The sequence below is a fragment of the Anolis carolinensis genome, chromosome 2 (genome assembly GCF_035594765.1).
Source record: "Anolis carolinensis isolate JA03-04 chromosome 2, rAnoCar3.1.pri, whole genome shotgun sequence".
Classification (NCBI taxonomy): domain Eukaryota; kingdom Metazoa; phylum Chordata; class Lepidosauria; order Squamata; family Dactyloidae; genus Anolis; species Anolis carolinensis.
Window position 1 is genome coordinate 51,790,131 of NC_085842.1, and position 144,179 is coordinate 51,934,309.

Below are 144,179 nucleotides of genomic sequence, written 5' to 3' on the forward strand. Positions count from 1 at the left end.
ATGCCTTCAAACTACAGGAAAGGAGATTTCACCTGAACATGAGGAAGAACATCCTCACTGTGAGAGCTGTTTGGCAGTGGAACTCTCTGCCCCAGAGTGTGGTGGAGGCTCCTTCTTTGGAGGCTTTTAAGCAGAGGCTGGATGGCCAGCTGTTGGGTGTGCTTTGAATGCGATTTCCTGCTACTTGGCAAAATCGGGTTGGACTGGATGGCCCACGAGGTCTCTTCCAACTCTACTATTCAATGATTCTATGATTCTAAGTGAGGACAAAAGGGGGTGGGGAATGTTAAGAGGAGAGAGGGCCTGGGAATTGTAGTTTTAAAGCGGGCATAGTACTATTGGTGAAACTTCTGCTTCAGGCCAATGCTTTTATAAATGGAGAAAATTCAGAGGCTTCATTCTCCTGCTTTATGAAAGCTATTGGGATGAAATTTGCCACAATCAAAGCAAAAATTAGCCGCTCTTTGCCTATCAGGTTTCATAATGTTTGACCCATCCACTGATTTTTGGGGAATTTTGAAACAAGTTTTTTCAAAATGCTACCAGAACAATGGCCACGCCTCTCCCTCCCTCTTCCTTCCACTCTGATTGGCTTAGCACAAGGCTTCTGGGAAATTGAGTTTTGTCCAGGCAATGGCTGCTTGCTTCATTTCCACTTAAATAAATGGTGAAAATTCAGAGGCTTCACTCTCCTGCTTTTTGAAAGCTATTGGGATGAAATTTGCCACAATTGAAGCAAAAATTAACCACTCTTTGCCTATCAAGTTTCATAATGTTTGACCCATCCACTGATTTTTGGGGAATTTTGAAATAACTTAAAAAAATGCTACCAGAACGATGGTCCCGCCTCTCCCTCCCTCTTTCTTCTGCCCTGATTGGCTGAGAGGCATGCCAACATGGCTTCACATCTCAGAGGGGCTACAGCTACATCTGAAGACATCAGAGACAGACGAAAAAAGGTGCTTTTTTATTCAAATTCGTAATATTAGGAAGGCAGTGAGCAGATGTTTCAAAAAATCGCTTCAAAAGTGCTTTCAAACCAAATTTGAAATGAATTTAACAGACTAACGAAAAATTTGCTCAACCCTACTAGGTTGTTATGCTGGTTTATTTTAACTGTTCATTTTTAACTGTTTGTTGGTTTCTGTTTTATTTGATTATTTTTGTCAAAGTACATGCCATTGAATGTTTGCCATTTTTGTCTATGTCTCTGGAAACCACCTTGAGAGAGGGCGAGTTAAAAAATAAAGTTATTATCATATAATGAGATGTCATGACTCATTGTAAAGACAATAATATTCAATAAGGTGAATGCAATTGGAAAAGAGAGATGTATGGTATAGAATACTCAAAAAGCACCAGATTCCAGCTGATCCTGTAACCTAAGCAGTGTTTGCCCTGGTTAGTACTTGTATAGAAGACACACAAAAAACCAAGCTGTAAATTATATTTCAGAGAAAGGAACTAGCAAATCCACCTCTGAGTACTTCTCGTCTAATTCATGGGGTCAGCATAAATTGCCAGACACATATATAACGAGCAAGACTGAAGGCTATTCTATTTAAGGTGGAATCAGGTGTCAAGCAGGGATGTGTTATTACCCCTACCTTATTTTCCATCTTCATCGCTATGATACTACACCTTGTTGATGGGAAGCTTCACACCGGTGTGGAAATTATCTATTGGACAGATGGCAAGCTATTTAACCTCAGCAGACTAAGAGCCAAAACCAAGGTCACTACAACATCGGTTATAGAACTCCAATATACCGATGACAACGTAGTCTGTGCGCACTCAGAAGAAGACCTACAAGCCACTCTAAGCACCTTTGCAGAAGCATACGAGAAGCTTGGCCTCTCATTGAACATCGAGAAAACCAAAGTGCTCTTCCAACAGGCACCAGCTAATCCCTCTGCAATGCCAAGAATACAACTTAATGGTGCAACATTAGAAAATGTTGACCATTTCCACTACCTTGGCAGCCACCTCTCCACAAAAGTCAACATTGACACTGAAATACAACATTGCCTGAGCTCCGCGAGCGCAGCATTTTTCAGAATGAAGCAGAGAGTGTTTGATGATCGGGACATCTGTAGAGATACCAAGGTGCTTGTTTACAAAGCCATTGTCCTCCCAACCCTGCTCTACGCCTGTGAAACGTGGTCGTCTACAGATGTCACACTCAACTCCTAGAGCGTTTCCATCAGCGTTGCCTCATAAAAATCCTGCAAATCTCTTGGGAAGACAGGCGGACAAATGTCAGCATGCAGGAAGAAGCAAAGACCACCGGCATTGAAGCAATGTTCCTACGCCATCAACTCCTCTGGACTGGCCACGTTGTCTGAATGCCCGATCACCATCTCCCAAAGCAGTTACTCTACTCCAAACTCAAGAATGGGAAATGTTGGTGGGCAGGAAAAGAGATTTAAAGATGGGCTTTAAGCCAACCTTAAAAACTATGGTATAGACACTGAGAACTGGGAAGCCCTGGCCCTTGAGCACTCTAATTGGAGGTCAGCTGTGACCAGCAGTGCTGCGGAGTTCGAAGAGGCACGAATGGAGGGCTTAAGGGAGAAACATGCCAAGAGGAAGGCCCGTCAAGCCAACCCTGACCGGGACCGCCTTCCACCTGGAAACCAATGTCCTCACTGCGGGAGAACATGCAGATCAAGAATAGGTCTCTTCAGCCACCTAAGAACCCACCCCCAAGACACCAAAGATGGAAGACAATCATCCTCGAACTACAAGGGATCGCCTAAGTAAGTAAATATATAAAGAGAGAGACTGAAGGCTATTCTACACAGACATTATAATGCAATTTGAAGTTGAATGCACCCCAAAAATGTTGCAGTGCACAAAAAGCCAGAAACAACACATTAAAAAAAACTCACCAGAAGGTCTGCAACAAGTCATATGGAAATAATATAGTTTCCTCTCCAGGGGGAGTAATTGTTTAACTTCTGGCATTTGCAAGAAGGCTTAACTGACAAGTGCTCTGCATTTTCTGGTCCTGGTTTTGAAACCTAAATGGGATAGACCTTGATCAGTTTCAGCAGATTATATGATGTGTGCATCAGTGCATCTCAGTGGACTGGTTAACATTTTTTAAAACCCTGTATTTTAAATAAGTCATCTAGTCATGGATACTGCAACTCCTGGATTCACTTCCAATTTGCATTCAGTGGATACTGCGGCCACCATCCCAGGCTTGAACCAGTTCCCATGGTATGTGTGTATGCACTACCTGGTGAAACAGGTTTGTTTTAATCCACTTCCAAACTAGATTATGATATCTATGCAGAACCACCCCACATTACAGGTGCAATTGATTCAGTGGAGGAAGCCACAGCCCTGAATTCACAACATCTGAGCAGGGCTGTTGATGACTGAGGTCTTTGAAAATTTTCACTCATAGATTTGCACTATGTCACAGCCAACCTGATAGTATGTAATAATAATAGTTTTTCTGCATTTATTTTCTCTACAAAGAGAATTTATATTTTTGCCCATAAAAATGTATTTTGCACAAACATATTATTTTTAGCCTATCGTTTTTTCTATACAGGACAACCACATATATTTTTGCATTTTCCCCAACAATGTCCCAAAGAGTGCTTAAAGATGCCTCAGTCATACACAAGGAAAGAGGTGGAAAAATAAATAAATAAATAAATAAATAAATAAGCAAATGATAGCATTTGAAGAAGAAGCATGTGAAGTAATCCTTCTTCTTTGCATAAAGTGAGAAGAAATTCCTGCAATTATTTGTTTGTTTGTGCAAGAAGAAAATATTCAAAGATTCATATTCTTAAACAGAGTCAACTTAGGTCAGCAAGAATTTTCTTAAGTCTGCAAGTATTCTTCCCATGGTGTTTCTAGTTTCAAGACTCTCATGGTGGCCACCCCCCACATTTCACCTTTGCTCCTTTTGGTCTTGGATTGTACAAGGTTAGTTCTCCAGAGCTTGAAAAGACAGACCTTTTGTCACAATAATGTGATGCAGGGCAGAATTGTTTTTGAAATGATATGCTTTCATACAAGATATAATTGATATGAGAAGAGTGTTTTAGTAGTACATTCACAGTGCTTTCTCATCCATTTTACAAAACCTCACACAGCTTCCTCAGCTGTTTTGCCAACTATTGAGTCGGGGTCAAAGAGCGCAGCAAGCGGTACCTTGGAGTACACAAGGTTCTAAAAGCATGAACTAAAGCACTTATTGATTTTTTGGGTCATGATACAGACTGAGCTGTCTCCTGTTGCTCCAGAGATACATGATAATTAAATGGATAAATCTACCGTAATTTGATACGTGTTGAGTGACACATCCATGAAAAAAAAATCTGAAGTAGTGTCTTTCAACTGTTTCCTAAAATGATCAAACAAACTATTTGATGGTAATTTAGAAAAGGCAAAGTTTAATATGAGCTTACTTTTCTGATGTATTTATTCATGTGGCAGAGGACACACACTCAGCTCCCACAAGAAAAGGTATAAAAGAGTAAAGCAAAATAAATTACCCATAAAGGTCAACCTTCCTATACCATATTTGGGATGTTTGTCTTTCAAGCACTTTTTCCCCATTAAACAAACTGAAACAGGGAATAAGCACTAAAAGCACAGATACTTCCTAGAAATCCAAAGTGCTATAATGGTAAAACTCTGTTTTATGTAACAGTAGACTATAAATAAGCTTTACCTGGATTATTCTTTTTAAAAAAAGAATGTTCCAACTTGTGGTCTGCTAGATTAGCAAATACTTCATTTTTTTGGTTTCTTGTCTCTGACAATAAACAGCAACTGGCAGAACATTATATATTATATATATCAAATAAGTGCAATTTAAAATGCATAACGCGGAAAACATATTTTTTGTCAGTAGAAGGAATAAAAATATAAATATTAACATAATCCATTGTATTTTAGGAAATATGCACTGCAAAATAATTGCCATCTGAGAAGGGTTATCATCCTGCAACCCAATATGAAACAAGGATGGGGTAAAATGTAAGAAAGATTTGTAAAACAAAAGTAACAAATCAAAACATAGAAATTATGTAGTTCATCTGGCTCAATTCATTTAATCTAGCAATATATTGCTGTATTACCTATTTGCCTATTCTGCTCTGAACTCCTTATTGCATCATTTGTTCTGCTTTCATTAGCTTTAGCACTGTTTTCCTTTGGGGAGAAAACTAGGGTGAAGAAACTGTTGAGTAGTTATGCCTAGTCTGTCCCCTCTAGAATTTCACTTTTTTAATGCAATGGCCCTATTGACTTCTTTTTTCTCCTCTTGTTCCAAAAATTGCCAGATACAGGGGCACTGGCTATATTCTTCATATGTTTATTAATTTGAGCTCATATCTTTAAATAAGAATGCTTTAGCTTTATTGTGCTTAGTAAAGGTGTGGAGAAAACCACAGATATGCAGGTACATGCAGGTACATTTCATCATTTTTAGTATATTCCATATATCTTAGCAAATCAATAGGTTCAGCCGCCCTGTCTTGCTGACTTCTTTGTTCATGCAGAATAGGCTTCTGTCTGTGGAAAATGTATTCAGTTGTATGGGCCCAGTGCCTACTCAGTCAGCCCTGTAAGCTGGCATGTTCAAAATAGAAAGGGAGGATTGGCAGATGGGCTGGAGAAAAGATGCATGGCAATCATGCACCACTAGAAACACATAAAAAAACTCGCTTAGTGCATGCAAGTAACTTGTGGGACATCTCTTTCTCTTTCTTCAATTCAGTCCCTTTCAGCGTTACTCTTACCACTGCATGATCATGTTGTTATACCCATAATGCCCCATGATACAATATGTTTAGGAGGAAGAAAGCAAGGATGACCCCTGCCCTCCATGTAATAATAATAATAATAATAATAATAATAATAATAATAATAATAATAATAATAGTCTATTTCTAACCCGCCCTATCTCCCTAGAGAGACTCAGGGTGGCTCCCAAAATAAAGCATAAACTGGCAAACAAACATCGTGGAACATACAGTCAAATAATTAAGTTATGCATAATATATATATATATATATATATATATATATATATATAAAATTACAATAAAATTGTTATTGACAGCTTCAGTCCTCTTAAGTGATTGTTACTCATCCTCCTCTCCACAGGCAAGCGAGAAATGGTGGATTTTTAGCTCTTTCTTACAGGAGAACAGTGTGGGTGCTGTTCTAATTTCTTTTGGGAGGGAAGAGGTGACCACGGAGAACGCCCCCTTTCTCATTCCCACCAGCCCTGCTTGAGACGGGGAATCAGACCGAGAGAAGGTCCGCCTCCAATGATAGCAAAGACTGAAAAGGTTTATAAGCAGGTATGCAGAATGTCAAATAGCCTGGGCCTGAACTGTTTAAAGCTTTATAGGTAATGACCAGCACTTTTTATTTAGCCTGGAAGCAGACCAGCAGCCAGGGGAGCTGCAGCAATATGGGAGTAGTCCTTTCATGGTACGGTGCTCTGGCTAGTAACCTGGCCACTGATCTCTGAACTAGTTGCAGCTTCCGAACTATCTTCAAAGGCAGCTTCATGTAGAGAGTGTTTCAGTAGTCCAAGCGGGATGTGACAAAAGTATGGACAACCATGGCCAGATCTGACATCTCAAGGTATGGGTGCAGCTGGCACACGAACTTTAATTTGCAACGGCGCTCCTGGCCACCACCAACACCAGTCGTTCAAGTCCAGGAGTCCAGGAGCACCCCCAGACTGCGCACTTGTGTCTTCAGGGCGAGACAGTGCCCCAAAGCCCCATCCTGGAGAGGCAGCCCAGAAGGATAATATGGTTAATGGTATTGAACACCACTGAGAGTTCCAGGAGAACTAGCAGAGACACTCCCCCTATCTAGTTCTCTTCGTAGATCATCCACCAAGGTGACCAATTTGTTTCCTCCAAGAAACTTTGGAACTGCGAGGCAACCACCTTCTTTAGAGCCTTGCCCAGAAAGGGTAGATTTGATGCTGACCAATAATTCTCTAATTGAGTGGGATCTAGTACTGGCTTCTTCAATAGAGGTCATACTACAGCCTCCTTGAAACTAGAAGGCATTATGCCCTAGGTCAAGAAGGCATTAACCAGCCTTCACCCACTCTGACAATCGTCGTCCCCCTCCTCCCTGGCCACTTTTATTAGCCAGGAGGCACAAGGGTACAGACAACAGATAGTTGCATTTGCTTCTCCCAAGATCTTGTCCATGGCTCCAGTGAATGGAGCTACTAAATGCAGACTGCTGTATTCAATTTTTTTTCCATTTGGAAATTCAAAGCTAGTTTCTGGGCCATGATGTAGTAAGGAAGTAAGTTTATTTATTTATCTCCCTGCTGCCTTTCTTTTGGCATGAAAGGGAGTCACAACTAGAGACATTTTCCATTCTTGTTTACCAGCTAATACCCACCAATAGATTCATCAAATATGTTACAAATGTTTAATCTGAATGCTGAAATTTCTGTGGACTACAATGTGTGAGCATCTATATTCATAGTCTTTTGTATTACATAGAAGCACCTAGCATGGATTTCTTCCAAATATGCATATTACAGATTTGCTGTATTGTTTTCTTGTTGCATAGTTGCATAGTTAGCTGGTGTACTCAAGTTTTCACTAGCAGTGACCTGAATGTTTTCTACTTCATTTTATCAGCTGCCACTCTTAGGATGCCTGCACATGTCCATTTTTAGTCACCGAGAAGGCCAGTATGTGTTTTCTCCCTCAACAACAATCAAAACCAGTCTCTGGACTCACCAGGTAACTGCTGAAGTCTGCCCACCATAGCAATTCTGTGACTATTGGGGAACAGAATAAAGTAAGGGAATATCCCAACCTCTGCTCTCCACCAAATACGGATTGTCCATTGGGGGGAGGGGCGTTCATGGTGTTCATCAATAATTTGGTAGGTGATAAATGGCTCAATGTAGTTCCACATGCTGAACTGCTATGCAGCTGTGAGCCATGCAAGATTAAAGCCATTGTTTATCAGATTCTAATTAGTATACTTAGATTTCTTGCTATATTCAAATGTATGTGCCAAAACTGTCTTTTCAAGGAAACATGAATCACACAAATATCACACAAAATGTGGTTTGCTTGAGACAAGCCCTGGCCCCTCGTGGTGGCGCAGTGTGTTAAAGCATTGAGCTGCTGAACTTGCAGACCGAAAGGTCCCAGGTTCAAATCCCGGGAGCAGAATGAGCGCCCGCTGTTAGCTCCAGCTCCTGCCAACCTAGCAGTTCGAAAACATGCAAATGTGAGTAGATCAATAGGTACCACTCTGGCAGGAAGGTAACGGCGCTCCATGCAGTCATGCCGGCCACATGACCTTGGAAGTGTCTACGGACAATGCCGGCTCTTCGCCTTAGAAATGGAGATGAGCACCAACCCCCAGAGTCAGACATGACTGGACTTAACATCAGGGGAAACCTTTACCTTTTACTGAGACAAGCCTAGGTATTTAGAAAAGTACTCAGATCAAGTAGAAAAACAAGTTGGACGGTCTTGAAGCCAACTACTGGAAAAAAGCTAAAGAACCTTCTAAGAAGGTAATCAATTTGAATATATTTTACTCCAAAATATATTTTTAAAGATTACTAACCACCTGGCAAAGTTCTCGAGAAATCAACAGTATCACCTACAATACTATACAGAGTCACCAACAGATAGGAATAGCTATACTTGGCTCAATGACAAGAGGGATTTCTGTTCGAAAGCATCCAGGACAGCAATGCTTGCCCAGTCACAAACCCCATCAGGCAAGCCCGGAGGCAATTCAAAATCTGCCAATGCACTTGTCAGGAATGTCTGCCAGGGAATCAGATGCTACTAGTGCAGAAATATTTTCTGAAGCTTGGCATCTGGACCTAGCAATCTCGATCCAACGAAGAACATATAGTTCAATGAGCAAAACTGTGCCATATAAGGAGAATGTTCAGAGTCTTTTGCACTTCTTGACATTGCTGTTATTTTTGAGCTGGGAAAGTGTGGAGGAGGAATGTTTTCCAATTAACGTTGGAGCTTTTCAGTGCAAGCACTACTGGAAAGATAAAGTTTAAAACAGAAAATGTGTTGCTCTTTCTTTCAATGAAAAGCCATATGTGGGTGTAAATATTCTCTTAAACGACAACATTGTCCACCTTATCTGTCAGTCAAAGTTCTGTCAAAATATTAATAAGAAAAGGCTGAAACCAAATAAACTCAAAACACCTCTGCACACAAATGAATTTATACATGTTCTGAGAATGCATACTAAATCCCTGTTGGCTATGATTTTGGCAACGTTTCAGTCCAACCTTCACTTAAGTACAATATTAAAGAAGTGGTAAGGGCCATGAACACTTACAGGATAAGCCACTCACTTTCTATTCTCTATATGTGGATCTGGGCAAGCAATTTATTTAGAAATAACCCAGAGCTGAGTCCATCCGTACCCAGAAAGAAAATATTTTTATGAAACTGGATGGAAGTTTTCAAGTTCTGATAGTTTAACATTGGTTTCTTTAGGAAGGGCTGTATACATTTCTGCTTTTCAAGGATACCAAGGACCAAATACTTTTTCAAAAAGGCCTTTATAAAGTCTGTGCCTTCAAACTGTTCCTGTAGATCAGTGGCTCTCAACCTGTGGGTCCCCAGGTGTTTTGACTAGAACTTCCAGAAATCCCAGCAAGTTTATCAGCTGTTAGGATTTCTGCGAGTTGAAGGCCAAAACATATGGGCATCCACAGCTGTAGACAGTTTTACTGATCATGATGGACAATGAGCCCAAGAATAGGTGACAGGCTTCAAACCTCCAATTATCTTGTGCACAACCTCTGGATAAAATAAAAACCTAAACAAAACCCTAAAGCAAGTATACTGACTCTGACATCGAACCTGTAGATATGGTATCTATGAGCAGCTCACTTACTTATTACTATATCTTTCCTCCAATAAGCTCAAGGCAGCATACATAGCCTTTTCCAAGCTTGTGAGGTAGGTTAGGCTGAAAAAGACTTTCTGAGGCTTTCAGTCTTCTTGTGTAGAGATAAAGCAGAGTGTTAAAGCACTGAGCTGCTGAATTTGCAGACCAAAAGGTCCCAAGTTCAAATCCTGGGAGCGGAATGAGCGCCTGCTGTTAGCCCCGGCTCCTGCCAACCTAGCAGTTCGAAAACATGCAAATGTGAGTAGATCAATAGGTACCGCTCTGTCGGGAAGATAACGGCACTCCATGCAGTCATGCCGGCCACATGATCTGGAGATGTCTATGGACAACACCGGCTCTTCGGCTTAGAAATGGAGATGAGCACCAACCCCCAGAGTTGGTCACGACTGGACTTAACGTCAGGGGAAACCTTTACCTTAAATAAACATAATAAGTAATAATATAGTCAAAACTGATTGAGAACATGATCATCCAAGTGCCAATCCAATACCCTGCCCCCTACAGCACACTGCAAGATGCATTGCAAATTAGCTGAAGAGAGCCAACAATGGTTCCATCACCAGGTTTATTGGATGATAAACATGTCATCTGATCCAGACCAATGTTTACTCCCTTTCCAACATTTTTTTGACATTCCAATCCAAAATGTCATTTCTTGTATCTGATTTGTAAATTCAGCTCAGAGCAGTTTGATACTGATCAAGGGTTTTTCATTCAGGACCGACTTCAGTAATTATACAGGCAGGCAAGTTCTCTGAGCCTTGATGTTGAAAACCACCCCCAAACAATTCCTCATTATCAACATACAAGAATCTATCGAAGGGGGAAAAAATTAAACAGTATAAAGATGCTATAGCAACACGAGAGTCAAAAGTATTCCTGTTAACAGCAAAAAGAATGTGACTGCTTTTCTTTCTTTTTATTTTTAGAATCTCAGTGAGTTAAGCAGATAAAGGTGAGAAAGGTGTCAGTGTTTTGTGTAAGGCATTGCATTGTTAAATTTCTCGTGCATAACATGCTAGAGATCAGAAAACTGCCTTAGTCTCCAAGAATTATCGAATGAATCACACAGTCAGAGGCCAAAATCCAGAAGGCTTGCAAAGCAGTGACTAAGGGGACATCATTAGTATTTGTTTATTATGTCACTGAAATGAATAAATCTGTTTGTATTATTTTTACTTTATTCCACTGTTTCAGCAGGGGTTGTTGGCTTTCACTTTGAGTGCTATACCAATGCTTAACCATGATATCAAGTCTTTCCAAGCCATGGACCTTTGCAGATAACAAAACACTGGAAAGTGTCATATTTAGCTGGAGATGATGCAATATTTGTTTGATGCGAAGTCCTATGGCTTTCCAAGTTATGAATTATTTCGACAATGAATGTTATACTGTGAAATACTGGGGTTTTGATTTTGTGGAAGGATTTGTCTCAATAGAAAAGGAAAAATATTGAAGGGAGGTTTGAGGGACATAATCTGTTCCAGGCCCTTGTGCCAAAGTTACTCTAAATGAGACTTAGCTGTTAATGCAAGGGCCTCTAAATGAAGACTCGTGAGCTAGATTCAGTCTTTCAAGGTCATTTACCCAGCCCCGTCCTAAATTTTAGACTATAGTACACCTTCCCTCCCACCCCCACCCCCAACCGTCTGAGGGACTGTGAACTGCCCCTCTGCTTTAAAAGTTTGAGGATCACTGGGTGAACGTGTCCTCTTTTTTTTGTAAAAAGGGCAAATCAAAAAAATGATTTGCCCTTTTAGTGTCTTGGGTAAACAAGCCTATGGTAGATCTGACAGTTACTGACATTGTAGCTCACTACAAAAGTTTTTAAAAAATAAACTCTAAATCACAAAAATCCTTGCAGCACAAACCACTGTCAAACAACAATAATCTAGTCCACAAGTGCATTCCAAACACACATGTATGTCATGGGGTTCTTGAGATTGCTATATACCAGTCTCTGAACAGACTGTTTGTTGGGTATTTCAAGTGAGCCAGTACCAGATGTACACAGAGCTCAGTACACAATGGGGGTAATTGCAGTTTCTGTATTTGTTGCTGTTCAGAAAATAAGGTAAATGCAAAGTAATTGTACAAAAACCAAGAGCCACAGCTGTCATATGACTAAGGCCAGCCGTTTTAAATGTTTGGGATCTTCAGCAAATAAGAGAAATGATTGTTTAACTCTATTTTACTAGCTGATGCATGTACCTCTGAAATTTCCTTCATGTTCTCCATAAGATGTGCCATGTATGACAGTTTGCCAAACTACATTTGTTTGAGTCCTATGTAGTTTCTCCCAGCCCAGTTTCTCAGGAGAGACTATGCTATAGTTTCCAACCCTTTCTTTTCTTGCTGTTAATAGAGTCATGCAGAATCAATAACTTCTTTTCCATATAATAAAGAAATTTAATTGCTACAGTTCTATTGTCCAAAATAATGCTAGGATTAACATTATATGGTATCTACATTTATTGTACAGAAACCCTGAAATCAAAAAAGCAGATAAAAAGTATGGCTGAACAGTTGTAAGCATGTTGTTATAAACAAATACAGGCTATTATTTATTTTTGGAATAGAGAACTTAACATTATTCAGTGTTTACCAAACTTGGGAATGGAATACCCTTGTCAAAAAGTACAACCTTACCTGTGGCATGGACTACAAGAACGAAGCTGTGTTTGCAGATGGGGAGACAAAGCAGAGGAATCCAATTCAATCTGGGAACAAAGTAAAGACAGCTCATTTAATTTCTAGACTTCTTAAAAATGTGTGTCAACAGACACCATCAGAAACTTTGGTTCATTACAAATTTACATAGGGCATTTTTTAAAATAAAAATCCAAAACTCTGCAGTAAAATATCTGTAAAGGTCATATAGATTTTTACATCTGAAGCAACTCATAGTGTTTCTGAGCACTGTACCTCAGAGTGTTTCACAATATCTTAATCAAGACTTGATTCGCATTTTATCTTTATTTCAGCTAATCGTTTCAGTTAGTAAAACATCTCAAAAGTCTTCAGATAATACTTCTGCGTAGTGTTCCAATCCACGAACCTTATTCTTTTTTAGCAATCTCATCATGTGTTGAATTTTGAGTACGGTGAAGGTAGCAATGAAAAATTCTTCCTCATTAAATAGAGGAAGTTGAGTTTTATTCAGAGGATTCTTGAATGTTGGTCTTTGATACAAAAATGCACCATTCTCTTGTGGTAATTGACTGTCACTCTTTACTGTTCTTTCATAAAGACAAATGATTTTGTTCTCATTTTCTCCTTCATCTTTATGCACAAGCAGCCAATCTGCTCTATTTTTTTAAAATGATTTTGGAAGGGATTTTTCCCCCCTACAGCAGGGGTCCTCAAACTTTTTAAGCAGAGGGCCGGTTCACAATCCCTTAGATGGTTGGGGCAGGAGAAAGACTGTAGTTTGAAAAAAAAAATGAACAAATCCCTATACACATGACACATATCTTATTTGTAGTGCAAAAAAAAAAACATGAATGAACAATACAATATTTAAAATGAAGAATGTAACCAACGTAAACTTACCAGTGTTTCAGTGAAAATTGTGGGCCTACTTTTAGCTGATGAGATAGTCAAGTTTATGAGGATTATTGTGGTTGTGTGCCTTCAAGTCGTTTTAGACTTCTGATGCCCCATGGGCTTTAGTTTAGGGACCCCTGCCTTGTATTTTCTGTAGATCTTGACATACGTTTGTATTTTATATAGATTGTATTATGGGAATTGGAAGGAAAATGTTGGCAAAGAGATTATGGGGAAATGTTTTACATATCAAAAACTGGCAAAATAATTAAGGGGTGTAAAATAATCTGGCTAAAGATGTTATGGAAACATGGGCTAAGTTAAAAAACAAGATATTTCCAGGAGTTTCTCCCCTAACCCCAATAGTCTTACTGGAAAATTTCCCAGAAGACCTGAGAATTAAGAATAAAATATTAGTGGAGGTGGAAACGGCTCTTTCTTGGAAGGAATGGATACAAAATTCGAGGGGTGAGTTTAACTAGTTAGAACAACAAGGTGTCCTGAATTGGTTTGAGAGGCAACTATATAATTGGAAAAAGGACTAGTTAGGTAAAAATCCCAGATGTAGAGAGCTGAATGAATATGAAGAATGGCTAAGTAAACTTAAAAAGCAAGAAATATCAGGGAAAGGATTAATTAGAAAAATATGCAATGGATTAATAGGGGAAGAAATAGGGCTGAAGCTGTTAGAAAAGGTATGGGAAGGAGACCTAGGCCCTCTGATGGGTCTCGATTGGAAAAGGATTCTAACATGGAGAGTGGTTAAGAATCTGTCAATAAGATTAAAAGAAAATGTATACAAAGTCATATGGAGATGGTATACCACACTGGTTAAATTACACCAGATGGATAGGAAGCAAAGTAACCAGTTTATCCATACCTCACAACCTCTGAGGATGCCTGCCATAGATGTGGGTGAAACGTCAGGAGAGAATACTTCTGGAACATGGCCACACAGCCCGAAAGACATACAACAACCCAATTGGAAGATAGTAACCAATCTTACACTAGAAGCATAGTATGGGGAAGTATGGTATGTAGCCTTAAATGATAAATTATTAATGGAAATGAGGGTGTTCAGGGAGGAAACTAATAGATCTGATTTTTATTTATACTGTTCAGTTTTCATTAAATATGTTATAGAAAGTGAAAAAGGAAAACAATACAATCTTGTTGATCAGGAATTTTGGATATGACATTTGTTTAATGGTTGACTTATAAATCCTATGGTAAAGGAAATGATACTTGTTCAGGCCTTGGTGGTGGGATTATGTGTCTGTAAAATGTTCATTGTTTTTGTGTTTTGTTTCACTGTAAGTTGTTAATGTATGTAAATAAAAAATAATGTATTATAATATATAGATTGTATTATTTGAAGCATTTTGTAGGATAAATCTACCTCATTAAATTCATGTACAATTTTAGGGCAGATCTTGGGGTCAAAATTGTCGACCCTGATATGACCCATGGATAAGTTGAGGATAATTCCTTAGAGATGTGGCCTCAGGGGGTAAGCTGCTCTCACTGTCATTTCCCCATCCAGGCATTCAAAAAGGCCAAAAACTATATCAAGGCAAAGCAAGTAGAGGAGACTGGTGATTCTTTTAGGTTTTAGGTTATCCTGAGATGGACTAAGTTCTATCTTTTCACAACTGTATTAAGAGAAGGGATTTTTTTTTTTTGTTAAAGTAACTCACTTTGATTCATGGTTACGTTGACACAGGCTTTGTGGGTTATGTTTTTGACTAAATTTTCTAGACTCATACATGACTGTATAGGATAATTTTACCGGTAATTAATTCATAAATTGCTGTTCAATTAAGTACAAGCATAATGCTGTTTTCTGTGTGTAATATGCTGGTTTCTATGAAAATCAACCATATACAAATTTTACACACAGCAAATCCCCAATTACAATTTCTTTATTGTACAGAAAACAAAATTTTCTGCATTGAAATATTACTTTCCATGAGGAAAATGATATTGCCTGTACATAACAACTACATAGGAATATTGTCCAGAATACATCCCGAACTGTGTAGAATCTCATCAGGTCAGGAATTGTCATGTTAGGGTTTCTAAATATGGGGGAAAAAACATGTTTTCAAACCTTTAAAATATTTTTGAATATTCTTTCTATCTCTCAGAATGAAGTCAGCATTGTTTTACTTTTCTTGTTTCATATCAGGTTGCAAACCTCTTCAAACACATTAAAACTAACTTTTCCCTAGTATGCACATTTGCATGTGCATTTTACGTAACATGTAAATTTCTTTGCTTTACTAAAGGGTGTGTGTGCATGTGTTTCAGTTCCAAAGACATATGGAAGAGAGGACATATAATACAAATATAACTAAAATAAATAAATAAACTTTATTTCTAGACTTTTCTCTCTCCCCAGAAGGACTCAGGTCAGTTTACATGCATATAAAATGGCAAACATTCAATACCACAACTACATCACTTAATACCAAAATAATAATAATAATAATAATAATAATAATAATAATAATACCAACAACAACAACATAATACAATAAAATTTCAAATAACAGTAACAATAAATTTCAAGATAACAGTTAAACCAATAAGAACATCATTGCACATAGCATATACCTGGACCAATTAAAATAACCAAGCTGCAGAGGGTGTCCGGCACTAATTCAACATGGACCCTAGTAGCTATAAGGTGACAGTTATATTAATCCGTTTCCTCTCCATACACTAAGGTACATAGATATGTTTTCAACTGTTTTTTGAAGGAGAGGAATGTGAAGTGTAATTAAAACAGAGTGTCACAGGACCTACAACCTTACTCTTGACATTGCTAGACAATCCATGGTCTCAAATTATTTGTATAGTTTACTTCTAGCAACTTTCTAAATTGTACAATAGTAGAGCTTATCTTTGATGGGGATGAGTCTGCCTATCAGGATGAGATGGATCAGCTGCTCTTGTGGTGCAGGAAAAGTATTCTGGTTCTTAACATCAATAAGATCAAGGAACTCATAGTGGACTATAGAAAGAACAGACCAGAAATCCAGCCAGTAGAAACCAAGTGGAGCAGGTGGCAAATTTTAGGTTCTTGTGTGTCACTGTTAAGGAAAATATGACCTGGGTCACTCATATGGCAGTGTTGGTTAAGAAGATCCAGCAGAGATTATACAATCTGAGACTTCTAAGGGATCAAAAACTGAATAAAAAATTGCTAGTGATTTTCTACCACCATGGTATAGAGAGTGTCTTAACCAACTACATCTGCACTTGGTTTGGTAACTGCACAGTGGCAGATAGGAAGGCGCTCCAAAGGGTCACCACTACTGCACAGAAAATCACTGGTTGCCCTCTTCCCTCTTTGGAAGAACTGTATAGGTCCCGCAGCCTTAAGAAAGCTCAGAGCATTCTTAAGGATCCATCTCACCCAGCATATTCTTTTTGGAATTATTACCATCTGGCAGATGGTACAGGGTGACAAAGACAAGGACAAACAGACTGAGAGATAGTTTTTATCTTAGAGCTGTAACTATATTGAACTCCATGGTTTCAAATTGATATGGCATTGAGGACTGTGCGGTGGTGGTTGGAGTGTGGAGGGATGGCTGTGCTGATTAGTGATGTGTGTTGGGGAAAACATTGAATTTCTTTATACAAATGAACAATGACAATAAATTTATTCAATTATATGAGGTGGGTGCTCCTTCTTTGGAGGCTTCTAAACAGAGGCTGATTGGCCTCTGATTGGTTGAGGTTGTTTTGATTGTGCTTTTCTTGCATGGCAGGGGATTGGACTGGGTGGTGCTTTGGGTTTCTTCCAACCCTATGATTCTATGATTTTAATATTGCTTGAAAGAAGGCCCCTCCCCAGACCCATGACTTAAAAGGCAGAGTGCCATAGGCTGACCCTCAAAGCTTCCCTTACACCAGTGGTTCCCAACCTGAGGGCTGTGGCCCAGCAGTGGGCCTCAAAAACAAAAATCTGGTCTTTGAACCTCCATCCTCTTTATTTATTTATTTATTTTATTTATTTTATACTTTCCAAAGAGCTGAACATTGCATTGGATAAACCACATCAGCTCTAGATTATTAAATATGGTTTTCTGATTCGTAACCCCTTTGATACTAATATTAGAGAGTGGTCCCTGGTCAGAGTGGTCCCTGGCCAAAGTGGTCTCTGTTCAAGTGGGCCATGGTCAAAGTGGGCCCTGGTCAAAAAAATGTTTGGGAACCACTGCCTTATACCTAAAGGAAGCTTTTGAGTAATCTAATCTACCACAGCTTGCAATAACCCATCCAAAACATACTCTCAAGTCAGTGTGCAAGTTGTTTGAATGGCTACATTCTATCCAATTATCCCACAATCCCCAATGTGATGTACTGTAGGGTTAGACAAAGAAAACACTGTATGAAACATGATCAGCTAAGAGGCAAAATTCCTTGCTTGCCACAAGGTGACCTTGCTTGTCACAATCAAAACCTGCAATGTCCACTAGTGAGGAAAATTGGGCTGAACAAATGGAAAAAACTGAAGAGGTTGTCTCTTCCAATTTGTCCTAAGAGTGCAATTTCTCTTTTACAGCAGTGAATGGAGACCCCCTTAAACGGCTACCCATCTGGTTCTGCATTTATAGGGTCAGATTACACATGTATTAACAATTTGAATTCTAAAATATGCACACTTGCATTCTTATAGCCCTGTGTCCACCACTGCTCTAGACAAATGATAGTAACAATGCTGCTGGTATAAACACTACCAAGTTCAACCATTTCCCACTTATCTCTAGATTTAATGGTTTGGATCCCCCCCCCCCCTCATGGGAAGGATTGTCTTCAAGTGTAGTCCCACACAGGGGATATTGTAATAAACAAATCTGGAATGAGTAAAGTATGAATCAGTGGGATGGTCTGACTTCCCTAGAAATAAGGAAAGTTCCTTATTACCTGAAAACAGACCACTGCTCTCTGAACAACAGCTCATATTTGCATTGCAAGAAACAGTGTCAGAACCAGTAGTACCTGCACACCTTAGTCAGATGGAATCACATTATCTCATCAACCACAAGAAAAGTACCCTATACAGACCTTTTTGCTTTCTAAATCAACTACATGTTTGGGGGATAGTGTTTTGAAAATTAGGTTTAAGAATACTGATACTAAAGTTATGCATAACTAAGTGAAGGTAGGATGATGTTCTGAAACCTAGAGCATTATCTTTCTATTGCTATGAATAGCTTCAATATGCTAGTATATTTATTTTTAAGAGTAAATTTTGAAGTTTTTCACCATTATCTATCTACTGGACCTGGGAAAGACTTTCATACCATGACTTTGGCTTGCTAATCAGAACTGTAGCTCTAACTGTATAGCTATTAATATAATGAATTCTTAAGTAGAGATGGGGAAGCTGTAAATCCTAAACCATGGCTGGTAAGATTTACCATTGAGAATGTACACTGCCCAATCTTTTTGTCTTTGATTTTCTTTTCTTTTATAATTTAAAATGATTTATTGTATTCATTAAGAGATTAGGTGTTTTTTCAAAAACCTGATGTTTCATTTGTCAGATTTTTCAGTGTCCCCATATCAGTTTTTTCAACTCCTGCAGACATATTATATATAGTTAAAACAAGTGTCTGCAATGTGCAACACAAACACACATAATCTTGGTTTTTGCTAAATAAAGATGTTTGCAGCTGTAGGGAAAGCCCCTTTCACGCTTCCTCCTTCAGCCACCAATTCTGACATTTCCTTGGATACTTCCACTGCACCTCGCCATTTTTTATACAGCAACTTGGCTTCATTGAAACTCTTTAATAATATTTGCTGAAGTGTTCAGTCTTTATTTAGACTCCAGTCAGCACTACTGCATTGTAGTCTGATGGACAGCAAGGGAATCATGTGTCTGATGTAGATATTTTTTAATAAAAAGTGAAAGTTAAAAGCATTGTGGCCACTAGGGAAATATTATCAAAGCCTAGCTTTGATTCTGCCTGTCAAGAAAAGTAGCAATACAACATTGTACAGAGCTTCCACATTAAAAGAAAAATCCAAACACCTTTCAAAGCGTGAACCTGATAGTTTGACCTTAGGTTTGCTAGGTTTTAACAGACAGGTCTATTAGAACGGGAGACAGCAGAATGGGGATTCTGTAACAAATGTGACTAGAATGCCTAGACTTATTAATGCACCTAATGGTGTCAGCTATTTGAATATAGCAATGGTGGAAAACAGGTGATGAATTGCAATTCCCAGTACATCTTACCATAGACTATGTTGGCAAATGCTGGTTGGAATAACAGTACAAAACATATAGATCTTCAAGATTCTTAACCTTGGTCTACAGAAAATTCAATTAAGAACACATTTTATAACCTCTAAATAGCCATTGTACATGCTATCTTGCTCTATTACAGACACATGTAGTTTTCCTTTTGAATATATGTTTTCAAAATGGAAAAAAAACCTTGTTTAATGCTTGCTTGAGCTACCATGTACAGAAGGCATTGGCATCAATATTTAATCATGTGCTTTAATATAATAATAGGTTATGATCATGCTAAGCATAATCATAGGGCTTATGAGCCAATGCATATGCAAATGAAATGCTGTTCTGTATTATATTGAAGGTCACGGGTATTATTGATTATTTATGAATATATTAAAATATTTTATACCACCTTTTTCACTGTGAAATCCCATTCGTGTTTACTTAAATTTAAGCCAAACTGCATTCGATTATTTAAATCACTTCTTTGTGGGTTTCATCTAATTTACACTTGTGTAGAAGGCAGTCCATAAAGAAGTGATTCAAATAATTTTACATTATATCAAGAACATTTTTCCTACCCATTTCTAGGTAAGCAAAATAAGAGAAAGCACTATATAACTTTACTTGGCTCACTCTAAATTCTCTTAACCAACTAAAATAACACTTTCATCTTAACTTTATCACCATAAATTGACTTCATCAACTTAGATTGTCCCCATTAATTGAAGAAGTTACTGCCTGGTACGTTAGGGCTGAGGAACATCCACAGTCCCCATCTATGTCCTAAACTAAGAATTATGAATACAAACACTTGCAAATGTATAACTTTTAGTGAATTCTTGCCCATCTCTTAACAACTTGTTATGTTTTTTTCCCTACTCTATATTCTATTTCAAAGTAAGCCAGACGAAGACCAATGGGACACACTCCAAGATAAATTAAATGTGATTTTAATTTTTGGATATGAAATCAGCATGTTCATAAACATTGTTAAGGAGATCACAAGATTAATTTTAAAATACAGAGGACACAAGGGCAGCAAGTCTATGTGAAATCAACTAGGCCTGTGTGAACAATGAAAAAAAAAGATTTCAATACTCATTACAAAATTAGGGGGTGGGGGAAAATTCATTTCTAAAAAGTTTCCAAAATTGGATGGAGTCTGTATCATAACTGCAATAAGTTAACTAGTATTTTGTTACTTTTTGTTAAGTAATTAATTGTGCCAATAGGGAAACTTCAGGGGTGCCTTTTTTCCTCATTGTTCGAGCCATTGGCATGAAACTTGCTATGATTATAGAAGACATTTACCACTGTTAGCTCATCAAGGTTCTGAACGTTTCCCCCATCCATGGTTTTTTGGGGAATTTTCAGTTTTTACAAACAACATTTTAAAAACCAACCTATAAGAACGATCTCCTTGAAATTTCTATACAATGATACAAGATAACAGGGGATCATGTCCCTCGAGTTTCAGAAATATTCATACATCTACTGATTTTGGAGAATTTTTTAAATCATTTTGACAAAAATATTTTTTAAAAAAACAGCTACAACAGCTATCTCATTGAATGTCTCACATAGCAACTAATAGGGATTTCTTCCCTGCCCAGTACTGATTTACTTATTTGTATTTATGTATCAGTCAGTCCTCCTCTTTGCAGATTCAACAATTTATTGGAACTCTGGCTGGCTGCTGCTACAGAGGGACAAATCTCTCCCCTACCCTGATTGGAGCCTTCTGATCCTGAACAGAATTCTGAACAATGTAGTTTAGGACAGGACCTTTTGAATTCTGTACTGCAGGGGTCCTTGCCTTCCCAAACCACATTACCCAGAATTTTGTGTTCTCTCAGTCTCTTTCCTAGCTCACTCAGCTTTGACCTACCCTGCTGTATTCCTCTCCTCATGGTGAGAGGCTAGTAATTTAAAGAGAAATGGCAGCTTTTTTGGCTCCCCCTCACTTATGTTCAGGGCTGGCCCTAGGTAATTTTCAAGTGTAAGAGAACAGAATTTTGGCACCCTGCCCCCCCCCCAAAAAAAACCAATCACTGAAAAATAAAAGAGTTGGATATGCGAAAATGTTGAATAATAAGGAGAGATTAAGGAAAAGTCTATTAAACATTAAATTACATTATGATTTTACAAATTAAGCACCAAAACATCATGTTTTACAACAAATTAACAGAAAAGCAGTTAAACACATGGTAATGTTATGTAGGAATTACTATATTTGCTAATTTATCGCCAAACATTGAACTGGGATATAGGGCAGTGTGGAGTCAGATAAACCAGATCAATGCAGATATTGTGGGTTATTCGGCTTTGATATTCTGGGTTATATGGCTATGTGGAAGAGCACTGAGGGTCCTTAGGAATCCATAGGAATTAAAAGGCACCAAAAGGGAATCTGGCCCTTGGTATTAAAAAAAAACCCTCTAAAATCAGGACAGTAAATAAAGAACAACACTCTGAAAACAGGGGAATTCCAGACAGGAAAAAAATCAGGACCAGCTAACACCTCCCAACCATGGATGTCCCCAGGGAGGAAGCAGCCAGATTTTGAATCTGCAAGGCCATTAAATGCTAATCAAGCTGGCCAATTGCAACATTCACACTAGCCTCAAACAGACAAGAGCTCTTTTTCCCACCCTGGACTTTCCACAGATATATAAACCCCACTTACCTAGCTTCCAACAGACCTCACAACCTCTGAGGATGCCTGCCATGAGTGTGGGTTAACTGTCAGGAGAGAAAGCCAGGCAGCCCGGAAACCTGGCCTCGAGGGTGAAGGCCAGGTTGCGGCCACAGAGGTGAGCCAGGCCCAGCTGCAGAAGGAGAAAGTCACGCCTGGGTAGAGGGCACTGTGGACGGAGGACCAGGAGGGAGGCCCAGGTGTAGCCTTCATCTCCTTCTGCTGCTTTGTCCCTGCTGCCTCCGCCTATTCCGCCTCCTCCTCTTCTTGGCAGCAGTGACTTCCGGGGAGGGGGAGGAGGTCAGAGGGCGCAAAGAGGATGGGGGAGCCAGGGAGGGGGAGGGAGGCAGGCAGCCTGCGCCCTTCCAACTTGTGGCACCTTCAGCAACCACATAGTTTGCCTAATGGTTGAACTGCCCCTGCTTGCGTTGAAAATGAAACTGACTTTGATAGGCTTTTGAGCATTACAGAATTCAAACAAAAAAGTGAGTTTTGATTCTTAAGTTTTTGCATGGGTGCCCCATTTGTTTCTTAATATTTGTTTGTATATACAAAACATATGAATTAGATACAACTTACTAATTAAAAATGAAGATTTGCACACCGCTAGAATCTACTTCTGAGTTGAAATGAATGGCATTGTTCTATTAAGCAAAATAAATGTGTTGCCTGTCAAAATTAATACATGGATAGAATTTCCTCATAATAAACAGAAAACTAGAAGCCAGTCTATTAAAAGAAAGAGAAAATGTGTAGAACAAAGCTTTCAATAAAGGCCAAGGTTACTTACTGTATCAGACACCAGGCATTTCAAATGCCATCTTTGGTTAAATCATGTTACAAAAACAGAACTCTTCATTCCTTGTCACTGGAGTGCAAGTGGCTTCAGCTCTTGTATTTTTTATGACACAGCAGTTCAAAAGTTCATCTCTTCTAGATTCCAGTCATAGCGATGTTGTGAGGAAGCAGGTCTTCTGAAAGTAAATTTCAGCTCATTGGGAACCTGAAAGCAAATTTTGTCTTGATTCATACCTATCAGTTTATGCTGTACCGAAACCCTTCCTTCTGACTCCCCACGGTGCATACAAGTAATGCATCCTTTTGATTATTAAATTCAAGAACCACTTCACAAGGTTGAACTAAAGATACTTTATGGATGAAAGGACCACTTAGCAGGTTTGTGTTGTGTGATATTGAGAAAGGCAGGTAAACAGACAGGGTTGTGGAAGATTTCAGAGGCTGGTCTTTCCAAGAAATTCAGTCATTTCTCCAATGACTTCTCATGCTCTCCTTCATGCACTATTCATCCCACTGAGTAGACAGAAAGAAAGAGTTCACTGTTTGTGGCAGGATCAACTCCTGTGAGATGTTACAATGAAAAGTAAATATACAACTGATTCTAAAAAGATTAATTGCAGGACCACTACTGAATAGTATACCAGGCGCTGTAGGCTATATTTTAGAGAAAGACAACTGGCAAAGCCACCTCTGAGTATTTTTTCCTTAGAAAACTCTGTGAAATTCATGGGATCATTATAAGTCAATCGGCAACTTGAAGTCATAAACACACATTTAGAAAAATATATTTAAATCAACATTAGTCCTCAATCAAATACATCTGGAAGCGAATCTCATTGAACTGCATGGGGCTTACTTCTGAGTAGAAGTCCCTAGATATGTATAGTGAGAATGTGCCTTAACTGAAATGGGCATCTTCAGGTTTTAAAAAAAGAATTTACAAGCCATTTTATTATGTTTAATATATGCATATTTCTCTTTAGGGAAAAAGATGGACATGTCAATATTTGTGCTCTAATTATTGATACATTACATTGCATGTATGACATCTCACATGCATTACATTGCATCATATCACATAATATGGATCCCTAAGAACTGTTATAAGGATTTTCTTAAGGACTGAATCTTTGTCTCACTACATGTCTTTCACAGACTTTTTATAATGATCACATAGCAGAACATTATCAGATTAAACCCTAGAACTTAACCATCTATTCATTGTCATCATCATATTCTTTTATGTTTGTCCTAATGACTGTTAACATATTATACAGAAATTTAATAAATGTTTTCACATATATGAATTCTATCTTCACAATACATCTATTCAAGTGTATGTTGTCTGTTGAGGTACTACACCTTTAACAGCTTCAGTGACTTCACCAGCATTCAAAAGTTAATCTTCCTGCGTATTGTTAATAGTAACAGCATCTGTTACAAGCATAATTGGACACATCCTAATATAGCTGGCTTTGTTATGCTATATATCATATACTTGATATGTTATATCTGTATTTTATAAGTATACTAGCTGTGCCCGGCCATGCATTGCTGTGGCTCAGTCTGGTGGTGTTGGTCAGTCTACATTAGGTTGTATTTATGTTGTGACCTCCACCCTTCGTTATATTCACATTAGTAGTAGTATTTGAAGTCTGTTACCTTCTTCAATTTTTGTGTTGATTGATAATTGCTTGAGATCCCTGTTGTCTTTAGTTTGTTGTTAATCGTGATGTCTGCTTCTGCTGAGTGTGGTTTATATTTTTATTGTGGTACAATAGTCTTTTTTTGTTTTGCCTGTGTAGGTGTTTATTATTATTGTTGTTGTAGTGGTGATGAAGGTTGGATAAGTTAGATGCTACTGTATTGTTTTTTTGGAGGCCCAGTGTAGCACTGACTGGCCTCTCAGCTTCAGTGCCTGGCTGCTTCTTGCCTGTGATGGTGTTGATTCTTGTTGTTGTTGTTGTCATTGTTATTATTGTAATTGTTTTTTTGGAGGCCAAGTGTGAATGTAGGGATTGGGGAGGTAGATGAGCATTGAATGGCCTTGTAGCCTCAGTGCATGGCTGATTCTTGCCTGTGTAGGTGTTTATTATTAGTGGGTGAGTGGATGGATAGATGAGTGGATGGATAGATAGAGTGGGTGCTCTCCTTGTTTCCTTTATTCCTATGCTGTTCCCTTTCTCTGCTCCGATCCTGAGCTCACTGATAAGAACACACTGGTCAGAAAGGAGTGTTAATTACTTACTACTTAGCCGATCCCTCATAGCTCGAGGACGATTGTCTTCCATCCTTGGTGTCTTGGGGGTGGGTTCTTAGGTGGCTGAAGAGACCTATTCTTGACCCGCATATTCTCCCGCAGTGAGGACATCGGTTTCCAGGTGGAAGGCGGTCCCGGTCGGGGTTAGCTTGAGGCTCCTTCCTCTTGGCACATTTCTCCCTTAAGCCCTCCATTCGTGCCTCTTCGAACTCCGCAGCACTGCTGGTTACAGCTGACCTCCATTTAGAGCACTCAAGGGCCAGGGCTTCCCAGTTCTCAGTGTCTATGCCACAGTTTTTAAGGTTGGCTTTGAGCCCATCTTTAAGGGTAAATATAACCGGATCAATGGTCTTTCTCTCCCTTTTGCTCTTGGCCTTCCGGGCAGAGAGGGAGGTATCTTGTCCTTGGCATTCCTTCGCTTCGCTTCCCTCCCTCCTTCCTTCATTCTATCTGTCCCAGCCTTTCCTGCCTGCTGAGCCATGGAATTGGGTCAGCGGGTTGGATGGCGGGGAAAGGGAGAAGGAAGAGGCCTCTAATTGAAATGCATGGACTCCATGCCATGGGGTGCTGGGATTTGTAGTTTGTATCCAGTCCAAGCCCTTTCTTTTTGTCATGGAGGAAGACCCCACCCAAACCCCTCAGACAGATGGCCATCCAGTTTAGTTGTGTTGTTATAGTCACAATGCGTTGTTGTGAGTTTTGTGGGAAGCAAGGCTTTTGCGTTGTGTTGTCAAGTTTTGTATTTCTGGGGTGTTTAGTTGTGTGCCAAGTTTCATATTTTTTTGGCGTTTAGTTGTGTTGTTTTAGTCACAATGCATTGTTGTGAGGTTTGTGGGTCCAGATTGCGGTTTTGTGGTGTGCTTGTGTTGTGAGAACCGGGAGGCAAGGCTTTTGCATTGTGTTATCAAGTTTTGTATTTCTGGGGCGTTTAGTTATGTGCCAATTTTCATATTTCTGGGGTGTTTAGTTGTGTTGTTATAGTCATGATGTGTTGTTGTGAGTTTTGTGGGTCCGGATTGTGGTTTTGTGGTGTGGTTGTGTTGTTACAACCAGCAGCCAAGGTTTTTGCATTGTGTTGTCAAGTTTTGTATTTCTGGGGCGTTTAGTTGTGTTGTTATAGTCACTATGCGTTGTGAGTTTTTTGGGTCTGGATTGTGGTTTTGTGGTGTGGTTGTGTTGTTATAACTGGGAAGCAAGGCTTTTGCGTTGTGTTGTCAAGTTTTGTATTTCTGGGGCATTTAGTTGTGTTGTTATAGTCACGATGTGTTGTTGTGAGTTTTGTGGGTCCGGATTGTGGTTTTGTGGTGTGGTTGTGTTGTTACAACCAGGAGGGAAAGCTTTTGCATTGTGTTGCCAAGTTTCGTATTTCTGGGGCGTTTAGTCATGTTGTTAGTCACAATGCTTTGTTGTGAGTTTTGTGGGTCCGGATTGTGGTTTTGTGGTGTGGTTGTGTTGTTGTAACCGGGAGGCAAGGCTTTTGCATTGTGTTGCCAAGTTTTGTATTCCTGAGGCGTTTAGTTGTGTTGTTATAGTCATGATGCGTTGTTGTGAGTTTTATGGGTCCGGATTGTGGTTTTTTGGAGGGATTTTGTTGTTGTAACCGGGAGGCAAGGCTTTTGCGTTGTGTTGCCAAGTTTCGTATTTCTGGGACGTTTAGTTTTGTTGTTATAGTCACTGTCCAAACAACTTTATCCTTTTATATATATAGATTCCCAGGCCACAAGGTTGGCAACTGAATAACCTCATAAGTAAAAGCAGGATTCCAGCCAGTGTTATGGTTATGAATGGAAGATATCTACACCTGTAGACCTTCAGGTTTATCATCCATGGGATAGGACAGAGTAAGAGATGTCAGAAAGTTTTGAAATACAAATTAGAGATGAATGAAATGTGAATGACACTCTATCTCTAGTCAAATAGTAATTTGTTATGTATACCAAAAAACAATTTTATATTCAGCCATAGGTTCTGTTAAGTTCAATTCTGCTTATTCCTGGTAGGTGTGCATTACCTCATATTTATTCCTTTTCTGGTCATCTAGCATGTGTAGAGATATTGTGTAATTGGAAAGCCAGTGACTTACATTTCAAACACCCTTTTCAATAAAATGAGGGCCATTGTACCTTTTAATCTTTGTTTATTTTTTCTCTTTTGTGGAACCAAAAGGCTACTCAGATTTTATTTACTATACATAATTCGCACACTCAAAAGGTGAAACTGATCTTTCTACAATCCTTGTTGTATGCAGAGTTCACAATGAGAGCAATATTTGCTTTAATTCCTCAAAGTGTATTTTTCTGCATTTCTAACCACCCCTTAGAGGCTTTAGATTGAAATCTATTTTAAAGCAATTCCCCCTCCTCCATCATATGAGCAGACAGGTTTGTTATTGCATGGTTGCTCATGAATTCTGGACTGCTGGCATTGATTTTTTTCCTGGCAGCACTGAGAATTTGTCTTGAAAAATAACCCTAGTGACCACTAAATGGACTTCACAAAGTAAAGTAAAAAAAGTAAAGGTAGGTCATGTTTGAGTTCTAGGAACTTTGGCAATGTTTTTTTAAAAAAAGGGGACAAGGAGAAGTGCTTTTAATTATTAGATCTTTTAAGGCAGAACAAAATTGACTGAGACCTACTCTCATGATTTTCAAAAGCTTAGAGTAGGATTTTTTGGCATGCATCTCTAATGAATTTACTTAGAATAACTTGGCTCAAGTACTGCATGCATCTTGGAAATATAAAAGTTTCTGTCATGTATTAGCTCAGAGCACAATTTCACACCTTCGCATGTTGAAGCCTGTAAGTCACAAACTGTTAATATGATTTTTCCCCTTCTTTCAAAGAAACAGAACATCATTTGAGTCTGAATAAAAGCTGCAGAAAAAGTGTGTTAATGTGAACAAAAGGCTATCATCTGTCTGTCTGTCTGTCTGTCTGTCTGTCTGTCTGTCTTACACAGATTTGCCTCCAACTTAACAATAACAATAATACTGAGGAGAACAAGGAGAATATACAGGACAAAAGTCATATCAGATGGTGGATAAACTTGTGGATGTTCTTCTTCTTCTTCTTACCCCACTTTTCTCTCTTAAATGAGATTCAATATTCAGTTCCATAAATTGCTATGAGGATTGGAATATGGTCTGCCAAATCCAATAGAATGATCTTAGAATTATTGGCTGGAAGACTTTAACACAGTCCTCAATACATCACTTTAGATATACTTAACTATGTAGGAGTTTGAAGTTCAGAGTTCAAATCCAGATACAGCCATGGAAAACCACTGGGGAAAGATTCTAGCTGAAAAATTCCATGATAGGGACGTCATGAAGGCACACAACAGCAAGCTACGTAGCAGTGGTACTAAAAAGCCCTGTCAGTGAATTGTGCAAATGCATATTAGGGCTCCTATGAGAGTGTCCCTCTATTAATGTGTTTGCCACTCTCCAACCACTATGCCAATGCACGTTGCTCCTGTTGTGTATAGGCTAATTTGCTTTCTGTCCTATATACGAATGCCACAGCAGCCCCTTGCTGAATATGTAAATTGTAAAACTGCTGAATTCTATTTCCTGCAATGATACCAGCTTTTTATTGAAGTCCCTGCCCCCCAAGGACATTGACATTACTAGAAATTACATAAGAAATTAATAAACGACCTTGTGACACTGCCACTGGCATTGTTCTGCTTCATTTGGGGGGGGGGGGGAATCCGGGACCTCATGTCCCACATCACCTGGATCCAGGTGAGGGCAATTAGAATGGGGAAAGTATGGGAATGCGTAGTGCACACTACTTTCCCCCATGGATTCTATGGCAACACTGGAGCTCACCCATGTTGCTCTGGTGGTGGCATGTGCTGGCTCAACCCTCCTTCACCCACTGAGCCATGCTGGCATCATCTGATGTGAGCCAGAAAGCTCCATGGGTGATCTGGGCTAAAATCAGTGCATGCCACTGATTTTAGTCCTTTGTGATGATAGTCACACTGTGGGGTATGTATAGATTCATATCAAACTACTGCATTGACATATGCTATGATAAATCAGGAAGTCAGGCTTCAGCCACTTCATGAGTCTAAAGACTAATTCTTTTTATAAGTACCCCCCTTTTAAAAAAGTTTTCAATCAGAATAAATATAATTCTGTACATACTGGCTACAACATGCTGGAATAGATTTAATGTAGGTCAAACACGAATTTGGCACTGGCCAAACAAAGCTTGATCTGGTCATTTCAAACTTTTATCAACCTACTGTTCTAATTAACCCAAATAACCCAAATGTAAGAACATTAGAAACTTAAAATGACAATCTGGCACTTATCTGTGATAAGAACATAGGAAGAACCCTGTCAGATCAAATAATCATTCACATTTACTTGTGTAGAAATTAACCTCTGTATATGTCAAGGATAGATTTGAGGCTAAAATTATGATTTTTGCTATGGCCTATGGATAAGTCAAGGATAGAATTTATTTTATTTATTTATTTTATTTATTTCCATCATTTCTATCCCATCCTTCTCACCCAAAGGGATTCAGGGCGGCTTACAAAACTGGCAGAATTCGATGTCAATATACAACAATACAAAAGAATAAAACATAAGCAATTAAAAACAGATTTAAAATAATACAAAATACTTGAGCCATTCATCCACAAAACCTTGTACATAAACCTTAGTCCAGACCGAGTTGAAGCTAATGAAACTTATTCTTTGAATGCTTGCTCACATAGCCAGGTCTTCACTTTCTTGCTAAAACTCAAAAGGGATGGAGCCTGCCGGATGTCACTAGGGAGGGAGTTCCATAGCCGAGGAGCCACCACTGAGAAAGCCCTGTCTCTCGTTCCCACCAGGCGCACCTGGGAGGCTGGCGGGACTGACAGCAGGGCCTCCCCTGAATATCTTAAATTGCATGGTAGGTCATAATGGGAGACACGTTCAGATAAGTAAGCTGGGCCGGAACTGTTTAGAGCTTAATAGGCTAAAGCCAGCATTTTGAGTTGTGCTCGGTAGCTAATCAGCAGCCAGTGGAGCTGACGTAACAGAGTAGTGCGTTCCCTGTATGCCGCTCCGGTTAACAACCTGGCTGCCTCCTGTTGGACTAACTGAAGCTTCCAAACAGTCTTCAAAGGCAGCCCCACATAGAGTGCATTGCAGTAGTCTAATCAGGATGCAACAAGAGCATGGACCACCGTGGCTAAGTTCAGCTTCTCAAGGTATGGGCGCAGCTGGCAGACATGTTTTAGCTATGTGAAAGCTCCCTTAGCCACTGCTGAGACCTGGGGTTCCAGGCTCAACTATGAGTCTAGGATCCCCCCCAGACTGTGAACCTGCGCCTTCAGGGGGAGTGTGACCCCATCCAGCACAGGCTGTAACCCTATACCCTGTTTGGCCTTCCAACTGACCAGGAGGACCTTCTGTCTTGTCTGGATTCAGTTTCAATTTGTTGGCCCTCATCCAGTCCGACGCAGCTGCCAAGGTTCAGGACCTAGACAGCCTCCTGAGTGACAGGTGGGAAGGAGTGACAGAGTTGGACATCATCTGCATAGAGATAACATGGGGGACAGTATAGAACCCTGCTGGACCCCACAAGTCAACAGTTGTGGGGCTGAGCAGGAGTCCCCCAGTGACACCATCTGGGACCGATCCTCCAGGAATGAGTGGAGCCACTGCAAAGCAGTACCTCCAAGCCCCATCCCCACGGGGCGTCCCAGAAGGATACTGTGGTCAACAGTATCGAAGGCCGCTGTGAGGTCCAGCAGAACCAGCAGGGACACACTCCCCCTGTCCAGTTCCCGGCGAAGATCATTGACTAAGGCGACCAAGGGTGTCTCAGTACCATGCCCCAGCCTAAAGCCAAACTGCGCCGGATCTAGAAAATCAGATTTAGGATAATGAAACAAACATATATTTTCTTTTTCTTTTAAAAACTGCATAGAGGGAACATGCATAGAAAGTGCTAACAAGAAGAGAGAGGTTACAATGTGAAGTGCAAATAGCATTCCTGATCTTAAAATATCTGCATTTATACAAGCATAGAAAAGAAAATGAATATAAATGAGGAAAATGAATGAGAATGTGGCCTAGAAAATGGGGAGAGAAGAGCAAGAAAGCAATCTGTTCCTGTTGCTATTCGGGATCCAACACAAAATCAGTGGCCAGAGGCAAAAAGCTTCCATTCCATTACCTCTCCTTTGTTCTGATTCTCAAAGTGGCGAACAAGATGGCTAAGGAAAGTTCAATAGAAAGGGAAATAGTTTTCTTTGTCTCTAAGTAACAGCTACTCAGATTGATGATGCTTTTAATTTTGGAAATAATTAAATACTTATATAGCTAGTATGATAAATCTCATGGGTTTCTCTCATTTCCCTTTAAAGCTTTACTGAACATTGCCACATCCGTGATAGCAGATTACATAGCTTAATTTTGCTTCATGTATTGAAATACTTCCCTTTTTTCTGAAATTCCAACCATTTAGCTTCACTTAATGACTCTGGGCTCTAGAAGTATGAAAAACTGGAATGTGGAGAAGAGATTCTCTATGGATAATTATCTGCATTTATTATACCAATCCAAAATGCAACATTTCCAGAAGCAAGTAACTCAGACATTTCTTCTTTACCCCCCCCCCCCCAAAAAAAACCCAACACACTGCACCTCATACATTTTGTATGTAAATATACTCTATTGAAGCTATGGAAACCACCTATATCATTTTAAGCTTGAAATAAATAAGAAATAAAGAGAGATTTTTCATATACTTGGTTATTGTTTAATGTAATATAAAATCCCATAAAAGGCCCAGGAAACATCAGTGTTTGGCTCAAGTGAAATATTAAGTACTACGATACAAAGAATGTGGGCAGTTAGTGTCAGCAGTATGTGGTATAACTATAAATTTATTCATAGATACAAATATCAGAAATCTTGGAGTGGGAAAGGACTGAAATAGGCAAGAAAGCACTGAAGTTTTATTTGACTACTATAACCATCTCTTTGGTTAATGGTGAAATAGCATCATCATCTAAAATATCTGCATCCTTCTCTATAGTTTATCAAATATTATTATTTCTTTTTTAGTGGGTTAAAAAGGGGGTGGTGGCAAGATGACATTTGTGCTAAATGTGTAGTCAATCGCAGCAATGGAGATCGCAGCAATGGAGGGGAAACCTGTTTCAAAAAGGTCCTCCTTTATCCTGGTTCCAAATGAAAAAAGTGGATTTTCCCATGCCTGTATGGCCCTGCTGTTTGGAATTTCCCTCTTCCTCCCCTGTAGAGACTACTTTCTGTCCATGCCAGTTTTAAAAAGCCCGAAACAGCTGATCAACTGTCTAGGCTCCCACAGAGACATAACTAATTTCCAGCGGGTTTCAAGAGAGGAGAAGCTGAGAACTATTAGAGTTCTCTCAAATTGTTTATTTTAAACTTTATAATATTGAATAAGCTATTTGGGAAAGAGGGAACTCTGGTGGCATTTTTTAAAAGAAAAAATCCCACTGTTATGCGCTGATGCACATAGGAATCTCTCCATATTTGTATTAGGATATTTGCATTTGTGCATATAAGCATCAGCACATAATTGAGTGATTTTTTTAAATTAAAAAAAAAACTTCTGGCAGATGTTCCCCATCCGTCCTCCATTTTATCCCGAGACATCATGTCAATGCACTTCCTTTTTTATCAAGTTAGGAGCAACTTGAGAAACTACAAGTCGCTTCTGGTGTGAGAGAATTGGCCATCTGCAAGGACATTGCCCAGGGGATGGCCGGATGTATTGATTTTTTTTTAACCATCCTTGTGGGAGACTTCTCTCATGCCCCTGCATGGAGCTGGAGCTGATGGAGGGAGCTCATCTGTGCTCTCCCCGGGTTGGATTCAAACCAACAACCTTCGGTCAGCAAACCAACCTTCAAGTCATCAAGTCCTGCCGGCACAATAATTTAAACTGCAGCACTGGGGGCTCCTATCTCCTTCCTGATCAGCATAGGAAAAAAGTGATGGTAGCAGTGTGCATGTGAACACAGACCAAGCTGAACAGACCAGACAGAACAGACCTGATCTAGATTTCTAGATATCTGCAAAGCTGGCATCCTCCAATGTTGCTTTGTGCAAAGCAAAGTCTGGCTAAAGGCTAAAACTTTGGATACTTACCAGAAGTCCCTGTGCATGTGAAAATTACCAGTATTTGGTAAGAGTATGATTTTTTTCTGAGCCTGAAATAAGAAAAATACAGAGATGCTCATATTAGTTTTGGTATACAGAAGATACATAAACTTTAGATAGATATTTGTACATTATGAGAACTATGCACTCAATTGCCTAACTCGTCATGGAAAATATTTATCACTTTGAAAAATATACAGTCTGTATTGAAGTCTAGGGAATAGGATACATAAGGAATCATGAGAATATACTGAAATTGTGGTTTAAATGCAGATTGTTTTCACAACTGTTAAGGCAATGATACAAACGCCACATATTAATGCCAAATGTGTAAAAGATTATTATAAAATAAGACATAAAAGAAATAACACTAGGGTCAAGTAAATGGATAAAATACCTCTTGCTGAAAGAAACCCGAATCTAACTGAGCAGACAATGTAAAGGAAAGTTTATAAAATCATAGGAAAGGAAAGAAATTATAAGATAATAGGAGAACATTATTAACTCTGGTAGCACAAGAACCGAGGGACAGCCAATAAAATGTGCAACCAAATGATTGATGATAAAACTAGTCTGTAGGCATAACAGGATGTTACAGGATGTTGCAGGTGCTGTGGCCATGAGTGGCCTTAAAAGTATTAAATACATGATAGTCAACTTTTATTATTTTCCTACTGGAAATCTATGCGCTCATTTCCTACTGGAAATCTATTAAGTTGAAGTATCAGGGGCAGATATCACTATCATACTTTATAGGAGAGTTATAAATTACTTTTGGTGGGGGGGAAAGTGAAAGACATTGAAACAAGGATCTAGATTTTCAATATGTGCTTTCATTGATTTTAAAAGCAAACAGACACTGAAAGTTTAGATGTTTGGCTCTTCTTTTGTTCTTTTGTCCATCAAAAGTGATTTAGAATCTCCAATTACTGCATATACTCTTATTGCAAAAATGAATGAGAATTCATTAGAATGAGCTCAGAATAAAATGGTCTAGATCAGAGCTTTGTAAAGTTTTTCCACTTTTACCTGAGAAGTTTTTTCATGACCCCTTTCTGGCTGAGAATTTTTTATGTGACCCCAAATATATAAAGGTAAAGGTTTCCCCTGACATTAAGTCCAGTCATGTCTGACTCTGGGATGTGGTGCTCATCTCCATTTCTAAGCCGAAGAGTCAGTGTTGTCCATAGACACCTCCAAGGTCATGTGGCCGGCATGACTGCATGGAGCGCCGTTACCTTCCTGCCGGAGCGGTACCTATTGATCTACTCACATTGGCGTGTTTTCGAACTGCTAGGTTGGCAGGAGCTGGAGCTAACAGCAACCGCTCCCACCGCTCCCGGGGTTTGAACCTGGGACCTTTCGGTCTGCAGCTCAGTGCTTTAACACACTTTGCCACCGGGCCTCCTAATATATACCCAAATATTTAGGTATATAAAATAGGTATAAAATTAATTATTAATAATAAATCAATATCTGCAAGGCTTGCTAAGCAGGCTTATTTTCCTTTTTCTGCAGAGTCCACTGTAAACACTGATTGTTGTTGCTTACAGATTCATGCAAATGTCTAAGGGAGAGGGGGGGGAGGGGAGGGAGAGTGAGTGAGTGAATGAGAGAGGGAAAGAGATAATTCAGCCTTTATCTGCATAGCTCCACGTTCCCATTTCTCCTCCACTTGCCTGTAAAATAGAGAGCATTTGTTCTGTCAAACTGCTATTTTGCAGATCTCACATCATGAAAGCATAGCAGGATATTTAAAAGACTCATGCCATTTGCATGGAAAACAGTTGTTTTGGAAAGCAAACACCTGGCTGGGTCAGGAAACCACAACAGTGGCATATAAGGATGACACACTAGAACCCTTTATTATGCTGGCCTGCTATGTATGCTGCTCAGAAAATCTCATTTACAATGAGTGCAGATAAACATAATTTCACATTTTCTGGTTTGCTTCCTTCAAACAGACCAGACAGTGAACTCATAGTTTGCTTTAGATTTTCCCCTGGTTTATTTATAGGGAACAACTCAGAGAAGAGAAGCTGACTGCTTCCAGATGACACAATCAACCAGCTGCAGAATAAAGCTCAGTGTAGTTGTTTTCCCAGACTACATGATAAACATGTCGAAAGCAGCTTGCAACTCCGTGCCTTGTTTAAACAGAGAATCAGTAGCAGAAGCCTGTGGCTAACAAGGTAGAATCCTGGATTGTTATGTTGTCTAAATATTATCATTATGAATAATGTTTTAAAAATGAAAGGCTAAGGAATAAGTTATTAAAATAAATAAAAAGGAAATAAATGTGTTTAAAATATTGTATTTATTTATTCTTTTTATCATAGGTAACTACATCAGTGGTTCCCAACCTTCTTTTGACCAGGGCCCACTTGACCAGAGATTACTTTGACCAGAGACCACTCTCCAACATTAGTACCCAAAAGGGTTACGAATCAGTTTTTGGTCAACTTTAGATTCAGTTTGGTTATTTGGGGTGCTGATTCAGAAAATTGCATTGGATAGACAACATCAGCTCTAGTTTCTGATACAGAACATATGCCATCCAGTAGTCGCCATCTGCTCACTCACAGAAAACCATATTTAATAATATAGAGCTGATGTGGTCTATCCAATGCAATGGTCAGCGCTGTGGAAAGGAGAGGAAATAAAAATTAATGAAATTAAATAAATAAAGAGGAAGGCGATTCGCGGACACAGGTTGCGAACAACTGAACTACATGAACATTCATGTACCCCCTCAAAAGGGAGACTGACATGGTGGTATTTGTGATATTTCAAGCCAGACATACAACTTCAGAAGTACAGAATGATTCCCGTATCATCAGGGATACATTCGCCAACTTTGTATAGATTAGTTAAACTATGCATGATATTTGAACCCTAGTTAAATGATGGAGTTCTTTCCCAAGAACACCAGGTACTAGAAAATGTATAGAGAGGATATATTTTGTCATAAATGGATAAATAAAATTGTGGTTATGGGAGTCATACTGTAATTCAAGTCACAGTCATGGCACAATTGCAATAATTATAAATACCTTCCCCCCAAATAAACCTCACCCTAGAAGCCAGCCAACTACATCATGTAAAATATTTCCTGGGTGAGGGATACTGAATAACAAACCATTTAGTCTTCTTTGTTAGTGAGGCATGGTGTGAAAAAGCAATTGGGATAAGTGTTTTTCACACCATACATTACTAGAAGGAGGAGACTGGAAATGTCCTTTTTCAGCATCTTGGAACTCCTTTGACTGAAAGAACTGCCTGGCTTCTAAGGTGTGACAATACAGAATGTCAGCAAGAATCTTTATTTTACAGAAGTATTGGAATGATAGAGCTACTCCAGATGGGTCAAATGTGTATTAGGAGGTTGTGGTTGTTATTGCTGTTTTTTAAGATGTGTGTGTGTGTGTGTGTGTGTGTATAAGGACTTTCTGTTCTCTCAGACTACATTTTGCAACATTGTTTTCCTTTCTCACTATGGCATGTTCTCAGATGACCCTGTTCAGTGTATAGAAAAATAGCAGGTACAAAGTGGTAGAAGAAATGCAAGGTGTATAACATAGACAAGCAAGAACAAAGCTGTTGATCAAGATGTAGGCCAGTGCACAAAATGGAAACAGGATCCAGCCAGAAATAGTTTTCATCCACACAATAGTATTTCATAGAATCATATAATCATAGAGTTGGAAGAGACCTCATCGACCATCCAGTCCAACCACCCGTCAAGAACCAGAAAATCTCATTCAAAGCGCTCCCGACAGATGGCCATCCAGCCTCAGCTGAAAAGCCTCCAAAGAAGGAGTCTCCACCACTATCCGCAGCAGAGAGTTCTATTGCCAAACAGCTTTCACAGTTAGGAAGTTCTTCCTAATGTTCAGGTGGAATCTTCTTTCCTGTAGTTCAAAGCCATTGTCTCCAGGGTAGCAGAAAACAAGCTTGCTCCCTCCTCCCTATGACTTCCCCTCACATATAAATACATAACACAATCATGTCTCCTCTCAGTCTTCTCTTTTGCAGGCTGAACCTACCCAGCTCCTTAAACTGCTCCTCATAGGGCTTGTTCTCCGGATCCTCCTCTGGACACATTCCAGCTTGTGAACATCTCCCTTCAATTGTGGTGCCCAGAATTGGACACAGTATTCCAGGTGTGGTCTGACCATTTATTCTAATAATGTAGCTGTGAAAAATGACATCACCCCATGGAAGAGTCATAACAGGCATTATATTATAAGAGAAGTAAAAGTCCACCCAAAAACTAGTTATAAGGCCAAAGCTGAAATCATACTACATATACGACCTCATCACATAAATATTTCCCCTGTGTTCTCTCTCTGTTTTTACATGCTAGCAAAACAGTGTCCGACAGACTATCCCATTATGCATGCCACCTCTGGCAGCCACCCAATGGCACCTGTGGTACTGTGCCTTACCAGCATGCTATAAGGGAGAGAAGACTCCATTCTCAGAAGTCAGAGTGTTACCCATCTGAAAAGCAGATGGGAAAGGTCATGGAATAGCTGGTCATCCCCAAAGACAAACCCTGCTGGGAGAGAACAGGGTAAGATATTTCCCCCCTCTTACCAAAGCTTCCCCTTGCTTCCCCGTCTGATGGTCCATAGTGGAAATCTATGCACATGTAGTTAAATGATAGGTAGGCTATACTACCATTTTAATAAATTCCAACATTGTGCAACAAATATGCAAATGTGTCTGCTGTTTCTGTAGTCCCAGTTAATCAAGTAACACATTGGATACACTGATGAATATACAGCATCCAGGAATGTGCAACAGCATATGAAACACTTGTGGACTCTGTTTATGCAGGATGTCAGCCAGAAGCTTCATAGCAAAGAAGGGACATATGGATGGGATTATGTTCATATGATGTGCAATGCATTAATGAAACTCATTAATTCTTGAACACAACTATTTAATCCTGTATGTCAGCATTTCTTATATGAAATCAATCTTAACCACAATGTGATAGAACAGCCAGTATTGAAAAATATGATAGGATGACAGGAACTCTGTTTACAAAGTAGAAAAATAAGAATGTTACAAGAAAATATACATCCTTTTAGGACAGCCAAAAGGGTGTAAATCTTTGCATATGTCATTCTCGCATGTAAAAATGAACAACTAGAAAGTTTTGGCTTTAATGAATATTTTTATGCATCTTATATTTTAGGGGATAGTTTTTGTAAAGAAACTGTGTATACAATTTTTTTTTATAGAAAACGCTTTGTAAAAACACATTTTCCTGCCTAAATATTAAATTTTTCGAAAAACAAGTACAGAAAAACAAAACATTTGCCATAGTTCGCTATTTTATAATGAGATGTCTCAGTATGTAAACACACTCTTTCTTATTGAGGGTGCATTTACATGGGCATGAAAACTCAGACTGAAACTAAATTGACACCTGGCTGTCTTTATAATGTTCAAGTACCTCATGGATTATCCAGGGTTAAACCAACATTGCCTTGCTTCAAGCAAAGTTAAGGGTCTCTGGAGTTTGCTAGAAACTCCAGAATATCATGTGGCTTTGGGACAGTGTGGACAGCTGGAGCAGGTCCTATCCAGATTGATAAACTGTCCAGACAGAACACTGCCAACATCACTGTTTTCTTGTTCCCATCAACTAAAGGGGAAAGGCATAGATTGTGCCTGTGTCACCACCATCACTGCTTTCAACCCATCACAGAACTCTGTGCAAGCCCTTGACCTTCATGGGTGTCCCATTCTGATGTGCAAAATATGGAGGAAGATAGGGAGGTCAGCCTCCTGGTCCTTCCCATCATTCATGATTGATAGATCACATGAAAAGACCTACACATTTGGAGTCAAGTGTCACTTCCCTGGAACTGCTGGAACAAATTAGTACCGGTAGCTGTGTGTAAACTAGACCTCAAAGAAGAGATAGGAGCTCTATGCCTCCCCCTCCTCCCACATCAACTTTCTGGCTGATAATATCACTTCGAATTCATATTCCCATTTTTATGCTGTTCAGATCATGCATTCATATTCATTTTCTCATAAAAGCACTTAACTTAACCTATTATCCAGTTAAACCAAAGCCATTCCTCCCACTGACATCAAAGAAAGAGGCTGAGCTGAACGAAGCCGAATTCTTCCCTTTAAAAATTCTTTAAGTTATCCCAGCTCGAGGCACTTGGTATTTTCCAGTAACATTTGCAGTTAATGTGGAGTGCCGATAAGCAGACATCTTGTGAGCCAGCCTCTCTAGTTTCAAGTGTTTCATAATTAAAACCTCTCTAGAATTTTATTCAGCATTATAAGCCTACTGCCCATTTTGATTCTCTCTGTCTGCTTGTCCATTCCATAATCTATTCTGCCTGAGATATTACAATAATCTTTCTTACTGGATTTTGATTTAGCATTGGTCTAATTTATATTTCTTCCAGTTCTTGTTAAAACACAAACCCTCAAATTATCATCACTAGTACTAGCAGTGCATCAAATAAACAAGAGGGGGGTTTCAGTATCTTTTGGAGATCCCTGTACATGCAGAAGTACATAAACACTTCAAAAAGAGAGGGAATACAGTATCTAAGTGGAGGATAATAACAACAAACCTGACAACAATGACTTAAACATACTGAGTAAAAACAGGATGTGATTACTAAAATGCAGGTTTGCTAAATGCATGATTACTGAACAAAAATCCCTATCTTCCTGGTTTACCTTAGGAATTGCCATTAAGGAAGGTTGACTAGAATTTAAAACAGAGAATTCTAAGAACACATCAAACTATATATCCGGAAATGATTAGGATGTTACTACAGGAATCAAAAGGGTATCAAAACTGGAGTTCAAGTGCATGCACTTGTGAAAGGTACAAAATTATCATCATAGAAATATTGCCTAGCCTCCTAATCATCAAACATTTTAATTCAAGAGTACTGTACACATTTATTTTGTTTTTTTGTATCCCAGATTTCTGTCAATACAGGACCCAAGGGTTCAATAGATCAAGGCTTTCGTTTCTGCTCATCCAATCCTAACACTGACCTGGAAACAACTGCCACTAAGGGACAGCCTTCATCAGTCACAGTTCCAAATTTCTCCAACTGTAAACAACAGAACTGCTATAGGTTATAAAATTTATAAAGCATGATCTCTGTAGGAGGAGATTGAGCTTCCTGATGAAATGCCATGCTGCGCTCACTCCATGTGGTAGAGCAGACTCCTGCCAAATGATCTGATATCAAAAATACAATTATTGTGAAGAAAGGGTCCAATACACTGTTGAACATATTTTTAATTAGAAGATTGGAATCTGGAAAGAACTCTCTTTGAACATTTCCAAATGAGATTACAGGAGCTAAGACACTCTGGAACTTTCGTTGATGTAGTTAAGGATAAACATAACAACTATGTGATATTGATTATGTGAACAAATCCAAGCTGGATCAAAGATATGTAGAAAAAATATTTGAAAATATTTTAAAAATAATGGTTAGAGACCATGTTTCTCAAGAGTCAGGAAATCCTGATGAAGCAAATCCTGGACTGATGTGACTTTTTGCACTTTGATGCCTCTTCTGACCCAGATGTGTATGTGATGTGTTCAGAAAAGCATATTTCTTATTTTCTGTGCAGAAAATGTGTTCCATGAAAAAAAATCACACGAAAAATTAGCATAGCATAAATTTACAAATTATGAATATGAATAATCTCCAAAACTATAGTTTCTAAAAACGCTCTCATAGCAGGAGAAAAATAATGCAAAAAGCAATAATTATTTTCTTTGAGAATAAAATTAGTTTTCAAAAGTTACATCTCTCATCAACAGTAGTTCATCAGAGCAGGGATGCTAAAGTTTGATCCCCTTCTTTATGAAAATAGCTCTTCCCAAACCAAATGTAAATTGGAAGGCAGTTGGACTCTTGGAATTTGCATTTCCTCACATTTTGGATAGCATTTTTGAGCTTGTTATCCATGGATTTTGTATTCACAGATTCAAACATTCATAGCTTGAAAATATTCCCAAAATGTCAAAAAGCACACCTTGATTTTGCTCTTTTATATAAGGGGCACAATTTCACTATGCAATTGTTTGTAATGGGATTTGAGCATCCATAGTGTTGGTATCCACAGGGGTCTTGAAACCAAACCCCAGTGGATACCAAGGACCCACTATACTTAAGGGAACGGTGAATACAAAAATGCATTAGTTAGAAATGTGGAAAGAAACAGAAATGTCAATCGCAGAAAGAGTAGTATAAAAAAAATCATGTTTCATGTGTCTTTAAAAATGGTGAAAGAATACACAAATCATGTAAAAGAAACCTCTGACTTAATATCTGCAAAAGTGACACAGGCCTAATGTAGATTGATTCATACATCCTTATAGTGGAATTCAAAAGAAGAAGCAAAGAATACAGAAAGTTCCTAGCAGTAAATCATGTCTCATTTAAAGATGGTGGAGGTGGCAGGCAAATTAATGTATCACCGAAAAAAAAGAAGGCACGTTTTAAAAGAGAACAACAGACATCATAGTTTTGCATAATATTTGCACATGCTAATGTATTTGTAAAGCTGCAAATTTAGAAATAATTACTGTCAGTTAAACAGGATTACAGTCAAAGGCATCAAAGGTAGATCAGGCAGCAGGGTGAAAATCCCCCCTCCACAAACTACAGTTGCCAACAATACTGAACAGATCAAGATCAGCCAATATATGCCAGGCATGTATGTTCCAGGCTTCTGCAATATTAGAGATCTCATGAGAACAGGATGAGAGATTTCCCTCTTCTGAGAATTGAGGCTTGCTTTATATAGGTCCTATCTCACATATTAGTGACCTTTGTTACAAGATCCTGAAGAGCTGTGAGTAGAAAATGCAGGCACCAGCTAGATTTGCAATAGGAAAACCCACACAGCAGTTTGGGATGTAATTTTACTGCATACAAATTCCTCAGAGGTGGTCTGTTGTGACCATGGCTGGTTCTCACTACTCTTTCTTTCATCAGATCCAAAAGCAAGTTACTTGAGGCTGCCCTTTCTCAATGACGAAAAGGCATATTCAATATAGACAAGTTTTCTTCTAGATCACTGCTTTTCATCAGTAAATGTTTGGTTTTTATACCCATATAGCTGGGGCCACACAAAAATTTCTCAGGTCAAAAGAGGTCATGAGTGGAAAGGTTTAAGAAGCCCTGTTCTAGATGACAGAGCCTCAGCTTTGAACATTAAACAGAAGGCTCTGGCAGATCGTGGTCTGCTTCAAGACTCTGTTCCCCTTTCTTACATTTATCTACCTGTGAAAAAATAATTTCCATGAGGAAAAATTTTCAGACAAATTTCAAGAATGAAGATTCAGGATTCTTGTGTTCATACCAGTCACTGAGGAATGAATGTGAGAAGGATGCATTACTGTTCTTTCTGTGGCTGCTGAGAGATTATTGCATCATTGTAATTTAAATAAAAATCTGTCCTCCAAAACCCCATCAGCTAAAGGAGTGTCCTCTACGAATAAAGCTACACTAAGGACCCCGCATGCCCTCCCTCCTTCCCCCATCACATGGTGGGGATGGGACAGGGTGCATTGGCACCCTGTCCCCATCAGATGAGAGAAAGGGCAGCAATGCATGGGAATGGCCTTTCCCCCATTATATGGAAAGTACAGGTAGCTCCATCAGAGCTAACCAAACTAAACTTTCAACCACACTTTGGAAGGAATGTGGGTTGGGCTTGCCTTGTGCCGTGTGATGGGGTGTGGCAGGCCCTGTCCTTGACATGCAATAAAATGGCAAAATGGGGCAAAAAGTCCCATGTGAAGAGGTAGTAAATGTCACAGACTAGTTTTATGGTGGACCCGATTCCATACAATGTGGATTTGATACAGAATATTTTTGCTTCCATCACCATCAAGTCCTCTTTTCACCAAGATCACACTCAAAGAACACCAAAACAAAAAAGCAACAAAAATTGCAATACCCTGCTTTTCAGAAAATGAGTGAGCAATCAATAGGAGATCACAAAAATGGCAAATGTTATTCCTGAACATGCTCAGTCAGTTTGGCCCCATCTATACTGCAATATAAAATTGAGATAATCTGCTTTGTACTGGATTAAATTAGTCTACACTGCCAGTTAATCCAGTTCAAAGCAGATAAGTTGAATTCTATATAGGAATGTAGATGGAGTCTTAGTTTCCTGCAACAGACATTGGTATTTTTTTCTCTATGCCTTTGCTCTTCTGTTACATTCAAAGTGGTCAATACTGTCACCTTTTTGGGGGAAGTTAAAAGGAAGCATTCTTTCTTTTCTTCAAGTAACCACTTGTACACATCCTTCTAGCTTGCCTATTTCAACCTCATCCTGATCTTTGTGTTCAATTTCTTTTATAGGCTCTGATTTTACAGTTTAGACAAGAACTTGCCAAGCACATCTTTTTGGTAAAACAAATCATGGAATGATTTTTCTAAGCTATACATTTGGTTCCTGTATCCTTCAGGGCTTCTCTGAAATACATGCTTTTGAAGAATTTACAAAAGTTAGCAAGTCATGACCTTCTCTTTCCAAAATCATATTGACTCTCTTTAATTTTATATTTCTTTTCTTATATTTCCTGTTTGATGTCTTATGGAACTTTGCAAATTTTTCACCTCCAAATGCTGTTTGCTTTCTGATCTCTTTTGCTGAAGGGATAATTGGAAATAGACAGAGCTTTATTAATGTTTTTACAAATCCACTGTCTGTCTTGCTGTCTCTTCTTTATGTCACCTTTGAGTTATTGCAGTTGTGACAGGGCCTTCTGTTCAGGGATTGTATGCTCTGTGTGTTGTGGATTGCCTACAATTAGGCGTATTATCAAATTCAACCCATCAAGACCTTTTAGACAGTAGGATGTATATTATCTCAAGACTATCTTATTTGTATTCTCAATCAGTGCACATCTAATTCCCATGAATCTGCCTGTTTTTCATTCATGTTAATAGATGTAGTGGCAATTGAGGATGAACCCTGCTGTTCTTTTATCATCTTTTTTTCTACTGAAAGGAGCATAAGTACTTAATTCAATACTACACAGGCTACTAAATATGGTTGACTTCCCAACAGTAAAATCTTAAGTCAACCTATTGTGTCATCTTAAGTCAACCTGCTTTACGAAAATGATAATTCCCTTTTTAAAGGGAGACAGTTCATTATTATTTCTATTTTTCTAACCAGAGTCCAACTGGGATCTCAGTAAAATAGGCACTGGGAATGTAACTTTTAACTTCTTATGCAAAAATGAAGATTGTCTAAAGTTTCCCCCACTGGTATATTACCACAGCTTTCCAAAATATTTTTGTACAAAAAATATTTACTTTGTTTTTGCAAAACACTGTTTCATGTGCAAAGATACTTTTCTTTAAAAAATGCAAACAAAATATTGACACAAGTGTCCTGTGAAAAACTGCAGGGTTTTAATTTTTCCCAGCTAGGTGTCACCCTTTCTAATCAGGAACATGAAATGTGAGGAATATTCTTGGTTTCAGAGTTGGAGTAGGACACTGGGAGACCCCCTATGGTCCTGCAGATTTTATTGGAATAAAACAGACAACATTCATTGGTCATGCCAGCTGAGGCCAACAATATCTGGTTCCCTATTCTGCAGGGAGAAAGCTGCCAACTGAATAGTGAACAACAGACATGGAAATGAAAAAGGAGAAGACTGAAGAAAACAGTATTAGGACAGTCTTTTGTTTCTTTTTTCTTATTTTTGAGATATTTCTTGGGTTTTTAAAATATCATGTATTAATCGCATATAGACATATAGATATTGGTGTTGGAGGACAATTCTGAGAGTGCTTTGGACCACAAGAAGATCAAACCAATCCATACTCCAGTTAATGATGCCCGACTGCTTACTGGAGGGAAGGAAATTAGAGGCAAAGTTGAAACACTTTGGCCACATAATGAGAAGACAGGAAAGCTTGGAAAAGATAATGATGCTGGGGGAAATTGAAGGAAAAAGTAAGAGAGGCTGACCAAGGGCAAGATTGATGGATGGTATCCTTGAAGTGACTGGCTTGACCTTGAAGAAGCTGGGGGTGGCAACGGCCTACAGGGAGCTCTGGCGTGGGCTGGCCCATGAGGCCACAAAGAGTTGGAATCAACTGAACGAATAAACAGCAACAACAATAGACATGCACACCCTCAGACAATGTGTAGAAATACATAACACACACTTCAGTGAGAAAGGATTTAACCTCAGCCCATCCTTGTGATCTTATGCAAGCCTCTAATTGGAATAAATGCTCTTGGGATGTTGGTTTGAGAAGATACTTTTTCCACCCCATAAAACCCAAATGCAGATCTTGGATTGTATATCCTCGATCATCTGGAGGAAATGTGGAGTGGTTGCCATAGAATCAAGTGTGGAGTCACTGTCTCATAGTAACAAACTGATGGGACACTTGTGTCCTGTTATCAAAGATCTTTTTAATATATATTTGGGAACTGACTGGGTCTACTACTCCTAAACCCCAGTAGAATAATAATCATCTGCTTTCAAGTACTGAAATTTACTTCCTATATGCCCACCCTGACCACAGATTCAATCTTTAGGTTCATATACTGATCTTGAACTGAGCTGACCAGCACTGCAATACAGTGAAGCATTGCAATATAGCTCCCTCCCCGCCCCCCCCTCCCTCTCTCTCTCTCTCTCTCTCTCTCTCTCTCTCTCTCTCATATCCATGAATTTAAGAAGCCTACAATGTCCAGTTAAACAACTAAAACCAAATTTTTTTAAAGTGAAGACTTAATGCTGGTTTAGAATGACATATATTCTGTCAAACCCCTCTGCTACGGAAAAGCTTACAGGAAGTATATTGTTCTGATCTAAACTTTTCCATATTCAAGAGGAGATCAGATTTATTATCTCATTAACTCCTGCTGGTTTCAACATTTAGAATTAGCAGGGTGCTGGCCATAGACTGCTTTCAACGTGACCAGGAACATGCATGGGTTTAATGTGAGTTATGGAAATGTGCTGGCATTTTATTAGCATTCTAGTGATGCATCTCTTTTCCTAAGTGGCTAAATGAAACTCTCAGAATAAACAAAAAGCATTGATTCTACCTAGAACAGAAGAGACAGATGGAGAGTAATATAGTTTATGGGTGATTCTGGTGGTACATGAAGCATTCATTCCTTTGCAGAATGCTGTGGTACACACACGCATTCAGAAAGACTGACACACACAGAGAGAGAGAGAGACATATGCAGCCTAGGGAGCATGCTGATTTTTACAGAATCTTAATACCCAATAGTGCCATGTGTCCCTCTTACCATTAATCATCATCTGTTATGTCATGTTACTTTTCCATCTGGTTGAAATGTCAGGTGTGATCCTGAATAGCTGCAGTACAGTAATTTCCAACTGGAGCCTACTAGTGGCTGGCAAATTAGGTTATTCGGTGACTAATTTATTAGCTGTGTTAATTGTCTGATGGATCATTATTGATGACCACTCAACAGATGGCAGATGGCCAATAAAATACTTTATGCAGTTTGCTGTCCTTTTGAACACCTTGATTTTTTAGGGTTTCTTTTTAAAGAAATTTTCAAAGTACAATACTTTCTGACTTAGTTATCTTTAAGGTGAATAGACTAGATAACTTTGGAGAACAAAAGTTCTGAAATGTGATGCAGAGACAATGAAGTGGAAAATTCATATTCAAAATTGAATCATTTTGGTTTCCAGGTCTTTTAACAGCTTGAAATAGCAATAAACTGTCTTTTATTCTCTTGCCATGGCACTAACATGCTATATAAAAAGTATGTGGCATGACATAGAACTATTCATGAAACTCAGCTTCAGGGCAGTAGAAAATCTGCTCAGCACTAATGCTGTGGCCATTGTTTGCATGGCTGAAAATATCTGGTATGGAGCCAGACAAAACACAAGTGTCATGATTGGGGATAATTTGGCAGGTGGTGCCACTCTCTCTTGTATAACTGGAGACTTTGTATGTATCAGAGAAATGTTAAATTGGGAAGTGGTAAGGAGGAAGCAAGTAATTATTTCTATTTCTAAGACAAATGCCTGCTAACGTCAGATAACATAGTGCTACTCATTTTTCCCCCTGAAGTTTGTCTAAAGTCTGATTGTGGGAATGAAATCACTTATACTGAGAGCTTTTCCAACTATCAATCAATTAGTTCCTTGAAACACAACTTCATTAAATTTTCCCTATTTCATTCATTGCAATTTAGCACTTACCATTTCAAAATACTACAACCCCGTTGTTCGGTTAAATACATGTACTCTCCAAGTGCCCCAGGCAGAAGATGTTTAGGACTATAAATTCCAAAACCACTGAAGACAAAGGAGGGCATGGCTGTGAATTTCTTTTGTTCCTCCTTTAAACCCCACCCACTCACTCACTCCACCTGCCCATTCCACACACACACATAAATAACATGGGAGGCAGTGTTGGAAGCTGCAGAGGATGAGAAAATCTCCAACTTCTTTTCTTTTTAAATATTTTTTATTCAGAAGGAAAACACAGTAACAAACTGATCTTTCCCCAGCTAGATTATACCATTTTTAAAATAAGTTGCACAGAACTGAATGTAATACTCCAAGTGAGACTGATCAGAACAGAATACAGTGAGACTATATATTTCCCTTGACGTGGAAACAATGCTTCTGTTAATGCTGAATAAAATAGCACTCACCTTCTTTGCTGCTGCATCACACTGCTGACTCATGTTCATTGTATAATCAACAATGATCCTGAGCACTTTCTCATGCATAAAACTGACGAGTGAAACATATGGGGTTTTTATTGCTGGGATAATTGTTTTATTGTTTTGTTGTTGTTATTATATTGTTGTATCGGGCAACGGCCCCATGTAAGCCGCCCCGAGTCCCTTCGGGGAGATGGGGCGGGGTATAAAAATAAAGTTATTATTATATTGTTATTATTTTGAGGCCTAAATGTAGCACTTGTTATTTGTCTCTGTTGAACTACATTTTATTAAATTGTGTCTAAATGTCCTTAGGGAACAGACTACATTGCAAACGGTGTTCTGTGGTTTGCTCTTCTCCACACTCGCATATTGTGGACTCCACTTTGTGGCCCCACTTCTTAAGGTTGGCTCTGCATCTCATGGTGCCACAGCACAATCTGTTCAATGCCTTCCAAATCACCTAATCTTCTGTGTGCCCAGGAGAGAGTCTCTCATTTGGTATTAGCCATGGATTGAGGCTCTGGGTATTAACCTGCCACTTCCGGACTCTCTCATACTGAGGTGTTCATGAGAGTATCTCTGTAGATCTTAGAAAACTATTTCTTGATTTAAGGCATTGGCATGCTGTCTAATATGGGCCAGAGATGGGTTGGAGATGTCACTGCCTTGGTCCTTTCATTGCTGGCTGCTACTTCCCGGCAGATATCAGATGGTACAGTACTTGCTAAACAGTGGTGTAGAGCATAGATATAGATATTGTGTGTATATATATATATTCCCTATCTCCTTAGGAAAAAAGTATGTTAAGACATAGGCATATATCTATATATGGAAATATTCTCCCTCTCCAAGGTGACTAACAGGAATTTTGGATAGCTAATTTAAATGACCATGCTTCTCTGGTGCCACTACGTTGACCATCATATGAACGCTTTTAACAGGTAAAAATGGAAGGCCTAATGATGGTTCTCTTATTTGATCATTAAGTGATATACATACCATGTAATGTATGGTTTTGATTTGCTTTCAATTTATTTCCAATTTATGATAATATAATGAGGTATTCCTTAACAAAAATGAATCAAAAATGGTTTTATCTTGCCTTCCCTTAAAGCTGAGAGGCTGTGACTTTCCCAAGGCAACTCAGTGAATTTTCATGGTCAAGTAGGTATTGAATCCTGGTCTCCCAGAGCATGAGTACAACACTCAAACCATTACACCAGAATGTATCATTGTTGTTGGCAAAGCCAGCCCTAGGTATTTTTCAACTGTAGGCGAACAGAAATTTGGTGCCCCCCCAAAAACCAATCACTGAAAAATAAAAGCATTGGATATGCGAAAATGTTGGATAATAAGGAGGGATTAAGAAAAAGCCTATTAAACATCAAATTACATTAAGATTTTTCAAATTAAGCCCCAAATCATCATGTTTTACAACAAATCAACAGAAAAAGCAGTTCAATACATGGTAATGTTATGTAGGAATTGCTATGTTTGTGAATTTAGCACCCAAAATTGAACAGGGATATAGGGCAGTGTGGACTTAGATAACCCAGATAGCCCCCGGTATTAAAAAAAAAAAACCCTTTAAAATCAGGACAATAAATAAATAACAACACTCTGAAAACAGGAGAAATCCAGACATTCGTTCTTGCCAGGAAGGTGTTCGGGGCTTTGGGGAGCAGATAAGCGGTGCTTCTCTGCTCCCCAAACCGCCGAACGCCTTCCTGGCGAGGCCTCGCCAGGAAGGTCTCTCCAGTAAGGCGTTCAGCGGCTTCTCTGCTCTGCAAAGCCCCAAACGCCTTCCTGGTTCTCTGCTCCCCAAAGTGGCGACCTCAGCTCCTTCCTTGCAGAGGGAGGCGCAGCAGCAGAGGCAGGCTGCAGGAGACAGGAGTTGCCTCGATGGCGCCCCCAACAAGATGGTGCCACAGGCAACTGCCTAGTTGGCCTGGTGGTTGAACTGCCTCTGGTTCTTGGCCTCAGCAGTAACAGCAGCCTCATGATATGTTATTTTCTCTCCTTGAGTAGAGTGATCTTGTAGTGTCAAAATAAAAACATGGATACATGAAAGTATTTTCCATTATACTGTTTTGTTCTAATAAATTAATTACTAAATAACTGCTACATCCAAAATATTAGCAAATGATTTGTTATAAGAAGCTATCTATTCAGTCTCAGAAATGCTATCCTTAGGCTTATGTAAGTGAATATAGTAATATGTTCTTGTGAACTATCTATAAAAAGGAACACCAAGGGTGAATTTTGTCATCACATGCTAAAATAGGCTGTGAGCTTATATCCTTTGATCTAACTTTAATAGCTGAAAGTGACTTTGCCTTTGGAAAAGAGCTTTGCTCCCAACTCATAAGTTATCCCAAGAGAGCAACTAAGATGGGTATATTTTAGCCAAGGATATTGATGTAGATTAGATGTAAGAAACTGTCCTTTTATGCATACTTTAGGAAAGGGGATGATTTTATATCTGAGGTCTCATGTTTTATAAGTATTTGCTTAAGAAAGGAAATATGGAATACTATAGTAGTATTGGGTTGTAATAACAGTCAAATATAATATTGTTTTTCATTGAAATAGTTTTCCTTACCAGAATTTGTCTCAAACATTTTTTTCCAAAGATCCAGCCCTTGGCATTTTTTCCTTGACTTTCTAACAGTGAACCAGTTTTTGCCTACTATTGAGAAGGTGCAACCAAATGCTGCAAGATGATAGTGATAATTGTGGTGATGATGAGGTGAATGGATTTCCGCTATTCCTACTAATTAAAAATTAATAGCAGGATATTTATTGATAGTGTTTCTTATTGTTCTTATACATTTTTTCGTTCCAAAAAGTATTTTAATACTTTTATTTATAGAATGGTTACTAATTTGATCATATGGTATTAGATAATATCATTGTATAATGATATCAGTATTTTATGCTGATGGTACACATTGACTGGTGTCCACTTTTATACACTCGAAGTGCACATTAATTTTGAAGGTAGACAGTCCCAGATTGGGACACTGGGAAACAACAAGTGCAGCACTCTCCCAATTGTGGGCTGCATGGAGAGAAGCTGTTGTAGCAGAACCCCAAGGTATCCTTTCAGCAGCTTGTCTCAAAGCAACCTATGACCAAAAGTGTGCCATAGTCATTATCCCCCGCCTCCCCAATCTGGAGCACCATGAAATCCCTTTGACTACTTGGTTTTAGAGGTAGGTTTTAGGTTTGGTAACATCAGCAGAAGCAGTCACAACAACAGAGATCTATCACTATGTTTGCCAATACGGGATCTTAGCCATCATGTTTGACCTAAATAATATATCAAATAAAGATACATTTTCAAAATCACAGAATTAACTTAAACAATCCCTCTTTGCTGAAGAGTCAGCATTGCTTGCAAACAAAAAGGAAGAACCAGATATCTAGAACAGATTTTGAGAGTCACTTGCTATCTATAATTAATTCCTTTTTTAACAATAACTAGGATAAAACTATGTTAGATTATTCCTGTATAGTCAGTCCTCCATATCCACAGATTCACCATTCACAGCTTGAAACTATTTCTTATAAGAGTCAACATTTTATTTCATAGCCAGAAAAAAATGGGGTGTGTGTGAAATTTTTTTTTAGCAAATCATGAAGAGTAGTTCCACAATGCAAAATAATTTAAAAATCAGGTTCTATCAATAAACTTCAGTGGACACCCAAGACAGCTAAACTTCAGTAAAAGGCTGGACTATAAATCTCTGCTAACAGTGATAAGGATTCTGCAATGTTTTGGATAGGAGCTAACTGCTTGCCTTAATAATATAATAATAATACCTTATTTTTCTAGCCCGCCACCATCTCCCCAAAGGGACTTGGGGTGGCTAACATGGGGCCAAGCCCAAAACAAAAACAAAACATGACAGCTAAAACCAATATAAGTGACTAAAAACAATATCAACATAACATTCAGATATAATAAACAAATTAAAAGCACAAAATACAAAAACAGCGTAATGACCAAATAGGGAAGGTAGTAAAAACAACAACACTATCAATGGATAAAATGGGGGCCTTGAGAGATGTTAGAGGATGGATTCACATGCCTTCCTGGCATAGGTGTTTTCTGTGTTTACTTGAACCCAGCTCCAACAAACAGGGGGTCTTGAAATCCATCAGGGTTGGCTTTTGATTTTTTTTAATGATGAAGGAGAATAATGCTAGATTTGAAATGCTAGCTCACACTGTGCCCATCCTGATACCTTGTGCTCTTTTGTTAACTCTGAATTGAGAAATGTTGCAGAGAGGCAAAGTGCATGATAATCTAATTTGTGCATTTTACATTGGAATTCCCAATTGGCAAGATCTTGTAAATATTCTCAAAAAAATAGGGTTCCTGATACCATTGTTTATCACATGCAGTTCATTGATGGTAGAGGGCAAGATGTGTCAACCTCCAGCCCACCAGCAGGATGGAAGGCATATGTATGTTGGATTTAGACAACATTTCTGATTCTAAAAATGGTGCCATGATCCTAAATAGCATTTTTTTGGAGGGATTGCAAGTCTAATTTCAAACTTAATACATGAAGAATGGAAAGCCAGCCATATGTTTTAAAAAAGTACAAATTTGAAAATGTATTAAAATGATATTTAAATATTATTCTGTGCAGACAAATTCATTTGCATCTTGTTTACTGATTACAATATTGTAAGCTCAAACTAAAACATCATAATTGTATTAATTCACTTCTATGGTTATTGGGTAATCACAGTGACTGAAAGTGCTCATCAAACCCACCTTTTAAGCCATGCAGTCTCCTACCAAAAAGAAGAAATTCCAAGGCTGACAAGGATTTGAACCCTGGTCTCCAGAGTTGCAGTCCAACACTCATTTTTTTTTATTTACTTTATTTTTATCCCACCATTCTCACAATATAGTAAAACACTGGCTGTTTTACTGTCATGAATATCAGAAAATAATGAATATCTAAAATTTCAAGTTTATTTAGTTTTGTTAGATAAAACATACTTAAATAATTGTGATATGGTCTGCTATGTGGTGTTAAGAGTACCAGATATTTCCACACTTTAGTTCTCCATTATAAACTGGAAATTATATTGGTCTTCTAAATGAAATTACAATTGATTTATCTGGATACATTGTTTCTTTTATCAAATATAAATGATGAAAGCAATGTCCTTCCTTTATATAGATAAATGAAGTCCCTGAATATCACAAAAGCAACATGCCTCTGCCTGAATTGTGACTTTCATCTGGGCCACATGGTATTTTTGCCATATGGATGCTGCTTAAGTGCCTTTTTACAGGATATTACATATCCACCCACACACACATGTGAAAACATTCCAACATTTCCATTATATCAATCAAACAATGAGAATCCGTGTTTATAACCATGAACCCAAACTTTTAGGTCTAGTGTTTTTGTTACAATGATTGTTAACCAGAAACATGTGACAATTGAGGACATATTTCAGTGATACGCAGTGTGAAGAAATTTTTACTGGAAATCTTCTTAATTGCACTGTCAACTATTTCAGAACATCCAGTTGCAAAAGTCATGTGGGAAATAAAAGAATAACAGACACACCTGAGGCCTAGCTTATCATTGTTGTCAGGGCCACCACCCTACACTATTCCCTACATCTGCCCATCCTCAACACCCAATAGACTATGGAATTTTGAAAAGGTATTTCATTTCCCTGGATGCTGAAAATACAAAAGAACAAAGACAGCTTCAGTCTCACATTCATAAGAGTGACAGAATTCAAAGATATAGCATGTTAGTCTAGAATATCAGAATTCAAAGGGGGGGGGGTTAGAATGCAAAGGGATCTTGTAGCACTTTAGAGGCTAGCTGAAAGAAATAGATTTTTTACAACACAAATAAGAGGTACGAGATGATACATGGCAGAAGAAAGACAGCATTTGGTGGTTATTGTAGCTCAACAGAATTTTGGAGCTGTGGATATCTGGATCTGTCCCAATCTACTGTCCACGCCTCCAATGGATCCACAGTTGCATAACCAACCACAAGGAGCTCTCTGCCAGGCAATATTGCAGGCAATAACATTTATAGTGAAGTCATACCAGGATGCCTAGGTATATGAGCAGGAAATATCACATTGTGAGCCAGCTTCTATTAAGAAGCTGCTTATGGACCCTCAGCAAGTTGGTGAAGTGAAATACAGCCTCTAGGTTAAGCAGTCAAAGCAGATGTTACCAGCTACGGTTCCACCACCTTGTGATATCTTTGGATGGGTGGAAATTTCCTCCCTGGAATTGAAGGATTGGAGACTCTTCATAAAAGCAAGTGGGAGCCAATTTCGGATCCTCCTCTGCTTTTCGGCATCACAATTTAATCTTTTTTATTAATCCTAGCAGCAGTGCAAAAGAAAACCCTAATTCCCTGAAAACTACTACTTTTCCTCTCTCTAGAGTAGAGAATAGAAACAGCTGTAGTGCACGGCCTGGGAGAGAAAATTTGCACCTGCCTGTGGCACCTCTCCAGTCTCCTCTAGAGTAAACAGCTTTAAAATCTCCTTAAAGCCTCAACAATTCCCTCTTGCAGCTGCTTGGGGCTGTCTTATCCAACCCATGAAGCGAAGATTCCTCTTCTTTCTCGATTCCCCGCACCCTTCCTGCTCCTCTGGCTGCTCAGCTGTCCCTAGATATTGGCACTTCCCATCCCCTCATCTTCTCTCTCTCTCTCTCTCTCTCTCTCTCTCTCTCTCTCTCTCTCTCTCTCTGAGGCTGCTTGACCTTCTCAATCTGGGAGTACAGCTTAATTAAAGATGGTTGCAAAAAAATGGGGGATCTGGACATCTGGTGAAGGCTGCAGATCTTCTGAAAGGATCCCTTTGGGAGGAGGACTGCCAGCTGTGAGAAGAAAAACAGGGGCAGAAGGAACACACAAAGGGGCTGAGGACCCCAAGCGGGAGGGAGAAGGTGGGGTGAGGCTGCCTCATTCCTTCCTTCCCCATCTTCCCTCCCCTCCCCTCCCCTCCCGGCACAAGCCTCAAGATAATGGCTTTCCTTAGAGCATTTTTCCTTAATGCTCTTCTCCTTTGCTTACCAACCTCTGAAGAGCTGGTTCTCCATCTGAATCCAAGGTGTTTTGCAGACCTGCCTGCAGAGCCTCTCCAGTCTTCTCTAGAGTAAACAACTTTGAAGCCTCCTTAAATCACATATACCTGCCTACAGAGCCTCTCCAGTATCCTCTAGAGTAAATAGCTTTACAGCCTTCTTAAAATGCTTGCCTGATTGCAGCGCCCATCTCCTCTAGAGTAGAACAGCTTAAATGCCTAAAATGATGGGAAGCCTGGGAACCTCCCCCCCCCCCAATAATGGTTGATAGAAAACAGATATTTCAGCTCCCCAATGCAAAAACAGATATCTACCCTCCCAAAGTCGGGAGGCTCCCAATAAATGGATCGGGAGGCCCACCAAAAGCTAGGACACAAAATGGATCAAGGTTTAGCCAGATTGCACAAGCCTAGTGCTCACAGCACAAAAATGTCAATTTGCTTATTTTAACAGAGAAAAATTGAAGATTACCTTGTGCAATTCACTACTGAAAGTGAAATTAAGAATCCTCCCTTTCAGATGAATAACTTTCTGCATGCCTAAAATTGTGAATTACTCTTTGTTTAGTGCTTTATAAAGAATCTAACAAGAAACATTGTAACCACAGCCAAGGAATGCCCCATTTGGTTTAATAGTCATGAAGGAAAGCCATTAAAAGATAATCTATCTATATATATAAAAGGGTAATGAAATTTCGGCCTAGGACAAAACAACAAAACTACACATCCCAGAAACACTAAACTTGGCAGCACAACCCCTCATCCATGCCTCTACGTTCATACAACAAAAAGAAAAGAAAAATAAAGTCCTAATTAGAGGGAGAGGAATAATTGTTTTTATCAAATTGCTGCCAGTTAGAAGGCTAAGCTCCGTCAGGGGAAAGCCATTACCCTTTACCTTAACTACCACCAATACCTCAATACTTTATTTCCCATACCACCATACTTCGCCACAGCAACGCGTGGCTGGGCACAGCTAGTATATATATAAAAGGATAAAGTTGTTTGCACAGTGACTGTAACAACAAAACTAAACGTCCCAGAAATACGAAACTTAGCAACACAATGCCAAAGCCTTGCATCCCGGTTACAACAACACAACCACACCACAAAACCACAATCCGGACCCAGAAAACTCACAACAACGCATCGTGACTATAACAACACAACTAAACGCCCCAGAAATATGAAACTTGGCACACAACTAAACGCCCCAGAAATACGAAACTTGGCAACACAACACAAAAGCCTTCCCTCCCGGTTGTAACAACACAACCACACCACAAAAACACAATCCGGACCTACAAAACTCACAACAACGCATCGTGACTATAACAACACAACTAAACCAGATGGCCATCTGTGTGAGAGGTTTGGATGGGTTATTCCTCCATGACAAAAAGAAAGAAAGGGGTCAGACTGGATGCAAACTACAAATCCCAACACCCCATGGCATGGAGTCCATGCATTTCAATTAAAGGCCTCTTCCTTCTCCCTTTCCACGCCATCCAACCCACTGACCCAGTTCCATGGCTCCGCAGGCAGGAGAGGCTGGGACGGATAGAATGAAGGAAGGAGGGAGGGACGGGAAGCAAAGGAACGCCCGGAAGGCCAAGAGCAAAAGGGAGAGAAAGACCATTGATCCAGTTATATTTACCCTCCTTTCTGACCAGTGTGTTCTTATCAGTGAGCTCAGGATCAGAGCAGAGAAAGGGAACAGCATAGGAATAAAGGAAACAAGGAGAGCACCCACTCTTTCTATCCATGCACTCATCTATCCATCACTCACCCACTAATAATAAACACCTACACAGGCAAGAATCAGCCATGCACTGAGGCTACAAGGCCATTCAGTGCTCATCCACCTCCACAAACCCTACATTCACACTTGGCCTCCAAAAAAACAATTACAATAATAGCAATGGCAACAACAACAATAAGAATCAACACTATCACAGGCAAGAAGGAGCTGAGGCTGAGAGGCCAGTCAGTGCTACACTGGGCCTCCAAAAAACAATACAGTAGCATCTAACTTATCTAGTGTTCATGACCACTACAACAACAATAATAATAAACACCTACACAGGCAAAAAAAAAAGATTATTGTACCACAATAAAAATATAAACCGAACTCAGCAGAATCAGACATCACGATTAACAACAAACCAAAGACATCAGGGATCTCAAGCAATTATCAATCAACACAAAAATTGAAGAAGGTAACAGACTTCAAATACTACTACTAATGTGAGTATAAAGAAGGGTGGAGGTCATAGCATAAATACAACCTAATGTAGACTGACCAACACCACCAGACTAAGCCACAGCAACGTGTGGCCAGGCACAGCTAGTATATTATAAGAGTAGAGTGTTTGTTTGTTTGTTACTATTTATTTATTTATTTATCACATTTCTACCCTGCTTTTCTCTAACCCGAAGGTGACTCAATCTTGGCAATTAGCAAAAGGTTACAATTTGTTTAAACAAACTATATCTACAAAGCCATACAAAGGAAAATTCCCAGGCTGAAAAGTACACAAGAAGTAAATATCTGAACTTTTGGAGGCAGAATTTCCCACTTTGTTAAAAAGAAAGTGTAATGCAGTGCCCCTGTGTGTTTGGTCACAACAACTGATTAATAAGTGAATATCAGAATTCCAAAAAAAGGACTCTGAAATAATGTACATTATAAAGCTACTTTGAATTTAAGTAAAAACAATTGATCTAATGCAAATTCTTAATGAACTCAGATTGATGAGAAAAGAGCTATCAGTGGAAGCAAAAGTGATACATATCTTGTTGGATAAATTGACTGGCAAGCTAAAGTAGAGAAATCAGAAATTAGCAATACTAAAATTTGGGACACAAAGACAGAAATTGTAGAACAAATCAAAGCACAATAAGGTGGAAATCCTGACAGTAATTGCTCTCCCAGATGTGAAAGAACAGAAGAAAATAATCAGTGCACCAGATTTGGGAAAAAAAAAACAGCTGATGGAATTGATTTGTTTTAACTTGTCTGAAGTCCTTGCTGATTTTGTGAAAGTTCCATACAAAGGTGAATGAGACCTATGAGGATTTTTATGAGGCTAGTCAGAGAAACCTACATAAAATATTTGGTAACAAGACCGACATACAGAAAGGAAGAGAAAAGCAGGAGGAATGTATATCTAGAGGATGGATGACAAAGAGTGATTACAATGGTTGATGAAGATTTGTGAACCTGTTGAGATGATAAAATTAACTAGGTTGATGAAGGAGAAATATGTGTCCAATGACAGGCAAGATTGGAATTTACTAATTTCCTAGTTATAATAAGAAGGGGTTTTGTTTATTGAGGAGCCCCGGTGGCGAAGTGTGTTAAAGCACTGAGCTGCTGAACTTGCAGACTGAAAGGTCCCAGGTTCAAACCCCGGGAGAGGTGTGAGCAGCCGCTGTTAGCTCCAGCTTCTGCCAACCTAGCAGTTCGAAAACATGCAAATGTGAGTAGATCAATAGGTACAGCTCCGACGGGAAGGTAATGGCGCTCCATGCAGTCATGCCGGCCACATGACCTTGGAGGTGTCTACGGACAATGCTGGCTCTTCGGCTTAGAAATGGAGATGAGCACCAACCCCCAGAGTCAGACAGGACTGGACTTAACGTCAGGGGAAAACCTTTACCTTACCTTTGTTTATTGTGGAATTTGGAAATTAGTAGAATATAGTAAAGTAGAAGTGTGATTATATAACAGCCTTTGAACGGACTAGACTAAATACAGATAAAAATTAGCATACAGTGAGTGAGAAGTTTGTAGATTAGTCTTCCTGTTTGTTAATTAATTTTGTTCTTTCTGTGTATGTATGCATCATTGTTTGTTTTATTGTTGTGTTTATGTTTGTTTAATTCTTTTTAAAAAACACCAAAATAATAATTTGTGTAAACATGCTTTTGTTTGACTTTCTTTTCATTTGTTTTGTCTTTAAATAAAATTATTAAAAATGAAGGAGTTACTTGTGACCAAGTAACCTGGTCACAACACACAAAGGACACCAAGTAACCTGGCCATGGACACACAAAGGACTCAGTTTAATGTTCCTGGGCTGCATTGTGGCAACTCAGGAATCTTTTACCCTGATTTAATCAAATAAGTGTAGATGTGACTTTGGTCTATAATAGTTTATGCCAACAGCATCTTTCTTTCAGTTAGTCTCTAAGATGCTACAAGATCCCTTTGAATCAAAGAGTCTCTTTTCAATATGGCGTTCATTTTGCATCCTTTTCAAAGTTAGCCACAGATCTAGAATTAAAGTTTTCTATATGATAGCTGAGGCATGAGTATTTGAACATTAGCTTCTAAACATGTGTTGAGCTGGCAATAGGAATTCTGCCATTAATAATAATGTCTTTGTCAGCTTATGTTCTTCATCCTAAATGGAGGAGTTAAAATGTGTTACAAATCAAAAGTTTTTAAAAATATAACAGGGAAATTCTAGCAGAGCAAGCTGAAGTCCAGTCAGCTGGATAAAAAATAAATAGGAGATAGTCAGACTCCACACAGCTGGAAAACAAAACCAGTACTGGGTTCTAACAATTAGGCTTGTTGTTATATCTACCATACAAGGAGACTCTAGGCAGGGAGCCAAATCAGACATGTGCTTCCGAAAGAAAGCTGGTAAATGGTGAGCTAACCTGATTTGCTAATATAACAAATAAATAAAATTCAATAAAAATATAAAAAGGCCAAATTACAGCATGATCAGACTGAAACATCTTATGACTGGGTTGAAGAGGAAATTCAGAGCTTGCTGCTGAATGATGAATGGTTAGGAATATGTGGTTTACAGCCTTTTACTATAAAATGCCAGTCTACCAGAACAAGTTTTGCACTCTGAAGAGACAAAGTGAAAAATTTTCTGTGTGTGACAATAGCTACACTGAAGCAATGCAATTTATGTAAATATCCTACCGTATTATGCTGATGTGCCACAATACACTGGAAATGCTGAAATACTTCCAAATACCGAAATGTGTGTAAATGTCTGTCTGAAATGTGCCATTTCCCCAAAAGATAAACTATGTAATATAAAACTAGTGTGCAGGAATAAGGCAAGCAGACAAGGCTAACAAGGGTGTTTTGTGGGTGTTTAGCAGGAGAGTTTGAAGAGGAGGCCAGAATTCACTTCCATTCTCTACTTAAGACTGCTAAAAATTGATATTGAGGGAGCTCATGTAGTCACCTGGAATTCAATACATTGATATTATTTACCAGTGTACTACATTTAAACTATTCAATGTACCACATATACCAGTTTGTTCCATAAAAGAGATGATATAGAAAAGAAGCTTGGACCATATCATGTTATTGTTATTATTATTGATAGCATTTAATTATATAGTGTCATCAAATGTACATGATGCATTATGAGTGAAAAACAATATGTCCTGAAATGTGTACTATCTAAAATATTTGGCTATACATACACATACCCACAAAGAGTAGAGGAATAATACCAAATCAGAAAACTATATGATGCAATAGCAAAATAATTACAAAACAAAAAAGTTGAAGCAATAATATGCCTAATGTCTATGATAAGAACCCTAAGTTAGACACTGAAAAGTCTATGTGACATAAAGTGCTTAGACTGGAGATATCTATGTAATACAATTATCCTTATCAATGAGTATTTAACCAATAAGTGTTTATTTTTAAAATATATATATATACAATTTCATGAACATCCAAATATTATGAGATTCTTAGGGGAAATGCTGGTGTCAAGCCGTGTGTCAGGCATACTATTTTTGATAAGCTTTGGGACTGAAATGACTAAAATGGTGAATTCAATGGAATTCTAGCTAAGTAAAGATTGGCAGACATAAAGCAAAGAGCCATCATAAGAGCTAAAATATAGGGTGTGGCAATCATGCCCATTTCACATCAACCACCACCATAACCTCTGTTTTGTTTTTGTTTTGTTTTTTTCATCACCTTCTGCTTCCAAGGAATCCTGAAAAAATCTCATAGAAATATATTATGGCACTGCTAATTGGGGTAGCAACATTCCTTGAGTCAACCTCTAATTCAGTTCTCAACTTTTCAAGATTTTCCCTGTTTCTATGGCAAGGTCTGTGGCCAAAAGAGGAGAAAAAACAGATAGAGAAAGCAAGAGAAATGTTTTTATAATCATTATTTACTTTCCTTGAAGGCAAGCTTTGGACAACATTGATTTTTCTTTTTTAGTTAATACTCAAGCAGCATCCTAGTTTCCTGCACAGCAGTGTCTGCCATTAATTCTACCAACCACTCTTCAGAAAACACACCACAAGTGAAGAATGTGATAAATGATACGGAAACCTAATCATGAGTCACAACAGTGAGCAAATTAATCCTGATATTTCAGAACTCCTCTCTCCATTTTAGTGCTCTCAGTAAGCGCACAGAGAGATTACTGGATTTATAATACTCAATTTTTAGTCTCAGCCTCAGATGAAACGGCCACACAGAATAAAACCCAAACCTACTCTGAATAATCCACTGATAAAGCTGAAAAGAAAAAGGGGGAGAGTTGATTTAAAATCAGTTTCCGTTCCTTTCCTTTAAAATCTCACACCCGCTGTTCTTTTCAGTGCCTGGAAGACAGCAGTATTATTTCAGATGTTTTCAAAGGTCCAAAGAAGAGTAGTATTAACTCAAAAGAAAGCCTGGGCTTCTATGAAAATCTTTGAGCAGAGCAAGCCACTTATTATCACAGAGCCAACGATGAGGGTCAAAGGAGAATGATCTGACAGCAAAATGCATAGGTTTCTTCTTCATGAGGTTCAAAAGATTTCTTTCATTCAGAAGTTTTATTTTTGCCATTTTAATAGGATGTCAGGATGCATCATACAAGAAGTACTAATACCTAATGCTTTTCTCTTTCTAGATAGCTTCAAGGCTATTTTGAAAAAGGAATGCTTTTCTGCTGTGTATCCAACTTGTCTAATTTATAGTTTTGTACTTAAAACTAGACATAGGTTATAGATCGAACACCTGCATTTTCAAACAGGCCAGAGTTTTCTGACATAGAGTTATCTTTTCAACACTGATTAATTTCAGAGTTGGAAATCTAAGTAAAACTTTTCAGTTTAATGAACTGGTTTGTTCACAAACCCTCCAGGAAAGATATGAGGCCATAGCATGGATAAATTAAGGGTGAAGAGAGATGGGAAACATAAAGAGCGGTTTGACCATGTTTTCCAGCCATTGTGTACTTGGTTTTAGAACAAGATGAAAAGATGAACCTACTAGGAAAATATTTGAAAACTGGTGAGTCAGATAACCACCTTATCATACAATTAATGTAGAAGAAGAGACAAGAGCAGACAAAAAGCTCTACTTCCTTCCCAACTGTCACCATCCTGATCACAAAGAGAGAGAGAGATTGAGAGAGAGAGAGAGAGAGAGAGAGAGAGAGAGAGAGAGAGAGAGAGAGAACGAGAACGTGGCAGGCACACTTCCATCATGCCCAGAAGCTCTCCTGTTGCTGGACTATAACCCTTGTATTTCTCATCATTATAAATAATGACTAGAGTTGATGAAAATTGTGATACGGTAACATCTGGAAGGCTGCTGTTTGTTCTATTTAATCAAGATAGAGGGGTTTGAATCTAGATACAAGGCTTCTGGATATGATCTCTGACTTTAATGTGTCCTTTAACCTTTCCCCAAGCTCAGAGCCAACTCTCTACAATTCCCATTATTCCCAGTCTGCATGACAGGTAATCAAAGTGATGGGAGTTGTCGTTCAATAACATCTGATCCAAATTGGGTAAAAATGAAAGAGCACTGACTACTGTGTAAAACAGTTATAGTTGGCCAACTACAGATTCTCTGTCCACGGATTCAACTGTTGCACCTCAGCACTGATTCACCTTGCTCTAACACACATACCACCACAGCAGGCTTGGTTTTTTTTCAGTTTGTTGATAAAAAATAGCAAAACTTAATAAAAAGCAGTAAAGAAAGCAATAATCTGATAGCAAAGGCAATCTACAGAACACAGTTCATAGTCTTCATAGATAATAGTTCAAGGTTCGAAAAATAGCAAAGCAATTCCAAAGAAACAAGGTAGCATGAGCTTCAAAAGTATAATCCAAACACAGATCCTAGGCACGAAACGGAGCAAGATATATTCCAATGAACTGAGACAAGGCAAGAGTTTAGTCCCCAAAAACAATGTTGCTCTGTCTGAAATCTTCCCCAATTTTATCCCTTTTTAACAATTCTTGCAAGCTAGAAACACATTCCTCTGAGCTCTGGCTCCCCCACGCTTGCCTGCAATTCTCATGGAACACCTGGGCCCAGTCTCAACTTTAACCTAGAATGCCTGTCTAATGAAAACTCCTCTCCCTCGCTGCCATCTGGACTTCGTTGATATTGACAATCCTCAGACTCCTGTGAAAGGTCATCCTTATCACTAACTTCAGCGTCTCTGCTAAACTCAGAGCTTTCCACATTCCCCTGATCAGCCTGCTTTTCTGAGCCGTCAACATTCCCTGAATCAACCTGCATTTCTGAATCTTCAACATTTCCTGGGACAAACTGCTGTTCCACATTCCCTGGAATAAACTGCTGAAACCCAAATCCCCCTTCATCATCAGACTGAACCACAACATCAACGGCCCTTTGAAGGCAACCATAAGGCTGATTTGACCCCCGATGAAAATGCATTTGACAATCTTGAAGTAGTATATGCTGGACTTCATTTCCTCCCACACTACCCTCCCTTTTTGTCACATCTTAATTAGACGGTAAAGCTGTCTGGAGGTGATCCTGGACTCATCGCTGAACCTGGAGCCTCAGGTTTCAGCGGTGGCCGGGAGAGCCTTCGCACAACTCCGCCTCGTGCGCCAGCTGCGCCCGTTCCTTGGGAGGTCTGACTTGGCCATGGTGGTCCACGCTCTGGTCACCTCCTGGCTGGATTACTGCAACGCACTCTACGTGGGGCTGCCTTTGAAAACGGCCCGGAAGCTCCAGCTGGTGCAGCGGGCGGCAGCCAGGTTAATAACGGGAGCGGCTTACGGGGAGTGTACAACCCCCCTGCTAAGCCAGCTCCACTGGCTGCCGATATGCTACCGAGCCCAATTCAAAGTGCTGGTTTTGACCTACAAAGCCCTAAACGGTTCTGGTCCTGCCTATCTATCCGAACGTATCTCCTCCTATGAGCCCGTTAGAACCTTAAGATCTTCCGGGGAGGCCCTGCTCTCGATCCCACCTGGCTCGCAGGTGAGGCTGGTGGGGGCGAGGGACAGGGCCTTCTTGGTGGTGGCTCCTCGGCTGTGGAACTCCCTCCCCAGCGATATCCGGCAAACCCCATCCCTCCTGGGATTTAGAAGAAAACTAAAAACTTGGCTCTGTGCCCAGGCATTCAGCGAATAAGCTCATTGGCTGTTGTAATCGGGTCACAAATCTGTAATTATAGCAGTAGTGAATGACTGAATGACTAGTGAATGCTTTGCAGCGTTTTAATTTTTGTATACTTTTTATCATGTTTTTATCATGTTTTTATCATGTTTCAATTGTTTTGTTTTTATAGTATATTTGTTGCTGGCCCTCGTGGCAGAATGTAAGCCGCTCTGAGTTCCCTTGGGGAGAAGGGCGGGGTATAAATGCATGTAATAAATAAATAAATAAAATAAAGCTAAGGGCAGGGAACAAGTTTTTTGGTTTAACTTTTACCTATAAATCACAATGTATAGTAACTCTGCATTATGATTATTATGATTATTGACACAACGATGTTGCATGACACAGCAAACAAGATATGCTGGATTTCATATCACAAAATCACAAGTCGAACACTTCCCAAGTGTTTAGGACTGTGTGATGTATTTTCGGATGATGCGAGCAGATCCCAGTAGGGTGGCCTTTTGCAGTTGGCAGATCGTAATTTTGTCAATGTCTATTGTTTCCAAATGCCGGCTGAGATCTTTTGGCACAGCACCCAATGTGCCGATCACCACTGGGACTACCTGTACTGGTTTCTGCCAGAGTCTTTGAAGTTCAATCTTGAGGTCCTGATGGCAGCTGAGTTTTTCCTGTTGTTTTCCATCAATGCGATTGTCGCCTGGTATGGCGAAATCAATGATCCAAACCTTTTTCTTTTCCACAGCTGTGAGGTCTGGTGTATTGTATTCCCTGGTAATGTTAGGAGAGGCAAATGTTGGGAGAAAGGCTGAAATGGCTTCTTATTATGGAAATGATTATGAGGTCCAGAGATTGATATTTGGGTAAAACCTAGCTAGCCAGATAATATTTGAACCCTAGTCTCCTGGAGTACTAGTCCAACACTCAAACCAGTACATCATACTGGCTTATCTTAGAGCTTTAATGCATGTCTTACTTTTTTTAAAAAAAATTCTACATATCTGAATACAATACATTTTTGGAATCATTGTCATGTATATTTTTAAAACAAAGGTTCTTTTTATTGCAATTTCAATGTGAGAGGGTATGTCAGAGCAACTTTTACATTTTTACACAAAGAATGACATTAGACATACAGACATACAGATTCTATATAACTACAGCTCCATTGGCCAACAAACAAAGAGGAATTACATTTTTACTCAACATTCACACATATATAAACATTCATTCATCATCATGCATACATCACCATTCTTCTTTCATCATCTCCTGGAGCAGAACATCTGCATTTAGGTCAGTTTTCCAATATTTCCAAAACCTCCAAAACAGCAAAACACCAAAACACATCCTTTCCCCAAGAAAGAAGCAAGTGACTAGACTCTGCTTTCCACTGCAGATCTGCAACTCCTAAATACGCACAATACTTTTCTAAAACACACTTCTTCCAACCTGAAAAGAAAGCAATGACAAGACTGTGTTTCACAGTCTCTCTCTCCTTCCCATGGAGCAGAGCATGATGGGTGAACCAGACTCCTCCAGTCTGCCACAATTTTTGGATTGTAATAAGGTCTCTTATATAGCAATACTTCTTGCTGATTTTGTTCCAAAGTTGTGAATGAATGATATATGTTTTCTAGCTAAACTCAGTCAGTTTCTGGCAGATGCTGACTTTGCTTAATTGGTGTTGGTAAACATAAGGAGCCTTGGGTTTACTTCCTTCTTAACATATATTGGTTTCCTTAACTTAAAAGAGTAATTGTCTTTGACTATGTAAACTTGTTATTTCCATCATGAGTTAATCAAGTCAGCAATATCAACAGCTAATCACTGCCATAGTTTCATCCACAACTTTTGATTACAGTTCCTGAGTATAGTTGTTTTCCAGGCCTCAATATTTTAGAATTGTGTCTTCAGCCCATTTAGGTCCCTTTCATACTCTTTTCATACAATTCAATTCAAAACAAACATCATATTTATCCATGACATCATGACAAAGTTATATTGTTTTAAGTAATATTTAATAAGAGTGTGCAAAACTTTATTTTTAATTCATTTTTGGATCTAATTTGTTAGATTCATACATACAAAGCAATATTAGGAAACACCAGAGATGGCCAGGCAAAAAACTTAAGATTCAAAACACTGACCTATGACTTTCGAATGAATTATGCAAATCTCATAAATGGCCCCAGTCTTCCATCACGAGCTCGACTTCTCCCCAAAACGTCTGGGTTTAGTTCCCCAAGGGGCCCTGAGGAGGATGGTGAGGCTGGGGTGGGGGAAGAAGCTCTGCTTTTCCCCCAAAGCAGTAGCAAATGGGGCCAGGGAGGGAAAGAGGGATGCCTGGATGGATGGATGGATGGATGGATGGATGGATGGATGGATGGGCAAGGAAGAAGCCCTCTGCACATGGCTAGCCTAGAAAGGGGGGCAGAAACCACTGTCACATTGAGGCTTCAACGTGGGAAGTGAGCAGAATTCTGGGAAATGTAGTTTAGGGCAGGGGCCTTTTGAATTCTCTGCCACATGGATCCTTGACTTCCCATCATCATTTCCAAGAATTTTGCTTATCCTCTTGTGCCTCCTCCTCCTCATTCATTTTCTAGAGTAATTTCAAGATAAAAAAGGATTGTTGGGAGTTGAATAAACCCTGTGAGGTAGGCAAACTTGAGAGGCAATAACTCCAAAGTTTACCTAGATGATTTCCTGTTGTTGTTGTTGTTGTTGTTGTTGTTGTTATTTCAAAGGCTGGGTGGGCATCTGTTGGGGTGGGTTTGACTGTGATTTTCCTATGTGGCAGATAGGGGTTGGACTCTCCCTCCCTTGTGCAATTACTTAACAAAAAGTAACAGAAAATTCATTATATTGTTATAGTTATGATACAGACCCCTAACAATATTTTAGAAACACTTTAAAAATTATTCTCTGTGCCTCCCCCCCCCAATTTAGTAATGAGTATTGAAGCATTTTATTGAATTCACAGACCTAGAATTTCATAACATTTCCATAATACAAAATAAAAATAAGAAACATACAGTTCTGAAAATAAAACATTTTTCTATAATTCATGCTTCAAATTTATATCCCTACATAAGTATGAGGTCCCCTGAAATAATTGAAATCAGTAGGAATAAGTTCTGAGTATGCTTAGTATTGTCAACATATGCATTACACTATTTTTTTTATTTTTTTTTATTTTTAACTACATTTTATCTATAAACATGATGGTTTAGCTACATGTTACTGTATTTATCTGCCTTTATTTTGACTAACAAAGGATAATAATCTTTGCAGTGGTCTTGTGTTTTCTGCAGAATACATTCCACTCACTATAGCTTTTCAGTTCAATTAAAATATAAAACTATTCAGTGATCCAAAGGCAAAGGCCCAAATCTAAACAACTTTATACACTGAAGATACCCTTTGAAATTGCAATGATATCAGTGATGGGTAAATGAAACCATTACAATGAATATACATTAGCCTGCTGGATCCCAGAGCTTGTTAAGTTTCTATTGGCTGCATCTGTTTGATGTAGCAATTCATATTATTTAGACTATTTGCTGCAAGGAAGATTCAGATTGTCAAGCTCCACTGATCTTTAAAAATAAGTTCCCACATGAGAGCTTATCTCCTATTTTGTATTTGAATGCACACTCAGGATTTAAGATCATGGCAATCTACTACATGACAAGCAGCTAAAAATTGGTCAAATTCTTGTAGCACTATCAACAACCTTGGCAATAAGCCAGTAAGTGTTGATGGCCTGCTGTGAGCAGGGAAGAGGGACAGGGAACTCCACTTCTGACCTGAGGAAAAACACTTTTTAGTAGCCTTCTTGTTTTCTATAATATCCCCAAATGTGGGATGTAATAATCTCTTCTTTCCAGGGTAGTGTTTAAATGCAAGGTATCTATTAGGGATGTGCGATCCATTAAAAAATGATTCAAAAGTCATTACAAACTGGGGGGTGCTGGTGCTTTGTTTCTAACGTGTTTCTCAAGTATAGTTAGTGAAAAATCCATTACTATAACAAGAGTAAAATTTTGTTACTGTTTCATTATAGCAATCGCGCATAATTCCTATAATTTGGGAAACATCAGGGGCTCCTTTCTCCCACATTTTTACAGATATTGGAGTGTAACTCACTCCAATGGTAGAACACATTTACCGGTGTTAGCCTGCCAAATTTCAGAACATTTCACGTACACACCGATTTTTGTGGAATTTTCAAAGTTTTTGTAAACAACATTTTTTAATAATTAAGAAAATATGTTTGTAGTTTGAAAGTATTATTTCCTGTTTAATTTTGTAGTTCTTACTTTGAAAATAGAGGTTCTACACTGGGAACTTTGTTTCTGCACCAAAAACTGTGAAATGGGTAGATGACAATGTTAAATTGGTGGATAGGATAACAAAATGTGCTATGATGTGATGCCCCTTGTGCAAAGACAAAGTTTTTGCAGTTTAATAAACTTTTGCCAGGTTTTTATGATAGAAACCATTAGGAAATAACATTTATAACCCAGGAATAAAAATAATAGTGTAGAATATTCCATTCATTGGAACTCTGGCTGGCTAAGGAGGAGTAAATCTGTATGATGCTGAGCAGTGCACTGCATTCTGGGAAGTGTAGTTTAGGGCAGGGTCTTTTGAATTCTCTGGCATAGGACTCCTCCCTTCCCAAACTACATTTTCCAGTGTTCTGTGCTGTTCCCAGCAAATACTGCTCCCTCTTTTCCCCGCTCCTAATGGCGAGACTCCATTAATTTACAGAGGAAAGACAAGGTACTAAGGCAGCCTTTTTGGCTTTGCTTTCAGCTTTGCTTTCTTGCACTGAATATGTAAGTGACTTTGGGAGCCTTCCAAGACTTACAAAACTAAAAGAAAAAATATGGGGTAATTTTTTATTCTTAAATTTTTTGGTGCGGGCCATGCCCACACATTGGATATTGCCTTGTAAGTACAAATTTAATGAATTTGAGGACTAACAAAAATGCACACCTCTAGTAGTTATCATATTGGACTTACACGAGGAATCTTGCTACTGACTTACTTATGCACCCTTCTCCTGGACCCAATGCCACTCACAATTAACAATAAAGTTTTATTAACAACTAAAATTATCTCATCATAGTATGATAATATTTAAAAGACCTACAAGCATTAGCAACAATAAATAAAGCATACAGCCCAATAAGCCTGATTAAGCAAGAAAATTGAAAGGACATAATGGAAATGACCAGGAATTCAACAGGAGAGGAGAGGAAGCAGCCACTCAGAATGCTGTCATCTTGTTCTCACCAAAAAAGATAATGATGGGGGTGAGAGCAGGAAAAAGCCTTCCCTGTACATATTGATACTGATTTATAGGGAGATAAATGTTTCAGATAGTCTGGAGCTAAGTTGCATAGGGTTTTGCAGGTCATGACCACCACTTTGAATTGTACTTGAAGATCAACCAATAATCAGTGAAGCTATTTTAAACAGGGGTTTATATTTCATATGTCCATTTTAGAGCACTGCAGATGGAGATATTGAGCACTTCTGTCCATAACAACCCTTTACATCTCAACTTATTGATCTTTAGCCATGGTACCATCTTTACAGGGAGGATGAGTTGGGTGCAACCAGGCATTATCTCTGTAAGACATTCCCTCGAGCAGTATTTCTCAACCTGGGAGTTAGAACCCCTGGGAGGGGGGTTGTCAGGTGGGGTGCCTTAGGGGTCACCAAAAACCATCAGGAAACACACATTTCTGATGGTCTTAGGAACATATTTGGCAGAGAAGGCTGAAGATTTCTCTGCCTGGCCTTCTTTTCCGTTTTGGAAACAAATAGTGAATCCTCTCACCAAAATCCCTCCTCCTGCTGGCCTCTCAGTCAAGGGGAGGGCTGTTTCTGAGACTCCAAGTGGGGAGGGGAGAGCAGGCATGCTTGGTTCATGGCAGCATGGTGAGCATGCATGGGTGAGAGTGAGCACGTGAGGCAGGAGAAAGGCTTGTACAAGCAAGTCCCTTCAAGGCAGGTAGGAAAGCACCTTTGCGATGTGGGACTGAGAGTGGCCCAGCAGCATCAGGAGGAGGAGGAGCAGCAGAAGCAGCTTAGGTAATTTGTAACACTATTTATTAGAAAAAAGTCAGTCTTTCCTTTTGTTTTTTTATTAATGCTTCCATTAGATAATGCATAAGGATGTGGGTGAACTACAACTCCTAAAATTGTGGATCGATCCTCCCCAAATCCCACCAGTATTCACAGTTGGCCACGTTGGGTCTGTGTGTCAAGTTTGGTTTAGATCCATCATTGGTGGGGGTCACAGGGGTTTTGTTGGATACAGGGAGAACTACAATTACCATCATATTGGGTCAGTCCCACCCCCAACCCCACCAGTATTCAAGTTGGTCATACTGGGTATTTGTTCTAAGTTTGGTTCAGATCCATTAGTTGAGTACACATTGTTCTGTTGATGTGGGTGAATTATAACTCCCAACCTGTGAGGTCAATCTCCTCGAATTCCCACCAGTATTCAGTTAGGCATGTTGGGTATGTGTGGCAAGTTTTGTACTTCCATAACCAGTTTGGTACAGAGTACTCTCTGAGTGTTGGTGAACTACAACTCCCAGAATTCAAAAAGGCTCCCCAACCCCACCAGTATTCAATGTTGGCCATGTAGGTACAGATCCATTGTGGGCTGGGTTTAGAGTGCTCTTTGATTGTAAGTTAACTAGAAATTCAAGCAACTACAGCTCTCAAATGATAAAATCACCCCCCCCCCAAACCCCACCAGTATTCAAATTTTGGTGTATCAGGTATCAGGCCAAATTTGGTTTAGATCCATAGTCATTTGGGTTTACAGTGCTCTCCGGAGGTAGGTGAACTACATCTCCCCTAAATCAATGTCAATTCCTCCCAAACCCCTCCTGTATTTTCTGTTGGTCATGGGGGTTCTGTGTGGGAGGTTAGTCCCAATTCTATTGCTGGTGGGGTTCAAGGGGCTCTTTTATTGTAGGTGAGCTATAAATCCCAGCAACTACAACTCTCAAATGTCAAGGTCTATTTTCCCAAACTCCACCAGTGTTCAAATTTGGCATATTGAGTATTCGTGCCAAGTTTAGTCCAGATCCATCATTGTTTGAGCCCACAGTGCTCTCTGGATGTAGGTGAACTACAATTCCAAAACTCACGGTCAATGCCCACCAAACTCTTCCAGTATTATCTGTTGGTAATGAGAGTTTTGTGTGCCAAGACTGGTGGAGTGCATAATGCTTTTTGATTGTAGGTTAACTATAAATCCCAGCAACTACAATTTCCAAATGACAAAATTATTCCCCCCAACCCCACCAGTATTCAAATTTGGTGATATTGGGCATTTGTGTCAAATTTGGCCCAATGAATGAAAATACATCCTGCATATCAGATATTTACATTCCCATTCACAACAGTAGCAAAATTATAGTTTTGAAGTAGCAACAAAAATAATTTTACAGTTGGGGGGGGTCGTCACAACATGAGGAACTGTATTAAGTGGTTGTGTCATTAGAAAGGTTGAGAACACTGCCCCAGAGGTTAAGAAGAATGCAAAGCAGCTAGATTCTATATGACTACTACCTCCTCTCTTACAGTAAATGGCTATAGCACACTAAGTTGTAGAACAGAAGGGCACAGGGGAGGGAGAATTGTACCACATCAACCAACATTTTATTTCTGTGGTTTTTTGGATGTTGTCTGCTATAAAACAAAAGCATGCAAATGTTTGGGAAAATGTCAACTGAGATTCACACACATACATCTAACTACTCATCTAAGCCTCTTCCCTTGGAAATCTATAAGACTTACCTCTCTATGGTCGAAGCTACAGCTCTCCCTGCTGTTTGACTGCCACAAGAGAAGAACAAGATATTCCAATTGTTATTGAGCAGTGATTTCCAGTAATTCAGAAGAGACACTTGCCCAGTTGGGCACTGCAGATAGATTTCCACCAGGGTGCCTTGGAGCGAACAGCACAAAGCTATTTAGTACAGGTGTTTCTGTAATTTTGATTAATAGAAAAAGTTCAGAGTGCTCTGCAACCATCAGGAGATAGAGGAGATGGGGATGTAGAATGAGAAATATGGAACTTGGGGAAACCTTAGCTATCTTCGTGTCTTTGAAAAGCCATTGTTTTGTAGGCAGAGATATGCTCTCACCTATTCTTCTTGACTATGTTCCAAACATGCTAAAAATAGTGAAACACCATATTTCTGCTCTACACCTGTTAGGATCCCCCCTGCATCACACACCTGGTGGCTACCCACAGACTAGCAATATGTCACTGGCACAGAGCACAGAGGATGTTGACAAGCATATGAGTTGGATGATAAATCTGTTTTCTTTACAAACTCATCCCAGATACCCTTTTGTTTATCTGTTATACACTGGAGTATTTTGGCAGGCTATTATAGCAACCTTCCTCACAAGATGGAATTTGACTTCTGTAATGGGCAGGATTGCCAATAACAAACTGAAATGGCTTTGAAGCACACTTTTCTTTCTTTCTTTTTCTTCCTTTTTTGAAAAGTTGCATCTTTATCTCTTTCATGCCTTCTACATCTTTTATGGTATGCTGAACTGCTGAAGAATTAGGCTCTCTCCTTTATAGTTGATTCTTCAGGTTTGTTTTCTGAAGCAGGCTGAAGAATCTTAAAGGATTCTATTTTTTAAGATCAACATTTTGGTGATGAATCAAGTCAGAAGAAATCTCTATCTCAACTTGCAAAGAAAAAAATGTTTCAAACCTTGAAAGATCCAAAACATATTGTACACACAAAGCTGAAATTTCATCTTTTTTTTTCATTTTTACTTCATCAAAATATCATTTTAAAACAAGCAAACAAAATAAAAACCATGTTTGGAGGGAGGAATATTCTTAACATCCTTAGCTTTTGGAGGCAGTTTTTTAAAATGAGTGAACAGCTTGTTAGTGAGCTAGGAAACAGGTTTTGTGAGTTTTCTTTCTTTAAGAAGCTAGTACACTGACAACTGAGGTGACTGATATTGAACAAAAACATTCTTGTCCACCATTCTTGTTTAATTCTGTTGTCTTGGAAATGATACATCAAGATACTTGGCTATTTCAGAAACACTGGGGGATTAAACCAAAATGATTTCTCCTCACTAAATCTCCTAGTGGCTGGTAGCAGATGCAACATCTGTAATGAATTAATTGTGAACATGGGTGATAATCATCTGCTCTACTAGTGGGCCCAAAAGGTCTTCCTATATTCAACATTCTTCCTGAGAAAGATGGTCCTTTTGCATGAGTATAATGGATGTGTAGAAGCCTTGAATGGTGTTAAACATCATAGACTTTTTTTTCCATTGACCAAATGTTTGGCATATGCCACCGATGCCCTATAGCATCAAGGTCTGACACAGTTGCATCTTTTCTGATAGTCTCCTCTGTCAGGGTATTGTGAAATGTTAAAATCAATCTGAGTTGTTAGAAATGCCTTCTGTGTTAGTTTCGGCAAGGCATTTCAGCAGTTATGGAGTTAATGAGAGTCTGCTATGATTGACGTATCACAGGACCAATGGGGTCAAGTTTGTTTTGACCGGGACTTTCTTCTTGTCCTGTGGAATGCAGAGGAGTGTCTTCAGTGTGTGTGTGAGTTGCTTTGGCAAGAGCACTCACGGAGGAAGGACTGAATTGCTCTATTTGTATATAGTTATGTAAATAAAGCTTATAACCGTTGGATTTTCAACTGAACCCTCGTCTGCTGGAGTGTGTTTGACCAGTGCTGTTTATCCACACGGGAAGACAGTCTGGAGAAGGAGGTGAGACCGGGATGATGTTTTTGGAATACACTCTGCTACCCATCATCCTGCCCTCCCCCAACATCCTCTTCATTTCATTTCTGCCCATTTAATTCCACATAACAATGAAGGAAAACAGTGAAGGTGCTCCTAATACAATAACTGGGACTTGGGATTCCTCAGAGATGGCACTTATTCAGAGTTAGTCAATCAGTAAGCTGCAGATATCATTTAAATTTAGACTATTAATTCTGAATTTTATGTAATAATCAAGTCTGCCCATGTGAATAGGAGCCTCCAATAAGAACCCAGAATTTTGACAAGGTTAGTGAGGCATATCTATGTTCATTTCAGAGAGAATTTGGGATTTGCAAATCACTAAAGGACAATGAAAATATTCAAAGCAAATGGAATCATGATCACCTTCTATACAAACTATGTGTGTATGAGTGCATACCTTCTAGTTGTCTGTCAACCTATGACGTCCCCATGAATTTCATAAGGTTGTCATACTTAGAGGTAGTTTTGTCAGTTCCTTTAACTGAGATATAGTTATACTATTGGTCATCATCCATCCAATACTAACCAGGGTTGATCTGCTTTGCATCCAAAATCAAATGGCAGCACGTGCCTTTAGCATATTTAGGTACTTCACAAACTCTTACTTTTATATGTGTGAGGTGGATGTTACTATTGAAGGGAACTCCACCAGGTCTCAGGAAGATAGTCTTAGGATCATATCACAATGGGCTCGAGCTTCAAAGTGCACACATTTTACAGTATAGATGTACTCTATATTTTATGCAGGGTTCAGCATCCTAAGACATATCCCAAGACCATCTCAACTTTTATCTTTACATACTGCATAGAGTGCAGGCAAGGAGAGAAAGACTGAGAAAAGCAGATGAAACCCTGGAACAGTGGTTCTCATCCTGTGGATCCTCAGATGTTTCGGCCTTCAACTCCCAGAAATCCTAACAGCTGGTAAACTGGCAGGGATTTCTGGAAGTTGTAGGCCAAAACACAGGTTGAGAACCACTGTCCTAGAACAACAACAATGACAAAAGTATATGTAACGGGGAAGGAGAAGGTGTTAACAGACAAACAAACAAACAAACAAACCGGAAATAGCCATAAACATGCTGAGCCTAAAACTCCTAAACCATTACATGCAATCTAACTACCCATGAGTAAAAACACTGAAAAGTTTGTATGATTCAACATTTTATATAGTCAATGTCCATCCTCTGCTAATTCAGTAACCTTACGTTATAAAATATTTTTGTGCTATAACTTTTATGTCTTGCTCTTGTTGTTTCATTACCTAAGGGCCCTTCCAGACAGCCTTTTAATCTGGAACAAAGAAGTGAGGCAAAAAAGGAAAGTCCAGACACTAAGATCTCAGCCCCGGTAAATGATCCTGAAAGGCTTGGCTATAGCAGATTTTTTTCAAAATGGACCTGGAACATCCACCGGAAGTTTTCTTTTTCTTTTTTTATTGACTCTTCAAAATGTGCTGATGCAGATATAAGAAAATGCACACAAGCAGATCTTTTGTCATTATTTCTCCTCACTCTCCTGTTGCCTTTACATTTACTCTCTTAGAATCATAGAATCATAGAGTCATAGAGTTATAGAATCATAGAGCTGGAAGAGATCTTGTGGGTCATCCAATCCAACCCCCTGCCAAGAAGCAGGAAAATCAAATTCAAACCACCCCTGACAGATGACCATGCAGCCTCTGCTTAAAAGCCTCCAAAGAAAAAGCCTCCACCACACTCCACGGCAGAGAGTTCCACTGCCGAACAGCTCTCACAGTGAGGAAGTTCTTCCTGATGTTCAGGTGGAATCACCTTTCCTGTAGTTTGAAGCTGTTGTTCTGCGTCCAAGTCTCCAGGGCAGCAGAAAACCAGATTGCTCCCTCCTCCCTATGACTTCCCTCACATTTCTTGAATCCCATTTTTCTTTTGGGTCATTTGACTGCTGTGCTGGTACTCACAGTGTAATTTAAATTTCTGTTTCATTTTATAAATAAGAGAACAAAGGAATGACTGGAGAGTTCTCATGGGAATTGCTCTCCTCTCATACTTCCATTTAGTCACCTATGTGTCTGTGACTCCATTTGTTTACCTCTCTCACTAGCTCTTTCAGGATTATAAAATGAGGATTAGAACAGTCCACACCAGCCTATCGCAACCAGGTTTTGTGGGTTTTGCTATGGAGGGATATACAGTCCTCCATAGCAGCACATTTTTCATCTAATCACAAATTTAAAGAGGACCTCTTTAACACATGTTTTTCAGCTGATCCCACAACCCAGCACACATTTCCTGTGAGCATCATCTAGATACCACAACCACCCCTTTATCCCAGTTTCTTTCAAATTTGAAGGCCTGTGTAGAAGGGACCTGAGTCTCTTGGAGTAGCTATTCAATCAAAACAGTTTTTCTGGAATCCCTGAGAAGAGAGAGAAATTGCCAGAATGATAGGTTATGATGTCCTATGGCTGGTGGTCAAAAAATAATGTTTTACAGGCAATACCAAGATGTTTTTAAGAAGCAGGATAGCAGCGACAAAGAAAAGCATTCACCTAGGAGACTGATTAGTCGCCTGCTCTTAAAGAAAGTTGTTATTCTCAGGTTGTTATCCTCCTGCTTTAGTGAAGGGTTTTTGTTCTGATTGTTAAAAGCACAAATTATTCTTTCTGACTTGGGCAGCAAATAAGCCATTAGCCTGACCACCTCCAAGAAATGTTTCTACTATGGAAGCTTTCATGCCCCAATTTTCTTAGTGTTTCCTTTTGTGGAAAATCTTATGGTACACTGGGATATTTTCTGAACAAAACAGGTCAGAACATGAATGTATGCTGACTTGTATCTTTGCGACCTTACATCATGCAATTAGACAAAATTATTGTGGTATGGAGCAACAACTGGGGATTTTTTCCCCTGGGGATTATATGATCACCATAAACAGATAACACAGCATGCATAGAAAATAGTCAATTCCAATTTTAAGCATGGATCTCCCAAGACCAACTATGGTCAGCAGTTTTAAAGGTCTACACTGTAGAATTAATGCAGTTTGACACCACTTTAATGCCAGTGCTATGGAACCTTGGATTTGCAGCTTACTAGCATTATTTGGCAGAAAAGGCTAAAGAACTTGTAAAAAAAACAACTCCCAAAATTACACAGCATTGAACATAGCAATTAAAGCGATATTAAACTGCATTAATTCTACAGTCTAGATGTACCCTAAGTGGAGCACCTGTTTTTTTAATTCATATTTCCCATGGGGCAGCCTGACATTTGCTGCATTACATCATTAGCCATCTCTGGTTGGAAGAGACCTTTTTTTTTTTTTTGAAGTTTCTGCTTTGGCTATGGTATTTATTTGTATCTTTTCATTCTGCCATGCCAACTGCATCTGTGCATTAATTGAGGTACTGCTCAACAAAACAGCACAAGATTGAAATGTAGTTTACTTTTCAGAAATATTTGAAATTCGAAAGAATTTGCAGGGAAATAAGCAAAGAAAAGTAACATCCCACCTCCTAAAAACTAATAATTTTGACAGAATTCAGAAAAGATTGATATTGAAGCTGGGAGATGGTCCAGAATTGATAGATGTTCACTACCTTTACAGTAATCAATACAGAAAAGATGAAATTCACTTGTGATTTTTATATTTATAAATCTATGAATATCGTAACAACCCCAAACCTGCTCAGCATATGCTATGATAGTCCTGTAGTCATGACTGAATTAGTTTTTTGGATTCTCCCTCTTTCTCCCAGCTTTAAATTGACATGTACCTAATATATGGTAGGAGGTAATAGTTGAGCTCAATGGGTAGTTTCAACATCCAAACAGCCCTTCAGTTTCTATAATATATTTTGTTCCCAGCATTCTGTGAACTGTGTGGGTTGAGACTTTATAGCTTTTCAATATTTTCCTAAATATATTTGTAATGCCTAATTGAAGGTTAACCTTTATTTTGTTCAATAAATACATTCTCAAATTAATGGCTCTGAAAGGGAAAATCACTTGGTCAAGGCAGTTTATTTAGCTGGTCTTATTTGCCTTTAAAGACAAGAGAAGGGGAAGAAGCTGCTGCAATGGATTGGTGCAGCAAAGCCTTAACAGGGTAAAAAAATTTTTTTTGATGATTTCTCCATGGCACTGCAATTATAACCAGTACACTTGACAATGAAATAAACAAATAGTACAAATGAAGCCATTAATTTTCTCCCTATCTACACAATTCTAATTGGAAGCATTTAATTAGACTTGGCTGCAGTGTCTTGAGAAAGATTGCACAACACATATTGAAGCTAACATTCAACCAGAAGATGTGTTTATCATAGTTTTATTAAGTACAACAAATAGATACAATGTTGTGAGGTTGCTAATGATAAACATTGCCGCCAGGTACAATCTTTTATCTTCAAATTTATTGGAAAACAAAGTTCATTTATCACCAGCCTGCTGCTGTTTTAATTGTTATAATTAATATATCAACATCCCTAATATATTCACTAACTTTTTAATATGTCATTTCTTTTATAGCTAGAAATAAGTGTCTCTAAAGCTCCTGATGGATCTTGCATTTATTAAACGAGAATATGGAACTACATTTACAATATGTGGCTTTGAATAGGAAGATACAAAGTTGAATACGACTGTGAAAACCCAATTGCTAGTCTTTGCTAAAGGCTGAATCCATACTTGCAAAATAATTCAGCTCCAGTGGGCCATATCTTGCTCCCATTTGAACCTACTGTAATCCAAATTCAGATCGTTGCTTGAAAGCAACACATTTCCCTCATCCAAAGTCACATAGACACAATGCAATGTTTCTACAATTCTCCACATGTTTAATTCATCATGTTTATCGCACTTCCTGATCTATTAACATCTTTTCTTTTGTTTTTAGTTAGGATGCATAGCAGGCATGGGCAAACTTTTTGCCCTGGGGCTGCCTTCCAGTCCTGGCTGAAAGGGTTGGGCCAGGAGGGAGTGGGCCCGAAATGGTGGGGCTGGGGCAAGAAGGGGGTGGGGCTGGCATCAGAAGGGGTTGGGCTGGTAGAGCTGGGAATGGGAGATGGTCGGGTTGAGGAAGGGAGAAGGTGGGGTTGGGGCAGGAGGAGGAGGAGATACATGGTGCTGATTATTCTCACCAGCATTGTTTTTTTGCCCACTTCTCCTCTAAGTCTGGAAAAGCACCTGTACCTTCCCTAGCCTTAGGGGAGAAGGAGAAACACGGAGCTGGCGAGAATCCTTTCTCCAGAACTGTGTTTCTCCCCCAGTTTTCCTCAAGTGTCCAGGGAAGGCCCGCCTTCCCAAGGTTCAGAGGAGAAGAAATAACACAGCGCTGGGAATAGCTGTCTCACCAGCTCTATGTTTCTTCCCCACTTCTCCTTTGAGTCCAGGGAAAGGGGCCCACTTTCCCAAGGCTCAAAGGAAAAGGAGAAACCTGGTGCTGGGGGGAGTTCTCATCAGTACCATGATTCTCCCTCTGCTTCTCCTCTGAGTCTGGGAAAGGCGGCCCACCTTCCCAAGGCTCAGAGGAGAAGGAGAAACACAGCGCTGGTATGAGCTCTTTGGAGACCGCTCGCCAGTACTCTGCCTGCTTCAGTCCCCCTCTCAGCCTGGGAACATGATGGGCCACTGTGTCCGCATGCTCAGAGGAAGGTTGAGCCAGATGGGGGGTCTGAGAGAAGAGGCCAAAGGGCTGCATCCGGCCCGTAGGCCTGGGTTTGCCCATGCCTGATATATAGGGACTTGCTAGAAAGCAGGAAGTAGTCCACTATTTGTTGATCTTTCCTGCGTATTCATTCTTCCTGAAGCTGTGCTTCTACATAAACTATACACATAATGTATTTATTTATTCAGTATTTTTCTATTGAATGTTAAGATTTTTTTGTTTTCATTCTGAAATATCCAAAGTTTAGAAGCTACATACATTTTCTTGATGGTTCATCCTTTGGACTAATTTTATTTATTTATTTATTTATTTACCACATTTATATCCCACCCTTCTCATCCCAAAGGGGACTTAGGATGGCTCAAAACAAGGCACAATTTGATGCCAAAGATACATATTTAGAATGAAACAACATTTGCCTGCCAACCCCGAAATAACAAGACAACACAAATAAAGTGGGTTTAAATATGGGCAACTTTATTATTTGTTACATATTTAACTCTGAAACTGAAAGTACCTCTATTCTGGAGGAAAATCTGGTGGAAAAAACCCAGCCAAGGTAGTGTCCTTGCCTGGCCTACCCCTCGGCTGATAAGGGCGAAAAAACCTGGTCCCCGGTTAGCATGAACCCGAGCAACCTTTAAGGGGAACGTGTCAGAGAAGCCTCCCTTAAAGTTGTTGAGGTCAAAATCTCCAGATTCCAAGGGCCTTTAATTTCCCCTCACCTATTCAAGATGGATACCAGATGAGTGTTTTAGCTTATGTCCTTCACCCCAAAGGGGATGGTGCCCTAGGTGTGCACCAGATTGTATATTCCCCTATCAACTTTCCACCACCAGTTGGGGGCAGATGTATGCCGGGCTGTGGTGCAGGCTGGTTAGTAGCCAGCTGCAATAAATCACTATGACCAAGAATTCATGAGTTCGAGGCTAGCCTGTGTCGGAGTGAGCACCCAATAATTAAAAAATACCCCTGCTTGTTGTTGACCTAAGCAACCTGAAAGACAGTTGCATCTGTCAAGTAGGAAAATTTAGGGACCGCTTATGCGGGGAGGCTAATTTAGAATCATTTAGTGTTAACTGAATTTAACTGAATTACAACATCATAAACAAACGTCCAGCAGCCCGCATGCCGGATGAGGAAATACACCATCAAAAGGACTCGTTGTCACAGTGGATGATGAAGCAGCAGCTCCTCTTGTGGCTGGACTCGAGCATACCCTCACAAAGCCAGAAGCTGGGAAGTTAAATAGCCTCTGTGTCTGTCTGTCTGTGTGTTGTTTGTTTAATGGCATTGAATGTTTGCCATATATATGTACATTTGTAATCCACCCTGAGTCCCCTTCGGGGTGAGAAGGGCGGAATATAAATACTGTAAATAAATAAATAGTCCCCAACCCTGACCAAATTCTCAAACACCTCCCTAATTGTTGCTTGCAAATCTAAAAGGAATTGAAAGTTGCCTTCCTCTGATAGATGGATACCATCTGCTTGGTAAAAATATGTCTTGTTGTGCATGATGGTATTGTGTGGAATAACAGACCCACGGCCGTGGGCTAACATAAAGTGAATTGCCCTATTAACTCTCTTTCTTGCTCTCTAAAGCTTCCACCCATCACCAGCACCTGGCTACTTCAGGTGCAGGATTATTGCAGACCAAATAATATGTGTATAGGGCCAAACCTGTCATATCCACAGAAATTCAGCTCGAGCTTGAAAAAACAAGGTCCTGCCTTGGAGCAGGCCTAAGTCATTCCCACCAAGGTGAATGACCAGAATATCAGGAGAGAGCCCACTCCCGGAACCAAATAACAAGGGAATCAAACTGTCCCAATGTAAGCCTCATCTGCCTCTCCATTCATCAGTAGCGGTGGAGGCAAGACCCAATAGCTGGCCATAGGAAGTATGGTGTGCCTGACATTCGGCCCAATGGATATAGCTGTGACCGCAAATCAGGACCCTCCGTCTATGTTTCAACGAAACTGCAACAGGGAGAAAACAAACATGTAACTATAACATAGAGGAGCGCATGTACCCCTTGTAAGCACCAGAGCTCCATCTCCCAAGAGACTTAAGCTTTTCCACCCCATAGCCCAGCCGGGTGCCAGTGGATGCCACTCCAATAAGAAAGGAATGGGTCCCAAATTTAAGGTGAGCCAATCCCAAGACCTTGAGAGCTTTGGTGGTAACAGACCAAAATTGATATTTTGTCAATGGAGAACCATCGTGATGGCAGAAAAGGAGACTGGGAGCAGCTCTTCTAACTGCTAAAAACTTTGCAATAGCCTTAACAGGGCAAAAGTCGTCATTGCTGCAAATGGCCAGCTTGACAACCGCACCTTTGCCTCTTTGATCCATCCTGGATGACCTGATCAACAATTCTAACCTTTCGCGGGTCAATGTAACATCTGATAAATGGAGTTCTCGCTTTGCGGTGTTGGTTTTAGACATGGCAACCAGCTCGCTAACCCTGAGTGCCCCAAAAAATGTGACCAAGGCTGCTGCGTGAAACAAAACTTGCTCATAAACTGAATTGCAAATTTGGGGTCAAATTTGTTTCAGGCCGTTTAAAATATCAGGTGTCATGGGCTCCCTGTCATCACAGGGCTGGCCACGCTCGTGTGAACATCCTGCTATTACCTTGTGAAGCCGAAAGTTGTTGACTATATCATTAAAGCCTTGAGCCTTCAGCCAATAAGAGAGCGCTGCCAATTTAGACCTGATTGAATGTGGTGCGAAGCCCCTCCTCCTGCAGTAAACGCAATACTGGGTTATGTGCTCATAAGGAACTGGAACAATGTTAGACAAATTATAACATTGACTGAATTTGTTAAAATCCTTGACCACTCTGAGGTAACTATTCCTGGAGCTGGGTGCTAGCCATGGCCATTCCCCTCACTAATTCTTCATTCCAACCAGCCAGAGATGGTCTGGCATGGGCACCGTGTGACTGTCTGCATTGGGCAACTAGTTGTCTGAAGCACTCCATCTGCATACGAGACAGAGCGTCAGCCACAATTATCTAGCCCCGCAATATGAAAAGCATGAAATAGTATATTGTGTCTCAGACAATGAAGCATGAAATGGCACAAAGCACCCATTACCCTGGGGGATTTAGATGTTAAGGTGTTAATGACTTGTACTGTGGCCATATTGTCACACCAAAAATGAATGGTCGCATTTGCAAAACTTTTAGCCCAAATAGCCACTGCCACTAAGATGAGGAAAAATTCCAGAAAGGTCAGATCCACAGTTATGCATTCTGCGTGCCATTGCTGCAGCCAGTGCTCTGCACACCAGTGACCTTGAAAAATTACTTTGAAACCCAAGGACCCTGCAGCATCCAAGGCGACTTGAAGGGCATCTCCTTAAATCAAGTCATGCCCCCAAAAGGACACACCATTAAATTTGAACAAAAATTCCAGCCACACCAGCAGATTGGATGGTGCGGTAGTGATAACCCAGCTATCGCATTGCACAGCCAGTGCAAAAAGGCACAGCCTGGAGCCACCACTTTGCATGCAAAGTTCAGATGGCCAATGAGCTCCTGAAATTCACTCAGGGTCACTTTCCTCTGTGAAATAAATTGCTGAACCCTACACGTCGAGTCAGCCACTTTCTTAAGAGGCAGCCTGGAATAATGTCAAATAGTGTCAATTTCAAACCCCAGGTATGTCAACTTGTTGATTGGACCTTCTGTCTTTTCTTCTGCCAAAGGTACTCCTAGATAACAAGTAAGACGTTTAAATGTGCTTAGCATGGAAGCACATTCGCTGCTTCCCTGTCTTCCCATGAAAAGGAAATCATCTAAATAATGGACCCCCCCCGAGCCTGATTTGTTTTTTAAGGCCCACTCGAGGAACATTTTGAATTTCTCAAATGCAGAGCATGAGACAGAGCATCCCATGGGTAAAGCTCTGTCCATGTAAAAAAAGGCCATCAAATTGAAAACCCAGCAGCTCAAAATCGAGGGGATGTACCGGGAGCAAATGAAATACTGACTTAATGTCACATTTTGCCAACTCTGCAGCATGACCATGACTCCTAATAAGCTTAACAGCTGCATCAAAGGAAGCATAATGTACTGATCTTTGGGGATTGCATCCTTCAATGACCTGCCCCTTGGGTATGACAAGTGATGAATGAGGTGATACTCCCCTGGAGCCTTCTTTGGCACAATTCCCAATGGGGAAACCCTGAGCTGTGGAGTAGGGGGTTCTGAAAAAGGGCCTAGAGCTCGGCCTTCTTTGATCTCCTTTTTGATTTTTTGTTTAACAATTGCTTCCATGCCAATTAATGATTTTAGATTAGGAGACAAAACTGGGGATCTTGGACCCACTGCTGGGATGTGAAAGCAAAATGTAAAACGAAGAGTTAGAAGGCATGATCATCAAGTTTGCAGATGACACCAAACTGGGAGGGATAGCTAACACTCCAGAAGACAGAAGCAGAATTCAAAACGATCTTAACAGACTAGAGAGATGGGCCGAAACTAACAAAATGAAGTTCAACAGGGACAAATGCAAGGTACTTCACTTCGGCAGAAAAAAATGGAATGCCAAGATACAGAATGGGGGACACCTGGGTTGACAGCAGTATGTGTGAAAAAGATCTTGGAGTACTCGTGGACAACAAGTTAAATATGAGCCTACAATGTGATGCGGCTGCTTAAAAAGCCAACGGGATTCTGGCCTGCATAAATAGGGGTATAGCATCTAGCCATGTACAAATACATGAAGGGAAGTCATAGGGAGGAGGGAGCAAGCTTGTTTTCTGCTGCCCTGCAGACTAGGACGCAGAACAATGGCTTCAAACTACAGGAAAGGAGATTCCACCTGAACATCAGGAAGAACTTCCTCACTGTGAGAGCTGTTCAGCAGTGGAACTCTCTGCCCCGGACTGTGGTGGAGGCTTTTTCTTTGGAGGCTTTTAAGCAGAGGCTAGATGACCATCTGTTGGGGGTGCTTTGAATGCGATTTCCTGCTTCTTGGCAGGGGCTTGGACTGGATGACCCATGAGGTCTCTTCCAACTCTACTATTCTGTGATTCTATGATTCTATGCAGTAGTATATTTGGGATGTAACAAGACTGTGGACTACTGTGGACAAATCTGAGGTATGGGAGCACCTGGCTCAAGTTTTAATTGTGCAAAAGCTCCCCTGACCACCACAGAGACCTGAGGTTCCAGGCTCAGTGGTTAATCCAAGGTAACTCCCAAACTGTAACTTGTGTCTTCAGAAAGACTGTAACTCAAATTCAACACAGGCTGTAACCCTATGCCCTTTTTGGCCTTGCGACTGACCAGGAGTACCTCTGTCTTGTCTGGATTCAGTTTCAATTTGTTCACCCTCATCCAGGTCATCACAGCCACCAATCACTGGTTAAAGACATGAACAGCCTCATTAGCAGCAGGTGGAAAGGAGTGATAGATTTGGACATCATCTGCATACAGATAACATTGAACTCCAAAACTCCAGATGATCTCTTCCAGTGGTTTCATGTAGATGTTAAACAATATGGGCGACAATACTGAGCCCTACGAGACCTCACAGATCAAAGGCTACAAGACCAAGCAGGTGTCTTCCAGCAACACATTTTGAGCACAGCCCTGCAGGAAGGACTGGAGCCACTGTAGAACAGTGCCTCCCAGTACCATTCCCATGAGGCGTCTCAGAAGGATACTGTGGTCTATGGTATCGAAAGCCACTGAGTGGTCCAAGGGAACTAACAGGGACACACTCCCCTGTCCAGTTCCCTGCGTAGATCATCCACTAAAGTGGCCAAGGCTGTTTCAGTTCCATGTCCTGGCCTAAATCTAGACAGTGATGGATCTAGATGATCTGTTTCTTCCAAGAACTCCTGGAGTTGCAAGGTGACCACATGTTCCAGGACTTTGCCCAAAAAGGGGAGATTGGAAACTGGAAACTAATCTAAGAACCAAAGAATAGTTGTGCTGGATCAGGCTGAGGAAGTATCTAGTCCAACATTCCTTTTAGTGACCAACCAGTTGCTTGTGAGAAGCTCACAAGCATGACACAAATGAAATTTCACCCTTGATCTTGAACTCTCCAGCAACTGATATACAGTGGCATTCAGCCTCTCATATTGGTGATGACACACAGTCATCCAGATTGATAGCCACTGTTGGGCCCATCATGAAGTTTTCCAGTCCCCATACAAGTGGGAAGGTGTCATATCTAGGGGCAATGAATTCCATACTTGCAGTATACTGTGCAAAGAACATACTGCAAGTGTGGAATTTATTGCCACTAGATATGACAGTTGTCAACTTGAATGTGGATTAGATATGTTCATGGAGGATGGACCTATCAATGACTACAAATCAGAATAGGTACTCTTTATGCAGTGGGCCTGCTGTACTGACAGACTCAGAATCCACAGATTCCACCAACTGTGGATTAAGGTGGTGGTAAGCCCTACCCCTACCTTTGCTCCCACTAGGTGTTTGGCTCTTATTTGCAAATAGACAAGCAAAAGCACTGGAACTGCTACTTTAAAGGCAGAAGCTACTGGATGACATGCTCCCTAGAAGAGGAAGAAGCCCAAAGAATGTATGCCTTGAAGCATACATTCTGGCTGATTTATGCCATTTTATTAATAGAGACTCAAGAATCCACATTTTGTGCTATAAACTTGGCATCCTGGGACAAAATCCACACTGGGGAGGTCAAAATGTTGTTTTCAACAAGGTGGTCACCAAAAGCGACCTCACCCTGTCTGATTAAATGTTATGTAGAACATATCGTGTAGAAAGCACGGTTACATTTGGCGAAAGGGGTGTGTGTGTGAAAATTGGTATTCACTTGGTAATAGATTATCCTCCCTAAAGAAACAGTCCTCAAAGAGCTGTGAAAATATAAAAGTTTTTACTATTTATGGAAAGAATGACCCCATCTTCCCACCACATTTATCTGTGGGGTCATAAGACAAAGCAAAGGGGAGTGGTTTCAAGACCTTGAGCAAGGTATGTTATGCCTTTTTAATACTGCTGTAATATGGAATTTGTTTTATGGTCAGAATGATTGTCCTTGGAGTTTTATAATTTGAAGAATGAAATTCATGCATATGCTGTTATTGCAGTAGTAGCAATAGAAGCAGCATTATTATTACACTACTTATGTACCAGTGGCATTGTATAAGAATAAAACAACTAAAGGACTACCCTGCCAAAAATGTACAATCTAATATAAATCTTTTTTAAAAATACAATACAAACACATGTTTATGTTGACTTACCATTCAGCAATTGAAATAAGTAAAGTGGAACAGGCTATCAATGCATTTGGGAGAAATAAATCACCATGAACAGATGGCATACAAATAGAGCTGTTTCAAGCTATAGAAACAAAAATCTATTCAAGTTCAGCCAACAAATATGGAGAAAACAAACAATGGGCCACAGTTTGGAAATACACAATATACATTCCACTTCCCAAAGAAGGGGATAATGAAGATTTGATCAACTACAGATTATTACACCGTTCTTCCATGTAATACTCACAATTTTATAATTTTTTTTTTTTCGTAAAAGGGAAGGTAAGTGTCAGAAGCCCAGTCAGGTTCAGAGAAGGAAGAGCCACTATGGATCATATTGCAAACATACTTTGGATAATGGAGCATCCCCAAAAATTCCAGAAGCAGATCAACCTGTGTGTTATAGAATACAGAAAAGCCTTCAACTGTGTCAAAGATAATGAGGAATTATGGTTCAGCTTAGAAGAAATGGGTGCAACACAACATCTTATTGGCCTTATGGATAGCTGATACTCTGGACAAGGGCCCACAGTACGAAGAAAATATGGGCAAACAGACTGGTTCCAAGTTGGCAAGATTGCATTTAGCACCCTATATCTTAAAATTCAATGCAGAACATATAATGCCAGATGAGACTTGGTGAAAGTAGGAGTGACAATTGGGTGTAGGAAAACAAATAAATTAACATACATCATATTACTTATAGAAGAGAGCAAAGACATGGAACAACTATTGACTAAAGTTAAGGAAGGTGATGCAATAACACATTTACAGGTGAAAATTAACAAAACCAGAAAAAATGACCACCAATGATTTATATAATTTTAAAGTGGATAATCATTGTATAAGAATAGTTTGTTGTATACCTTAGTTCAGTCATAATTCAGAGTATTCAATAGGGCTGTGCAAAAAGTCTTTTGTGTCTCATATGTTGGATGTATTTCATAAGATCCATACATATGAAGTAATATTAAGAAACGCAAGGGGTGCCCATGCAAAAAAGAATCAAATCACTCACCTATGACTTTTTGTTCATAGGTGAGCCCCATAACTCTCTCAATGTCAATTTCATTTAGAGCACAAGCAACTGTACCAGTGGGACAAAGTCGTTCTTCTTTAAATTAAGAACCAGGTTGCCTGTCACCATTGTGGGAGGGCAAGCGAGCTGGGGGACTGAGAATTCTGGGAAATGTCATTTCAGAAGGCGAGGACCCCTGTGGCAGAGAATTCAAAAGGCCCTGCTTTAAATTACATTTCTCAGAATTCTGCTCACATTAGAAAGCCCCAATGAGGTAGGGGATTGCTATTGTCCATCTGTAGCAGCAGCCAGCCACGCAGTTTAGAGTTCCAATAAATTATTGAATCTGCAAAGAGAACTGATAGTAAATCTGTGCTGGACTGAGAGGAAAATCCCTAAGTCCAAATCCTGGCTGGATTTCTGCATGGACATGCTTTCCAGCACTCTGCTAAGATGTTATTGTTACCTGGCAATACCCACAGGCAGTTTCTGGAACAAAGAGGAGTAGAGAGATGTCAGAACAGAGCATAACTCTCTGCACCTGCATTGTAGGATCTCAGCCACTGGGCATCTTTATTTAAACAATAGGACCAACAGAAGAAAACAAAATGTCTTCTTTTTCAATAGCCTGTGCTATATTGTTTACTATGAGTTGCCATTCTAAATATTTCTGCTCTAGTTCCAAAAAGCTGCTCTAGTTCTTGAGTATTCTTCAGTATTTAATGGACAACACTATAGCTGAAGAATCCAATGGTATAGAAGATAGATAGATAAGATAGGTCAGAGAAAGATACATAAGATAAGTCAGAGAAAGATCTTTATGAGTTGATATCATACAGAAGATCCATTAGCTAGGTTGCCTAGCACAGAGCTATACTTGGCCCAAATAAGCACCTTGGAAATAATAAAGAAATATCAATTTAAGTGTTGTTATTAGTACCATCAAAACAGTCTTAAGTTCATGAAATTGCTATTTCCCACCACTCATTGTTTACCAAGCAAAGAAAGGACATATTTATTGAAAAGACAGAATTAACATCGTATCTATCTATCTATTTATTTTTTAAAAAGCAGCAACCAAGTACCACAACACTTTTTCTGCCTATTTGAAACCACTAGTAATACTAATTTATTACTCTAGGGGAAAGCATGCTGTAACTTGAAAATTGTGCTAAATGAATCATTATAGAAATTTGCAGTTCATGTCCATAAAGAAAAATCTCACCACTGCATTACACAGATACAAGGAGGAAGATGGAAGAAAAGTGTGCTCAAATACTATATCAAGAGATCAAGATTTTGCTTGTACCTATTTTATTTTATTTTATTTTTACAAGCACAGTGGTTCATCCCCTGTTGCTGACTATCTGAGAATTGCAGAAGGTAATAAACTCAGTGTACCCTTGACTGGAAAATCACCCCTATTGTAGCATTCTAACTTGTTCTACAGATTTCTAAACTGCTTGTCACTGCTGGTTCAAATGAAGTTTTCAAATAATTTGCTGACTGCTATCACCATGGGGTTAATACACGAACAAGAGCAACACACTGTGGATGAAAGAAAATGCTTCACTAACCTGATCAGCAGTATATCCAAGATGCTTCTTACATAGCTTAACCTCTTTCTGTGAAGTTTGCCTCTCATTTTGGTCTGCTGTCCACAAAGTACTTTTTCCACTGATGGGAACACTGTTGTCTTTAAAAACAAGAATGGCATAGTGCATGTACTTTGAGGATTACAGCTTCTTAATCTCTTTTCTCACTAAAATAAAAAAGAATTTAGCATTAGGGATTTAATAGAATTCTGGGTTCTAAACTAAGATGAGATGCTGAGACCTTCCAGGCTAAGTTTTCAATCACAGTGTAGCATTAATAGGAATCTTGTAAAAGTGACTCCTTTAGGCAGTAACTACACTTCATCAGAAATTCAAATACTGAGCTACCAGATTGTCAGCCTTGGTTACATGTTAGATTAGAGTTTCCTGCAGTTGGGTATGTGGAAGTTGAAAAACAACTTAATAATGACCCTCAATAACTGGGCATCTCCAAATCCAACTCAAATTTCTCAAGGAATTATTCTGAAATCTCACAGCATTTATAGACTGGAGAAGTTCAGTCACAATATGTACAAGATAAGAGAAAGAATTCAATAAGATCTGGACAGTTGAGCAGGTGGTGGATATTGAGTTGGATTATTTTCCTGTCAAAAGGAAATTTCAGGTAGACTTAATAAATTCATCTATACAAGGCCCATGTTAAATACATTATGCATTCATTCATCATGGAATATCCCCTCCTTCTAAGTAATTTTTAAATTGAGATATGCATTGATAGGCCATTGTATCGAGTTGGGACATGGCATAATCACCTGATGACATCATATTAGTCCTTACCATGACAATTGTAAACTTCTCAGGTGTGATGACTCTAAAGCAAGCCTTTCATGGGATTTTCTTGACAGGAGTTTTTTAGAGGCTGAACATCCATTGAGACTGCAAGGATATGGTTTGCCCAAGGTCACCCAATAGGTTTCTATTCATGAGCAGGGTTCAAAATCTTGGTCTCTAGAGTCATAGGCCCCTTCCACACTGCTGAATAAAATCCCACATTTTCTGCTTTGAACTGGGGAGATGGTGGTACAATGGTGGAACAATGGCTTCAAACTACAGGAAAGGAGATTCCACCTGAACATCAGGAAGAACTTCCTCACTGTGAGAGCTGTTCGGCAGTGGAACTCTCTGCCCCAAAGTGTGGTGAAGACTCCTTCTTTGGAGGCTTTTAAGCAGAGGCTGGATGGCCATCTGTCGGGGGTGCTTTGAATGCGATTTCCTGCTTCTTGGCAGGGGGTTGGACTGGATGGCCCATGAGGTCTCTTCCAACTCTACTATTCTATGATTCTATGGTGGGGGAAGAGAAGGGATCTATGTTAATTGTTGTAATAACATGTTTCATGCATATGTCTATGTTTGATGTTTTTATAGTTTTAATGGTTTTAATCTATAGGTTGTATGTTTTTATTTAGATATATGGTATATTTTTATATATATGTAAGGCATTGAATTTTGCCATTGATTATGATGTAAACCTCTGAGTCCCCCCAGAGGTGAGAAAAGTGGTATAGAAATGCAGATGATGATGATGATGGTAATGTGGACTCAGATAACCCAGTTCAAAGCAGATATTGTGGGATTTACTACCTTGATATTCTGGGTAATATGGCTGTGTGGAAGGGCCAACAGTCTAAGGACCCTTCCAAACAGCCATATAACCCAGGATATCAAGGCAGAAAATCCCACAATATCTGCTTTGAACTGGGTTATTGTGATGAGTCATGGGCCATGTAGTCCCACTCCTGGCATTGTACTGCCAGATGAAGAGGAAAACTTGGGTTTTTCACCGTTTCAGTCAGATTTGGAACTCTCCCAGCCAGATTTGGGAACCTTGCACCTGCAAGAGATTTGTCTTCCAGAAGTCTGTCAAACAAGCCCTGAGCCTAAATCTCCTGTGTTTTCTCGCCATGATTTTTGTAAACAACAGAGAGGAGTCGATCAGGCGTCTCGCAGGAGTGCTAGGATAGCTGCTAAGCATTCAGCTGATTAAGCCTGCTTCCCATGGGAAAGTTTAGGGAGTCATGCATCTGGACTCAGAAAATAGCTTTCGTTTCTGGTTCTCCAGAGAACTGCTCTTGGGCGGGAAAACGGGACCCTATTTAGGTGTTTTACCCACAAAGGGATCTTGCGGAGTCAATTCGTCAGCAACCGGAGTAGCGTGTGTGGACAGCTACTCCGCTTCCAAGCCTCCGTTCCTGTCGCCAAGCCTTCGTTCCCAGCTTTGTTTACTCCACGAATCCTGCCTTGCTTTCTAAGACTCAGCCTCGTCTTGTTTCCCGGATTTTACCAAGAAATTACCACGGATCTTGCTCTTGTTCCTTGTTTCCTTGTTGCCTTGAATCAAGCCTCGTTTTTCCAAGAATCAAGTTACTTCCTAGCCTCGCTCAAGTTTCATGGACTAAAAGACCTTGTCATCTCCCCTCACTTTGCCTGGCAAAGTGAGTGTTTCGGTTATTGGATTACAACTTTGGACCTTAATATTTCATATTGGACGTTGTTTCTTTGGACTAATTTTGACCTTTCCTGAAAGGTCTAATTCTGGACTATTTTCTACACTTGTTTTTATTAACTTTATATATTCCTTCAATAAAGATATTAGATAGATTCTGGCCTCTGTGTATGGTTATTGGTGCTCTGCAGCCTGGGTCTTGACAGTTATCTGCTTTGAACTGGCAGAATGTAAGCCGCTCTGAGTCCCCTCGGGGAGAAGGGCGGGGTATAAATGCATGTAATAAATAAATAAATAAAATTATCTGAGTCCACATTGTCATATATTCCAGTACAAAGCAGATAATGTGAGATTTTATTCAGCTGTATGGAAGGGGCCAAAGGCCCTATATCCCAGGATCTGGATTATAAACTGGATTATATAAATCTGCACTGCCAGATAATCTGGGATAAACAGAAAACCTGGGATCAGATCCTGGGATATAGGGTTTGTCTGGAAGGGCCCTGACACTCAAACTACTATACCATCCTGGATCTACATGTTGTGTATACATTATATTATGTTCTTTCACTAAAACTGTTACATGTTTAATCCGTGCATTGGCATTTGTATTGAGGATAATGGATCAGACATTAGTTGTAATGTTATGTTCTGCAATAGTTATAGTAGCCATTATTATATTTATGTTCAATGAACTCTGGATATCATTTTTCACTACTTTGATCAACAGATATTTTGTATGGACATATAAATCATAGTATTGTCAAAAATCAAAGCCAGCATCCAGATGTAGCCATGGAAGTAGATGTTTTTAAATTCAGTATCCATTTCCTTTACTGGAACCTTTTTTTACTGCAAATTTTCCTCTAGCTCTTACCAACGTTGATTATGCAAAATGTTTCGATTATCACAAAGATTCACTTCTTTTATATTCCCCTCTTAGCTGCTGTTATGTCAAATAAGTTCAGCTATATGTCTTGATTTACCACAAAAGTTAAGTGTCATATTTTAGGCAAATAAAAATGATTAAAATGTGACAGCTGGCAAATTATGCTAACATCTGGTAACAAATCATTCCTGACAGTTCAATACTAAAGTTCTTACAGCTCAGCTACTAATGTTATAAACACTGAGATGCAAAAAAGTAGCACTTGACTAATATATTCCCTGAAGTGATGGGGATGGGAGGAAGCACTGTTTATCTTAATGTGAAAGAAATGTCATCCATTCATTTCTTGTATTTGAAACAGATTGTAAAAGAATAACTCTAAACACAGACTTTTAACTAGCCTTAAAGTTAGCTATGAAGTGATTATTGGAAGGGGAATGGTAAAAAATGAGAAAAGCAACTCCATACTTTTACAGCATTTATGTTAATATCTTTCTGTGTAAACCAATGCAAAATTCTTGGTATTTTAATTCTCATTCCATGCTTCTGGGCATGTTTTTTCATGAGGATAATAAAAATGACTAATAAAGTGATGAGTGGTCTTCCAGGGAAGAGCTATTAATGGTTCATGAACCAGCACCAATCCATGGTATATACTCACCAACCATACCTTTGAAAATGGTGGGATAAGAGGGCTTGTTAAATTTACAGTCTTATATAAAGGTTTTTTTGTGTGTGTGCTCTTAACTGTAGGGGTGGACAATGACAGGTCCATGAAAGTTCTCATTCATCCTACCTATTTTTACATCCTACCTGGCTTTACTCAAAACCACACCCCATAGTGAAGCTTCCTGAGATTTCTGATTTTGCCACAGTAATACATGCCTTAGATAGATCCCAGTGAATCACTTTAACATGCTCTGCATGGTGCTGCCTCTTTACCTGGAGTATGTTTGGAAACATCAGCAGGTACACAAAGCTGCAAACAAATTGTTAAATGGGACTTGCTACAGTTATCACATAACTTTCTTCTCACAATAGCTCTACTGGCTGACAATCCATGTTTGAGCACAATTCAAAATCCTTGTTATGGCATATAAAATTCTATACAGCTCTGGTTCAGGTAAGTTGAAGGGCTGCATTCTTAAACACTAACATGTCCATTATCTTCTCAAGAAATCCAGTGCCTTCACAGATACAGCTGGTGGAAACAAAAAAGACGACCTTCTGAGGCTGACTCAACACTGTCATGGCTCAATATTATGGAGTGCTGGGATTTGTTATTTTGTGAGATATTTACCCTTCTCTGTCAGACAGATCTGATGCCAAAAACCCCTACAAACCCCAATATGGGACCACAGCAGTTAATATGGTGTCAAAATGCTATATTTCTGCATTGTGGGTGGTTTCAGCCTTGTAGCAGGGAGAGCTAGGTCACTTTCATACTATACAATCATAGCACTTTGATACCAGTTTCACTGGCATAGCTGCAACCTGTGAAATCCAGAGATTTGTAGTTTGATGAGACAGTAAAGCTCTCTGGCAGATAATTGTAAATAGCTAATCAAAATATAAATCCCATTTTAATGAATTGGAGAACCATAGCTGTGAAAGTGGTATCAAATAGGGGTGTGCAAAGCTTTGGACCTCAGTTTCATAATTCAGGGATTCGTATAATTCATTAATACGAATCTCCAAATTACTAATTGGAAAGCATTTACAAATCAAAACAGCAGCCAAAATGTTTGGAGAGATTTGCAAAGATGTGTTGTTTCAGAGCTAGGCTGGTGTTAACAGCAGTGGCTCCCACTTTCTGATGTGAGCAGAGGGTCTCATCCACTCCTACTCCAACATTGGTGGCTTCTCCCGGAGCCAAGGCCGAGGCTCCCCTCTGAGGTAAAAATGGGCTTGACCGAAGAAACAAGCACAAATAGATGGGGTTGTGAGGGGAAATGACATTTGATGGGAGGAGGGAGGTAGGCCTTGTAGCCTCTTCCTCCTTACTGTGAGCTCTCTCTCAAAGTCTGTGTGTCTTACTCCAACCTTATATTTTCCAAATTCCCAATCCGTCCCCAAACTTTACAGCCTCAAAACTATAAACTATTTTCTGAATTTGATGAATATAAAGGCAGCATAATAATAATTGCTGGTGTCACCTTAGCAGATTGTGTCAACCCTTCCCCTCCCCTACAGCCCAGTCTAACAAAACAATCCCAGCTAAATTCTTACATTAGAAATGTAGTTCCTATGATAGACACAACAGTATCAGCACACAATATAAATTTATCTTTTTCTATGGTAAAATGAGAAAGCACTGATGCTGGGTAACATGGGTGGCCATTTAAATTGTATAAAGGCTTGTAATTACATTAGTATATAGAGTACTGGTTTTCTTGATTTTTAGCATAAAGTTCTTTTTCACTTTGGAATTATCCACAGATTCATAAATGATAACATTTTGCTTTCCTTGCAGCACAATATGTTGGTATATTAAATTTCCCTGTAAATAGGAGGATAGCTTTCATTTCCTTTTCATTTTACCTGGGAGTATGCCACCACATTCTGAGTAGTCAGGAAATTCAAACACCACCAAGTTCAAGGAGCAATATTATTCTTGCCATTGGAGACTTCCAACCTAATCAAACTATAGCAGAAATCTCAATTATAGCATACTTAGCATAATCATTAATCTAGCTCAGCTTGTAGCTTCCTTCCTCACCCTTTGGGACACTGGGTTTCAGCATGCTTTTAAATAGTTCTAAGCTATCGTCTTATTTTGCATTATTGTCAGCATTCTAATGTGCAAGAATCATGTCTCTGTTGTATATTTGAGAAGCTAAAACTAAGCAGAAGCAGAGGAGTCATACATTTTACCACTTTCATAGATAATTTATGGAATAATTTTACACTCCTCTAACACCCGGCTTGCAAATCATGTTCAAATACATGAGGTGTCACTTGGAGTTTGCAATAGATTCTTAATGAAACTCTCCAGGTCTTGCCTTTTAAATCTTTCACAGATTCACATTTTATGCTTGGCCAGAACATTGAAACTGCATTCACAGATGTTCTTACTGTGCTAGTGGAAAGAGAATTAGTATATATGTATTGCAGCCACATAAGCAATGTGCCATTCTGGGGATTGGAGCTGAAGTGGGTTAAGCTACAATAAATGCACTGTGAAAGGAAACTGACGTTACATTTGAATTAAACGCAGATATAACCTCCAGCAGATAGATATCACTTCCAGCTGAACTCTAAATTGAAAAACAATAACCCAGAAAATGAGGGGTTGCATATTAAGGGAAAACTCTGATACCAGAGTAACATCCAATTGTGCTGTTAAAAACAATTAAGGAACTTGGGATGATTTGAATGAATGCAACCCAATGTGGAGTGCATTTCAGAGGGGTTTGATAGGTATGACTTAACAATGAAAATGAAAAACACAAAGAGAGCATAGGGAGAAAAATAAAGCAAGAGGGGAAATTGAATAATCTGGACATAATCTACCTAGTGGATTGGGGCAAAGCCTTAAGAACAAATCCATTGGGGTTCCTCAATGCAACAGATTCAAAGATGGTTCTTAGGAAAACAGTAAGTTATAGCTATTTTACAGGATTTTATAAAAACCCTATTGAATAAATGTGTTGAGCTTGTTTCCAAAAGGTACCATATCCAAAAGAAAACTGAAAAATTACTTATAGCTAGCAGCACATTGTTGTCTAGGAGCAGAATATTATGCGCAGAGATCAAAACTATCAAGATGTATCAAACCACTTTGGTACAGAGGTTGGAAAATTGCATTTTATTGCAAAAGAATGCACATCTTCAGCGAGCCCCCCCCCCCCCCCCGATTCCTGTAAAATTTGTTCAGATGGATTTTGGTACCTTTTGATCTCTGGTAAGATTCTTTGTACATAATATTTTTATGTGCCCACAGCTCTCTTCTTCATCCTCGTACACCCATTGGCTCTCCCAGAGCTTTGCTGGGAGAAAACTTTTTGCTGGCAACAAGGCAATAGTGGGCCCACTGGTGGTATGGACAGCAGATCATGCTGGATCCAGCCTGACAGCCTCTGACACTCCAGGATCCATTTATGCAGATTAACAGCAGTAGTACTGTGAACTAGCCATGTGTCATGTGGACTCCTTGCTGCAGCTGAGTGGTGTGCCAACTTTATTTAGGTAATCTACAATCTTCTGGAAAGGACCTTCTCTCTGTTCCACCATGCTCTCATGCATGGGAACAAGGGAGAGAGCTCCCAGACATAGGAACTCCCTCCCTAAAAAGACTAGGATGGCCCAATGCCTGCTTGCTTTTCACAGGCAGATAAAAATGTACCTCTGTTATTAGGCATTTGGGGTGTGATGAGGGGCAGGCTGCTGGAGATGGTGTGAGTGGGATTAGGGAGCTGTATATTTTTAACTGTAATTTCAATTCTATTTTAATTTTTACATTTCATGACACAATGATTCACTGGCAATTGTTTATTATTATTATTATTATTATTATTATTATTATTATTATTCATACTTGTATGCATTTAATTTGTATTGTGTCATGTTTGATGTTAGCCTCCTTGAGTCCCTATGTTGGGAGAAAAGCGGGATAAAAATCAAGTAAATAAATCTATCTAAACAAATAAATCTAAATAAATAAATAAATCTAAACATGGCCTGGAAGGTGGCAAATGATAGCTGAAAGAAACATAAACTTTCAGTGCTGGATTGTGACTGTAGTAAACAATATTATTGAGTTTGAGATGGGAAATTAATTGGATTCTACTGCAGTGGAAGTGACTGTAGCTGTGTTGCCCTACCTGCAAGATGCAAGGTAAATAGTGGCAGCCTCCAGAGCTCCTTGCTGAGCTGCTGTGAACAGCAAATCAGAGGGCTGAGCAGAGGGGAAGTGTGTGTGAATTAGCTATCTGATCCTACTGTCTTCCACCCACATTTTAAAGAAGGATAGATCTATAGGTTTGGCTATAAAACTGGAAATCAAAAGAAAAACAGTGGCTAATGAAAGAATAAAAGATCTCTGAATGTACTTTTGAAAGAAACCTTCAAGAAGTCTCTCTAAACAATTTCAAATATTTTTTGTTTTCTTATGCAAGGTTTGCTTGACCTGGTTCTTTGACCCCTGAAATGAATGACCTCTGAAATATTTATGTTAATCATGAAACCAATCAGTTAAGTTACTAATCAAGATAATCCCAGAGATATATTAAGTTCACCACCCAGAATAAAAGAACACAAATAGCAACCTATACTCACAGGCTCTGCTTCTATCATTCTTAATGAAGCCATGCTTAATTAAGTTCTGAAATCCTCTTTTGCTCTTTCAACTTCCCCTCACTGAATTGGAGTAAACAGCAGAAACAGCTTCAACATTCACAATCTACTGTGGTTGTTTACTAAACTAAAATAAATGACAGGAATTTTATTAGTGTCCTGTGTGTGTTTATCAGTTTTGTTTTGGATGCTGCAAAAGAAGCTAATCTTAATTGCTTGTGCAATGTTCCAAGTTACCTTTCAGTTGCTAGTGTATACGAAATGTCATTACCTGATTTTTGTTGTCCATTGTTACAAGTCCCCATATGTCCAAGAAAGGGCATATGACTGCATTGAGATTCCTCCAGACCAGAGTTTCTCAAATTGTGCTCTTCCAGATGTTTTGGACTTCAGCTTCCACAATTCCTAACAGCTGGTGAGAAGCACAGTTTGAGAAACACTGCTCCAGACCATCTTCTCTGACAACAGAAGTAACATCTGGGACCATATGTAACATTACTTTTACCATCTTTAGCTGATGAGAAATCCAACAAAGCTTCAAAAGCTTACATAATGTATTGAGGAGATTTTGGTTGACCAATAATGGTATCCGCTTTTGTGGATTTTTTTAATTTATTGTACTCTGCTGGATGGCCAACAGAGCTATCATTGAGTATGGGAGTGACAACTGCTGGGAAGAGAGAGATTGCATTTAAAACTTACTTGCTTCATATAATGTGTGGCCAATCACATTATTCTCACATATGGCCAAAGTAATATTCCCACCTGTCTCTAATTGCCCTATATCCTCATTTAGAAGTCTAGAAATTTTAATTAAAAATCAACCTAAAAACTCAGTTCTACTTATATACAGGTTGATGTGAGAGTACTGTACCTTAACTCCAGTCAAAAAGAGGGAATTGTCCCATTTCCCGGAGTAGAATGGCCAAAGGCAAGAGCATCATCCATCTTGGGAAACATGAATGGAACACCAACCTCCTGGAACACCAAACCCCCCCCCCCCCCCTTCACCAAACTCTGCCTCTGGTCTTTTTGAATGTCTCAGTGGGGAAATAGTAGCAGCTGTCTCCCTCAGGCAGCATTAGTGATTTCCCCTTTCTACAGAAAGACCCTAAATCTTTCCACAGGGCATATGAAAATCCATAATTTGGGCCCTAAAACCTCCCCTCAACTAATACATGAGGTTGACTTATACATGCGTAGATATCTGTATAAAAATGCACACACCAGTACAGCTTCATATGCAATAATAATGTGTATTGCTATCGCATATGTGTAGAACGTTTTAGATGATTGTGTATTTTAGTGATGTTGTAACCCATCTCGAGCCACAAGGAAAGGCAGGTAAGAAATAAAATTATTATTATTGTTATTGTTATTGCTATTATTATTATTATTATTATTATTATTATTATTATTATTATTATTATTATTGGTGTGTGCAGTTTCGGTTTGCTGTGAAAATATTTGTCGCAGCTAGGTCAGGCTAAGGTAAATGAATGACATATGGCCACTCCATGTGGTTTGCAGCAAAAAACAAACAAGACTTGAACAAAGGTGACTTTTACTATCTCACTTTTTTCTTTCCTATACTGTTCTTATCCTGACTGTGTAAGCACTATGCATCTTTATATTTGGTAAATTCACAGGAAAAACTTTCAGTAAATTACCTGTAGAAGACCATAAAAATTGGGGCCTTCGGACAGCTATGTAGTAGATCGATGGTCCACTTTCTAGTATTATAATGAGTTAATTTCAGAGATATATTAAGAGATTCAGCCTTTGGTTCTGGCATTAAAATTTGACTCATGTCAACGTTTGCTCTGCTGCAAGGTAAATTCAGTGAGACAGCTGAGCGCTAGGTTTTTGTGCAAAGAATTTGGAAGTGACACATGCCTTGTTCTGCAGGAAAAGACAGAGCTCCATGTAAGCAAATAGATCAGGGTTTATTCACATAATTGCTTCATGCCATTCGAGTCTCCTAATAGCTGACATACTTACTGGTGTCAGCAAACCAATTCACATTCTGCTCCTCTGTTGCCTTCATACCTTCCATGCTTCATGCTTATAACTCATGCATATTAATTTTAAAAGAATTGAAAGATGGCTCTAAAATCAAGACTTCTATGACATCACAACAACTCAGTTGATAATTGTACATAGAACGTTTTTGTACAAATAGTGCACTAGGTATTGCACTTTACATCATCCCAACAGATATTTGTACATATGCAACATAAATAAATCTTTATAACTTTAATTCTTGTAGACCAAAATTTAGCCTCCTTGAGTCCCTATGGGAAGAAAGGTGGGGTATAAATATATAAATAATACATGATACCAATAGAAGGCAAATTTCAAATTCACAGTTCAAAAGTAAGTGATAAGTCTAGTAAAAATATTCACATAATTTCTTCTCAGTTGTTTAATGTATTTTAATATCTGTCTTAAAAATAATATAAATGTATATAAAAGAATTTTTTCTTAAGAAATCATTGCTGTACTCTGTCTGCTCCTGTCTTCATTTCAAAGAGTATATGGGAAGTTATGACATTCCAATTAGCATGGAAGGGAAGCTAGGGTATTTTCACACTATTAAGTTACAATATGATTCCACTTAAATTGCCATGACTGCATCTTATGGAATCCTGGAATCTGCAGTTTAGAAAGACATACTTAAAATTTTTAGCGAAAGAGTTTCCATGTTGCCTCACCGAAACACAAAGCTATAGGATACATCCATGGAAGCTAAAATGTAACTGTAGGATATGTTAAGAAAGGGCTCAGAATGATGTACATGTCTAATTTAATCAATCCTGCATATGTTTGAGCAGGCCAGGACACTTTTTCCATTTTGCAGAAAGCTTTTTCTAGATTTTTTTTCACATTAGTGGAGAAAAATAATACAACGCCTTTCTAACAAGCACACAAATATAAAGCGACTTATTTGCATTTATACATGAAAGACTGCAGTTATTCTCTATTATACTTTACTTGTATCTCTGTCATAGGCACACATCACTTTCAAAAGGAATACAATATGTAGAACAGTGGTTTTCAACCTGTGGGTCCCCATATGTTTTGGCCTTCAACTCCCAGAAATCCTAACAGCTGGTAAATTGGTTGGGATTTCTGGGAGTTGTAGGCTAAAACACCTGGGGACCTACAGGTTGAGAATCACTGATGTAGAAGAAACACAAGACAGACATGCTCTGGACTAGCCCCAGAGGGCTCAAAGGTGTCACACGCAACTCCTAAATCATGGCAGTGACATTGAGGAGTCTACATGGTCCAGAAGGGCAAAAACTGATTCTGTCAACCTAGAACATCACCTGACTTTCCATTTAACTGTTGCTGCTGCTAGATGGGCACAGAGCTCCAGCAGAGCTCCCAGTTATCATGGGCGCCCTATGCTAATATCAGCAGTGGTACTAACTTAACCAGGGAGAAGGAGGGTGGTTTTAATAGCCAGGAGCTGATCCAAAAACTGATTCTGTCAACCTAGAACATCACCTGACTTCCCATTTCTCACTTAAAGCTAAAAACTCAAATAAAGGTGAACTTGGTCAGGTCTCAAATATGTTGAAAGTGAGGAGACAATATGTCTTTAGGGTCACGATTAAGTCTCCCTGGAAGAGAGTAAAGGTTGCATATTTCTTCTGCATTCCTAATGAGATAGCAGCCCATATTGAAGAAGACGTTGGGATATGAAGGCATCCAAGTTATCCTGTTACAAATACTTTAATTAATTTATGAAGGTGAAGGCCTAATTCATCAAATAATTAAAATGTTTACTCTGTGTCACTGTGAAATTGCTTACTAAGCAAAGACTGCATCATCCAATAATACATTGTAAGTCTCCTGGAAAAAAAAGTTTAGTGATGTTGGCTGATCAAGCTGAACAGCTAGTCAAAACAATCTCTAACAAAGAGAAGTTTTGTCAATCAAAGTTGATACCATGCCATTAATGATAGTGGCAGTAGTTGCTAATTTCCTCTATGAGCTAAGGCAAAACATATTTAGGAAGAGCCTACTTTGGCTATATACAAAGAGAAAGAAGAGGCAAGATAGATGGATAGTTATACATCATTTCCTGAGATTATTTTGTAATTAGGTTGATATTTTAATAGTCTAATTCCATTAAAATTCACATATTTCACATATGTTGCTTGCCATTTTTTAAAGAAGAGTCCAAATCATATTTTCACCATATGAAAAATATTTTAATGAATGTGTGCTTCTATTTCTTCAGTCCTGCTTTGTGTTTTTTTTTTAATTTTTCCATGCCATAATATTAAGTTCTATAAAAATTCTTAATTGAATTTTATTCATTGCATTTGAGTTTCAAACTATATGAAACAAACAATCAAGTCAAAAGACAAATAAGAACTTTTCTAACAATATGGGATGAATAGATGGATACAATCATTCTGTCCCACAACTGGGTGCAATTTCATCTGCATAATATTAAACTCAATAATGTGCAGATTTGCTAATTATTTCTCTTTTGGAGATTGTCATTGTTACTGCTGTTATTGGAAATCCCATAACCTATTGGAAATAACTGCACCCAATCTCTGGGCACATAACTGTTTGGAAATAAATGGCAATCATAACCTTATTGAAAAGGGAAAATGATGTCACATCCGTTTGGCAAATGCGAATCTCCATGAACATGTGGACACCACCTTTTGAAAACCACTAGTCAAGAAAAGCATGACCTTTTTAGAAGTCAACCCTTCGAACACATGATATTCATAAGCATTCATGTAATGGCACACTGGTAACTCAGCTGTTAACCTGAAGAACAATGTCTTCAAACTGCCAAGGATAAAGTCATGCCACTACAAAAATATATTTGGTTAGCAGAGAATGGTTATACACTCCCTTGAATCCTCTTAGTTTCAAGCATGCACTCAGAGATTTAAAAAAAAACAAAGTGTTCTTTGAAAAATAACATATCTTGTTTGCTCACAAACATCTTGTAATAATTCACCATACAGGCACATTTCTTGTTAAAGTTCAATAATAGATAGGATGTGGTTTCTCTGTGTTAAAAATACAGGATATCATTCTTAATCAATTGTCCATAGTCTTTAAGTATTGTCATACTCACTGAAGTCCAAACAGCAACCTACTTTCATTGAAGACCAAACACATACTGAATACAAAATGGAGTCCCGAGTCTGAACATGTTCAGTACAATCAGATGTCTATAAACCCTCCCACACCAAAGAGGTCAGTCATACTGGCAAATCAACATACACATAGAATTCAGGTTAGAAAATATATACATTAGCAAATAAATAGTGAAAGGATTGGGAGGTTGCTATTTCTAACAGTAGTGGTGGTGGTAGTAGTAGTAGTAGTAGTAGTAGTTGTTGTTGTTATATTTATATTCTACTTCAAATTGGGACTCCTAGCAGCTCACAATTTAAAAGAGCAATATAATCAAAACATACAAAAACATATATTAAGGAAGAATTAAACTACAGTACTGTATTTAAACAATTCACATCTGAATAAAAGAATAAAATGCAAAGAAAAATGAAAAAGGGGTGCAAAATTTCAAATCTAAACAGGTAAGGAAAACCTTTGAGATTTTCCATTGTCGTGTGCAAGGTTGGGGGTGGGGAATCGTTAACCATTTGTATCCCCTATGTAATAGACAGGATGAAAGTGAAGTGATCAAAGCCAAGTGCAAGTCTTTTTAATCTGAACATTTTCTTACCAAGAGTACTAGCTCTATTCATAAATATTTAAAGTAAGCCCCAATGCAACACTTTTCAGGTATGCAAACAACAGTCCAATGTGCTCTGCTGACTACAAACCACAGGTTAGTTCAATTCTTTCCTTGCAAACCACACTTAATAACCATGCAGCAGTTTCCCTGCTTGCAAAGTACAGCTCAATTCCATATAACATTTTTCAGTTTAATTCTATGTAGGGTACCGAACATTTAATCCAAGCCTCCATATTTTTGTATCTTGCATCATCAGTTCAACCATCTAAAGCTTGAAATTATTCCAAAATAAATTTCCAAAAAACAAACCTTGATTTTGCCATTTTTACTATGCCATTGTATATAATGGGACTTGGCCCCCATGGATATTTGTATCCATTTAGGGTTCTCAGACCTAATTCCTGTGGATACCAAAGGCTCACAATTTCATTAAATGAGCTCTCTGTCATCCCTGACTGGAGACATCTACAAAAAAAAAAAACCTTGGAAAACATGAAACTAACATCTAGTTCATAGGCCTAAGACCCTGTTTCTGATATAGCTCATTTTCCTTCCATAATGTCTGTGGATGGTCACATTCAACTACAAATGGAACTTCAGGTTTCTGTGGTGGCCAGGGGAACTTTTTGCACAATTAAAACTTGTGCACCAGCTACATCTGTACCTTGAGAAGCCAGACTTGGCCATGATAGTCCACGCTCTCGTTACATCTTGAATAAACCACTGCAATGTGCTATACATAGGGTTGCCTTTGGAGACTGTTTGAAGTTTCAAGTAGTACAATGGGTGACAGCAAGGTTTCTTACTGGAGCTGCATACAGGAAACATACAATCCTCCCGTTGTGCCAGCTCCACTAGCTGCCAGTCTGTTACTGAGCACAATTCAAAGTGCTGGCTTTAGCCCTAAACAGTTCAGCTTACCTGTCCAAATACATCTCCCTTTAAGAGCCAGTTAAAGAGCTAAGATCTGCTGGGGAGGTCCTGCTCTCAGCCCCACTGCCTTCGCAGGTGCAATTGGTGGGGACAAGAAGCAAGGCCTTGTCAGCGGTGGCTCCTCACCTGTGGAACTACCTCCCCAGCAAGAATAGATTGGCCCTCTCCCTCCTGCCATTCAGAAACAGCTTAAAACTTGGCTATGCAAGTAGGCATTTGACGAATAATGGCCATACCTAAACAACTAAAGAAAAATTATGGGATTGATACAGTGTCTAAATGTGTTAATGATTTAATGTTTTTATAGTTATGTCTGATGGTTTGTGTAGTTAATTGATATTAATTTATAGTTATATGGTTTTAAAAAAATATGCAATGTAATGTTTTTCTATGGATGTGAGGCATTGAATTTTTGCCTTTTATTATGTTGTACACTGCGTTGAGTACCCCCAGGAGTGAGAAAAGCAGTATAGAAATATAATAAAGAAATAAATAAATTCTTGCACCCTAATGCTTTGGGCTGTCCTTTTCAGCACCTTTCCCAGCACTACAAGGGTAAAACCTTTAGGAGACTACTATCCTGAAACTCTGCTTATAAGTATGTGTTTTGCAATTTCTCCTCCCTGCTGGCCATCAGTTAAGACAATGTATTGAGCCATTCAGCCCAGCCAAGTGATACAAATATTTTATTTACAATGCTACTTACACATCCATTAGTAGTCACAGTAGAAGGACCATGATCACAGAGAAAGAGGGGCTGCATGTTGCTGGCTTTTATGCATGACCCTTATCTCTGTTCCTCACCTCGGAACATGACATCTTTTTGTCTGGAGATCCTCTCAGGCATCTCCTTAATGCTTTAATAACCTGGTGCCTTTTTGCCCAGACATGCTTGAGGATGTTTTTCCTAATAAACACATATCTCCAATAGATAAGACTTTAGTTTAACTGCTGGTTCCATGGTTAGTCAACAAATGTCCCCAGGAAAACAAAAAGGAGCATGAGTAATCTATTTAACTATTCATAATCTGGAACTCATAGCATCATAGGGATGAGACCATAAGTTCATCTAGCCCAATCTATAACTGGCAGAAATTCTCCAGAGATTAAGCGAGGCCTAACTGCAATTCCTTGTTATTATCTGGTGGATTCACATCCAAGTACTAACCAGCCCTGCTCTTCTTACCAACGAAATCCAGATGAGATCAATGTGTTCAGCATGGCATGGTCATACACATTTCACTAATGGAGATAAGGAATCTCCACTCTCTCTTTCATGTTCAGTTGCTTTCAGATTTAAATGTGTTTTGCAGGGATTATGTATAGGCAACAGAGGAATGATAATTTATTTCCATGCTAAACACCAACCTAGTATTAGCACAGAAATGCTACTTTAAAAAACAGGGATCAAATCCTATTGTTAGTCACAATCAAAGGAGAGTTGTCAAATCAATTGGATTTATCTCACCACTGAAACATTGATTCAGTGGCTCTCTTCTAGTTACAACTAACACACAGAATTCCAGGCCTAAATTTCATGGACATATACATTTTCATCTGAGTTGTGTCTTTACAGATTTAAGATAGTCCATCACATAACTGATAAATGTGTGTTTATGGAAAACTATGGTGCTTTCACAGTTCACACTTACAGTACTATGATTCCAGTTGAACTGCCATGGCTACATCGTATGAAATCCTGGAAAATAGAGATATTTTGAATTCTCAGCCAAAGAGCTCTATTGCCTCACCAAACTGTGAATGACACTGTTCTGTACCATAGGAAATTGCTATGGAAGTGTGAAATCAAAGTGCTATTACTGTATAGTCTGAATGGGCCCCAGAGTTTCTAGGCAAGTCATTTCCCTCATGTATTTCCGAATCAAGACATGGAAGGGGTAGGGTTCAGGCCTGTAGCGAGGGGGGAGGTTTAGGGGTTCAAACCCCCCCTGAAATTTTTCAGGTTATAAAAAAAAACCTGGTTTACTCATGAATTTTAACTGGTTAACCAAATCCCCATGCTAAGTCTATGAGACACAAAACATTAAGAGTCCCTCCAGGCACTATTTCAAGCAGATATTGACAGATTTGTAGCGGGGAGGGGTGTGTGCTAGGGGTTAAACCCCCCCCCCAAAAAAAAATCAAAACCGCTCCAGAAATTTTTTTCTGGCTACGGCCCTGGTAGGGTTCAATTGTAATCTGAACTAGTACAGCCCAGATACAAGTTTATCTGTTTACTTAGAACTGAACCTAACTCTGTTTATTAAAACAAGAATTAAAATCTTTAAGAACTTTAGGCTAATGTGTTACAAACCTGCATGGCTCCTCTAAATTCAAGCTTAACTTTAAATTTACTCTGCCTGCCTGCTTCTGTGTGAATGACATCAGGAAATGGTACCAATCTTCATTTGCAGCAATTATATTGTGGCCCACAAATCTGTCATTTTGTCTATTAGCTATTGGAAATGTCCATTTATTTCCTGTAAGACTTGCAATGAATAATGTAACAGCAGTATCCATTTTGATGCTTTATGGTAAGAGGCACAATAGAATTATTATTTTCTATTAAACCTCCTGAGAAAAAAAAACTGTTGAGCTTTCCCTTCTCCAGATTCACTTGAGTGGGTAACAGAAATGGGGGTGGGTGAAAATATTTGCCCCTCACAACCTCTGTCACAACCTTCAATAAACTCAACTAGCAAAAATTGTGTAACTAGGAAAGAATTGTGACAGGGTTTTGGGGTGGGGGAAGTTAAATTATTCAATAAATTGATATGTAACACTGTAAAATATTTTGTCAATTATCAGCACTATACTTGATTCTGTTGTTTATTTCCTAGAAAAGAAAATTGAGATTACTACATAAATTAAAAAGATGCTAGTCACTGTGGATTATGAGTGAAATGATTTATCTACCAGGTTTTCAAGTTTAAAAGATTAAATACAAAAATAAAACATGTTTTCCAGTTTGTGGGTCACAAGGCCAAAGTTACTATCAGCTAACAGTACCTTTGGTGTCAATATAGTGGGATGCTGTTTCTATATGAAGAATGTTGTCTACAAAACATTTATGTTCAAACTCTCTGTCAGGCATACCTGTCCTGATGCTGGTGTTATTCTGTTGTCTTTCCAAACAGATATAGAGTGGGAAGTAATATTAGAAAATTCAAATTCTACTATTCAAATTCAAATTCTGTTTCTTTTTCACCAGCAATGTTGGGGAATTCAAAAGCAGCTTTCATTTGAATATATAGTAGCTTTCTTTATACTATAACTTTCCAAAGATCTGGATCAAGACTAGCTTCAGAGTTCATTTTATGTGAACAACTGTGTTTAGGTAGCATCATTGCTGTGGTGATAATGCCAGAACCCTCTCTCTCCCCTTTTCAGTTGGTCCCAAAAAATCCGTGGAAGTTCTAAATCATTTCTTTGATTTATGGAAGACTTGGATGTTAGGTAAACCAACTACAGATGAACTGTTCATCAGTTGATAACCATAATGTAGGATGCTGTGAGTGAAACCTGTTCTATATAAGGTAGTACACTGTCTGAAATATACAGCATGGATGTATATATGGTTCTGGTATGGCTTGGGAAAGCGAGGGGGCAGAAGTGGCCTCTTCGATGTGCTTGAAATGTATTTGAAATGACAGCTACTGAAAAATGTAGTGACCAGATCTTTGTCAGGAGAAAACTTTGTAAATCACCATAAGTCATCTAAAATCAACTTTACTGGCACCCACATTGTTTCTAAGCACAATTGAAGGTATGTGTTTTGACCTACAAAACCCTAACATTTTTGGAGCCGGGACAACAGAACCTTCACCTGAAAATTCTTCTTTGTGTGTGGTCACTACCACAGTTCATAGTATTTTTTCCATTCTCTCAATGTGGACTACCATCAAAGTTTTTTTTTCAATAACAGCATCCAAATCCCTCTTTATGATGGCAAATGAGAATTCTTCCTTATTTGCTTTTTCTGGGTATTTAACATTGCATAACACTTTGTTCATAAGCCAGCATGGTAAGAAAGGAGTATTAGCCACCCATTAAAAACATAGTGAATATATTAGGAATTCAGGAAAAGAAGGAATGGACTATGATAAAAACTAGATGTTTATAAAGCTTTTGATCCAGTGAACCATGAGTATCTGTATAGAGTTTGAGGACCCCTGTATTAGATGGATACCATTGCAATAAAAAGCTGGGGGGGGGGAAAGCCAGCATAGTGTTGTGCTTTGAATGCTGGACTAGGACTCCAGGAAACAAAAAATTTGAATTCCTGCTCAGCCATGGAAACTCACTGAGTGGCCTAGGACATGTCATCCCCCGCCTGTCAGGAAAGCAATGGCAAGCCTCCTGTGGACAAATCTTTCCAAGAAAACCTCATTATAGATTTTCCATAGGGATACCATAAGTCAGAAATGACTTAATGGCACACAAGGACAACAACAATGTTTTTTCACTCTACAATGTTAATTTTAACACTGACTATACATTATTTTTGTGATGTGGAAAGTGTTTTCTACACATAAAATTATATATTCTTACAGAATTCTTTTTTATGAGTAGAAAACAGTTTTTTCAAAAAGAAAAAAAGAAAAAAAGGAGTTCACATATTACACAGAATAAGACTTGTTTTTCACCATTCCATAATTCTTCTTGGGGTTTGTTAACACTCAAGAACACTTAATTTTTTAAAAAAATGTTCCTTCCATCCCCCATTTGACTTTCCAGGGATTTTAAATAGAAGTATTAAGAAGTCCAAGAAAGACACTGCTCCTATCTAGTTCCAACTACAGATAATTCACCATGATAACAAAACAGTGTCTGTCATAGAACTAGGCCTAAAGCAAAACTCTAATTGAGTTTGATAAGCCACACACAAAATACTGACTGACATCCTCTTGGTGATATATACATGCATTACAATTGCATGGGTCTTTTTGTGTGTGTGGAAAGAGGCATCCACACCTCCTTCACATAACTGCAAGAATGCAATTGGCCGCTGTCTGTCTATCTCCTTCTTTTCCCAGCCAGTAAGACCCTTTTTTCCCTATGGCAAAAAAGGTAGGTTGTGCCTTTGGTGAGAAAGAAAAAACAGAGCTATGCTTGGTGGGACTTTATAATCTGCTAGTACAGTGCAAGATCTAAGACATCCTATTTCAAATCCCTGGACAGTTAAATGTTTTTTAAGTGTTCATGAGTGTTGAGAAACCCTGAGAAGAATTCTGGAATGGTGAAAAACAAGTCTTCTTCCGTGTAATATGTGGATTTTTTGTTTTTTTAAAAAGTGTTTTCTACTCATAAAACAAGAATTCTATAAGGACATATAATTTTCTGTGTAGAAAATGCTTTCTACGTCACAAAAAATGTTTTCTATGCCAAATAAATCACGAGTGCGTTTTGTATTAGATAGGTCTCAAACTGCAGCTGCTCACTACAAACATGCTAAACCCATACATTTTCTGCAGAATAAATTGAAAACTCACAATAGTATTCAGAAACATAGTTTAAAATAATTCTATGCCTGGATTAAAAATTTTCAAACACGACCATTTAAGTTGTGTGGTCACATCACGCATGCAAATTAATCCAGGAAAAGCCATGCAATGCAGCTGCACCCTGGGTTAAAAAACAAAGAGGAAAGCCCAAATCCTGTACCAGAATTTGGGTTTTTCCCTGTGTTTTGACTGTTTAAACACCCACAGCCAGTTCCTCTGGTTCCATCCAATGTGACTGGCAAAGAAGCCTGGGAGAAGGGAGAGTAAGCTTTATCCCCTTGCTTCTCCCAAGAACCTTTGCCAATTACATGGCACAAAACCAGGATGAGAGGCTCCTGACTATCAGGTAGATCTCCCTGTCACGTCTGTAGCTGGCGGCAACAAAGAAGGAGTGGGAGTCGCACCCCTGCCCAGTGGTACTGAATGGGTTTTGGCACAGCTGGGCATTCTAAACACCCTTCTGCCATCAAGTCAACCACAATGCAGCTAGAACCACCCAATGATACTACCTAAACTCCTTCATATCCTACCACCCTCTTTAGAGGCTGCACGACTATCAAAGAAGACAGAAGTAGTAAACTCCTTTGTGTCCTAATGCCATCTTCGAAGGTTGAACCCCTGTTAAAGAAGACAGTAGTAGCTGTGAATGTGACCTTTCCTGTGTTGGAATCTCAACTCTGTCCTGATGGCCTGGCTTCTAAAAATCAGAAAATTTGGGGATTGGCAAAGTCTTTTTGGTCATCTTACTCAAAAACAGTGCATATTATTTTTTAGCTGTTTAGATTAGATTGAAATGGGGGTTCTTCCAAAGTCTGTGATAGTTGGTGTAACTGGGTTAGAACTGGTATCCCTTTATGCCTGGTTGCTCCTTTATGCCTAATTGAAAATAATTCTCCATTTTAGCCTTTTATATGTGACAGAGTAATTTTTTATCATGTAGGCTGGAAAAAAAATCAGAGTTTTCTGGAAGTTTGGGGGAAAATTTATAAGAGGATTTTAGGGACTCAGAGAGATGACTTTCACTTCCCTTGCTACATGGTCCTTTCATCAAGATATTCCAGGGATTCAGCCAGAATAATTTGCATGCAAAATATATTCACTGCAACAGAATTGTTGGATCATTCATGCACCACCTCCACTTTTAGACATAGATTAGTGGTTTTCCTGTTCACAAAAGATTTTCAATTATACATAACAATTATGCAAACAATCTTCCAATCCAAGAATAGTCAGTTTCTTCAAATCTAGAGACACAATTTTCTTACCCACTATTTTTACCAAGTTCTGAATACTGTTTGCGATTTTTGAATCCTGATGTTTTCATTTATTGTTTGGTGAGTGAAGTAGCACCTTATTTTCTCTGCAGGAATTATGTTACTTGTGGGAAAATGTGCTATTTTCTGTGCTGGTGTAGAAATGGAATGGATAATTGCTTGCCGAAGGCATTTTTAATCCTGCTATGCATCAATGTAAGCAATCAATGTTTTTTAATAATCCCAAACTATGGTGCTCTTATATAGAACTGGAAAAATCTGTAACCTATCAAGACAAGACTTAAATTATTTTTCTATAATTTTTTGAGATTAAAAAACATCAGGAAACTGGTGTTTTCCTATCTGGTATAAAGTCATAAAGGATACATTCACAGTTTAACAATGTCTGCTTCTTGGTTTGGAGCAAGACTAGATTTCATATTGCTATAGCATTTTAGTAGGTGCTTGGGCAGTTATTTCTACTCCTGAAGTGTTGTTTACACTGGTTTAAATAAAGATGGAACCATTGTGTGTATGTGTGTTGAGGGGAAGGGGTAGACTGAATGTTGAATGGAAGTAATGGGAAAGCTTTGTCTTTTAAAAATAAATGAAAAGTAAAGACACTGCTCAGTAGTGATCTCATGCTTCCCATGCAGAAAGTAATCCAAATGCAGTTCTCAGATTTTTCAACAGTAGCAGCTGGTGGCTCTCATGTCAATGGTGTTATGCAGTGCTACTCAAATGGATGGTTTGTGGACCAGAGACAAGTCACGAGCTATTGGCATTCAGCCTATGACACATTTACAGGAAAGGAGAAACAGTTAAAGCCTATTGGCATGAATATATTGATGATCTCTGACACATGGGATTTTTTTTTTTTGCCAATCATAGAATCATTAAATCATAATCTTGGAAGAAATCACAAGGGCTATCCAGTTCAATCACATCCTGCCATGCAGAAATACACAATGAAAGTACTCCCAACAGATGGCCATCCAGCGTCTATTTAGAAACCTCCAGAGATGAAAACTCCGCCACACTCCAAGGAAGTCATGCATTCACCATTGAACAGATCTTACCATCAGGAGGGGTTTCCTACTGTTTAGTGGAATTTTTTTCCTGTATCAAACCATTTGCATTTACCAATTTGTTGATTTACCTTTCAAGAATTGTTCAGTGGAACTCGTGTTGGTTAGTTCAGACTAACTAAAATAATATAGCCAGAAATCTGGAGAGTATTTACTACTCTATTAACATGGAAGTCCTCAGCTCCAACTGCTTTACAAAAAGAAAAAGAAAATAGAATATCATACAGCAGAAGCCAAGCATGAACAGCTTTTGTCAAAGTTTCCATATGTTCAAATACAAAATTATGAAATTGTACAGGTATGCAGTGGTTTACATGCAGATAATCACAGCAGAAAAATATTTTGCTGATAGTCATTTTATTTATACAGTTGCAAGTTTTATTATATCCATTTACTCAGAAAAAAAAAATCATTTCACTTACATCCCACCCTTGGTTACACTTAAATGGCAAAAATTGTGGGTTGAACTAGATGCTACATTATGTGTGGTGCCAAATATATCCTTACTTTCTTACACTAAGTGCACAGAGGAATGCTACAAATTGAGAAGGGACAATCAGAACACTTTCTTCCATCTGTTTCCAATTCATTGGCATGAATGCTATAGTTACTCATTATAGAAGCACGATACCATCCCAGAAGATGTATTTAATGTGACTGGATGGGTTGTGCCATGACCAACAAATTATAAAGCAGCAGCAACAACAACAACAACAACATTCTGTGTTTCAGATTGTTGTCAGAAATGTCCTCCCAGACATTATTGGGAAAACTGCAATCCCAAATGAAAGTTTTAATTACCCATGATCTAAAATGAACATGGCGATGTTAACTATACAATGCAAAATAACATCTGTTGTAACCATACATGGCTAAATGGCCAATTTTATTTTTAGAAGAAAAAGTATATGCTGTTTTTACATCTACAGGATGCTTATTGCATCTAAAGAAGAGCTATGAGTCTGTTGATATTCAGTTATTGTGTAAGCTGCTTTCAGGTTGAAACGTTGTGTTTAAAATAAATAAACAGCTAGTGTAATTTACACTAGTGGGAAGTATGCCTACTGACATCTCCAATTCTGTAGGTAGTCAGGACAAGCTACTGTGCAGAAGAAAGAAGAGCTCTGACAGGAAAACAAAACAACAGATACAATACTCATGAATACAACTGCAGGACAGATACAGCATTGCATTGCATTTGTGTGTGGGGGGGGGGGGGGGCAACATGAGTGACAACGTCTATATTCAAAGTCTGTACTCTCCCTTGAATGATATTATAAATTCAATATATAATGAAGAATGAAGAAGGCGGGGCCAGGAAGACATCTTTCCACCATGTCTCCTTTACCATCAGATGGGAGCATTCCCCCCTCCCCCCACAGTCTAACTGCCATTCTGGAGCAGAATGAAGAAGGCGGGGCCAGGAAGACATCTTTCCACCATGTCTCCTGTATCAATTTAATGATATAATGATATATAATAATATGATACTATACTAATATTATAATATATTGTATATACATGTAATATTAATAATAATATTATGTTGTAATACAATGCAATAATAATTATAATTCACTATTATAATTGTATATTTATATTACATGCAATATTACTAATAATATTGCAATATAGTTGTATAATATAATATATTGTATGTATATATACTTGTAAACCGCCCTGAGTCCCCTTCGGGGTGAGAAGGGCGGTATATAAATGTCGCAAATAAATAAATAATAAATAAATAATTCTTTTGCTTGCCCAATCTTTGTACCATTAAATTTAGTAAAAGCATAATTCTATTCAGACTTTACTTAGAATCATAGAATCATAGAATAGTAGAGTTGGAAGAGACCTCATGGGCCAACTAGTCCAACCCCTTGCCAAGAAGCAGGAAATCGCATTCAAAGCACCCCCGACAGATGGCCACCCAGCCATCTAGTGAAGTACAAGATGATTTTGCCAATTTATCCCATCTCCTGGGACAATGAGGCTATTTCCATGTTGGCAATGTATTGGCTTCTCTTGAGCAGGTCTGAGTTTCCATAAGCTCCTACCTTCAGATCACCTCAGAAGATTGTAACGATATGTAGGTGCTAAGAATAGTTTTGTTTCCTGATTTAGATTATTATTTATTGATTAGTAAGAGGACAAACCATAGCTAACAACGTAAACTGTAATGCAAAAGTAGATCTACTCTATTTATTTATTTATTTAGTATTTATTTACAGCATTTTTACCCTGCCTTTCTCAGCCCCAGAGGGGACTCAAGGCGGCTTCACAATGTAAGCAACAATTCAATGCCTTTAAAAACAGAGTACAATAAAACAACCATTTAACATAAAGTAAAATACTAAAATACAATTAAAACAATTAAATGCCTAAACTCCAATACATGGATGTATCAGAAAGGGCAACTGGTATATATATATTATACTCCAAGAACTGTTTGCAGAGCCTTCTCCGTGGTGGCCCCCGGCTCTGGAACTCGCTCCCCAGGGAAATCAGGCAAGCCCCCAACCTGGCTCTTTACTCAAGCCTTTAGATAAAGATTGCTAATCCAGAAGCAATCTGTATCTGTGACCATTCTTGTACCGGTTTGCACTTTTTACCTTTGTCAACTCGATGTAGACACAGGGTCTATTCCCATCCCAATTTGCACTTCCCAGAATTTGCAGCACTTTATCAGTCACCTCGTGTTTACAATATTTATATGGTGCACCTTACCCAGTCTACTTTTATAATCTCTCAGTTTTAATCCATGTTTTTATTAGTTCTTGTTTTTTATTGGCTAATGTTTAATTTTTTATTTTATTTATTTATTTATTTATTTTTTATTGTGCAAGTTGTTGTCTATTGCTGTGTTTTATACTGCTACAGTTTTTTATTCGGGCTTGGCCCCATGTAAGCCGCCCTGAGTCCCCTCCAGGGAGATAGAGGCGGGGTATAAAAATAAAGTTATTATTATTATTATTTAAGGGCAGCAAGAGGAAGGGTTTTTTTTTGTACAGATATTTAGCAGTAGTGTAAGTAGAAATTTAACCATACTAGAATTTAAAAGTTGGGAGCCAGAAGGCAGTTTCAATATTCATGTTAGGATTTTTATTTATTTTTCTTCTCATTGGGAACTGCATTTATATCACTGATGAAGACTTTGCTGAAACATGTCAGGTTGTATTGCGTTTGTATCTTTATTATATAAATGTATACAATTATACTCTTTTCTTATGAAGACATTTACTTCATGTGGTGTGGATCCCAATTTTTTCTAGCCGTTTTGGATATGCACATAAAAATGCAAAATATTTGTGTGTGAGAATACAATATATGAAAACAACGCAATTAACATGTCCATTGTGGATGGGAAGCCTCAGCTGATGAGCAATGTATTTAAATAATTTAAAATTCCACAGAAAATCATCTCAAATATCTGTGTGGGCAAATGGATATATAGGATTTGAACAAACCTAACACAGATGTGCAATTCATAGTGGATATGACCCCCTGATATTAGACATGCTCTGCAATCATGATCAGCAGCACAGCCAAATAGTAACAGCCATGTAGTGGCACAGGAAGACATATTTGTGTTTAGTAGGCCAGAGAAAATAGTTCATACTTTAGCCTAGGTTTTTAAGGATACAGAGGCAGGTGGGAACACGACAGGGGAGTAAACCTTCTTGATAGCAATTTGTTTGTAATCTTTTCATATCTATGAGATGAATGGCCAGGATAATCCACAAAAATAGGAAGACACTTAAATGTACAAATATTAGAATGATATGTATTATGAGGTACATCATGTATGCATTATTATATACCATAGTTACTCATGATAGCCATGTACAAATACGTGAAGGGAAGTCAAAGGGAGGAGGGAGCAAGCTTGTTTTCTGCTGCCCTGCAGACTAGGACACGGAACAATGGCTTCAAACTACAGGAAAGGAGATTCCACCTGAACATCAGGAAGAACTTCCTCACTGTGAGAGCTGTTCGACAGTGGAACTCTCTCCCCGGGGCCGTGGTGGAGGCTTTTAAGCAGAGGCTGGATGGCCATCTGTCGGGGGTGCTTTGAATGCGATTTCCTGCTTCTTAGCAGGGGGTTGGACTGGATGGCCCATGTGGTCTCTTCCAACTCTACTATTCTATGATTCTATGAAATCTAATATTCACCTTTTTTGGTAAAATTACATAGCCAAAAGTGAGGTGTGCATTAGATTTGATGATGTATTAGAATTGCACACATAAACCTGTCTGCACCCCCCCCCTCCAAAAAAAAATCAAACTCACCTGGCTCAGCCTTACAGAGGGGCTTGGCTTCCTAATTGGCCTCATTCAACCCATTGGTTATGAAGGCCTTGTGAATTAGGGCTTAAATGAAAAGCTGCTACCCATCTGTCAAGCTAAATTTGCCAGCCTTGGCCTGATGGAGGGGCATGGCTTTCCCTTGCCTGTCAGCCATTCTGAGGATTAAATTCCATTCGACACATTACATTCAACAACAGTTTTGTTTTTTCAATTAACACCTTCAAAATGGAGGTGTGCATTACAATCAATGGCACATGTAGGCTGGGATGTGGCGCAGGCTGGTTAGCAGCCAGCTGCAACAAATCACTATGACCAAGAGGTCATGAGTTCGAGACCAGCCCGTGCCTGCATCTGTCTCTGTCTCTGTTCTATGTTATGGCATTGAATGTTTGCCTTATATGTGTGCAATGTGATCCACCCTGAGTCCCCTTTGAGGTGAGAAGGGTGGAATATAAATACTGTAAATAAATAAATAAATATACTCAAGTAAATGTAGTTATGTATTGTCTTTTTCATTTTCAATTTGTATTCATTTTTATGTAAGACCCAAACAAGGCTATTGGACTATATAGAGACAAAAATAAGAAAGCCATCCACTGACCACTTGGAAACATGTTTCCTCCCTTTTTGCCTTTTGAATTCCATTGAGTTCTCTCCAACCTCTTCTGTGACCTATGCAACCCTTAAGATCCAGCTTCCCATAGTTTCATCCTGTTGGGATGCAACTTAGCCCAATATTATCCACGTATAAGAATTTCCAAAGGAGCTCCTGGGGGCATAGTGGTTTAAACTGCTGAGCTGCTGAACTTGCTGACTGAAAGGTCGGCAGTTCGAATCTGGGGAGCGGAGTAAGCTCCCACTGTCAGCAAAAGCTTCTGTCAAACTTAGCAGTTCAAAAACATGCAAATGTGAGTAGATCAATAGGTACAGCTCTGGCGGGAAGATAACGGCGTTCTATACAGTCATACCTTAGAGGTGTCTATGGACAATGCCGGCTCTTCGGCTTAGAACTGGAGATGAGCACCAACCCTCAGAGTCAGACACAACTGGACTTAATGTCAAAGGAAAACCTTTCCCTTAACCTAAGAATTTCCAGTATTGATGCAAGAAAAGTGTGGTCAGAATTTATTGTGTAAGGACTTGCTGTGATGGTTTTTTTTTTCAGAACAAATCCCCAATTGTAGTGTTTTCTACAAAGTTGATATTTTAGAGTTTAAGTATTATTTCCCTTGCAGAAAATGCTGCTTCCTGTTTATAAAATGCTGTGTTCTGTGCAAAACAACTGCAAGCAAATTTTATGCACAATGTGTCTTGAACTGTGAAGTTTCTCATCAGTTCAGGATTCATTAAAGTTTTTCAATACTAATAAAATATGCTACTTGACAGTTTTTCAAATATTTTCAGTAGTCTTTCCAAACCTAGTCTCAGTTCAGCCCAGAAAACTCAGGGTCTTGGATAATCCTAAACTAGCAATCCTGTGCAAGGATGAATAAGTTTATACTCACTTTACTGGAATACTGAGATCTTCTATTGGTCTCTTTTGCCCTGCCTTCCCATTACTGAGAATGGCTTTTTTGAGCAAAACAGGAATCATGAAATTGAAATGGGTAATCAAGCATGAATGTATGACTCTTTCTTGTGCACTGCTGTCCTCATTATGAATCACACTGTGCAATGCCCACCTGGAAGCTTCAGCACATGTGAGCCACGTGTTGCTGGTTGTCCATGAAAAAATAATAATATATCACTGTGGTTAAAGCAGCAGCCAAGAGAATAAAGGAACATTAAAAGAGAATAGTGCCATGACTGTGCAGAGAAATATACTATGTATTTTGATGATAATTACAGTTTGTTCCGCAGAAACAAAATATTTTTATTGTTTTTATTCCTGTATTTTAAATTTGTCAGCCCTTCTAATAAACACTTTATGAACAGCACCGTGTAAGTATTTTAAAATAAAAATGAAATTAGATGGTCCAAAATTACACACACACACACACACACACACACAAATTCCATAAAATCTTATTGTCACAAAACTGAACTGTTTCAGGTGTCTGGGTAAACATACAGTTTTGACTATCAATCTTCCAGCTACCATAAAGGACATCTATGATTTTTTCCTGAGTTTTGTGACCTTTGTTACAAGCTGCACAACTATTTTGATCCTTTTAAAATTGTCCATACATCTTATTAAATGACAATGATTCCAGGGCATCTGATCAAGAGATTAAAAATGAAGTACCAAGAGAAAGATAAATAATTCCATTTTCATTATCAGATAATGTATTTGCATCCAGAATTCATACAACTGAGAGACTGTATTTATACCCACTATTCAGAGCTAGATTTTAAGGGTGTATTTTAATATAGCACTTAGAGTCAAAAACCCATGAAAAACATGACAAGCCTTCAACATTCATATTAACTTTAATGGATGTTTCTCTGCCAAATGAATGAGACAGAACTAGGGGAAAGTGTCAGTTAATAAGGAGAATAACATAACCATTCCCGATAACTAGGCTTTCTAAAACCTCCTGTTGTAGAAGCAGGAGGGGTTGAGGAAGAGATTTGGAATATATAATTTCTAAATTTACAGATATGACTTTTTATTGGCTAATGCTGGACTTGCTCCATTCACAACATTAGCTTTCTGGCTGTCTTTATGTCCTTTCAGTTATTGATCATAAAGGATTTGTCGTCTTACTTCACACAGATGCAATGTGTGATGAGGCTTTGAAACAGAGATGGGAAGACAGATCACTGGACTAGTCTCAACAAAAGTAGCATTTCACACACCCTGAGATTTGTGGTGAGAAAATGTTCATCTCACATTGAGAATTTGCACATTTGAAAGGCTTACAAAGTGTTTTTAAGAAAAAAAAGTATGCACATAATAATGTGCTTATTTTAAAATTCAGACAGCTGTGTATATATGCGTGTGTGTGTGTTCGTAAGAAATAAAATGCAAAGCCTGACAGAACAATGATGAGAATGAGATGCAGGTGGGATTTGGAGAAAAAATGAAAACACATCAAAACGTGAGACTGAAGATCTTTAAATCCTACTTTTTAAATGTATCAATTGGTATGAATAGTATTTTAAAATTCCTCTTTGTGCTAGAATAATCAGGGCCAATTTTTCTGTTCCCATCACAGCCACATCTCTACCTCCCCCATAATTTGTTCCCTGCTGCAAAATCAAAGGACAGCCAAACATTATAATGAAGGTATTGTAATATAGTAATGAGGTGGAAAGTTAAAGGGACAAACAATAAGGATTAAAGGGTATAGAGAATTAAAAGGATAAACAAATTAGGAGGGGGAAGGAAGACAAGAAAATGGAATTAAGGGTTACCAATTAAATCAGCTTTGGTTCTGTATAGGCATTGCCTTGTCTTTGGGCATGTCCCTGTAGGCAGTACAGCTACAAAAAGTCACACAAATTCAGTGTATCTGAAAACAGGTTGTGTGTTTCTGAATTAATTGGTGTATTGCTGCAATGAAGTGAAGTGATAGGTCAATAAGAATATATTTACCTATAGTGCAAAATATATATTCTTGTCAGCTCTTGCTATAAAATTAACACAGACCCATTTCACATCCTTTAAAGGTAAGAGAGTCTGGATCTACACTGACTTATATCCCAGGACCTGCAAACCACAGACCGCACCTACTACAATGCAGTCTGAGCCCTGCCACATGCACAATGGAAGACCTTCTTATAGCAACACCAGAGGCACTCCAAGTGGCCAGCTACTAGTCAAAAGACATTTAGTATAATGCCAAGGCTTTTTAAACTTTGTTTATGTTTTCAAATACATAAAAATTTTATCCCCGTTTCGTTTATGACATGATAAATAAATAAATTCCAGGATCGGATCCCAGATTATCATGTTATCACAGATTATCGGGCAGGGTAGACTCAAGACCTTTCCAGACAGGCAAAAAATACAAGAGTAATTGGGATTTTACATCCCAGTTTCTCTTGGGATGGAGGCTACACAACTGGCCTAAACCCTGGGATTTTGTGGGGAGGAGGGGAGTCAGAGGTGGTTCAACCACCAGGCCAACTAGGCACTTGCCTGTGGCGCCATCTTGTAAGGGGCAATGTTGAGGTGCTCCCGGGTGCACGCATATGCATGCGGCATGCATGTTGAGGTGCACGTGGAAGCATCTCAATGCCGCCCCCTACAAGATGGTGCCACCTTCCGGCCAGCCTGGGCCTTCCGGACGGCGTGCACACTCTCAACCTGCTTCAGCTGGCTGAAGGAAGCTTCCTTCCACTGGTTGTAATGGCTGGAGAGCGCGCTTGCTGCCCTGAAGGTGGGTCCACGCTGCCATGGGCCCACCCTGCGTGCTGGTGTGCGCCCACCCTGCATGCTGGCATGTGCACTCTACAGGAGGCTGCTGCGGCCTCGCCTGCAGTAGCCACTGCCGCCGTTTGCTGGGGGGTGCCGAAATTCGGGGGGGGGGGGCGCAAAAATTATCTTCGCCTACTCCTGAAAATTGCCTAGGGATGGCTCTGGGAGGAGTGTCCATATACTCTCCCCTGCTGATCTGAGACTGCCAGCCTCCCCTTCCTTCCCTGCATTTTTCCCTGCACTTACCAAGAGAAGACTCCACTCTAACAAGGTCTAAAGCCTTTCTCACTCCTCCTCCTCCCCTTGGAAGAACAGAAGAAGGCATTTGCATAAGGGAGGGGGGTTTTCTCCTCCAAGGCCCCTTGTTGAATCTTCCAGGAAAAGAGAGGCAATGGCTGCATGAAAGGCTTCGCCCCGGTAAGTTGAGAGGGAAATTGGGGTGGGGGGTGGGTGAGGGGTGGGGGAGAGGGAGTCCAGACAGGGGGGAGGTAAAGAAAACACATGTCTTCCATGTCTGCAGGGATACAGAGGCATAGAAAAATGGGTTTAAAAGGGCACACCTTGAAACATGTGTTTTCTAGCCTTTACCTCGATTACTCCTGCATTTTAACCAGGGTTAACCTGGCTTATAATGTATGTGTGGGAGGGCCCTCATATAATCCAGTTCAAAGCAGATAACCTGGGATCAGATCATAGGATATAGGACAATGTAGATCCCGGCAGACTGGTTATACACTGTCTTCTCAACCTCCCTTGTTATTCATGGTAAAAATGTTTAGTCATATTAGATTGAAAATACTGCCTGTGCATAACCTACTAGTGTTGTTCTTGCTTAAGCACTGTTTAAATGCAAATAAACATGTGAAGAGGTGGGATGAGCTAGCCCTGCCATTTCTAATGCTATTTCCCTCATACTCTGATGCATGAAAGACAAAAGTTTTGAAGAGGGGAGCATTTGTTGTCCATGGAGGCTCTCCATACATTTGATTGTCCCAAAAAGCCAGTCCCAAATGCAGTAATTCTACAGACAGTATATATTATTTCAGTAAGCCACACAGCACATATAGAGTGACCATTGGTGGCAGACTTCCTTTCTTTGGGTATCCTTTCAACATATTTTTAAATACCTGCAGAGTTCACTTTTATCCTCATTGTTAGCAGAAATTGCTTCTGTTAACAATGAGGGTAAAAGTGAAAAACTTGTTGCACTACCAAGGATTATTCACTAATAAATAGGGCTTTTTGCCCCAATTTGATTGCACCATAAGCAACCCTTTCAAGACAGGTGATAACTGGATCTTCTCCAAACTAGTCAAAAAGCAGACTTTGTCAAGATATGCAGATAATTCTCCTCAGCCTATTCTGCTGAAGATGATTTTTGCTAGCCTCACTTTTTTGACAGACAGAGGTTTTCTTTTAATCACAAAATCCACACAAGTGTGCTGGTGCCTATAAACTCAAGACCTTTAGCATATTTAGACCATTTGGGAATACTACTTACATCTCAACATGTAAGAGAGACTGAGAAATATCTGTTGGGCAATATTCCATCCCCCTTTTTTCTGGCTGGCACTGCAATTCCATTTTTTATTAAAATTTTAGGAGACTACCGTACATAAAGTTCAACTTTACTGGAAGCAAAATTTATTCCAGATCATTTGGCTCAGAAGGAAAATAACACTGAATTAAGAAGGCTGGATAGCATTTCTTTTATTTTTGCCTCAACCTATTAAAGAACTAACCCAATTTCTAAACAATGTACAAACAAAATTTGATAAATTTGTCTGAAAGAAGCCCATAAGAAAAACAAAACAAAATAACTATAATGCAGAAAGGACAACAAATCAGATTCAGGACAAATCTAGTTTGTAATTTTAAAAAAGAAACTTTGTCTAAGAAGAAAATTCCATGAAAGTACATGAGACACTGAGAAAATACATGTGGACTTTTTCTTTTTAAGAAAATTATAATTTGACTATTCTTGATATAGCACTTTATGTTTTGAAGCACAGTTAAACTATGAGTTAGATAGCAATTACCTGCTAAGATGAGATAGTGGGACATGCAGTGGTGAAACACATCTTCACTACATTTGACTAAATTATGCCCATTAAAATACACTTCCACATTTAATTAACAAATGTCAGGGACAAGGTCAATTTCTCTTATCTAATATTGTCATTTTCCCCTGAAACAACGTGCTTAAGTTTGGTACAACCATTTCTATTCTTCATTTAACACCATCAGCAACAACACTTTTTACTTTAACATTTTGGCTGACCATATTTACTTAAGCTACATGACAGAAAATTGCAGCTCTGAAGTGGTGTGATGACTCATGGGCCTTGTAGTCCTGTTCCTAGTACTATTGTGGCAGATGAAGAGGAAAACATGGGATTTTCGCCGGTTCACCAAGAGCCGGAGTCTCTACACCTGCAGGATGTTGATGTTTGTCCACAAGAATTCAGCCAAACAGGCCTTGGGCAGAACTCCCCCCCCCCCCCCGTTTTCCAGGAGGGAAAATTATTCTAAAGATAGGGGAGCCAGAGAGGCTAATCGCAGAAGCCTGAGAATCGCTGCCAAACAAATGGCTGATTAGGTCTGCTTCCCTTGGGAAATTCTAAGGAGTCATGCATCTGGACAGAGTTGGGTTTCGCTTCTCGTTCTCTAGGGAAAGAGGGAAAACGAGACCCAATATAGGTGTTTGGTGCGAGGATTTCTTTGTGGAGTCAATTGATCAGCTTGAGGAGAGAGATCGTGTGTGGACTTCATAATCCCAGTTCCTTGCTTCCCGGATCAAGCTTCAAGCCTAGCCTTGTCTCACGTTTTACCACGGACTCTGTTTCATGCTTCATGTTCATCTTGCCTTCAGTCAAGGATCTAGTCGAGAATCAAGTTATTTTCCAGCCTTGTTGTCAAGCTTCATTGGACTCTAAGACTCTGTTGTTTCCCCACACTATTGCTTGGCAAGGTGTGTGTTTCGGTCAAGTGGATTAAAACTTTGAACTCTAATATCTTATATTGGACAATACATTTCTGGACTATATTTGACCTTATCCGAAAGGTCTGCTTCTGAACTATATTCTTCACCTGTTTTTATTGATTTTATATATTTCTTTAATAAAGATATTAGATAGAGACTGGCCTCTGTGTAAGGTTATTGGTGCTCTGCAGCCAGGATCCTGACAAGTGGTAACTCTTAATAGAGACATTATTTTCACAACATGCATATGATATATCTGTGTCTTTGAGTCATTTACAAAATTATGGTGAACTTATTGATTTTATAGGGTTTTCTCATAGGGTTTTGCCAGTTCCAATAGGCCTATATATTCTAAAGGTACTAGAGCCTGAAGGACCTAAAGAGAGCCAGCCCCAGTTAGTACTTGGATGGGACACCACAAGAGAATATCAGGTACTATAGGCTATATTTCAGAGGAAGGAAATAGCAAACCACCTGTAAGAAAACCCTATGAAATTATTGGGCTCACCGTAACTTGAAAGCCCATACAAACACAAAATATTCCATTCACTATTTTTATTTATGCTGAACTACTTACAAATAAGGATATTTCAACATTCCCCCCCCCCCCACCATACTTTAGGGTGTTTCTGGGAGTTGGGGACTACTTAGACATACATATAGAGCACTGCACCATTTAATTTGCCAGTGTGCTGCTCAAATATAGTGGCAAGATACTGACAAAACCAACCAATTACATCTTGAAAGGAAGCACATAAACTTTGCTTCCAGGAGGCTTCTGGGAGTTTGTTTAAAATAAGTTTTATTCTCTTTTTTAATGGGGGAAAATAACTCCTCAGCAGTCACTGCCAACACATTATTAACTCTAGGGGTACAATGGCATATCAGTGCAACAGAGTGAAAAAAATGTAGATACTGTACATGCCCCAGAGATTAGTCATTGTCTACCAGTCATTTAGGCAACATTACAATGTTGTACATTTTGTGGTGTTAAATTAAAAACATAATCCAACACTTTGCCTCAACCATAGCTATAATCTCCCCCACCCTCCTGAAGACTGGCATTGAAAAGATTAGGAAGACTCAGGAAGATTAGGAAGATTAGGAAGACGTGTGTTTGCCATAAAGGACGTAGCTAGGTGACATCCCGTGGCCCTTTATGATGTCACTGGATTGGCAATTGGCTAGCATTGGCTGTTGCTAGATGAAATGACCCTTTGTGATGTCACTGGGAAAGAAAGGTGATGTGTGTGAGGAAAAGTGAGGAAGGAAGGAAGGGAGGGAGGGAGGGAGGGAGAGGGAAGAAAGAAAAAAGAAGAAAAGGAAGGAAGAGAAAGGAAAGGGGAAAGGTACGAGGGGAAGGAAAGAGAAAGGATAGAAAGCAGAAGGGTAGTGGGAGTCCTGACACCCGGGTAACACCATGTAGATGGTGTTGTTTAATAAATAATGGTGTAGAAAAATGGGAATGCAATGAAGAGAGTGGCTATTCAGCCATCATTCAGCAGTTTTAAATGATGGATTAATAACTGTAGAATCCATTTTCTGGCCTGTTTTTGATAATGGCCTTAGTTGCTGCTTCCAGTCCTTGGAAGTCCCTCCATATAGAGGCTAGTCCTTCCATCAATTGGTTTTTTGTTTTTGTTTTTTAGAAGCTGGTGTGTCCAAGTAAGCAGTCAAGGAGGTGACAGATTTCTCCCTCTAGTATAATTATGCACATGGAAGTTCCATTTAACTAGAATGGTATAGAAAAATGGCCTGATATGGATTCTTATCTAAGAAATTTGCTCTCACTGTTTAATGACAATAATGATTTTTCCCCCTGCCTTTTTATCTGAATTCACTAGGAGTTATAATTCAAAAGGGAAAAGAGTAATGAGTAATTAGTTACACGGCAGCAATGCCAAGATCAGATGTTAATTATCAGAAGCCTTTTGAAGCCAGGTGGACTTCACAGCCTACAATTTTTTCCCACCACTTTCTATCATTAGCTTCACAGAGACAAGTGAGCAATTCTGGACTCCAGACTAAAAAGTGGATGCCAAGAAATGAAACTTGGATGTTTGTGGCACGGGACTGAATCCAAATTATTAATGGGTTGAGCAAAATGCTAACTATAAAGATCCCAAGTTTTTTCCCATCTTACCAATTAGAAATTTCTCTCATTGCATATCATCCACAATTTTGCCCAGTAATAACCTATACATGTCAGGCTTCCAAATCTTCAATTGGAAAACAGCTGGAGTCCCAAAGCTAATAGCTCACTATGTAGCTGTTATTCCTGATGCTAACCCAGAAATTGCTGTTACTCATTTTCACCTCATTAATCCTAGTTATACACTACTGAGTACTTCTTGATAAGTCCCCTTCCTTCCTCCAACTCTGCGCTAGCAGATTTCATGCGCCCTGGAAGGTTTTTTTTTTATCCCTCTGTATTCATTATTGGCCCAAATTATATCTGTTTAGCTCTTTTGATCCTCTGAGATCCCAGAATGTAACTCGGTAGTGTTAATTTTCCCACCCCAACAGCTAATGTCTTAAATTGATCTTTTAGCATATTAGTGGTTGAAAGGAGGAATTCACTACAATATTTTAATGGTGACCTCTTTTTTTTATTGATAGCCAACTCTCATTAGAAAGATGGCTTAATCCTGAGCTCTGTTTCCTTCTGGTAATAAAATTCAAATTCAATTCAATAAAGCAACTGGGTGGGGAAAATAGCAGACATGGGGGATATGTGCTGTTTAACATTTTAAGGGATTTCTTTCCCCACAATTTATTTCATGTAGTTGATTTCAGTTGATAATACCACAACAGAACTCTTTTATCACAGTGGGGAATTTGCCTCTCCCTTCAGATTTTGAATATTAACAATTCTGTGGGGTAATAATTATTCCAGATGCACTGTACCGTGTAAATTTGTAGTACTTTTCCAAAAGCAATACTGAGGGCAAAGGCTCAGAATGAGCAAATTAATTAGCCAAACTGTGAAATCAAATAAATCTCACAGCAGTGACCTCAGTATAAGCTGGATAAAAGGAGACATTAAGTTTGTGTAAGTAGCTTTAGCTGGAGTAAAACCAGAAGTTGAAGGAGGTTTTCTTATAAATATCATCCATTAAAAGAAGTGTTTGAAACTGCTCTGCCAAATTAAGGATGGCACAGAGTGCTCAAGTACTGCTGCCGGCTTAGCCCTTAATTTAGATACATTGAAAAATATCACAATAACCCACATGAAACATTAATACTAAATACAAAGACATGTTAGTCTGGAAAATCAGTATGCATAGGGATCTTGCAGCACCAGAGAAATTGAGAAAATGAAGATGATTTTGAATTTTGAATTTTTGCATTTGTCCAATTTTTAAATTCTATTGGGTTGTGTCATATTATTGATTGCCACATTGACTCCCCATGGGGAAAAAAGCAGGATAGAAATAAAATAAGTAAATAAATAAAATAAGCTTTGATTGCCCCTATACCACACAACAGACCAGATGTTACCCCTGGATGTCTAGATGATGTCCAGGGACTTCCAGTCTGTAACCCAGGGCAGTTCCAAACAGTACTTTAACCAGGGAGCAATCATATTTCTTAAACACGGCTGTGGCTGGGTTGAAGTCCAGACACCTCCCCCAACATCTGTGCCTTCCTGGGGGGAGGGTGTCCAGATGCCCTGATGAACTTTCTGGTGGGACACAAAACACACAAAGACCCATGTCTTTCCAGCTGTGGGTGGTGTCTGGACTGCCTGCTCAGATGTCCTGAGATTTCAAAAGGAATTTACAGCTGAGAATTCTAAACATCTTTTCCTAAGTAGCAAATTCAGGGATTCCAAAAGATATAGCTATAACAATTAAAAGTGGAGTCACAGTGATAAATACCATATAGTGTAAAAGGGCCCTAGCAGGTCAGAATCTTCCCCACCGTGTTAGGATATATTTTAGTTCTAACTAAATTATAGCAATTATTTCTACATTTTCATCTATAACCATATATTAGCATTTACAAAATACAGTAGAGTCCCAGTTAACTGAGCCCCGGTTAACCGAGCCTCCGTATTATCCGAGGCGCCGCCAGGGGCACCCCTCCCTCTCCCTCTCCTTCTTTCGAGTGAAGGGAGCTTGAGAGGAGAGGGAGAGGGAGGAGGAAGCGCTATGGAAGCGCCCCATGATCTGCGAGGGCTTGGCCCAGAGAAGCGCCTCGCGATCGCTGCAGCAGCGCTTGTGGGGTACTTCCCTGGACCGGGCCCTCATCCCTTGGGAAGCACGCCACGAGCACTGCTAGGCAGCAGCACTCGTGGGGTGCTTCCCAAGCAGCAAGGGCTCGCTGAGGGATGTCTCCGCGGATCTCCCTTGGCCAGGCCCTTGCTGGAGGAAAATGTTTCTTCCAGCAAGAGCCTGGCTGAGGGAGATCTGGGGCGTGCTCCGCTTTTCTTGGAGGGACAAGCCCTTGCTCCAGCAAGGGCCTGTCCCTCCGAGAAACGAGGAGAGTGCCACATGTTTTCCTTGGCCGAGTAAGATCCAGGGAGATGTCCCTCGGCAAGCCCTCACCCCTTGGGAAGCGCCCGTGAACATTGCTAGGCAGCAGCACTCACGGGCACTTCCCTAAGCTGAATTTCTGAGAGGGATCATAGGGCCTCCTGGCAAGCCGAGCAGTTCCGATTATCTGAGATTGGGCCCGCCCCTTTATCTTGGATAACTGGGACTCTACTGTACATGAAAATTCTTACCCATTTTTGGCAGTGCATTAGTGGCCACCCTAGCTGAGGCAGTAAGGAGGCAGAGAGGGATCTGGTTTTGAATTCTTGGATACACAAAATCTATACCAAGTGTTGAAGGCACTATTTCAGAGGAAGGTAATGGCAAAACGCCCCTGAGTATTCCTTGCCTCAGAAAACCCTATGAAATTAGTGGTTTTGCCATTAGCCAATAGGAAACCTGAAGGCACATAGGAAAAGCATGCTGGGCATAGCTGCCTTTAGATATTAACTGTCTTTACCTACATGGTTCCACATAAGCTTGACTATGTATTATCCTCACTTTCATACTACAAAATGTTCCGGTGAAGTTCTTTCAGTGATACATCCTTTGGTGGCATTTAGGTTGGCAAAACAGTATTTAGAAAACATTGTCTAAAGAACAAAATGTCACTGCTTTGTTTTCTTAGGTCCCTTCCACCTAGCTGTATAAAATCCACATTGAACTGGATTATATGGCAGCATGGACTGAGATAACCCAGTTCAAAGCAGATATTGTGGATCATCTGCCTTGATATTCTGGGTTATATGGTTGTGTGGAAGGGCCCTTAGATATACATGTACTTGCTCTTCCTCTCACCACAATGGGAGAAGCACTCTAGAGCTTATTAAGTAAGTACACAGGGGAAGAAACCCACACACATTCAGTTCCATTTCTTGCAGGTGTGTATACATTCTGCAAACTTTCTCTGCCCATACTTAAGGGATACGCAGTTATTGCCTCATTCAGGACCCAGATAGTGACTGGGGAAGTTCTCTTGCCATTAATTGGCTCTGGATTGGGGAAAAAAGATGTTTTCTAGGGACAGCTGTGAGGAAGTAGCTGTCAGCAAAACAAACATCATGCTTGGTTCCTATAAGGTAAAGTTTCAATAGCAGGGCTTTAGCTGGTAAATTAACTTCCCAAATGATTTCCTAAGGTCTCCAAACTTTGCCTGTGCCTTTCCTCCAAGGTGCAAAGAATAATGATGCTGCTTTCCAAGATAGTCTTACAAAAAAAGCAATAGCCCTAATTCTCTCCAAAGTACTTTGTTTTATATGGTTATTTCCTTAAATATGATCTGAACAGCCTCATCCTGAAATTGCACTTGTATTGGCATATTGGGGAAAGTACTGATTTATTTCAACAGTATGCTACCTGCACCACACACACACCTTAAAGCACTGTGTCAAAACACAAGTCCCATGGGCTGAATCCATCCCATCACATCACTTTATGTGGCAACATAATTACATTTATACATTCTTACCTTTACAAATGGCCCCATGAAGGCTGCCATAAGGCTGATGTAGCCCTTGGTGAAAATGCGGTTGACACTGCTGCTTTAACACATGAATGGAAAAAGGAGCTAGAACAAGAACCAGATACAGATAGGCTATTGCATTGCAAATTTCCAGCTAAGCTTGTTTGGCAGCCACTTGTAACAATTTATAAGGCTTAATTGATCTGTTGCTGCAATTTACAATGTCTCTGTGGGGAGGAGGTTCCTGTGTATTTACAGTAGAGTCTCACTTATCCAAGCTTCGCTTATCCAAGCTTCTGGATAATCCAAGCCATTTTTGTAGTCAATGTTTTCAATATATCTTGATATTTTGGTGCTAAAATCGTAAATACAGTAATTACAACATAACATTACTGCGTATTGAACTACTTTTTCTGTCAAATTTGTTGTATAACATGATGTTTTGGTGCTTAATTTGTAAAATCATAACCTAATTTGATGTTTAATAGGCTTTTCCTTAATCCCTCCTTATTATCCAAGATATTCACTTATCCAAGCTTCTGCCGGCCCGTTTAGCTTGGATAAGTGAGACTCTACTGTACCTAGCAAAATGTCTTGTTCCTACCCAATCATAGTGAAGCCAGATCTCTCCATCCACTCTGCTCTACATCCACCTTGCAGTTAGAAGCAAATAGATTAAAGATTTCTTACCCAATTTTCCTAACTCCCTAATAATACCCTTGCTTCAATTTGAACTGGAGGAGTCCCCAGTGGCACAGTGGGTTAAACCCTTGTGCTGGCAGGACTGATGACTTTGGGTTGCTGACCTGAAGGTTGCTAGTTTGAATGCAATCCGGGGAGCGTTTAGATGAGCTCCCTGTATCAGCTCCATGCAGGGACATCAGAGAAGCCTCCCACAAGGATGGTAAAAACATCAAAACATCCGGTTGTCTCCTGGGCAATGTCCTTGCAGACGGCCAATTCTCTCACACCAGAAGCGACCTGCAGTTTTCCTAACACGGGAAAAAATGAGCTGGGAATTGCCTCCTTCGCTAAGTTTTCTATCTTAATTTTTAAACAAACTGTTCTGTGGGGTGTGTGTGTGTATGTTTAAATGACATGTTGTGAGCAACTGTGTATCATAACTCACCCTCTGGCATTGATTCCACCCAAACATTAGGAAGAGCTGATAGACAGTGGAATATGGTACCCTCAACTTTTCTATAAAGAAACTTTTGCAAAAAGTTGCCAAAACACAATTTGTTACCAAAAAACTTGTGCAGTTAACTTCAGTGTTGTTTAGAGAAAACTTTAATTCATAACTGCAAGGACTCCAATTAATATATAGTCCATCTTTGATCTCTTTGAATAATTCCAGTGTTGAGTCACAAGCAGTAGTGTGATTGATATATGAAGGACTGCTTCAAAGTGACACTACAGAAGAATAAAAATCTTGAAAAATGGTCTTGTTTTTGTCTAAAGATATATCAGACCTTCACTAGTAGCCTTCAATCCAAAATAAATAATGACTCCTCACAATAAATGGTACAGATTAATGTGGTTTTTGAAGGATATGTAAATGTCATTCTTGTTGGGACTGATGGTTAGATGGTATACAAAAATGTCAAGATGATCCCTTCTGGGCTTTCAGAGGTGATGATTTTAAAAGATTTATTTTATAGTTTTTGAAAGAAAGAAAGAGAAAGAAAGAAAGAAAGAAAGAACATTTTGAAAAATAAATCAGACAAAAAATAAAAAGGGATAATCATAGAAAATTGAAAATTTGTAGATCTTTTGTTTGTTTTTTCTCTGTCTGTATGTGGGTGTGTTTTGGGTTTTTTTCTCTTTTAAAAATAGTTGCTTAGTTGTAGTCTTGTAGAAATAGATTATAAGTTGTCCTATGTTTAAAAATCTAAACAATTCATGTGTGTGTTTTATTTTGATATTTTTTCTTAAATCAGAATTATTTCCAACCCCCCCCCCCCCCCCGCCCGCCCAGTGAATACCTGTTTGTATGACATCAGGCAAAAACTATGGCCCACTCTACACTGCCATATAATGCAGTTTGAAACTGCATTATATAAGTATATATGCTGACCAAATAATGGAGTTTCAAACTGCATTATAAGGCAGTGTAAAATAGGGTCTCTGACACATGATAAGAGTTTCATTAAAAAGCATGAGCCTGAGGAGATGTATAAAATGAAATTGCAAGTATTAATAAGGACAAAAGGCTATATTCTACTTATAATGGAGATGCAATTGACCTGTAAATTGAAAGATGGACAGAATATTTGATGCATGGCAGACCATCGCACCATATAAAATCAGAAGAAAAAAATGTGAACACTGGTGCAGACATACAAGTCTAGCAGATAAAGTATAGTGCTCCTCATATACCAACCATCAGGGAAATAATGTTTATTGTAGCTTCAGTGTATGCAGACTTTATGACATTAAATGAAAACCATTTTTCCATGTGTCACAAGTTTTCAAGAAAATCTACAGTTTGTATATTGTTCTGCTCTATTACTCTCCCATAACTAGAAAGTGAAGGAAACTCACAAAGGTGTTAGCAATATCAGCATATCATGGGAATATTCAGTTGTATCTATGCAACATAAGATAAGTTTTAAGCTACAGAAACTTGATTATGACTAAGGAGACAATCTTGAGTTGTTTATGCTACTTTTGGAAAATCTGGGTCTGGCTTCCAAGAACATGTCTATTCATTTCTGGCAATTGACTGCCACAAAGGATGTGTGGGGTACAAAACTATTCATAGTCCTAAAATAAAATTAACATTTCAATTAAGCAAATTACAACAAAAACTATAAAGAACAAAATATTAAAAATCCACAATATGAAGGAGTATATTTTAAACAAAAATGAAAGGTAAGTAGCTGCATCAAAGGAAAAAGCTTAATGTTACTCTCACAGAGTTACAAGCCAATGTTTACAAGACATTTTTATAATAAATTCTGGCATGGCACAACTAAATGGGCACAGAGCCTGGATGCATTCGTGCAATATATAGACTGACACACAAACTGCCTTAAAAGGTTTTAAAGCCATTATCATCAATGATCCTGTTAAAGCTATTGTCAATAAATGGCATCAAGGACTGACTATGGTTATTGATGTAATTGCTCCCAAACTCCCCTTCTAGTCCATACAGAAGACCCCAGAATTGGAAGGACAACAACTGGAGCAGTTAGGAATAACTCGGATGATGTCCAACAAAACAATATAGATAACATATTTATTCTTGTACATTAGCAATATCTGCAGTGAGGAAAACCACCTTCTCTACATGTTTTGTGTCTGTGAATTCATAACCATCTGTACTATTCAGGGGAGTGAGGTATCTAACTCATGTACCTTCCTGCTGAATCCAATTTGAGAGCTTTCTGTAGCTCACAGTGAGGCATTTAACAATCATTTCACAGATAAAATCTCTCAGATAAGAGCTAACTTAGATACCATCATTAAAGCAGAAGATGACAGTGGGGGTGTTCAGCAACTCCATGAGTAGGATTACACTAGATCAGTTTCAGTTGATAAACACTGCAGATGTGGACAAACTACTAAAATTAGTAAGATGGACAACCTGTCTTCTCAACTCCTGTCCTTCTTGACTCATCGTCCAGGAATGAGATGCAGTCACATTTCAGTGGCAATTTATTATTAATGCATTTCTCAGGAACTAAAAATGTCCATTTTGTTTCAAAGAAGTGGTAGTATGACCTCTACGAAAATATGTACCTATTCAGTGCAATGAATAGTGCTGTAGGAGAGGATATATTTTTTTGATGGCCTCCAAGGTCAGAGGCCATGGGGTGTTGCATGTGGTGCAATGCTATTTGGCATCAGTCATCTCCGGTAGTCTTCAGACTCTGGTATAGGCCTTGGGGGATATTGAGTGGCATTTGAACTTCTCTGTAGTTAGGCAGTTTATAGGCACTAATTGAACAGATTATATGACCACTTACATCCTGGGAAGTTAGGCTACATGAAGTCTAAACTTCCATTACCAAGTTAGATCTGATCATAGATCCTTTTTGATCCAAGGAAGTGACTGGTCCGTTGAGTTGCTAGACCACACAGTGCCCATTTCTATTCCTATTTATTGGCTAAGCCTGAGATCAGTGAGTCATGTGACTCATGTGGGGTAAGCTAGTCTCCTGGTGGCCTACTGTTTTGGTGAAAGGCCCCATTAGATCTTGCAGGTTTTGCTAGGCTGTTTCATGGGCTACATCAGGCCTCTTGCTTTTTTTCAAAGTTAGCCCTTGTACTTTATCTGTATTATTGATCCACCAGTGTTTTGAGTGAGGCTCTTGAAAATAATGTGGTTATCTGGGAGGCCTTCCATACAGCCATATAACCCAGAATATCAAGGCAGAATAACCCACAATATCTGATTTGAACTGGAATATCTGAGCCCACACTGCCATACATCCCATTTCAAAGCAGATAATGTGGGGTTTTATTCAGCTGTGTGGAAGGGGCCTGGGATCCAGTATGGGAATCAAACTCTCGTCCTCAGAGTTGCTCAAACCACTACACCACACTGACTCACCTTACCTTAATTTTATTATAGTGAGGATGAAAAATGCTTGTGGAATTTTTAACTCATGGGCCAAAATATTTTCTCCTAGATTATTATACATTATAGAGACAATGTGCACTGCTTTGTTTCTGGTGGCTGGATAGCTTGAGCTGATCCTACATCTGCTCATGCACAACAGCCTGTCTAAAATTTGCAACTCCTTGGTTGTTTTTGAGGGTATGATCAGAAGGAATGACAGTTCAAGCACAACAGGCATGAGTCTATGGACAGCACACCATATAGGGCCAGAGATTTCATGGCAGATCATCACACTTTGCCTGGCAAGGTAATTAATGTGTGCCGTGTTCACTGAAGGCAAATGTTTGAAAACAATGCAGTTGAGCACAGCTTGATGATAGAACAAATGCTCTGTATGTAGAAGGACCCAGCTAGATTCCCTAATAATTTCAAGGAGGGGTATAAATTATTACTGCTTGAAGAAGTGCAGTAGCTGGATGTTTCAATGATGTTGGGAAAGTGAATCTTTATAGGTTTGGGGCAAGCTGTAAAGGAACTATCCAAAGTTGAGACTACTACCTCATCTGTTTTAGAGCTCCCTGCCTCCACTGGTCAAGAGTAGAAGTCTAAATGGGCCAATAGTCTAACTGAATTTTCTGTGTTCCTAACTGAAGACAAAGCATTTCGTTTTTTAAATAAAATACAAGTTACAGGACCAGTTCTGATGAATTATATATATATATATATATATATATATATATATATATATATATATTAGGCTTGAACAAATTTTTCGTTATTTCGTTAAATTCGTTAAAAATTCGTTTCGCAAGCACTTTTGAATTGATATTGAACCATCTGCTCACTGCCCTTACAAATATTACGAATTTGAATAATAAAAGTACCTTTTTTCGTTTATTTCTGATGTCTTCGGATGCAGCTGTAGCCCCTCTGAGAGGAGAAGCCATGTTGGCATGCCTCTCAGCCAATCAGAGCGGAAGAGGGAGGGAGGGAGAGGCATGGCCATCGATCTGCTAGCATTTTTAAAAAAATGTTGCTTCAAAAATCCCCAAAAATCAGTGGATGGGTCAAACATTATGAAACTTGATAGGCAAAGAGTACTTAATTTTTGCTTCCATTCTGGCAAATTTCATCATAATAGCTTTCATAATGCAGGAGAACGAAGCCTCTGAATATTGACCATTAATGAAGCAATTCGCCATAACGAGAGAAAAAACTCCATTTCCCAGAAGCCTTAGCAAGCCAATCAAAGTGGAAAGAAGAAGGACAGGGAGGCGTGGCTATCGATCTGCTAACATTTTAAAAAAATGTTGCTTCAGAAATCCCCAAAAATCAGTGGATGGGTCAAACATTATGAAACTTGATAGGCTAAGAGTACTTAATTTTTGCTTCCATTCTGGCAAATTTCATCATAATAGCTTTCAAAATGCAGGAGAACGAAGCCTCTGAATATTGACCATTCTTTTAAGTGGAAATGAAGCAATTCGCCATAACGAGAGAAAAAACTCCATTTCCCAGAAGCCTTAGCAAGCCAATCAAAGTGGAAGGAAGAAGGACAGGGAGGCGTGGCCATCGATCTGCTAACATTTTAAAAAAATGTTGCTTCAGAAATCCCCAAAAATCAGTGGATGGGTCAAACATTATGAAACTTGATAGGCTAAGAGTACTTAATTTTTGCTTCCATTCTGGCAAATTTCATCATAATAGCTTTCAAAATGCAGGAGAAGGAAGCCTCTGAATTTTGACCATTTATAAAAGCATTGGGCTGAAGCAAACGTTTCTCCAATAGTACTATGCCCACTTGCAAACTACAATTCCCAGGTGTTCCAGGCCCTCTCTCCTCTTAACATTCCCCACCCCCTTTTGTCCTCACTTAGAATCATAGCGTCATTGAACAGTAGAGTTGGAAGAGACCTCGTGGGCCATCCAGCCCAACCCCTTCTGCCAGGCAGGAAGACACCATCCAATCCCTCCCAACAGATGGCCATCCAGCCTCTGCTTAAAAGCCTCCAAAGAAGAAACCTCCACCACAGCCCGGGGAGAGAGTTCCACAGCTGAACAGCTCACAGTGAGGAAGTTCTTCCTAATGTTCAGGTGAAATCTCCTTTCCTGTAGTTTAAAGCCATTGTTCAGTGTCCTAGTCTGCAGGGCAGCAGAAAACAAGCTTGCTCCCTCCTCTCTATGACTTCCCCTCACATATTATACATCATGTCTCCTCTCAGCCTTCTTTTCTGCAGGCTAAACATGCCCAGTTCTTCAAGCCACTCCTCATAGGGCTTGTTCTCCAGACCCTAGATCATTTTAGTTGCCCTCCTCTGACCATCTTGACCAAACTTTCATACAGTATGTGAATTCTTGGAAGGTATGAGAAGTTTAGAGAGAAGGAGGGAGGAAGAGGTTTGAATCTTGGACTCCAATTGTGGCTTGATTCCCCACTCAGCCACCCACTTGGGCAAGTCACACACTCTCAGCCCAGAAAAGCCAATGAAACAGGAAATAGCACTTTCAAACCAGGAACTAATTTCCTTATTCAGAGGCTGATGGCCATCTGTCAGGAAGGATTTGATGGTGTACTATGATTTCTGTTCCTGGGTGATAAATGTCATTTCCTAATTGGTTCTGTCATAGAAACATGGCAAAATCTATGACACTGCCTGAACTTTGTGCAAGCGACATGGATGGAACATATTATGGTTTGGTCCACCAATTTAACAAAGTTTCAGCCACAAAAACAAAGTTTCTGAAGTAGAACAATGACTTTCACAGTAAAGACAACCCAATGAAACAGGAAATAAGACTTTCAAACCAGGAACAGATTTCTGCAATTATTAAAAAATGGTTTATTATAAAAGCTATGAAAATTCGCCAAAAATCAGAGGATAAGGGAAACGTTCCAAATTTTGGTGAGCTATCAGTGTTAAATGTTCTACCACTGTACCAAGTTTGAAGAAGATCACTCAAAAAATGAGGGCGGGAGAGTCCTGTAAAATCTCCCCTCGTGCTGTTTTTTTTGGCCACTGCGCATGCGCGTCCGCCATTAACGAATTAATTTAGAAAATAACGAATTTTTGTTAATTTCGAATTTTTTGGGGGGCAAAATTCGGAAATGACATCAGAAACGAAACGCTGGCGCCCCCTACTTTTGAAACGAGTTTAGAATCAATTTTTTCATGGATCGCTCAAGAGAGAGAGAGAGAGAGAGAGAGAACACAGTTTATTAGCTTTTTTCTTCATTTGTTTAAAAACAGACAAGTATTTGTGTTATATCTGCTACCTTTGTATTGCAAGAGAACTGTGATATATACATTAAATTAATCATTATATGACATTTAGAATACTTATAAAACAAGACTCAGAGGTTTAATTAATCACTGCCGTCAACATTACTACATCATGTATTGTCTGTAATTTTCAGACGCCTTCAGTGTTGCAGAGAAGTTAAATAGGTGTCATGGCACATACCTTCTTTTCATTGTGTTCTCTCATAAACACTTTTTAAGAAGCAGCAGTAATGCTGTAAAACTTGGGTTTGAAATATATCTTCTAAAAAAGTCCAAAGTGTTTCTCCTATTAAAAAATTAGAAAGTGTGTGAGTGCACATTTCTTTCCTTCTCTGCCATAGCTCCAAAACATGGAAATCCAGATATTTGAAACCTGGCATGCATACATAGAGGACCGAAAAGGTTATCTGGTTTTTCAAGGATTAATTAATTGTAATTAATTAAAAACTGTATGTAATCTGCAATGGCACATTGTCATTGTGTGCCACTGAGTCACGAGGCAACTAGATTGCAGACATTATAATCTTTCACAGTAAAAGCTTGGAGGCTTTTATGTTGATTCTAGGTGGGACATCAGAAGATCAGACTAGTTAAAGTCTTAACCTTTCTCACTGCTGCAGTGGCACAGGTCCTACATCCCTATAACTGCAGTACTGAGCAAAATCTGTGCCCATCTCTTTCTAAATATTTGTATCAAAAGATAGAATGCATATTCACATTTGTGCTGTTTTCAATGTGCTGTTTTAATGCTGTTTCTCATCTAAATTTCAAACACCTTCCTCTTTTCCTCCAGATTTCCTTGATTGGTTTAATGTGAATCTGGATATAAAGGTAAAGGTTTCCCCTGACTTTAAGTCCAGTCATGTCTGACTCTGGGGGTTGGTGCTCATCTCCATTTCTAAGCCGAAGAGCCAGCGTTGTCCGTAGACACCTCCAAGGTCATGTGGCCTGCATGACTACATGGAGCAATTATTAGGTCAACAAGGCCACTGGATGTGATGGTCTTCCCCTGGAGTTGCTGGAATTTAACATCAGTGACCTTTGCTGATTTCTCTTTGTATCCTAATCAACAAATCTGGCATAAGTTCTGCAACATGGTTAAATGTTTTTCTACTTCCATCTATAAGACAAACTCTAAAGATAATTATGAAATTCTCACAATTACTGATCCATCAGTTTGTTATCTATTATTGGGAAGGCTTATGTCAGTTTCTAGGGCTGTGTCTACTTTGCCAAATAATGCAGTTAGAACTGCATTATATGGTAAGTGTAGACACATATAATGCATTTCAATGCAGTTCAAACTGCATTATATTATTCTAACCTAACCATATAATGTGGTTCAAACTGCATTATTCAGCTGAGTGTATCAAGCCATGGACTAAAATTTACAGCCCTGATCAATGGCAATACAATTCTGGGGGAAGGGCAGATTGGTTCAAAATTGGCTGCTCTATGGTTGATTATTGTCTTATCCTGAGCCATCTTGTGCTTAAACACACTGCACCAAAAGGAGCCAGGCTCTTTACTGTATTTATTGATTTAAAACAGCGTTTGATTTGATCCACGTAACGACCCCTGGAGTAAATTGAAACAGGTGACTTTTATTTCTAATTCACTCCCTGCATGATAACACATTTGTCTAGACCTGCTATACCAGCCAAGGACATGTTCAAATGAGATTGTCTCTACTTGGATGTGCTCTTGTCCAACTTCATTCAATTTATATTGGGCTGGCCTTCCTCAAATACTGGTGCTTTTATACTGGTATTTGCTTCCTCAAATACTGGTGCCTTCCTCAAATACTGGTGCATTAGTTTGGGTCTCAGGAGACTACTGAGGCGCTTCAATGAATACTACGCCAATAATTTCATAACCATTAACTATTCAAAAACAAAGGTTCTGTTTCTTTGTCAAGCAGAAAACCAGGTTCTGATGGTCTCTATAGGGTGCAACAAAACTGAACAAATGGATACATACAAATATCTAGGAATATCATTTAATAAAGCTATAAGCTGGAGGGTCCAGGAAAAAATATATCAAATTCAAAAGGGGCAACTCCCCTCCCAAAAGTAATTAACCCACTTTTCTGTTTCATTAGGGGCAGTACATTTCTTCCAGCAGCTAACTAGGTTTTCAAAACAAATATCATCCCTCAGATACTTTTTGGGACCTCAATTTGGTTTTCTCTCTTGAAGAACTCTCTTGAAGAAATCCATTTTATTTGTCTTAGGCATCCCCAGGTGTGTTGCTGGATTAGCTCTTTGTTTAGAGTCCGGTTTAAATGTTTCAAAATGTCTAGCATGTGTGTATTTTACTCATTTCTGTCTCCACAGTTGCTTTTTGTTTAATTCCAACTCCCTGGCATCCAAGACATTGCAAGACTTCTTCCAATCACCTTGGATAAAGGCAGTGGTGTGTAAAATTGCCTCAGTAGGCTTATTTCCCTCCTATCTCTTGCCTATTGACCTAGATGGGGCCAAATCAATTGTTAAACAGAGGTTAACAGACATAGATTTTAAAGAGCTACGAGGGCCTGCAAAATGATGCTTCACCAGGTCGTTTCTGATAGCAAAGCCAACTCTGTGTATTTTTGTTGTTCTTCAGGGAGTCCCTTCCAGAAGAAGGTGTAGCCTCCTTTTTCTTCCTTCAGCTGTCCTTCTACTGCTCTCTGGGTCTCTGGGTGTTGCTATGTCTATGTTAAATCGTCCCAGCTCCCTTGTAATAACAACACTCCTGTGTTCAAAACATTCACCAACTGCCCCATCACACTAAATCTGTTTTCTGCCTCCTGCAGAATTCTGAGGTTTCTGGTTTGTTGAGGCCCAGGACCTGTCTGGCTGAGCTGTTTAAAGCCCCCTCCCTAAAGTGGAGTTAAAGTAGATCCAAGGTCTAGTGTGATGAGGTCCTGACAGTGTCGGTACGTTCCATGTTCCAAATTTCATTTTTCTTTTTTCTTTTTGACTGCAAGGTGATGACCTCTTTGGATGTGGCAGTCTAGTCAGGGATAAGAGTGGCCAGCTATGTTTAGAGCACCATTTTTAGCCCCTCCCCATATGGGGTGAGCAGACTGGATCCTAAAAAGGGTTGTTCAGTCATCCATGGGTTACTATGGGGAATACAATTGCTTTGACTATGCGGACCTTCGTTGGCAGTGTGATGTCTCTGCTCTTCACTATTTTGTCAAGGTTGGCCATTGCTCTCCTCCCAAGAAGTAAACGTCTTCTGATTTCCTGGCTGCAAAAATACCTGCAAAGTTTCCAGATCTCCCTTGAAGGCTATGGATACAGATACCTGGGGTCACCATCAGTGATCCCAGGTGTCTGTCTCCACAGCCACCCTCTACTTCCAGGCTCAGGAAGTCTGGGGAAGTGGGATGGCAGTGCCACCCTTTCCTCCCAGCCCCCTGTTTCACCCTCCAAATGAAAAGGAAAGCCTTGCTTTCATTCAGGAGGCTTCTCTATATTGAGGGGGGCTGGTTAAACTTTTCATAAACTTCTGCACTACTTGAAAAAAAATAATGCACCAATATTTCTGGGTCTGGATTTAGAGAGCTAGAATAAAAACAAGAAAAAAACTCTTATTCACTTACTGTACCTATTGCCTGATAGACACAGAGGAACAAAATTAAGAAAGGGGTGACCTAAATGATGAATGGGGTATAGGGGAAAGGCCGTGGGTGTATTAGCATGAAGGAAAAGACAACGGAACCAAATGAGAGATCTATGTATGTTGTTATCCAGAAAAAGCTGATACCACGTGAACAAACACTAGAATGTATAAAGTTGACCATTTTTGTTTTTAAACTGATGGAGAGTTCTGTAGCTTCACTAATAGTAAAAAAAACAAACCCTAGAGACTTGTCATTTAGCTTGTCTTCATCTTATGCGAATGCTAGTTTATCATTATTTTATCCCTAAGTATTAACTCAGGACCTCTTCACACAGGCCCAATGGCTCCCATCACACCCTGTACCTCCAGGGTGGCTCCATGGATGAATTGACAAAAGACCCTGCCATCACTTTTAAAAAGCTGGCAGCGAAAGATGGGAAGCATCCCATCTTCCCCTTGAAATCTATGGAAAGAGCCGGCTTCTTCACACTTCCCACATCCCCTGGGAAGAATCCTGGTGGTAGGTTGAAATGACTGAATCCATATCTACTGCCCATGAGCTGGTCTGTAACTAGGGGCTTCCAGATTTCACACTCCTGCATCCATAGCCACTTGTCAATCGCCATGGGACTTTAGTTAGTTTTGGTTTGTTTGGAAGATGCCTGTCAGTGAACACTGACAAACACACAATCTTCACAAAAGGAAGTTCTAATCCAATGGCATAATTAGATACCATAATGATTGGAGGCCTCTTACCTGTTGCAGCCTTTATCCACCTTTACAGCCATTGTAACATGCACTCTTGAGGATTTCCTTGGATTTTTCTGACACACAAGGCATGATGGAGCTGTATTGTGCTAGTTGCCTTCCTCCAACTCAATGGCCAGCTCAATGGCAGTTGAAAGAAAGGCTACCGACAGCTGCTAAATGAGACATGCATTATATGGTTAGCATAGAGTCATGTAATGCAGTTTAACTGCATTATATGAGTAATACACTGACCATATAATGTGGCGAACTGCATTATATAAGTCACACACTGACCATAAAATGCATTTTGAAACTGCATTATTTTTGCAGTGTAGATGGAGCCTAATTAAAGGCAACTCACAAATCTATTGCCTTTCTTAAGTACAAGAAAGAATGGATCTTATATGTCAGATTATATGACTTTAGCAACATAAAAGCTAATCACTTTCAATTGTAGGCTATGCACATGATAAAAGAAATTCCCAAGGAAGAAACATATAGAACAAGATTCTCTTTTGATCTTTTTTATCGCAAAGCTCCTTTTATAGTCCTTTGTAAGAGTGGTTCTTTTTGTTTATGCTATTTAAAACATTCATACAACATTCTTTTTGAGAATTTTTTTTCTAATTGCGGCTGTCATTTTCTGAAAGACTGAGATTTTTGAAGTCAAAATGCATGCATACTTTTTCAAAGTTAAAAATCTCCTTGAAAATTTCACTCCATGAAAACATGAAAAATTTGGTGCACATACACACATACATTTCAAATAAGGATGTTAGTAGGGTTATCTCATATGATAATCTTCTGCAACCTATGGAAGCTCATAGAAGCTTGACTCAGAACAGACTACCATGGCTTGACAACAAGATACAACA

General features: G+C 39.1%; 1 long non-coding RNA gene across 1 annotated transcript; it reads right to left on the reverse strand.

Moving 5' to 3' along the window:
* Positions 1–1,335: 1,335 nt before the first annotated feature.
* On the reverse strand, positions 1,336–73,196 carry LOC134297180 (uncharacterized). The gene is made up of 4 exons (XR_010003940.1): positions 72,720–73,196; positions 33,647–33,708; positions 12,579–12,649; positions 1,336–3,023 (listed from the first exon to the last, which is right to left on the reverse strand). It is a non-coding gene; the product is annotated as an uncharacterized LOC134297180 (long non-coding RNA).
* Between the last annotated feature and the right edge of the window lie 70,983 nt (positions 73,197–144,179).